This window comes from Aythya fuligula, chromosome 1 (genome assembly GCF_009819795.1).
Source record: "Aythya fuligula isolate bAytFul2 chromosome 1, bAytFul2.pri, whole genome shotgun sequence".
Taxonomy (NCBI): domain Eukaryota; kingdom Metazoa; phylum Chordata; class Aves; order Anseriformes; family Anatidae; genus Aythya; species Aythya fuligula.
Window position 1 is genome coordinate 93,604,551 of NC_045559.1, and position 143,317 is coordinate 93,747,867.

Genomic DNA, 143,317 nt, shown 5'->3' on the forward strand with positions numbered 1-143,317 from the left:
GTAAAAACTTAAAGCATAATCATGCAGAAGACACTGATGCTGACAAAGGCAAAGGGTTTCCCTGTACAATGCTCTATTAATCTGTGGATCAGCTTCTGAAATATTGTTTGTATGGTAGTAACTCCCTGTGCTTAGTTTAGTGGAAGGCTTTCAGCATTAGGAGAACACTCACACATCACAGTAGCCCCCTGTAATAGTGGCAGTGGTGGCAGCAGCATTTGCTGTATGCTGAGAGGAGTATGAGGCTTGTGAGGTGTCTGAGGGGGTCTTCTGAGTCCTGATGCCTTGTGTTGGTCTCGTGACAGAGATTTCAGGGCCCTGGGGAGAGAACAAAAAGACTCAAGAGCCCAGATGATGTTTTCCTCAATCCTCTCCGTAATGTGGAGAGACAATTACATAGATGCCTATTCTGTAGGCAACTGGGGAAAATCCTGGCATTGGTTGCCCTCTTCATTATGGGAGACTTCAAATTCCCAGACATTAACTGGGATTATCGTACTGCTGTGGCTGGGAAATTCCCGAAGCATGTGAAGATGACTTCATGTCACAAGTACAGGAGTGAACCAACAAGGGAAGGAGACCTCCTGGATCTGTTGTTAGAGAACAGCCTTGTGAGAGAGGTGACAGCAAGTGTCTCAGCTACAGTGATCATGAATAAGCTGAGTTCACTATTTTTTGGTGTAAGGAGAGAAAAAAGGTCAGCAGAATTGCCACCCTAGCCTTTAAGACAGATTTTAAGCTTCTTGGGGAGCTAGTTAGCAGCATCCCCTGGGATCTGCTCTAGTGTGTTTAAGGGTCCATAAGAGACAGTTGATTCTTAAGAGCCACCTGTTAAAAGCCCAAGAGCAGACAACCCCACTGTGCTGCAAGTTAGGCAAGCAGGGTGGAAGACCAGCCTGATTGAACGGGAACTCTGCCTGAAACTAGGGCTGAACTAGAGTATATATGACCTCTGGAAGCAAGGCCTTGCTTCATGGGGAGAATACAGAGCTGTAGTCTGCATCTGCCTGGAGAAAAGCCAAAGCCTGATTTGCATTGACGCTGACCGCTGGGGTGTCAGACAATAAAAAAGGCTTTTTCAAGTATGCCAACAGCAAGATGTCAAATGAAAACATTGGGCTGATCAGGGGAGAAGGAAAAGGCAGAGGCATTTAATGCCTCTTTTGTTTTTGTATTTAACAGTAATGACAGATCTTGGGCTACCAGGACTTCAGAACTGTAGGACTGCTGGGGAGCAGTGACTTCCTCTGTGTGGTTACTGAAATTGTAAGGGATCACTTGTATCAACTCAACATTCATAAGTCCGTGGGACCTGATGGAGTTCACCAGCAAGTGCTGAAGGAATTATATCAGATGTTATAGCTGGACCCCTCTCAGCAATTTACTGAAGATCATGGTAGTCTGGGGAGGTCCCTGCTGACCAGAATCTAGTCAATGTTATATCTGCCCACAAACAAGGCGTGAGAGGAGACCCAGGAAACAACAGACCTATTAGTCTAACCTCAGTCCCTGGAAAAGTTGTGGAGAAGATTGTCCTGGAAGATGTTGAAAGGTACTTAAAGAACAAAGCTATTATCAGGCATAGTCAACGCAGGCTCATGAAGGGTAACTCCTGCCTTAGTAATTTGTTCTCCTTCTATTATAAGATAGATGAAGAGAAGGCAGTATATGTAATATTTCTGGATTTCAGTAGGGATGTTAATACCATCCTTCATAGCATCTTTCTGGATAAATTGTTCAGCTGTGAGATAAACAGGTTCACACTATGCTGGGTGATGAACTGGCTTGATGGTGGACCTCAAAGGGTTGTAGTAAATGGGCCTGCATGCAGTTGTCACTAGCAGTGTTCCTCAAGGCTCAGTTTTAGGGCTGGTTATGTTCAATGTTTTTTATCAGTGGTCTGGATGCATGAATGGAGTGCATCCTCAGGAAGTTTGCTCGTGATATTGAACTGGGAGGTGCTGTTCACTCCCTTGGGGGGGAGGAGAGGACTTGCAGAGGGATCTAGATAGATTGGAGCATTGGACAATCATTAGCAGGGTGAAGTTCAGTGAAGGAAAATAACTCATTCTGCATTTGGGACAGAATAATGCTGGACACATGGATATACTGGGAGGTGAGTGGCTGGGGAGCAGCTCAGCAGAAAGGCATCTGGGGGTGCTGGTCAGCAGAAGTTTTAACATAAGCCAGCAGTGTGCCCTGGCAGCCAAGAGGGCAAACCTCACTTAAGGATTCATGAAACATAGTCAGATGGCCAAAAGAGATGATTCTCCCACTGTATGTAGTGTTGGTGCAGTTGCACCTTGAATACTGTGTGCTGTTATGGTCTCCAAAATATAAAAAGGATGTTAAGGTCCTTGGATGCCTCCAGAGGGCAACAGAGCTGGTAAGAGGAAGGCATGTCCTGCCAAGAGAGGCTGAGAAGTGCTTGGGTTGTCCAGCCTGGAGAAGAGAATCCTTCAAGGTGATGCCACTACTCTCTGTAACTACATTCTGTTCTTCTATTTTACTTCTGGCAAAATGGTGTGCTTTTTTTTTGTTGTTGTTGTTGTTTTACTTTTAACTGGGAGATGAATTATAGTAATGTAGGATAAGTGAGTTGTGGTATTTTTTCCTCTCTTAAAGTACTAATGAGTTAAAAAGGCCCAGAGTTTATGGTATCATATGATATGGATAAAACAATTTGCAGTTCTAGCAGAAATAATAAAAAATGACTGAGGGCATAAATACTGTGCTTCAGGGCATTAGCCAAAGACGGACATGCAGACAAGACGTATCTTAGTTTACAAGTACATTATGTAACTCTGGGATTTCTTTGCCCTATAGTAAATAATAATAATAATAATAATAATTCTATTGCTGGTTATGCCTATTGAGCATAGGTCTTGCAGCCAGACCTGTAACAGGTGAGTTCCAAGCATCTTTTCCATTCTATACATCTGCATTATTATGTTGCTAAATTTGTTAAGGTTTTTAGTCTAGGTTTGATATCTTTGAAGATAAACTCAGAATGTGCACATTTTTAATGATAAAAACTTGGCCTGTTGCCAGTGCCACTTCTGAACTTGTCCTAAGGAAGGAACTGAAACTGTTAATCACTTGAAAGTAAAGACAGCTCTATAGTTAGCATCCATTCAGGAAAGTACTGTTTTACATAGTCTGTAAATATTTAATTACCCAAGAAAGTAGGATGGGACTGTTATGGTACAAGTGACTTCCTGCCTTTGGTTGCAGAAAGGAGTCTCAGTTGGAAGCCTGTTGTATTTTAACAACTCAAAATATGTTGTCTGGAGAAGCTTATTTCTAGGTTGCAATAAGCAAATTTGAGTTTTCAAAAGGTACCCCACAACATCCTGTAAGAGTCAAAAATGCTATTTTTCTTTGAAATGGTCATTTGTTATATGCAGCACTCTTGCTCAAGATGCTTACATTTATTTTCCTTTTTTATAGCTGCATAATTTTGCTCTCATTTCTTTTACTTGCTACTTTTTTTCTTGTTCATGGCAACTAATTTGATTAGATTTTAATGATGCATAGATTTTAGCACTGATTTGATGTGTTAACAAGCTGGAGTCTATTTCAGCTTAAAAGAAAAGACTATGAAAAGCCTATTCTATTCAGACTGACTTTGATGTCTAAAGTTACTTGATAGCATCTTCTAATATTCACAAATGAGCAACAGGGCAGATGAGATTACAATTGGAAACTCATTAAAGTAAATTGATGCCTCTTTTGGTCCTGGTCTTTGCTGTTAGCTGTCTTCAGCTTCAGAAGCAAGAGCAGTGCCTAGGGGAAAAGTGCAAGGCTTTTAATATTTATTTTTTTAACTTTTATTTTTTTAGCTGGGACAAGCAATCAAATTAATTCTTCTAGAATGGATGAAAAAAATGATCACCCAGCAGCTAAACCTGAAGATGAACTAAGTGTAAGTAGGCTGGCTTAAGCATTCTTGATTTCATACACTTCTTCAGACTATTAGATCTGCTATGATCTAATTATCAAGTATTAACTTTGACATTCTGGTTGGATTTGTTATACCTTTTATATTTTACAGCTCAATCTGAAAATGTCAATGCTTGTTAGTGTATCTTCGGATTTTTAACAACATGTATTTTCAGGCTGAAATAATGGGATTGCTAGAGTGACAATATGAAAGGCTAATGTTGGTGTAATGTTCTTCCAAAAAGAAATCGATTGCTAGGCAAGAAAGTAAACAGTAGAGTAGGTGAAGTGCTTGTTTATTCCTGAAAAGATACGGAAGATGATTACTGCATGACTGTTAACCCACGACAACAAAGGGATTAAATAATTCAGTATATAGTGATAGTCAAACTGGAATTTTAGCTGGAAACCGCTTCTAGAATATAGGAAATAATAATAATAAAAAAAAAAATGAATTAAGAATTGTGATTTTTATTCAGGGAAGGGAACAGCATAACTTTGCTATTTTCCTTAATACAAAGTGTTTATGTTACGCTATTTAACTTACGGAAATATTTATAACGTGGAGCACAATATTCAGTATTGCTCTGAATCCCGTGTAACAGAAGTCTGCCTTGCAAGCTTTGATACATGAAGTGCATTTTTTAAAAAAAAGATTACAGTTGGAGTAGATGGAATGAAGACATTAATTGTTCCCAGCATACATTTATATTCTGATGGTGTCAATCCTGAGCAGTCTTTATTGATCCTTGACAGAGATCTCTGTACCTAATTTTTAAGAATGAATCTGTCTGGTTAGCTCTACAGACATCAATGAGAATGACATAGAACAACTTAAATATGTTTTTCTTGTGTCAGTCTTGATAAAAGCAGCAAGTGTCCCCACTGATCCATAAAGCAGCCCTAAGTTCAGGTGTTAGAGCTGAGAGCTCATCAAGCTGTCTCAAGTTGTCCTAATGAACACCTGAGACTATAGAGGAACTTAACAGGACAGATCATAGCTTTAAACAAACAAGCAGTTTGGTTTTGATCTTTACACATAATTGTACTTCAAGTTAAAAAAACAAATACATTTGGAAGACAGGCAAACTTACTCCTTTTTAAGAGCACTTATGAAAAATAAGTGCTGGTAGTTACTTTGTCTAGTTACCTAGACAGAAGATGAGAGTCAGGATATTTTCCCATTTAGCTTGAGGAAATTGTGAAGCATTCTACTGGGTCTTATTACTCTAATATTCAATTTATTCATTGTTCAACTCACCTTTGTACACTCTAAACACTGAAGTGAAAGGTTGCTGTTATTTTTGACTATGGGCCTTGCAGGAGAATCTTTGTAATGACAGAGCTTATGTTCTTCCTCTCTGTGAGGATGTACAGAGCTCTCTTACCAACAGTATTACTAAGGCATAATATTAGAGAATCATAGAAAAAGTTAGGCTCGTGGAAGCTTCTGAAGGGGATCTACTGAACACTTCTGTTCCAAACAGAGCTAGCATAAGGTCAGGCCAGATCTCTTGGGGCCTTGTCCCACTGAGTTGTGTGTATATGTAGGGATGCAGATTCCCTGACCTTGCTGGTATAGCCCAGGTGCCTGGCCCTCATGGTGAAATACTTTATTTTCCATGTGTCCAGAAGGAATTTCCCTTGCTGCCACATGTGACTGTTGTGGCTCTCTTCACTGTATATCACAGAGAAAATAGTGGTTTTGTGTTTTCTGTAAGCCACAGTAAGCAGGGAAATCTATGACTAGCTTTACTTGCATTGATTTTTGCCTTCTCATCTACAGCTAAATATCCCTGGAGCACTCAGCTTCTCACTGTGCAATACATGTCTTAGCCCCTCACTTCTCAGTAGTTGTTCCCTGGAATCGCTCCAGTTTATCAATGTATCTGTTGTACTGATGGGCTCATAACCAGACATAATAATTCACAAGTGGCTCTAACACTGCTGGAAAGAAGGAAACAACTTATTTCAGTTGATTTCATGGCAGTGCTTTGGCAAACGGCTAGTATTTATGCTTGGCATTTCCTTGGTGTTAAGCTCCAAAGGCATGTGTTTATTTTTTTATAGTCACTGAATGAATGTATCATCCCACATTAGTAATTTGGAGTGCAATTCTTAGCTAGGTGCTTCCTGACTTTGATAGTGTTCTCCCTCCTCCAGTGAAAAATAGGGATGAACAATGAGTTTTGTGCTCACATCTTTCATTCTACAGTAGGCCACAGATTCTTGCTATGTACCTTCTGAGAGGCTTTGAAGACAAGATGCTGTCAAACAGCCTGAGAACTTGTTGCAGTCACTCTCCTCAATGTCTACATCTTGTAGCTCTGTAGATGCTAAGGAGGACTACTCAGCTCAAAGAACAGCCAGATCTGCCCTAGATGAGGCATGTGCTGTTATATGTGCATCTGTTCTTGCGTGGTTGTGAGCTCTTCCATGTGTTTGAGCACTGAAGTGGAGGGATGATGGGGCAGGAGTCTGTCCCTCAGTAGAGTGAGTCCACCTGCACCTTGAACAAATGATGCACCAGGCTGTGTCAAAGACTTCTGGTTTGTGTTCCTGGGAGATCATGTAGCTCTGAGTAGGTCCCAGCCACAGGTGAGATCCATCTTGAAAATGTCATTGAAATTAATTAAGCTGGCCTGAGAAGGAAGTGGTTTTGTTTCTGGAACAGCAGTCATGTTTTGACCATGGGCTGGGAAGACGCATGAATAGTGTGCGTACACGTGTTTCCTAGTTACTTAGCATGTAAAGGACAAGTTAGTGTATATGGAAAAGGATTGATTACTTGAATATCATAATACCACCTTCTTCCAGCTTCACACAAATGGAGGAATGACTGACTGGACATATGTCTGCCTGTATGCAGAACTTGCATCAAAACAGCAAATGTTTGGGTAGTGAGAAGGCTTGCTAGGTCACGTTAGCAAGCCACCAGTGAAAAGCTGCTGTTCTGCAGTACTTGTGTATGTATATACATCTCAGCTGCAGCCAGTGCAAGGTATTTCAAGGCTACCTGTCCTTTAGACAAAATAGGGCTAATTTATGTTAATGAAAGATGCCCAAGGATATATGTATTTGTTCATATGGTTAATGTTAGATGGCTGTTGCATGGTGAGCTGTTATCCTAGGGTATGCTGTGTTTTTACTTCTGTATGCCATGGGGTTGGACTGTTTTGTATCTGCAAGCGTCTGGACCTTACTTCTCTGCAGTTTTAAACTGCTACTGTATTAACAATAGTTTTGTATGTGAGTAACAGAAAAATGTGTGTGGGATTCTGTTCTAGCTGTTGGTCAGTCAGCTGCTGTTTGCAATGTTCCACATTCGCTTGTTGTCTTCCACCTTGTTTTAGGTAGCCAACATTTCAGTCCAAATGGTATCTGCAGAAGATAAGTTGGCAAAGAGGATTCTGGCAAGGAAAAAACATGACAAATTGAAGAAAAAAGAGAAGTTGCTGTGGAATTTTCAAAACAAAATAATTATTTTTACCCTCATTCTATTTATTTTAGGAGTTGTAACCTGGACTTTACTTTGGCTCTTCATTGGTGAGTTGCTGAAAGCTCACACTGACTTCAAATATCACTACTCCTAGTAGCACTTTTATTTTATATACCAGTTGCTTGTAGGATCTCACTTGTTCTGAAGGCTCTTCCTAAAATAAGCATAAAACCTGGAATACCTTTGTTACGCTTCACAGGGTTCAATGAACAAGGAATTATAGCAGTAGGCACAACTGCTGTTTTAGGAAGTGTGATTTCCAGCCCCCACACACCCCTCCCAACCCAAGACTTACACAAAAGTTTTGCGTATGTGCGCTAGTTAATTGTGTAGACAACTCCCCTAACTTGATTCCACAAAGATTCTGACCTCCACTGCATTTCTTGGCCTGCTAGAGACTGGGTAAGATATCTGTGCCTTAGGCAGAATAGATTTTAAAAGGCTAAAAAGACAGTAAAATATGGAAAGCAAATACTTGATCTGTAATTGTTTTGTTTTTTTTTGTTTTGTTTTGTTTTCTTTTGTTTTAAAGAAGTGCTGCCTAAGATTCCTTAGGGATATTCTTGAACTTGGATGCTGATGTGACTTCTGTTACAGTTGGTTTGTACTGTGGTGTCTTAGGTTGTGTGTAGGAAGCAGGTGCTTGATTAGTCTCCATATTTTGGTACTCATCTAGAAAAAAATGTCTTTGAATACATAAGGTTGATTTGGTAGTCTTCTCCACTTTAAGGTTGAATAGATTAACTTGGTTTAAAATTTGATCAGAAAAAAATGTTTCGTTGTTACTTGAAAATAATTGGGGTCTGTCTTTGTTTCTTGCAGTTCAGGCAGAAAACAAAGATGTGTTGTACTTTGTTGGGCTGTTTCGTGTTGCCAACATAGAATTTCTCCCAGAATATAGGCAGAAGGAATCGAAAGAATTTCTCTCTGTGGCGCAGAACGTGCAGCATGTGGTAAGATGAGTGGGCTGCTTGGTTAACAAAAAGTAGCAAAAAGACCAGAGCTGTGATCAATAATTGCAAATCTCAGGTGCCATCGAGTCTGCTGTAGCATTGTGTAGTTTTTATTTTCCTCCTTATGCCCTTTCAGAAGACTGCAGATGTGGCTAGCTGAAGGCAGGAAGGAACTGGGTGCTTTTAGCTTGTTAACCACAAACTAAATTTTGGAAAGGTCTGTTTGACATACACATTGACTAAAATTTTACACATTATTCCCCACAAACCAGTCTATGAACAGAGCTCTACAAAAAACCTTCAAAATTGCCACTTTTGAGACACTGATGAAATCTTTTGCATTCAAAGTGGTATCTGCTGCCAGTCTTCTGTCTTAGAACATCTATAATTACACTACAGCTCTCATGCTTTTACACTTAGTTTCCTTCTGATGCCAGTTATTCCAAAGAACACTATTCCTCCCAAACACCTTGCACCAGTCACAGCAGAAACAGCACTCAGTCGTAGGCAGTTACAGCTGCTCTACAGCAGGCAGAGGTGGCTGTCTCAATGCAACCAGAGATTATTGAACAATTACCAAGTTTTGGTCATCTTATAGCATGAACTCATGCTCCTATTTGCGAGCTCTTTGATCAGAGGGAAGATTTCTTGATGACCCAAAGTGCTTACAGGCCAGGGGTGGGAGCAGTGCAGGTATTGTCCCTCCCAATTTACCAGGGAGCAGTTTCAACCTGCTGTGGGCCATTTGTCTTGTTCTTGTCCCAGAGCATCCTGCCATCTTCTCACACAGCAGAGAGAGGTGACAGACAAGAACATGTGAACTGCCAGTGCCACCGTCTTCTACTTGGACATAACTTGGAAATGATTTTTTTCTCTAATCTCAACCAATACTCACCAATAGATTCTGCACTGCTAATAATGTGCATTTCAGTTACATGACCATTGGCTAAAAAGGCTAGCAGGAATGTTGGGAATCTGAGTTTGTAAGGTTTTTGTCTTTTTTTTGTTCTAATTGAAAAACTTTTGTTTATGACTTCTGTGTCAGAGGTCTCTAGAACAATAGCTGAAGAACCTCTCAAGTTAGACTCATTCCCCCTTTGACAGTAAAAGCAATACATAGATAGAATCCCTCATAGCTTAATCTGGAGACAGATTTAGCTCTGCTCATTTTACTTAGGCCCTTAAACTGATTGCTCCAACTTGGTGTCAAATGATGAAGATTATGGACTAACATCCATTTGACTTTGAGAGCCTTGGCTTCAAAAGAATCCTAGTTACAGTCCCGTGGGCATTAATTAAGCAGCAGGAAGCGAGGCTGAACAGCTTGAGGTACGTGCCACCTGGTGGTGCTAGTGGTGTGCCTCCTTCAACAAGGATAAGGAAGGTTACCGTCGCGTGCTTATCTAAAGAACTGGTGAAAGCGGGAGTATGCTTTCCCAAAGGCTGTCCTGCATCAAGAAAGGGGCAGAATTTTCCACTCTTCACATATTTTACACTATATTGGAAAGAAATATATTAATGCTAAGCTGCTACTTGGGGAAAAAAAATAGACACAAATGGAATGAAAAGGCAGGAAGTTGCCCATAAACAAGGGAGGGGGGGGGAAAAAAATACCTAAAAGATAACTAATCCCCTGAAAAAAAAAAAAAAAAAACAGCTCGCCCAAAACAAGCCAAACAAACAAAAAAACAACCCACACCCCTTAAAGCAATCCTGAACTGTCTCCTTAAAAACGAGTGTACAAAAACACCCTCCAAAACCAGACACCATCAAAAAAAAACAAAACAAAACAAAACACACAAAAGCAAAAAGCAAACAAACAAAAATCCTCAACCCAAGAACACAACAGAAGCAAGAAATAAAACAAACAAACAAAAAAAAAAACAAAAAAAATGAAAAACAAAGTAAAGAAAAGATATCACAAAAGAAACACTTCATAAAAACAACAGTAAAATAACCCGAAACCAAGAAAGCAAAATGACAAAAAAAAAAAAATAAAAAGAAAGACAGACAAAAAGAACAAAAAATTCCCCCCCAAAACAGAAGCAATAAAAGCAACTGCCTTAAAAGCAAAAAAAAAAAAAAAAAAAATCATAAAACCACCACCAAAAATCCAACTACAAAAAAGTAAAGAAATAATAACAAAAAGAAAAAGTAAAAACAAAAACAGAAAAAGGGGGTGAAGAACCGAGGAAAAAATATCCAAAGAACACAGAAGAAAGAAAGAAAGTCAAAACACCCCTCAAAAGAAAAAAAAATGAAAACAAATCCCAAACTATAGTGACAAAAAAAAAAAAAAACTAACTAAAATACCCATAAAACAATACAAAATGACAATACATAAAATGTAAAAAAAAAAAAAACAAAAACAAAACAACAACAACAAAAAAAAAAAACGACAAAAAGCAAGCAAAATCCCCTGTTCTCCAAAACCAAGAGAAGGCAACAACCAGAATAAGTAAAAAGAAAATATTTAATCTTAAAAACTTTTAAAACTCCCTCAGAAAAAAAGGACAACTCCCTAAAAATCTCTACCCTATAAAAAGAAAATAACTAAATCAAAGAAAGGAAAAAAGCAACAACAAAAAACGATACTCCAACTTAAAATAAAATAAAAATACAGAAAATGGAAAAAAAGACAAAATGCAAAATAGAACAGGAAAAAATGATCAATTCCCCAAGCTAACAAAGAATAGTAATAATACATTAATAAAATTACAAAAAAAAAAAAAAAAAGACAAAAGAACCCCTCATAGCCTCCCCAAGAAATAAGAAAATACTAAAACAAACAAAAAAGAATCCCTCCTAAAGAGGAAAAAAACAAAACAACAACAACAAAACAAACAGAAAAATACTGACGATTAATGAAAGAATCAAAGGAAAGGGAATATAAGAAAGAAACAGAGAAAAGAAAAACAAAGAAAAGCAGTGAAGGGGAGGAAAAAAAAAAAAAAAAGAGGATAAAAAACAACTCCCCAATAAATAAAAAAGCATCCCCAAAAGTAACACCCTCAAAAAGTTAAAAAACAACACAAACACACACAAAAAAGTACAGAAATACACATAAAACAGAAATAAAAACAAAACCAAAACAAGAACAAAATTAGCAACAGAAGTAAAAAAAAGTGTAAAAAAAAAAAAAAAAAAAAAAAAGGCACAGCAAGCCCAACCCCATGTGACCACCTGGATTTGGCCCCCTCTGGGGGCTGTAGCTGTCCCTTGTTGCTCTGAGAGGAGGGGTCAGTGTTTTGCATTTCCAGAGGCCCCTTCTGGCCCCAGCCATACCATGGCTTTGCTGAAGAGCTTGGACGCACCCTTACCTGAACCTTAGTGGCAGTCGCTGCATGGCACGTCAGAGGCTTGTTTTCTTTTCCCAATGACTGGCTCAGAATGTTTGGCACTGGGAGAGGGTGGGCCCCTGCACTTGAGATTCTTCTGGAAGAAGAACACGCACCCTTTCCAAAACTCATTTATTTTGGACCAGTGTTCACTGTATGTGTCAGCTGGCCCCGTGCAGAAGGTTTGGTGTTTGCTGGGGGTGCTGGAGCTGGTAGGGATGCGTGGCAGAGCTGGCCCAATCATGTTTGCTGCTCTGCCCAGCATATCTGCTGTGTATCAGGACAGGTGGGTTCATGGCTTCCTTTTGGTGCAAGAGAGCATGTTCCTGGGACATCCCAGGCACAGGATATCTCAAGGTATGCCTGTTTTTCAACAATGCTTAATCTTCACCGGCTTTATACTTTCTCTTTCAGATGAACTTGGTTTACAGAACATCCTCTTTCTCCAAGTTTTATAAGCAGGCCATTGTTTCAGAAGTCAGGTAAAAAACTGTGGTTAATGTGTCTGTGTTTTTGCTGGATAGCGTAATGAGCCCACAGGAGAAGCTTTTTTTTTTTTTTTTTTTTTTTTTTTTGTGTGTGTGTGTGGTCTTCAGAAAGTTTTCAGCATAATGGTAATCCATGTGTTTTTTTTTATTGTTATTATTTCAGTAACAACAATAATGGAGGCCTTCTTATCCACTTCTGGGTTGTATTTGTGGTACCGCAGCCAAAAGGCCAAGTGCTGTGTGAGGACTGCGTGGCTGCCATTTTAAAGGACTCCATTCAGACAAGCATCCTTAACCGCACCTCAGTGGGAAGTCTTCAGGGTCTCGCGGTTGACATGGACTCCATTGTGCTAAGTGGTTAGTAAAAGCATGTGTCCCTACTGTTGAAGAAGCACTTATTAACAACAAGTATTTATCTCAGAGTAGCAGATTTTAGAAATATACCAAAGTCTTTATCCTGTGTCTCTTATGGTGGGACTGGTGGGGGGGGGGGGGGAAAGAACAGACTGGAGGTCATATTAAGGTACAAAATGGTTTTGTCACTGATGCAAAGTTTATGTTCTAACTCAGGAGCTAAGCCTGACAACTCGTAGCCAGCTCAAATTTGGGTTAGGCTGCAACCTAAAACGTATTAAAAGATGAAGTGTCTTATTCTATACAAGGATCAAACTTTAGCATCACCATGGAAAATGGGATTGTTGTTACATTTCTGTTAGATTTAAAAAAAATGCAAACATAAAGCTGCTTATTCATTAAACAGTTTCTATATCCTGTGCTGTTTTTGTCTGTGGAGGAAATAACCAAGACAGGTTCAAGAACCTGTTTAATCTAACTAGTTACAAAGTAGCGTATGATTTTCAGCTCTACAAATAAAGGATGGAACAAGCTTCATTTGAACAGCTCTGCCCAGCTGAAAGCTGAAAAAGAGTTTGTGGCCAAGGGTGGGGAAATAACTCCCTGGGTTTTTCTGCCTCAGGCCTTCAATTAAATTGGACTGCTCAATTGACCAGCAATACCCTCATCCCTCGGGCACTGAGGATGCTTGGGGACATGACAGCTGCTTCCAAGGATGGTAGCAGAATTTGTGGAGATGGTGTGGGATTGAGTAGTCTCCCACATCGAGAGCTGTTTTATTCTGTGTGCTTAGTGAAGCGTGATTGAATCAAACACTGAATTCTGGATGTTCTGCATATTAGAAGACTCACAAAACCTTTTTTTCTATGCAGCAGGTCTTCGGTCAGATTATTGGTCAACAACAGGAACAGGTAATTCACTACTTGGCAATTTTGTGGCAGAAGTGTGGTGGAGAACAAAGCTCCTCATTCATGTCTTCAGACACAAAGATATTACTTAGTGTTAATTTAAAAGGGTTAAATTCAGTCTTGGTATTTATGTCCTGACTTTGCTGTAAGAGGGTCCAAGAGTCCTGCATATGGCAAATACATAAACTATCCGCCTTTATTTTGAGTGGTAAAATTCAGCTGTGCCTGGTGGCAGGATGGGAAATAAATTCTGTCACTCACTTTTTTCTATTCACTCCAGCTTTTTTCTAACTTGGGCAGCACTGGATTTGAATCTATTTTTTGGCTTTCACCCTGAACAATAGTAATGCTTTTATCCATCCTTTATCATCATTTACTCCATTTTCTCCGAGATTAATGTTGTGTTTTTCTTTTGAATGAGATCCCTAGCAGAAGTTAGTCTAAGTAGTTCAACTTTTCCAGGGTAATGGGAGACACTCTTCATATACCTCCTTGGTTTTGTGTTCTACGTTTCCCGGTGGGGTTCTTTGGTGGTATGCAGAGACTTTACAAGACAACATGTACATTCTAAAAGTACATCCCAGTTGTGTTCACTGCTATATGGAGCAGATAACTGGGTTGTATTTTGAGGGCAATGGAGTAACTTTTTAATGAAGATGTACCTAGTAATTGGTTTAGACCCAGCACTGGGATGGAGGTTTTTTAAAGGATGGGTTGGATAAAGGACTTGTACAGATTCAGCTGGTGCAACTGACTTGCATTGCCACACTATATGGCTGAGCAGGGTCTCTTAATGATTGTACCTAGCTTCAGTTTCAAACTGGTATGCTTATATTGCTTCTAGATTTAGTGTTAGCTCTGACTTAGATACACCATGCTTCACCAGCAGCGAGCTAGTCACACTGTTAATTGCATAATAGCAATAAAGGCAGTCACATAATTCTACAGAGTTTCATATCAAAACTGGCTTTGTTAAGGCTGAGTAAACAAGAAGGAAAAAAAATATATATTATTAAAAGAAAAAAAAAGTTGCTGGGAAGATACAAAAGAAGAAGGAAGAACAATGGGTCAACCAAAGCTTTAAATAGTTACAACAGTAACTGAACATGAAGAGCATGTGACTCTTACAAATTGTTCATAAGCATTTATAACGTCTGTTTCAAGACTATAAATTAGAAGTGGAAGTCAAAGCCTGCTATTTCCTGTCTTGGTTGACTCAAAGTAAACGTTGGCCTTTTAACTGCTAGTTAACAATTGATGGCAAAATTCCACAGTGCTGTAACTGATGTTCCACCACGGTAACTATTTAAGATACTTGTTTCTGTAATAGGCAGAGTCATGCAAATATTCACTTTGGGTCTTATTTTCCCTAATTTGCTCTTTTGTTTCTTCTTACCTTTCAAAAGAGCTATGTTAAGAGTTCTAAGTATGACCAAACAAAAAAATCCCTAAGCTTTTTGTTGGATGGGAACTGGAACATCAAACTGAAACAAAGATGTTAATATATTTGACTTGAAAGCCACAATTGTATTAGCTTAATTAGAAAATTGGATCGAAGTAGGGTAATTTTCTGGTGACTCTTTTCTAAGTTACGACACGAATGGAATTTTGATTTTTTTTTTTTTTTAGTAAAACTAGGTTGTGTAGGCTAGTCTGTACTGCGTATATTTCACAGTACTTCCATTTCTATCAGTGACTTCTAATGCTTTAAAAGCTTTCAGGACCTGACATGAGAAAATCCAGGTTCAAATTCCTTTTGACCTTGCTTTGAGCAGGAAGTTGAACAGCAAAGGTCCTAGCATCCCTTACAAATGGAATTAATAGGTGAATCTGTTGTAGCATGTCCAGCTCATTTCACATAAAACATTGAGTAGCTTGATTTTTGAGCAGTAATCTATAAAACCTAGAGTAGTATGAAAATGTGTGTATATGTGTATATATATATATATTTGTCTTTTTTTAAAATAAATATCCAAATACTTGTAGGGGTGAGCAGCTGATATCTATCCTGGCAGTAGATGAACGTTTCCCAGGTAACAACTGTTTCACTTAAGTCATTTATCCTCTGGAGTTTCCACAGAGATTTGTTAACAGCAAATATGTGTTGTACAAAATGGCAGTGCTTTGGCACTAGTACCCCTACATGTTTTTATTTACAGTGCTGTTTGTCAAGCTCTGCAGCTTTATGAATAGACATTTCCTTGACCAGAGACTTGTAACTGAGATGAAAACAGTGAACAGCATAGGCTACTTTGTTTTTCCTCTTTGGATATGCTTTCGTATGTTGCTTTACTTCATAATTATATATAGGATCTTTTTTTTTTTTTTTTTTTTTTTTTTGTACTCCCATGCATGGATTTACCAGTTTCAGAGCAGATGTTCAGTGTTGGAAATATGTTTCCACAGGAACAAATTGTATGTATGATCTGCATGCTGATCGTCTACATGAGCACTTTCCTTTGGATATCCATGCTACCTCAGGGGGAACGATCTGCTATCTTAAACTGATTGCGTTAGTCGGTCATCTTATTCGTCTTTCAATAGTATCCCTTCAGATTGGAGCAGATAACTGCATCACTGACTCGCTAACCATTTATGACTCTCTGATGCCAATCAAACATAAGATACTGTACCGGTGAGTATAAATTTTAATTGAGAAGTCATTGGCATTCTTTTTTTTCCTGAAGATTTGTCATCTGTTTTTTTTTTCTTTGTTTAAAGTACTTTGATCTTCATGTTATATACAGAACACCAAAATTACTTCCCCCCAAAAAGTAGAAAAGTAATTAAAGAGAACTTAATATTCTTCAGATGCTTTGTTATTCTTCAGATAGACTGTATCCTCACCTACATATCAAAATATAAGAAGTTCATACGTTACTGGGTGGAATTTTTCTTGTCAGGAAACATGTTAACTAAAACAAATTGTCAAAATTCCATCCTATAAGTGAACTTTTCTTCCCTATGAAGACTAGTGTTCCTAGGAAGACTGAAGTTGTAAAACTAAGTATCCTGATTCTTTGTATACTTCACTTTTTTCTTTAGTGCCTTTTTAAGCTGCTTTATTTGAGTTGTTTAGACTTATTAAAATCTAGAGTTGAAACTGATGTGTCAAGGCATGTGAATTACTACTTGTTTTTATCTTTTATGATCTAGAAATTTTGTCTGGAATTTTTTGAATGAAATTCCTGGTTATTAATTCCGTAGGACTCTGTCAGACTGAAAAGTGAGGGGAGCATCTCCATCAAGTGGATAAAGAGCTCAGTGTTCTGACCACTGAAAGCCCTTTCTCTGGCCTGTCGGTGTATATATAAGCCTCAAAAGAGAGCCTTCCAGTTATCTTAGAGATCTGTTCTCCAGTGACCTGGAACATTCACTGACTTCTCTGTAAAGCAGCAGATGATGTTCATTTACTAGTACCTGTAGAGGTTGCAGGTGTTTCTAACTGGCCTTTTAAGAAGTACACTTCCGTGCATAAGAGCATGCTTTTTTATTTTCCCCCCACTAGGCTTTGAAGTATGTGAGTACTGTAGCAGTGGAAAGCAAAGAATGAGAGCAATGTATTGTTGATACAAATGGCTTAGATATGTACTCTCCATTATTCCTCCTCAGAGCGTGCGAGCCAGCTGATTCATTGGTGTCACTTGTGTCCACAAATAACCTCATGCTGGTAATGTTTAAGGCAGCACAGATAAGTGAACGGAAGGAGTTCCATGGCTATTTTGAGATCATTACACAAGAAAGTAGGTTTGTAATGTATTTGGAGATGCATTTGTTGTATTGTTTCTATCTCAGAGCCCCATGTGGCGATGTTATGGATAAATGACTCCTTGCAAATCTGTATCTCTTTTTTTTTTCTTTTTTTCTCCCACATCCCTGTCTCTCTTCTTCATGTCCTCTGCATTATTAAGTGGCTGCCTTCCTCTTGAGTAATTTCAGCTCTTTAGCTGTCTATATGAAATAAAAACATATAGAAGGCTGAAACCAACCCTGACTGAATTCAGTTGGTCAGAACTGCAATGTGCCAGTAGATGGAGTTGTTATTCCAGGTGTGGCTGTGGACTTTTTCCTACATTGGGACTTTGTGATGATGTTAAAGGTGGAAATTGCTCATCACTGAAAACTACTTTCAGAGTACAAAGTGTCAGTAGCTCTGTCTGCCTTTTGCTATTGGTCTCTGCCTCATTAACACAAAGGATTCAGTGATGTTTGGTCATCAAGTCTTTTCTGCTTCTTACTGCTTTAAGAAGTGGTTTGGTCATAATCACAAATAGCACAAGGAATGTCACCCAAGCAGCACAAAGACAAAAGTATAACACATTCCAATACGAGGAAATTAGGCTTTAATTAAGCTGCTCAGAAAGGTGCTGCATATTTCCAATAGTGAGAGTAAATAAGCACAGAAATATGAAAGTATGTGATGAATTCTGCATCATAAGTAATTTTAAATTCAGGACTATGTTTTTACTGTTTGTGTTTTGTTTGCTTTAATGAGTTGTCTTAATCCCTTAATCAGTCACAAAAAGACACTTTGGCTTCTGTGAGGCTGATTAGATTAGCACGTTGTCCATTCTTGTTCTAACTGGTTGTATTTTAAGATGTACTCATCTACTACTCGTGTACTCATGTACTACTGCGATGTGGATGCCTTGATGTGCAACACTGCCCACTAAGACTTGTTCACAGACCTGCCTTTAGTGACATACCTGACAGAAAGGTTGACAATGTTTTCTCCTGGTCCTGCAGAGACAAAATAATAGTCAATAGTCCTGTAAAGGGATTTATTTAAAAAACAAAAAATCACTTTATCGTTCCCAAATCTTTGAGCTGAAATGAGAGGTTAGGGTAATTTCTGACAGTCTTAGAGCATCTAACAGACAATATGAACTATCTGTTTTGTGAGAGGCACACTCAACAGAGTATCACAGCAAGAATTCCTGGACTTTTATGAGCCTTATCTGTCTGTAACATTGGATTTACAGTGAATTTATTACAACCTGAACCTAGATAAACATAACTCCATAGCTGTCCTGTTTTACAGTGAAACACTTGTGATAAAATTGAATACCTATCCCACTGAATAGCTTTGTTGGAAATAGATTAAGATTTACCAACTCTTGCCTTCTCTCTCTCTCTCTCTCTTTTTTTTTTTTTTTTTTTTTTCTTCCCCTAGGGTGTGGAAAAGCAATAGCAACAAAAGAAAAGATTGGCTATGAAGGGAGAATCACAAGTCCCTATTACCCAAGCTATTACCCTCCAAAATGTCTTTGTGCATGGAACTTCCAGGTAATACAGATTTCTTTCTCTCTAAGCACTGTTACTTTTTTGGGGGGCATACAGTGCCTGTGTGCGTAGAAGGAATGATTGAATAGGGAGTAATCTGCATCCTCATAGATGTGGTAGTTTATAGAAATGGCATGGCTGAATTACTGTTGTGCCCAGTTATTTTGATTTCTTTGTCCTTATTCTTAACAAAGAGAACATAATTCCTAAGCTGTCCTATTTATTACAAAGGTAACGAGCTGAGATGAAATACATTTTGATGTTTGGCTTACAGAATCGCTTCACTGAAGAGAATTCAAGACTTAAATGTTTTTTCTTCCCCTCTTTCCAACCCCCAAAATTTGGGGGGGAGACCAAAAGAAAACTTTTGTCCTCTAACCTAGTTAGTACTATTGCTTCTCTGATAACTCCTATGTTACACATAATAAACATAATAAATCAAATTTTTGTATTCAAAGATGGTCTGTCCAATCAGCACAACCCCACAGACTTTTTTCTTGGTCTCTTTTTTTTCTCAAGTATCATTTTTTCTTTGTCTTTTCAGGTATTTTCTGAAAAAAAATAACCAGAAGTTTAAATTTAAGATAATTTTATCACACCTTGTCTTGATGGTATTAGACTCTTCCAGTTATTCCAGAAAATCTGATAGTAGGTTTTCTGCTATCAGAAATGTAGTACCTGATGATCTTTGATTTATGGTTTCCCCATCACAGTGAAGTTATGTTAGTGCATTACAGTCATACTGTGATTGACTATGCAAAATCTCTATTGTTCTTTACTGGTTCAAATTCCCAAGCTCACAATTTATTGTAGTAGCTCTTATTAGTCAGCTTTCAAATTCATAACCTTATGCACTGCCTTAGCTCTCTTTTGTTTTCTGGATGGCCTCAAGAGCTTGTTCTTTCTGTTAAGTGTTGCCCTTTTTCCCTGTGTGGTGTTTCAAGTTATGAACAAAATTTATTAGTACATCCTCTTTTATAGCATGATCAGTCTCCAAAACAGCAAATAAAACAAACTGCAAGATGGATATTTTGGGGAACTTCTCTGGTACCTGTTTGGTATCCAAGGGTTTTTAATCTCTAAAGAACAAGAAAATGGATACAATACAGCCTACTCTTTGCCTGTCTTTCTTCTTAAGCTACTGGTTGCCCAGGTAGAATTACAACAATATGAATGAAGTCTAGTTGATTAGGACCTACATCCTTTTCTCCCTCTAGAAAACTAAGTCAACGACCTTTTTGCTAAACTTTGTCCTCAATTCAGCCTGGACTTCTGAGGGAAAGGTTGCCCAGTTTAGTCTTGGGAGTTGCCCATGCTATTTTCTAAAACCATTTAATTTCCCCATAGTTTGATGTTGAAATTTCCCTCATTTCCTGTATTATATATTTCCTGTGAGAAAGAAGAAGAATCTTCGCTTCTGGATTCTTGCCCCAAATCAGCCCTTGCTTTTGCAAGATGTGGCCATGGTTTTTTTTTTGTTTTTTTTTTTTTTATGTTTTTGTTCCTTTTAAAAAAGGAAGCTATAATTAATCATGAATCTTCATGATACTGCCAGTTAACACATTCTATAAAACACTAGCAAGTACTTGGCTGAATAGATGCTAGCAAAGACTACAATATTCTGGTAGAAATAACTCCCTGCATTCCCAAGGCAGTACAGGTATTCGGTACAGTATCTTAGCTAACAATCTGCTGGGGCTCTCTGTCCCTGCACAAATAAATTTGGATATGTCTGAATGCTTTGATCTTGACACAAAAGCTGACTTCTGTATACAGCCAGTTGCTTTTTGAAGATGAAAGGGCTATTGGCCAGAGGGGAAGAGAGCCTGTACCTGTGGTGGCCCTTTGCCAACATTTCATTTTGCTGAGGACTGAATAGCTGGCAGGTGTCTCAAGTGCTGGCTGTTGAGCTGGGGAAGTCAGCACAAATCCCAGAGCTTGGCACTGCCAAGCACTATAATTGCTAAAGACTTTAATGTGCTATATCCACAAAAAGAAAAGGAAGCCTGCATGCACTGTCTTTCTTACAACAGACTCCACAGAAGAACCTTGGTATAGCTCTGAAGTTTCATAACTATACCATCAGTGAGAAGAATATTAAAGGCTGTGAACGAGGATGGTGGAAAATTAACGAACACATGTAAGTACTTCTGCATGAGTTATTAAACTAACATAACCAAAACAGACTTTCCCATCACTACTGCAGTTCACTCGGAAAGTTTACACAAAGACAGAGATACTTCATTGGTGCCTCTTATAATTCATGTTTCACTTTGGCTGATAATGTAACTGAATCTTCATAAATACAATAAAAAAAAAAATCTAATGAAAAGTACCAAAAAGCTGAAAATAAGGGCCCTTGGTGCTCTATTAAGGGAAAGAAATTAGAAGAGTGGGTGAAAATGGATGTCCAGTAAACCCAACGTAATTTTGGGCTTTCTGTGATGACTGAATAAGGTCTGTTTAAAAACAAACAAACAAAAAAACACTTAAGTGTAACTTAATTCTATGATTGCTCATGATGACACTGAACCTAATTAACTTTTCAGTGAAACGGTATTACAGTGAGATTATTGGGAGTAGGAAAGAAACTGCTTCTGTGTTTCAGTCATGGGCTCTTGAAAGGGACACCACAGATTGATTGCCAAGACACACTATATTTAAGTGGTTTGTATTTAAATACTGCTGCTACTGCTGCTTTTTCATATACTTCTTCTACCCATTTTTTTCTGCAATTTAAAAAATAGTCTTTCAGTCACTGGATGATGAGGCAAGGCTAGGTTTGGGAAGTTGGACTCTATTTTTATATATATTTTTTTTTGTCAAATGGAAACATCAATAAGATCAGACTTGAAACTGAATTTCTGAATTCACTACTGAAACTAAACTATACTGTGCTTACATAGAGAGAAAAGTCAGTTTTCGTGATGTTACCAACATTATGTCTTGATAGAAATTGGTGGCTGGACAACATGTGCATGAAAAAAGCCAGTCAAAACAGGCAACACGGAGTGTTTGTGTGTTTCTTTTGGTCTTCTTTTTGTGGCATAGTTGGAAGGATTTGAGATGTTAGGGATTGCTGAGAGATGCATCAAATAAAGGCAAAATCTGAAGAAAAAAATGATGATGGGTTCGTACTACAAAGATTCTCTCTGTGAAAGACTGGCTTTTAAATAAAACTACTGATTAAACATTTCACAGAATCAAATGTTGCAGTATGATCTTATGAAATGCATTTGGGGCTAGTTTTTGAAGTACTGCAAAAGAATGCATGCTTCTAATTTCTGTTGCTAGTTGCTGCTGATGTAAGTAGGCCAATATGAATTTTCTTTAGAAAATGTCTTTTTCATGAAAAATAAGGATTTTGAACTCAGTGATCTTCATTTCTGTGCTTACTTTCCATGGAAAATAATGACAAAGTATGAAACATTTTGATATTTACATTTTTCCCTCCAAAATTTAATGGTTAATGAAATTGGAATGTGGAGGGAAGCAAACGGCAAAACACACCAGTTTTTCAGGTCCCTGCAATTGCAACTTAGAGCATGCACATTCTGCTACCTTGTGTCAAACTGTTTAGGAAGATTCAGGAAGTTGATCTTTGTAAACTAAGACTGTGACCATGAATATTCTGCAGATAAGGTTTTTTTTGACCCTCTAGGGTCAGCTTTATCTAACCAGAGGTACTGAACATGACCATTCAGTTTGTTCTTGTCGTTATTGCAGAGGATGTGTGTTTGTTGATCTGCCCAGTTGGAAGAGTTGCAGTTGAGTAACTGCTTTAGCTAAAATTCTCATTGGCAGAGAGATCAGCTAGTCCCTGTGAGCAGAACATTAGAGATGTACAGGAGCTAAGAAATGTTTTGTTTTTAAATGCTTTGGTGTGATGTCCCACTGAACCTGCAACAGGATGCGCACATCTATTCATCCCCTGAAAAGGCAACCCACTCCCTGCTTCAGTGTATGCGATAGGATCACCTTCATTAGTTTCTTTAGCACTGCTGCAGAGTTACAGATGGTGCTTGGCAAACTCTGTTGGCCCTGGAAAAAGGACTCAAAGCACTAGTAGAAGGCTCACAAGGATATGCAGCTCTCCTACAAACCCCCAAATCATATGACGTTTCTTACTGTGTACAGGACGCAGCTTCCTTTGTCTAGCTGTCTCAGCTCTTCCACAGATGGTCAGGAGCTTCCTCGATTGCTGGTGAGATGAGATTGAATTGACCACTTCTCACCCACATAAAGCAGTCTGTGATTTTTTTTTTAATGTATTTTTTTGAGATGGTGTCAAGGTTTGTTGGAGGGAAGTTGTGTCCTAGTAACTGACAGAAGGAGAAACAGAGAACATCTGTGGGTTAGTTAAGGAGAATCAGATGGCTTGTGAACTTTCTCTTTTGTGCTTAGGTGGGCTGTTTTAGGCTGGGGACAGTGATGACATGACACACTAAAATGAGCGAGAAGATGACTTTCTATAGCAGGAAGGTCTTCACTCTTAGCTTTGATAGATTTTGTTGTTGTTCCTTCGACAGTTAAATGTACTATATTAGAAAGCTGTAAAACATTTCTTGACACTGTTTCCAGGATGTGTGAGAACGGTCTCTTGTTATGTTCATTTATATTTGACATTGTTGGAGTTACCTCCTAGACCTGTTAAAAGGATGTTTCATTTTCAAAGTGAAACAAAGCACATTGGGAAAATGTATGAGCAAGGGTGGCTGCTCCTGATGGCATGCTTCAGTAGGGTGCACAGGACATCAGACAACATCCGTCCTCATGGAAATCACTGCCCAATTTACTTGCATTCATTGATATGAAGAGCAGCACTGAAGCAATGCAATGGCTTCCCTTCATTATCAGCTATCCTTTTGGTGTTGCCAAAATAAATGAGAAAAATATTTACCTCAGGTTAATACTGTAGTAATACACTTAACAATAAAATAACTCATTTATTGCTCAAGATCACTTGAACTGCGCTGTGTTCCTTTGTGTTGCTGTCAAGGAAATGTATATGCTAAATGTGCCAAGAATCAATACAGCTGCTTCTGTTCTTATATCTATTTAGTCTAGTAAGTACTTCTCTTGACAGGAGTCTTGAGGCCACATGTCTCTCTTACAAGTGTTGAGTTTTTGTGTTGGTTTGGTGGGACAGAGGAGACAGGCTTTTATTTCTATTTCTTGTGCAACCTAAACTGTCAGTCTTCAAAGTTTTCCCACACTTAAAATATTCTCTACTTTTCAAACCATCGTACAGCAACCTTACCCTTTTAAAGGGGTTGGAGTTTGTTTGTTGTTTTTCCTTAGCTAGAGTAGCATATAAATGCCAGTTGCAATGTCTTTGGTATCTCTGATGAAGGTTATCTTAGGTTTCTCCAAGTTAAGTGGTAACCAGGCAGAAGTTCAAGGAAGCTCTTTGCCAAAACGGCTGTTTAACATAGATGCACATTGAAAGAATCTTTTCATCTAGACTAGTTACTTGAAGACATGTCTTTCAAAGGTTAAACTTTGCGATCTTAATGGTATTAAGCTGGGTGGCTACCTAGAAATATTTCTAGTTTCCCCAAATCTTTTTCCCTCTGCCTCCAAAGCAGTCAGATCAGTGCCCTGTGCGCTCTTTTTTAGGAGTATTCCTCAAAATGAGAGCAGCTAAACTATGATGATGTTTCCCTTCCCACCAAACTGCTTATGCCTTTGCCAAAATGCAAATCTTTGAAGGTAATTATCATCAGTGTTGACAAAAGTATCATGTTTGACAATCTTCTTAACTTTCTGGTGAAACATTCTGCTTGAAAGTGTGTGGGATATTGTACTGAGGAATGGTGGATCACACGTAATGTTTTTCAGAACTTGGGTATTATTTTAGATGTTGGTTCTTAATTAAAGCATGCTAGCTGACTGTATTGTGATGTTGATGTTAAAATTGCATGTAAGGCAATCCTGATGTAAAGGCTGCTCTAGAACTTTTGATTTCTTTTAGGTACTGTGGTTACTATGTTGATCACCAAACAGTCTTTCATATTGCAAGCTCTGCTGTTAATGTTGAGCTTCAGTGCAGTTCAAAGGTGTCAGAGAAGCCACTTCTGGTGGAGTACGGCAGCTATAACATCAGTCAACGTAAGATGGACTTTTATTTTTTTTCGACCCATCTTTGTATTTCAGCCCTGTAAAACTGAACATCTCAGGTTCAGTGGGACTTGACTATCTTTATGCAGGAAACTGTCATGTTGCATTGTTTATTTGTTGATTTTACTTTTTTAGGTGACTAGCAAAGAGCCTTTTATAGCACATCAAAGCTATGTGGCAAAGGTTTGTGGGCATGTGCAGCATGCTCTGGTTTTCCTGTGCATACACGGTCTTTTCTCTTCTGCACAGCTCTTAGAGCTTCCTGTGTGGCCAGAACATGCATGGGCCTGGTGAACTCCTCAAGCCCCACATTAGCTTCTACCTGTACCAATAGCTTTGCTAGCTATTTACTTCCTATTTAGTAAAACCTGAAAATAAAAAAGATGTCAAACACTGGAATCTGTCAGATGATGAGTGTCAGTCAACTCAAGTCAGTTATTCTTATTTACAAACAAAACTTTGGCAATGAAAACAATCTTCCTATTACCATGAAAAGCTCCAGGTAATGAACACAGTAATGAGCTGTACTGAATAACCAACTGCTTATTCCAAAACTTTTCCAACCACCTGATTTTTCAAATCCAGAAACAGACAACTATTTACTGAAACAATTTCTTATGTTAGTCTTATAAACATTGATGTTAAAGTAGTAGAGTAACAATGTTTTTTAGTCACAGCTATGTACCACACCAGAGCTCTTTTATGCATTGAATATCTGTGGAGTATGTAAAAAGACGCTATCTTCATGACTTTATGTTAAAAGGCTAATATTTCTGTAATTCACAAATCACCTTAATACAGTATACTAACTTAGTGGCTATTGAAAGTGAGAGTATCCTTTAGAAGAAGGCATTCTAAGCTGTGTGTGTTTGTTTGTTTGTTTGTTTGTTTTGATAAACCTCCAGCATGTCCACCTGGATATTTCAAGTGCTCCACTGGCTTATGCATCCAGCAGATACAGCGCTGTGATGGGATAAACAATTGCTTTGATGAAAGTGATGAACTCTTTTGTGGTTTGTATTTATTTACTAGAGATCTTGATGCAAACCCCCCTAAATGTATTCTTTAGTCTGAAGTCTTAAAAGGTAGCTAAAAGACGTGAAACTTTGCGGGGGGAGAGGAGGAAGAGAAGATGTTTCTAGGATTCTTTGAATTTCCACATTCAGGCTATCAGTTGGTATCTTGCATGTTTAATTCATAATTAATCAGCACAGGAAAGAACTAAGAATGAAGAAGGTATGACATGGAAAAGCAAGAGGAAGAGAATTAATGTGCAAGAATAATTGTAAGAGGTTGGAATTCAGGTTTTCCTTCTGTGATAAATGCTATTTTTGAGATGAATTATTTTCATGAGGAAATGACAAACTGCAGATAGAGTAGATGAGAGTGATGATAAATGTCAGTGGTTGAAAGAGCATGAGCCACCCACTTGGGGCAATGTGTGAACTGGGATGGGTTACTGAAGTCTTTTTGCACTTCATTTTCTCTATGCATAATGCAGCCCTCACCCTCATGCTTGTAAAGTGCAATGAGCTATGAAAGTGATACCTGGACATGGTCAGAAGGATAGTGTTAGCATTACAAGTATGCTTCTGAAACTGATTTGACTCATGTTTTCAAGTTGTCCCTGAGTGGAACTGTAACTCCAGCTTTGCGATACAGGATAACTTGCTTGCCTGCAATGGAGTAAGTGATTGTGAGAATGGAAATGATGAGCAGAACTGTACCAACAGTAAGGCTACTCTTGTTGTTGTTGTTGTTGTTTCTTCCTCCCCTTCTATCATTTATTCAATCTTGATTTAAATACTTGATGCAGGATTCAAAGAGTTAAGAGGCGCTGTCAAATCTAACACAGGATGTATAATTCTGTTCAGTTTTCTGATATGCTTGTAAACAAACAGTTATTGATTTAAACTATTTATTTTTAATGAGATCATGAACATCTATTTCTGTTGAAATACTGGCACAAATGGGGATCTAGAAACTTGAAGTTTGATTCCGAAATTTTATCTCCCTAAAGCAAAATCTCTGCAAATGATTTCCTGGATCTGTTTTACCATCTGTAAAATAACTATAAAGAGGACTGTTTCTTTGGAACAGTTTTCAGACTTATAAGGCTAATGTGTTTTAAAATGCAGTGTAAGTGTAAGCCTGGCGGTAGGCACAGGAAAGTTTTCAATCTGCCGTTTCTTTAACTTAGAACCATTGGACACCATGACATGTGAGAGGGAGTCCAACCAAGAAGTGCTGCATGTTTTTAAAGAAACATTTTTAAAAAAATGTTAATACGTATGACCTTTTTAACTTTGATAGGCTGTGTAAATGGTTACAGGATACTTCTTTATGTTAAGAAGAAAAACAGACTCCTTTTCAGTGGAATCCTTTATTGCAAGCCACAGAGAAATAGGAAAGCACCAGGGTTGGGAATGCAGTTTAACTGGCTGTAATTACTAAGATGGCTTTCACTGCCATCTTTTGTTTCATAGGTAATGCTGAGACATAAAGAGGGTTTCTTTCCAGAGTACTGGATGTTCTTCTCTTTCTTGCCTAGCACTTACTCTATTGGCAAGTTTTTGATAGTATACCTATGCTTACTAGTGCTTTGAGAACAGATGAGAGGAAATCCATGTTCAAAAATACTGTCAGCTTGATACAGGCACTAGTTTAGATGCAGCTCTACTGGAATAGCTTGTTCAACTTAAAGGCTGGCTTAAGCCATCTCAGACCAAGTGCTTTCTTGCTACGTTCCCTACTGCCTGTTGATACATGTATGAATTTCATCTATGCAGATGTATAAACATGTAAATCTGGTCCAATATTCTTCCCTTTTTTTTTTTTTTTTTTTTTTTTTTTTTTTTTCCCACACAACTATTTCAGGTATTCCTTGTACCAATCACACATTTAAGTGCAGGAATAATATATGCATTAAGAAACAAAATGCAAAATGCGATGGGACTGTGGACTGTACTGATGGAAGTGATGAAAGCAGCTGCAGTAAGTCACTCCCACTTGTCTGAACTTCAAACCTTTCACACCTGAAAGCCTTTTTATTTCTTTCTCTTTAGGAGTTTGTATAACTCATGTAGCAGAACATAATGAGGTTTTTATTGTGTCTGCTTAGTCATAGTAGGATAACAGTCTGATACCAGTTTATGTCAGGTCTGGTTGCAGTGTTTGCGGGAGATTGGGCTTACCGCTATGAGGAGTCTTAGTTATGATGTTTATTGCAGCTATGTTAAGGAACAGAGAACCTGGGGTAACTGCAGAATTAACTTGGCCAACTGGAAAGGCAGTGTTCTTAGAGCTTCCAGCAGAGCTGAGTACTTTTATTGGAGTCAGACAGTATTTATACTTCTGGAGTTCTGTATTTGCAGTGAGAAACGCGTTTCATTTCTGTCTCCTGATGGTGAAGATCTCAATATCTCATAGTATCAGTCTAGGTTATAATCTTAAACCTTCTGAAAGTAACCTCTGTACAAGTTCTTTTGGCTTATTTATATCTATATATAATGTAATTAATAAAATAACACATTCAGATATTATATAATGCATTGTATATAATATGTAAAATAATATATATTATAAAGTGTGTATACGTATACATATATAAATACAATTGTTACTGCAGTAGGAATTTAAAAAATGCGTTAGGATTCACTTTCTTAAACTGAATATCCTAGGGTATTTTGTCTGGCCTTCAGCTGTTCCTGCAATGTTACGTATATGTCAAACCTGTCACCATCTGCCTTGGATCAACTATGACATTTTAAAAGATGAATTATATGCCTACTTCTGTTTGGAAATGCTAATGCTGCTTTTGACTCTTTGTATGGGTGCTGGGAAGTGTTAGCACCTGTCTATGGGAGCATGGGACTAAAAGAAGGATACAAGGTCCTGTAGCACAGTCCTTCTCCCTTCTTCAAAATAGTGTGAAGGTTTTTGTGTTGAGGCATGACTTATTCACTTCTGAGTTAGCAATATACAATGCTTTCAGACTTCCAGTTTCTTCCATTGTAAATTAGTGATAGGATTACCTGGTTTCTGAAGTAATAAATGACCAAACTGTGTATACATAGCTGATACTGTAAGTATCTTTCTCATACTCATGTTTTGGCTGGAAATAAGTATGCAGATGCTCCTGAACTTCCTTCCCTCCAGAAGCACTCCTTTTAGTTCAGGACTAACTGAACTGGGTAGTAAAAAGAGTTGAAGGATTGTCTGTTTTTACATGTTCATTGTGATGCTTGTGAAATCAATGGATCCTCTGAAATATCTGACACAAGAAAGATTTAGAGACCAATTTCTGTGGCAGAACTAGAATAGAAAGTTTTCTTTCTAAGGCCAGTGCCCTTTTTTATGGTGTCATCTCTTGTTTCAGGAACAGACTAGGTGGATAGACAAGTTTTCCAATCGGGGCAAGGAAATGAACTTCAAAACATTTTAAAGAGCAAAATTATTTCATACAACATGTGGGAAACACTCTCATTAAAGGAAAGAACGCAGGACAGAGATAGTAACCTGAAATATCCCTTTCAGGTTGTGGCAGCAGCAAGAGCAGCAACCTCATCTCTCGGATTGTAGGTGGTACAAACACAAAGGAAGGTGAATGGCCATGGCAGGTCAGCCTCCATTTTGTGGGAGCTGCTTACTGTGGGGCATCAGTGATATCAAAAGAATGGCTTGTATCTGCAGCTCACTGCTTTCAAGGGAGCAAGTAAGCAGTCTTTTCCCCCCAAACCCTATCCCAAATATCACTAGTGTTCTGGAACACTTTTAGCTTCCAGAGTTTGAACTGTACTAAGGTGTGATGTGCCCTTCTTTCTTTGGCCCAGTGTTGGGGAAGGTGATGCATTGTGGAGCACTTTTTGAAGAGATGGTGTGTGTTTTTGCTCCCAACCAGGCTGGCTGACCCCAGAGCATGGCGTGCTCACTTGGGGATGCAAACACAAGGCCGTGCAAAGTTTGTATCTGCTGTGAGACGGATCATTGTCCATGAATACTATAATAGCAGGAACTACGACTATGACATTGCATTGCTACAGCTGAGCAAACCATGGCCAGAAACAATGAGCCACGTCATTCAGCCAATCTGCGTACCTCCATTTTCACACAGAGTCCGCAGTGGTGACAAATGTTGGATAACAGGTTGGGGCCAAAAGCAGGAAGTGGGTGAGTTTAATGCCATCAGTTGAGTTAACATTTCTTCCCCAGGTGATTAGCTGCAGGTTTGTGTGCAGGACACCTGCTGTTCTTGCATGCGTGAAGCATGCAGAAAACTGTAATGTTTTTAATTTAGTTTCCTCTGGAAGTAGGTTCTTGCATGTATGTAACTTTATGCACTTAGGAAAAATAGCAGCCAGTCCTGTGGATCTGGAAGTACTCTGTGCTTGTGTTGGGTAAGATTGGCAAGGAGCTGCATTTTTTCTTCAGTCATACAGTATTGTTTCTCCTCTTTGTTACTCTTAGAGTTTCATTAAACTGCCTAAATGGACTCTTCCTTGCCTGCTGCAGGGGAACGAACCTAATTTTCCCTACTCCTATATTCAACCTCTTCATGATGAGCTCTGAGGCATGGAGCTGCCTGCAAGGCACCACCACCTGTATCCTCAGGGTGTAGCTGAGAAAATGGACACCACATTGACAAAATGGCTGCTATTACAATGGTGGGCTGGCTCCCTCCCACACCTTGTCACGTGCTGCCTCTTATTTTGCACAAATGCTAGTACCTTTGTCCTTGTTGTAGCCATCCAGTAACAGAAAGCAGGGCTTAGGAAAGGACTGGGTAATGGTACGGTGGCTGCTAGCACCTGTGTGCTGTTGGATGGGCTTTCCCAAATGAGGAAACACAGGTGTGAACGCTGCCCACAGCATCAGTCATGTAACCACCACCATGCCAAACCTCCACTCTGCTGGGATGCACCTGACTTAGGTGGTTTGTCTACACCTCCAGAGCTGCCCTGCCCCAGCTTCACCTGCCATCTCAGGGTGGCTGTCTCCATGCTGCCCCTCCACACTCAGATGAGAGTGGGAGAAGCAAACGTGGTGAGGTGTAGCAGCATGTAGGCAGCCTCCAGTATTTTGACTTGATGCTCTCAGCCAGAATCACCATCTTCCAAATTACGTTTCTTCCAAATTACATTCAGGCTCTGCAAGTAGCTGTGAGAAATGTATGGTTGTGAATGAAGTACAGCCATCCTATCAGGTCAAGATTTTGATAAAAATGTGTAGCATGATGTCTCCTTGACCTATTGATTAGTCATTTAGGAAATTTTAAAACATGGTGATTTGAAAGATAAACACGATACCTCAAAAAAGAGAGGGAGAAGTGTTCTTTTCCCTTTGCTCCTCTCTTCATTTCCTTCTTCAATTTCCTCTCTTTCCCTCTTTCTTCATCAGTTTACATAATTTGTAAAATTAGTCTTTTAAATATGTTATAAGTTTATTTTTTAGTATACACTACCTTTACCTAAACCCAAAACAAACCTGCAACTTGCACATTTGAATATGTTGGTGAAATTTCTTTGTCTATACCCTTTTTTGGGAGGACCTCATGATATTATTACAGCTTTTGTGCTGAAAGGACAGAACAGTTCAGTTTAATTCTGCTTTACTGAAAATGTATATTTTGCAGAAAAGATGTCTTTTAACAAAACATTTGGATAGAGAGGGCAGAATTTAAGGTAAGTCTGAACTTTTAAGCTGCCAGAAGAGAATTTTTTGATATGTAACACTGATCTGTGATTTTAGTTCTGGATGTAGCTTCTTGAAAGACACCACCCTAACTGCAGATCTGTCTTGTTAAAATCCAAATACCTTTATAAGATTCAATTTTTTCCCAAAGTAGAATCTTCCCAAATTAGTAAATCTTGAGACATTTTGCAAAAGACATTACAGAAGGCTTTTTGGCCAACCCTGATGATTAGGCCATTGTCTTTGCTGTGGCCAAGGGCCCATGATCATGTTATACAAATGCCTGGTAGAAGAGGCTTTCTGCACCTTTGGGATTTAGTTGTTTGCAATCTGGAACAGTTTAGAGTTCAAAAGTATGTGGGGATATTTTCTGAAGACTTCTTGGTTGTGCCTTTACTAGACAAGTAATATGTTAAGCTCTGTTGAACCATCCCTTTCAATTTGTTTCCCAGGTGAGGAAGGTGCTGCGATTCTTCAGAAAGCAGAAGTAGAAATTATTGACCAATCATTATGTCATTCCACATATGGGATTATCACAGCTAGGATGTTTTGTGCAGGACTAATGTCTGGAAAAAGAGATGGGTGCAAAGTATGTATCTTATCACAACTCACATAGAGTTTATTTTGCCTTTCATTGTTGCATGATGAGATGTTAGAACTTGGTGGCAAACCACCATGTGGTACATATGGTTTGGTTCTGAAACACAGCTATGTAAAAGAGCCGTTTAATAGGTAGTCTGTCATTTGGGTATTCTCAGAGATTTGCTGGTTTGTGTGAATGAATAGCTTCATGAAGGTTCAGTTGCAGGCTGAGGTCCAATGGATTTGCAAGTCCTAAAAGCATGATGAAGGTAGGCTGTATCTGGCAAGAGGGTCTCTAAACTGAAAAAAGAAATTGAGAAGCTAGCTTGTTTCTTTTCAGGATCCCTTCCCCCTAGTGTTGAAACAGAGGGCTGTCTGATGAGATGCAGACAACTAGACATAAAATTTCAAATGTATAATATTTCTTCTGATCCGGCAATGCTGTGAAATAATATATGTGCAGTTCTGAATTCTCATGGCAAGTAATATCTTAGTGTTTTCGAAAAGTATAATGCAATGGCTGTTTATTAGCAGCTCATGAGACTGACAGCAAGCATCATTTCCATTAACCAGGGAACCTTGTTTCTTCAGTTGTCTTTTTGGGCACTCAAGACAGTCAACGAAAGGCATAATTTGGAGGTTGTTTGGCTGCATTTCTGTAAGGAAAAATATTGTCTGACTATGTCTGGCAGTTATTAGAGCTGATAGATTTGTGGGATTTCTGTTTTGTGAAAAATGCTGCTGTTCCTGTTTCTTTTTGTCCCAGTAATTAAAGAATCAATTGAATGCTTAACTCTCTAAATGAAAAATCTTAATTGTCAAGCATGGAAAAAGATCTTCTATATGAAACCTTTAATAATTTTATGAGAATTCAGGATGATCATGGAATGTCCTACAATCCTATAAAAGTTAAAGATTTTCTGTTACTGGCTGTAACAGAAAATATGTGTAGAAGGAAAGCACTTCCTTTGCAAACATCAAAATCCTACCAGTTCAGACTTCGCTTTTGTAAATACTTTTTACATTTAATGCTTTGGTAAAGCTCAGTTTACTAACAGCTGTTTCAGAGGAATTGTGTCTGCAACAGAGTCTTACAAGGAAGTAAAAGATTGATTCAAGAGACTTTCCACAAATGGTGCCAATTTTTTTTTGCTTGAATTTCTGCCAATATTGTCCAGAAGAATTACCCTGTAAAGGAAGGGTACTGCTTGCATTGTTCTGTAGCATTATTATTCTATATAAAACTTGGAAGTCTATTACGAACTTTGTTTCAACTGCCTTAATTCCAAAAGCATTGTGGTACCCCTAAGCGTTATCTGCTAGCTAGTGTCTATTATAGGACAATACGTAGTGTTTTGTTTTCTTTTTTTTAAATGTTGATGGATCACACTCCATTTCCGTTTGCTTTTAATTTGAAGGAAGTTGTGTTGACTATTGAATATTCTAATTTTAAAAAATATTAGAACAGTTTTGAATTTTTTATAAAAGCTTGTTTTTTGGAGTTGTCAGGTGTGTAGCCTCTAAATGAACATACGTATTAAGTAGCAGATTTGGGGTTTAACTGTTAGTTTGGGGCTAGGAAGTTATTTGTCAATTTGAAATACAGCTCACAAAAAGTAGTATATTAATACATTTAAAGAATGACAGCTAGTCCTCTCTCATGTGAAAGAGTAAACTTTGGTACAACTGTGTGATCCCATCTGCTTCAATTAAACAAACAAAAAAACATAAAACTATTGACTCTGGTTTGAAGTTTGTGAGTGGGGAAAATGTAAGCATTTCTTCAATTATTTGTGCAAAATGACTCCCATTGAATTTTGTCCTGGTTTTTAATTTTCTAGATTTTAAATTCATACAACTTAATATTTTCTTTTTAGGGTGATTCTGGTGGACCATTGTCATGTCAAAGCAATGGAGATGGAAAATGGTTTTTGACTGGCATTGTTAGCTGGGGTTACGGATGTGGAAGACCAAATTTCCCTGGTGTCTACACAAGAGTGTCAAATTTTGCACCATGGATTCACAAATATGTGCCTTCAGTCATGTAACTTGAAAACTGTTTTTATGAAATAAAATATGTACTGAATATCTTCATTAAAACATGGTTGGTTAAAAACTATTCAGTGTTGGAATTTCTTTCCATGTCACAAGACACAATACTGCTGACACAATATTTAATTTTGGAGTACACATATAGCAGTAACAAGCACCCTTTGTTCAAACCTTGGTGAAATGAGTATCAGAAGAAGTCTGATCTTGTGGTGGTTGTTCTGTACAGGTGTCTGTTGACACAGGAGAAGTGATAATGAATGTATGGCAATTTTCACTCTTACTGTTAGCACAAATTATACACATGTGCAATTGTCTGTCAGAAAATCGAAGAGTCAACTTTCCAGCTCGAGACAGCTTAAGCCTCATTCACGTATCTCCTCTGAGGTGTGCATGGTTCAATACAGTAGTAACAGTGAAATAGCAAATGACCATCAGTACTCCTGCTAATCCTACGTTTCCTGCCTCCTAGGGTGACAGCTGACAGAGGAAGAGAAGGATTTGCAGCAAGTGAGCCCAATCCTCTCAAATCTGCAGGGCAGTGGTTTTCGGAGATCAGAAGTTCTGCAGATAAGTGTGGAACACAAAGCATTAGCAGTATATCTTCTCCAGTTTCTGTTTGTAATTGACTGTATGGTTTAGAGCTGCTAACTCATTATTCCCTACCTTAATTTCTTCTTATTGAAGATCATTCATACTTCATCCTTCTCAGAATTTGAATTCTTCATCTGAGTCAACCTTGACAAGATGAATAAATGTGGTGATGTTATTGCAATGATCTTGCCCTTAACAAAATAAAACCAATGCTTCTACCCTCTGAGAGGTATCTTAACTATCTTAAACATCTATAAAATTGGGTTCCGTGAATATATGTCATTTTAAAAAAGAATAAATCCTTATTTCATTTTTGGAGATGATGTGAAAGAGGTTTTATTTACTCTAGCTTTTCCTGTAGTCTCTTTTCCCTGAAGGAGAAGGCAAAGTCATTCAGCAGGTTGTGCGTGTAGTGGAGACGGGCTATTGAAGAAAGAGGAGGACTTGAACAAAGCTGTCTGTCTACAGCTGTATTTTGCATTCCTTATCTGTGAGGATTGCCTTCCAGTAAATCCTTTCTGTACTGACCTGTGTTTCCTTTGTTTCCATTTGTTTTCTGGAGCACAGATTTCTTGGGCCAGTTCTGTGGTACGCTCTCTCCCCCCCCCCCCCCCCCCACGCTTCTGGTTTCGTTCTTTGCTCTATAGACACACACACACGTGTGTGTGTGTGTGTATATATATGTGTGTGTGTGTGTATATATATATATATATATATATACACATACATAAATTCCCTGAAGTCGTTGGCTTGCTGACTTGATAATGTTATTAATTCCAGACAGGTAATATGATCATTAATCGCTCTGCAGTTAATGTTTGTTCTGTGGTACAGGCTTGAGGCTATCACATTTGCAACTGAAAAATTCATGTGGTCTTTAAAATTGTGTGTTTTTTTTTCTTATAAATCTTCCTGTAGATTATATCATATGTTGTCTAGAAATCACACCATTTGCTTTGATCTGTGATTTTTTACATGTAAATTGCTTGTATGTCTTTTGCATTGTGACATAAATTACCTTACTCCATTGCGTATCTAAAAGAAGGGTGCAACCAGTTTGTTCCCAAATTATGGGATCCGTGTCGTACCCTAGCCAGTTAGGAAAACAAAGAGTTACAGTGATTGTGACTTTTCCTCCCCACCTTCTTTGATTGCAGATTGCCTGGCTCCAGCTTTGAGCAGGATGGCAAAGGTGAAATGAGAGAAGCCTGGTCTGTGTTGAGGGGAGAGCAGTATGCTCTTCTGGGTTACATTTAAGTTTTGGGTTATATTTAATAAATGAGGTTCATCTATGATTTTGTTATTAGGTTTGTTGAAAGGTGTTTGTCAAGGCATCATGATACGGGCTATCAGCTCTGGGCGGGTTTCTGTGTACAGCATACCAACTCCATACCACTCTGAGCAGACTGCTGGGCAGGTAAGAGTTATCAGCTATGCTTTAAAACAGAAACATGTTCTGTTAGTTCTATGTTCTTCATATATGTAATTGCTCATAACTGAAGTGATAGTTATTTCCCTCCCCATTTATAATTTGAAATGACAATTGCAAGGTGACCCAGAAATATGTGGGTTTCATGTGTGACATAACTGATAATGTGAAAGGCATGATCTTAATTTAAATCTCTCTTAAAAACTAAAAGAGCAAACACACCAAAAAAAAAAAAAAAAAAAAAAAAAAAAAGGAGAGATACAGTGGCTCTTCTTGTAGAGCTCTTCTAACTGATGTGTGTCTATCTTTAGGAAAATCCATATATTCCCTACTACCTGTCCTACCAAGAGGGCTTGCGTCAGAAATATCATTTTTTCAAATGGAAGAGGCTGTGTTTCTGGAGAAGATGGTTTCTGGGAATACTGCCTTTGGTTTCTTTAATGGTTACAGTAATTGTGCTAGTCCTGCACTACTCATTCTGTAAGTGTTACTGCCTAGCATAGTGTGAATGGGATGGGTGTTTTGCACTGTGTGAATAGTTAGTGTAAAAAGCTCTGCTCTAAATAGCTAGACATTTAATGTGCGTGTAATTACTGACTTTCCTTTCTCCTTAACATCTTCACAAACGGAACAAAATGCACAATAATAGTGGTTGATAGTTGCACAAGATTAATGATGGTATATGTTTTATTCCTAATTGTTTGTCTCTGTTTCTGAATACCATCATGATAATTGCTATCATTTCTTCTAAGAACCTATAGGAATTAACCGTCTAACTTCACTTTTTCAAAACAGAATGGATAACTGATTTTTATACGGTTCTTCCCAAATCTCAACTTATAGACATTAAAATCGTCTCTCTCCAGGAGGATTGCACTGTAAAATATGGAAGTTTAACAATTAGAGTTTTATTAGTAAATGCTTATCTGAAAGCTTTGCAGGAGATGCTTTTATCTGAACCTATACCTCATTCTTCTTCTCTCTGTTATTCTACCGGTGGAACTGTCTCAGCACTCTTGTTGTTAGTATTTGTTTCTCTTAAGAACTAATGCCTGTTGATGCTAGGACAAATACATTTTTCTGCAAGCTTCTTGTTCTGGAGTCTTTTCCATAACGTTATTAGATGTGGTAATTTTTGATGCTTTTTTCTCAGCTCCAGCTTTCTCTTTTATATATATTGGTGGAAGTGTAGAAATTCCTAATCTGACTTACACAAATGATCTCAGTGATCCAAAATCACAGAAATTCCTCCTGCAAGCAGAAGTAATCCAAAATTACGTAAGTTCCTATATAAGTATAGTAATTATTTAAAAATATTTGTTACAGAATCAAATTGAGATTGAGGAGAAGATTCCAGTTTGAGACACGTTTTTTTTCCTTTCAAAGTATATAAATTTAAAATAAACAAGTGGCTTGGAGGCGTACCATGTTAGGAATGCAGATAGACAGAGATATCTGTCCCTCGTGGTAAAAAAAAAAAAAAAAAAAAAAAAAAAAGTGTCTGAGAGGTTTAAGGTTATGGATGAATTATTCTTAAACAAGCCTAGGAGTCTGTTTTGTTTTGGTATAGTTGAACGCTTTTCCTTGCTACTTACTTTCTCTTTGATCTGTTATTTATTTATTATAGCTTGAATTTGATTCATGACCTTTTATTTTGTTTTCCTTTATTCCCACAACAATGCTTGCTTTCTAAAAGTTCTCATGCAGGTTTGTATTTTTTAGATCAATATTGTTTCTATGGTACTTGCAAACAGAAGGCTTAAACACAAAGCAGTTCTCTGTTAGCCTGTATTTTCCAAAAGGGCTAATTGAGTGTCTCAGAGCTGCTTTGTGCATAGCCAATACAAGTTTTCATGTCCAGATTGCATGACAGAAATTTGCCACAAATTTTAGATAACTATGTAAACTCTTAAAAAAAAAAAAAAAAAAAAAAAAAAAAAAAAAAAGCTGTATTTATAAATGCTTCTTTTCCATGGGTAATTATCAAGGGTTTTCTCAATGTTCTTGTAAATGCGATGGCTTATTTTTTAATGGAAAATGAATGCACATTTATGATCATTATTTGACACATTTTGTGAAAATTACTAATGGTGTCTGTCATATGTAGGGTGTTTGTTAAGGGAAGAAATAAGATAAATACTTTTTAACATAACAGATTATATTAACAGTAAAACATAACACTTCACATTTTTTTTAATATATATATTTTGAATTGTCAGTTTGCAGAATCCTATGAGTATTCCACCTTGGGAAAGTACTACTTGAAATCTGTAGTGGCTACATTCAGGTAGGTAGGTTTACATATGAGATACTTAATTATGTTACTCTAGTCTTTTTGGTTGATTTTAAATGAGTTATTTTGGGATAATATGCAGATCTTTATATCAGGGAATGAAAGACACATAATAAAGATGTGAACTAAGCTAACAGTGTGATTCATGATCTCTGTAGAAATGGTGAGTGAAATGGAGCCACCCATAAACAATTAACCTACTGTTTTTTGAAATCATAGTTCGGCATGTTGTATTTTTTTTTTTTCCTCTGCTACTTATTTTGGTTTTGTCTATTTAAATGAAGTTCCTTTTTAACCCCTCCAAACAAAATTTAAATGTGCAATTGTGGGCAGGGCACTCTATTTAAGCTCCTGCTGAGAAATGCAAATACATTGAGCAGATGTATTGCTGTCCCAAGTCTCTGAAAAAATCACTAAAAACTTCTGAAAGGTCAGTCCGTAAGCCATTTTGGAAGGAGGTTTGTGATGAACAGTCTCTTGGAATCACTGGAACATTACTTTGCGTTTGTACTTATGCAGATAATTTATTTTAACATGAATTGTGTGCAGTGTTGTATCAAAGTATGGGCATAAAATTATATTGTTGTATAGTGTGTAGCCTCAGTTAAAATATATCAAGAAAAATGCATCTAGAACAATATGACCTTTTAATTATACAGCAGGGATGAAAACATCAAATTCCATATAATTATTTCAAGGATTTTCTGCTAGGTGTAGTTGTCAGTCTCTGTGTTACTGTTTAAGCAGTATATTTTCCAAGAATTTCTAATGTATTTAAAAAAAAATTAAAAAATGTTGAATGAGAGAGCTTTTTGCCACCATGTGAAGCTGCAGCCCTTGGCAGTTACAACTGACTATATAAACTATGCAAGCCAAAATGCAGACTAGTGGAAAGCATGTCCAAAATACTAATTACAGGGTATTTATGATTATTTATTTTTTTTGCCCCACACACAGTGAAGGAGAGTATGGACTTCGAGCTTACTACTGGAATACATTCTGGGCACCACAAGATATTGTGATTCTCTTAAAAAGTTAATCCCATTGGAACAAAAAGAAATCAGTAGTAAACAAATCCCTCACATGTTCAGTACTTCTGGGGAGAAAGATTTTGATCTTGTTACAATGGAGCTTTTTGGTAACAATGTACTTGTCATTTAATATCTATTCTGCCTATTTTGCTTTCTTCAGTTTGTGTCTTGGCGTGTGTAGCTGACAGTTGTTAAATTTCAGTTTCAGATTCCACAGAATATGATGTGATGCTAAAATCAGGTAATTATTTTTCAGTTCAAAGCAGAATTGCTTTGGGGGAAAACATATATCCAGTAAAAGGAAAAAGACATTTTCCCAATTATTCTTATATGGGTGTAGGGCCTATGAAACAAACCAGAGGTAAGGATCTCCCTGGCCTATTTTTGCACTAAATAAGGGCTGGTTTGAAAAATGTCTCCCAGCTTTTAATCTGATGTGCTAACTAGAGTGGTTGACGTGTGAGTAGTCCTCACTGAATTGCAGTGAGCTGTGGCTCCTTGGCATTTTCAAAAAGCTACTGCATAAAATTATACAAAATTTATTTACCTTATGACTAGATATTTTTTTTTAATCATATTTAGTGTTCAGTCAAATACTGGAGAACTTTAGTTAGCTTTGCCTGAATTTTCTATACCAAACAAGCCTCAAGATTAGCTTCCTATACTTAGTGTTTGCATTGCATGAAGATGGACGAAGAAATGTCAAAGGAAGCAGTAGATTTCCATCAGAGATAATAGCAGTTGCAGCCAGGTCCCCTTCTCCTTGTTGCATGTGTGATGAACCAGTGTGTGTTGTGAAGCATTGTGCTTCCTTGCTGGGAGCAGGGAAGCAGCCTGGAAGGGAAAGGGGTAGATTTGTGGAAGTAAGTGACGAAGAGATTAGAATAGTCAAGAAGTGCAGGTAGGTGATTGTTGCCACCTCTTCTGAAACTTTTGCCAATAACTTATCTTTCAAACTTACAGTTTTTCAGACACTAATCTAGATTCTTTTGTGTAGTGGTATCCTTTGACCTGTATGCCAAAGGCCAGGTAACAACAGAACTCTAACTCTGATGAATCCCAAGAAGTCTTTTATCAATGGAGGTTGCGTGTTCCTTCTAACTATGTGGTGAGACTGGTAGTTACCACTTTGCATGGTGTCGCTCCAGAGAACTGTGCATCACACCACTTATCTGCATATGATTTCCTTCTTCCTCTGCAGAACAAGATCATTGCAAGGTATGGTAGTACAGGACAAAGATGTTTTTGGAGTTGTACAGAAAATCTCTGAAACTGCAGAGTTTTAAATTGATATTAAACAGGCTGCCAAAATGTAAAACCCTCCAATTAGATCTTAATTAAAAATCTTGAATAAGGTAATGAAAAGATCTTCCATATTATCCACCCCCACTGATTTATAACTCCTTTTTTTTTTTTTTTGCATTCTATTTTTTCAGTGTTTGATTTCATACAATTATTGATACAGAGATAAAGGCTTTAATTTTTTATAGTACTGTATTCTGTTACTTAGAAAATATGTCCAGTCACAGGCAAACCTCTGTTGAAAACAGGCTTTTATCTAGAGAGGACTTCCTCCCCAAAGTCCCTTTGTAGTCCACTTGCATAAATGATATCAGATGATCTTGAAACAGCTCTTGGGACTAAATGTTAATAGGTTGAAAAGTTTTTGGAGCTTGTTATCTGTTGCATAGGTGCTGCACAACACTTCTACCCTGAGCACTTGTAGCCTTTTCAGCACTACCCACTTCTCAGTACTATTGCTGCTACTGAAGTAACCTAATCCAGCACTGATTTCTGATTCTTCTTTAGGTCTGAAAAACATAGGGTCCCTGTTAGGCAAGAATATCTGTGATGCTTAGCCTGAGTGGACTCAGCCTTTATGTGATGAAACTCTAGCATTTCATGTAGTATCAATGAAGTGGAAGAATGAAAGCAAAGTGGTAGACAGGGGAACACTTCTGAAACACAGATGACCAAATCAGTGTTGTTTTGCCCAGCTTCTCAGCAAAGATGACAGGAATGTGAGTTGTTTTTTTGTTTGTTTTCTTTCTTTCATTTCATTTCTTTTTTTTTTTTTTTTTTCTTTTTTTTTAAATGCAATCTTTGTAATCCAGGTGGTTGTGGATCTGGGGCCTGGTCGCCTCCTGTTATACATTAACTTCATCAAGAAATGTAATGTTGCTTACCTTCTCACTGGACAAAAGAGAAGAAAGGACATACTAAAAGCTCACTTTCAGGCAATCCCTAAAGTCAGTAAGTGACTAAGTATAAACAAATGTCTTACGTAAGCAGATTTATTCCTCATTACCTCAAAAAAAAAAAAAAAAAAAAAAAGCTGATATTGCCCGAATGTGTCTTATATCTGGGGGAGTGAGTGTTGGTGTATAAATCAGGCAATTGTGATTCTGACCCACTTAAAATAAATGTCTGAGAACTGAACAAGGAATAGAGAATATCATAGAATCACTGAATATCCGAAGCTGGAAGGGACCCACATGGATCATCAAGCCCCAGGCCACACTGGACCACCCAAAAATCAGACCCTTTATCTGAGAGCATTGTGCAAACACTTGTTGAGCTCCGGCAGGCTCGGTGCCCTGACCACAGCCCTGGGGATTCTGTCCCAGTGCCTGACCACCCTCTGGGTGCAGAACCTTTTTCTGACTCCCAGACTGACCCTTCCCTCGGGTCCTGTCGCTGTCCCCAGAGAGCAGAGCTCAGCGCCTGCCCCTCCGCTCCCCTCGTGAGGGAGCTGCAGACTGCCATGAGGCCTCCCTTCAGCCTGCTCTGCTCTGGGCTGAACAAACCCAGTGACCTCAGCTGCTCCTCATACATCTTGTCCTCTAATCTTTGACCATCTTTGTAGCCCTCCTTTGGACACTGTCTCATAGTTTTCTGTGCTTCTTATACTGTCGTGCCCCATACTGCACATGGTACTTGAGATGAGTACCCAAACCAGTAAAGAGCAGAGTTGGGCAATCACTTAATCACTTTTCTTGATCAGCTAGCGATGCTGTGCCTGGTGAACCCCAGGATATGGTTGGCCCTTTTGGCTGCCAAGGCATGCTGTTAACTTACATTCAACTTGCTGACAACCAGAGTGCCCAGATCTCTTTGCACTGGACTGCTCTCCAGCCTCTAGTCCCCCAGTCTGTATGTGTATCCAAGGTTGCCTTATCCCAGGGGCAGAATCCAGCACTTGCTCGTTAAACTTCATACAGTTGATGATTGCCTGTCCCTCTAATCTGTCAAGACCTCTCTGCAAGGCCTCTCTACCCTTGAGGGAGTTGACAACTCTTCCTAATTTAGTATCATCTGCAAACTGACTTAGTATGCATATTCTTTGGTATCGAAGATTTTTCTTCTTCCTGATTGCTACCCAAGTCATCTTTCCCAGAGATTACTCACACTACATAGATAATGCTGTTGTCCATGAGTAACAGAATCAGAGTAGGCAACCAGATAACACTACAGGCACTTTGTCTAGACAAACGCCCCAGTGGCAGAGTAGCACTACTACCAGTTTTGTTAACTGCTCCCCAGCTCAGGGGAAGTGTGTTGATGAAAAATTGAAAATGAGAGCAAAGACTTCTAATATTAATCTTTGATCCTTTTCTGAAAGCACTTTTCAATGTAGTTGACTGTATAATAAAAGTGGATCCAAGTCCCAAGAAATACATTCCAAACCTATGGAGTACTATGAATTTTTCAGATGTTTTGGGTGATTAGTAAAATATTTTGGATAAGCCCTAATGCTTTATGGGAGATAGAAAAGATTCACAAGAGAAAGTTAACCCATGGTTATTTGGTACAGTCCAAATGAAAGTTTTTGACATTTAAGAAGTCGTTTATTTATTTTTTTTAATGTGGAACAAATCATAGAGGATACCATATCTGTAAGCTTCTGAGGAGGTTATCCATTTGAACTTATGCTTCTGTGGGTGTTGTTTAATCAAACACTCTTCCTATGGGCATTGAAAATTAGAAATACTTTGTTCTGAAGATGTGTGCTCAGAATTATGTAACACCCAGTCTGTGCATCAAAATTATGGTACTTTAAAAAATTTCTTCAGTTTCACTAACATACATGTTTGCATTCCTTTGTTAGCTAAAGGAAAAGCAAAAACAGTAGGGAATGGATATCTAGGAGAATTTTTGGTAGAAACTGAAACCTCAGAGATATTGCTCAGAAGTGGTATGCATTTTCAGACAGAGAAATGACACATTCAAACTTCCTGGTTTACATGAAGATAATCAGAGTTTTCACTCATTGAATGCTTTTTAATTTCTAAAAATGTCCACGGAAAGGTCAGAAGGAAACTAGAAGCAGGGGGAGGGATGTTCTATTGTGTACGCATTTGATTCATTCTTCCATTTCATGTCAAAGAATATTTTCTTAAAACTCCAGTCAGAGGTGTTCTGTACATGTTCTCAATTGAAATTTGATTTAAAAAAAAAAAAAAAGTCAGATGAGGAAGCTGGAAATTACATGATTCTCAGTTAATAGAGGCAAGAACTGAGCTTAATTACATGATTCTCAGTTAATAGAGGCAAGAACTGAGCTTAATTACATGATTCTCAGTTAATAGAGGCAAGAACGGAGTTTAATCATGTTACAAGTCATTATTCCAACTCTGCATAGAGAAGGATCCTAGCAGGTGAAGTGGGCTCACAAGTTTAGCCCATTTGAGCTAACTGTGTTTGTTGTTGATGTATTTCTCTCCCAGTGTGTGGTGGTCATTACATATCCTGGAATGGAACTTTGAGCTCTCCTTATTTCCCGAGTTACTACCCTCCAAATATTGACTGCAGCTGGATCATACGAGTAAGTGATGGGAGATTTTCTGAGTTGTGGTGACTTACCTCATGTGATATAGACATAAAACTGGCTGAAATGTTCTTTGACGTGGGTGAAATGAAGGGAGAGCATGCTAAGACCACTGCACCTGACTTATTCTAGTACACCCTGTTTTTTCTTTCTTAATGTACATGTACCATCTATGGGAGAGAGAAATTTCCAGCTTCCAAAAGGTTGTGTTACTAGTGACAGATGCAAAATGGTGGATAGGATGACAATTCCTAACAGCCAGAGTAAATGGCTAATAGTCTGTGCTTTGCTTCTATATTAGGAAAAGAAATTATGAGACATGATTTACATGACCTTATAATACACAATACACTATTTCCCTGAATTATGTAGAATCAGGACCTTCTTAATTATTTTATTTGACCTACTGGAACCACATGATAATGCAAACATAGCGTGAACCTCAAGATATAGTACTTCATTTTGGCTGCAGGAAGGTTTTATCTGGCATGTTCTGGCCAAAGGTTGGCCTAAAAATCTTTCTATATATATGTTTAAATTAGAAAGTTTTTGGTTCCTCAAAGGTGCTGAAGTGCATCATAAAGAAGAAAAAAAGGCAATATTTTCTATTTGATAATAAGTAAACCAGATTTACTATCTCAGAAGCTTAGGCCTTTTATGGTTTGTGGTTGTGTATGTTGGGATACATGTCCTTTGATTTTTAGGCACCATTGCCAGCCTACAAGCTCTCCTTAAAAATCCTTGTAATACAAATTCAAGAGAAGTCGCCAGGGTCCAGTAAATGTGACAAAGACTGGTTAGAAATTGAAGGAGTTAGGTGAGTAAATACACTATTTTCTGACATATTAATGTGTTCTTTAATGTTCTATGCAACATGAAACACCTTAAGGAAAAAACATCAGTGTAGAACGATACATTTCAAGAAATAAAGGCATACTTTCATTGAATTACAGTAGAATAATATTCTTAAACCTGCCTTAGTACTAAGCATTTGTCTTTAAGTTAATTTAAGCATCCTGCTTTTCCTGCAATGGTAAATATTTACTTTGCTGTGCTGCTTGAGAGCAACCACATAGAAAACTGTGGGATTTTATACAGCTGCAGTGAAACTGTGAATTTCCTGGATATGATACTGATGTGGGTGAAGAGCTTTTGTTATCTGAAATTTCATTTTCTTTGCAAGTTACTCTTTACAGATTGTAACTGTTTTCAGTAAATAAAGCAAATTAGGAGGGGGATTGGGGGTGTTGAGGAGGGAGAAGGGGGAATATTCGGAGTGATTTGTCTCTTGGAAGGAATGTACTGAAATAGCAACAGCTTTTGGGTTTGGTTGTATGATATCATTGCTGGATTTGTAACCTCTGGAATTTGCTAACCTAAATGGGAAAACTGAAGGCAAGCATGCTAAGAAATGGTTGGTATTTATAAGGTAGATTCTGATGCTGATTATCTTGCTGTCCCAGGAAAGCTGTGGGTATGGTGGGTTGGAATGGAGTGGACAGCATTTGCAAATAGGCTTTATAATATTTCTGTTGCACTGAAAAGTTTTTAACACTTAAACCACCACCCCCAAAAACAAACCAACAAACAAACAAAAAAACAATGACAACAAAAACTTATCTTTACTACTTTTTTGGCATTTGTACCCTTCAGCAGTAGAAGTAACTGGGTGGTAATGGTCATTTTGCTTAGAAATTCATTGTTCTCTCTTTTGCCTGTCAGATACTGTAAAGATAATTCAGAAGACATCAGAAACAAAGAATATGGCTATTCTGTTGCAATCAACTTCCATTCTGATGAGCTGGTCACCCATAAAGGGTTTTATATTGAATATAAAGCCTTCAGTCACACAGACCGTAAGTGAATAAGCATGCACTTGGATTCTTAAGGAGCTTTGACAGACAAACAACACACAAGAACTCCATGTGCCTTTTTTTCCTTAATTTATTTTCCAAGAGGAATGCTTGAAGTGTTATTGTGCATTTTATTGAACAACTAGATGTAGAAAGTTGGGTACATTATGCTTTTAGTTTCTAACTATTCACAAAATTTCTGTAAAATGGAAAGTGGAAATGCAATTTTTTTACTTTCTGTAGAACTAGTTATTTGGTATTTTACCAACACCTTAAAATAGCCAAGCTGCAAATAGTATGGCAGAGAGACTCTAAGCACAACTATTTTGCCAACGTGAGTGTTTTTTTTCTTTTTTGAGACATCCAGAGGGTGAAACAGGGATTTTAAGAAGATGGAAACATTTACTTGTGTTTTTAATTAGACAAGACATATATGCAGTATATTCTTTGTAAATGCTTATTTTTTAATAATTTCTAGATACATGCTTTCTCTTTGTATCTAAACAGACCAACTTCCTTTTCCCAGTTAACCTCTAGGGAGCTAAATTCACTGTGACTTCAAAAGATCTGATTGTGAAACCTTGGATCCTCGGGTTGCTTTTACCAAGTGCACTTCTGTTTGTTGTTGTCTTAGAAGTATTTATGTCTGAAATACATTTTTTTCTTGCATCTCATCAGAAATAAGGGCAGAGTGACTCCTGCTTTGAGCTAGTGCTGGCTCAATAGTGTGCATTTTCCTCCTGCCAGCATCATGTGCTAGGCAGTGAACAGGATTAAATGACTTCAGGTTGGAATTGATTAGATAAATAGATAAATGTGGGACAAATGTATTTTGTCCTTCAAACTGATTTAGCTGTTAATTTGCGTTCAGTGCTAGAGGGGAAAACATTTAAGTCTCCTTGACCTGGAGAGAAGCAGGAACTTTTTGTATGCTTATTCTTCTACAGATATTTGTGTATCTGCGTGTAGAAGCCAAATCCTAAGACTTTTTTTTTGTGTGTGTGTGTGTGTGATAAGTCTGAAGAAGTGGAAGAGAACAAACATTTCTGATATATTGCTGAGAAACACCTTTGTCTAGATATTAATAGTTAGCTTAAGTGAAAGTGAAAGAATTTCTAGTTGAAAGGCTGTTTCATAATGAAATTTCTAGGCCTGAAAAGTGTTTCATAAAACATTTACATCAAAAAATTCGGAGTGTAGCGGGACAGAGATGAATTGGTAAAACATTTTTACATTAGGAAACTTGTGATGCTAAGCTTACTTGTGTCTTTTTTCGTTATATCTTTCTGTGTCAAATGTATTATATTAAAAAAAAAAAAAAAAAAAAAAGTGAAAAAACACAGATGCTTGCTATCAACTGTAATATGTACCTCTGCTGCATCACTTTCAACCCTCAAAGTTGATCTTAATTTATGGAAGTAAATGTGAATTTAATTTTCTACATCCATTTAATAAATATTGATCCATTTAATTCAGACAGCTTAATAAAAATCTTTGACAGATTATGCCAAGTGACATAGCACTTAGTTTTTTAACTTTCAGTTGAGTTTGTAAATGAATTAGCCTTGTTATTTAATAGCCATTTTAACATTTCTTCATGACACAGTCCTGCCTTAATGAATTTAGTCTGTGACAACATGTTAGTGCCATTAATTTCTTGTTTTTTTAGCTTGTCTTTGACAATTTAGATGTACAGATGGAATGTGCACTTCTTCAGGCAATCAGTCTGATGGTTGGAAAGGCTGTTCAGATGGTAGTGATTAATTATTGGCAGGGCAATTATTTCTCATTTGTGTCCTGTAATCAGTTTGTTGTAGGATATTTGGAAAGACTGAAGTCTATAAAATACTGGCGGCTATCTTTAAGGTGACATGAAGGATACAGGTGAAAATTGAAAGGTCTGGAGGAGAGGCCATGTCATGCATCCCTATAAAGAGTGGGAGAACAGGAAAAAATGTGGATTTTTTCACAGTCTTCACAAGTTAAGCTTTAAAAAAAAAAAAAAAAAAAAGGAAACAAAGCAACAAGTAGTTGAAATAAACTACTTGTAAGTATTGAAAAAATGTATCAAATTGTTAAGAGCAATCATGATGGAGTTTTTGATTTTGTTTTTGATCTATGCCATGAGAAATATAGAAGAAGTTGTACTTTAACAATGTATTATGTCAGAAACTTAGGGGAACCAAGGTGAAAGCAAACTACAGAAAACTGTTTTCAGAGTGTGATTGCCAGTGGTTCATTGCCAAAATGGATATTTTCTTATATTGTTATTTTGACAGTATCTGTTACTGGACAGCTCATAATCTCTGATAGTGATCTATATGATGGGCAGATGATTACAAAATAAAAAAAATGCCACACAGTGGGAAGAGGGACAGATTTTTAAATGTATCTGATGAACTGGAGAATATGTAGAGAAAATTATATTAAATTCAAAAAAGTATAGGTTTGAAAATAGGTAATTAAATATTTAGGTGGCTCAAAATCTGTCTTGAGACTCAAAATCATACAGCTGTTTTTCTTTTTTCTTTTTTTTCTTTAAAACAAACAAAAACCAAAAAGCATCACACTAGGATGTAAGACAGAAGTTTTAAGAGATCTTCCCAGCTGCCTGTGGGAAGGCCTTAGCTAGAGTACTATATCCAAATTGCACATCAAAGAAGATGGGAAGCAATGAAGAGGTTCCAGAAAGAGTTACTAGAAGGTAATCCAGTGTTAGAGAGCAGAGCACAGCACAAGTTAAATAATGCAGTGAATCTTCCCATCCCTTGAAGCTATCAAGAAGGTAGATTTATGTCTGACAGAGATGGCACAGTAACATCAAGCTGACCTGTAGCAGGGAAGGTAGCACTAGCCAGATATGAGAGATAGAAAGAATTTACAGACCTTTCTTCTTCAGGTTGTGAGCCAGAACAGTTGAACTGTGGTGATGAGAACTGTAAGCATCAGTACAAGATCTGTGAAGGTGATGATAGCTGTGGGGAGGACAGTGATGAGAACTGCTGTAAGTATATATTTTTAGTTATTGTTTGAGAGATGGTGCAAGGCAGAAGCAGGGATATGCTCATTTTCTTTTTTTTTTTCACAGATAAACTGTATCTTTAAGTCTGTGAATCTTCCAGTAGACATGCTGATTAGAAATAGAGTTGAATTCTCTGTGTGTAAGAAACAAAGCCAAGCTTTTTTTTTTTTCCTTCTAAGAAGTACTTTTGTAGTAAATGTCCATTAACTTGCTGGAAAAGACTTTAAGCAGCTATTGCTAATTTTGATGGCCAGCCTATACCATCTTCTTCCTCCTACAACAGAAAATACATTTTTTTTAAAGGGCTCCCCCTTCCTTTTTGTGGGTTCTACTTGTCTGAATAAGTATACAGTACAAGTTTACGTGAATTCTTCAGATTTTTCTGTCCATAGTTAAGAAAAGTTTGGAGAAGTGCAAGGAAAGCAAACAGCATCTCCAAATGCCTATCAATAATAGAATTAAATACACAAAATTGAGAAGCTATTTTTCTAACTTAATGAAATAATTTACCTTTAGCTACTCTCTGCTGTGGTTTAACTACTAAGTATTCCCTGCTCTGTTTTTGCAGCAGGACTGATTCATGCTGCTGTCACAAGTGGTTGTCGCTGTTTAATACAAATGATATGCTCAGCCTCCTGATAAGGACCTATGACTGAAGTAAAAACCTGTTCTATTTTGATATTTCTTCAAATACTGATCCCTGTGCAAATGAAACATAAGGTGTAACCACACAGATCCACTGGGGTTATAAATGAATCCTTAGAGATGTCCTCTGACTTACAAACTCAATGACTAAATGTAATAACAGTATTGTTATCTAAGAATCCTGCTCAATACTATCTAATTTGCAAAACAACTTCAATTCTCTTCTGATGTGATCTTAGTGTTACAGTCATCCTACTTCACAGTGCCTTTTCATAGAATGTGAATGGAAATGATTCTGCATTATTACTGAATTTAGTAGTTCTGTGTATTTTGTCATAGCACTAAGTGCAAGTTTCATAATAACGAAAATGTAACATGCAGAGTATAACTAGATTTTGGGATAGTTTAGACAAATTCATGAAGCTAAATCCAGGATAACAAAGATTTATTTGGATGACATAACCACAGCTTGATGGTGATCCTGTTAAAATAGCAATTTTTCCCCCAACTACTGCCGGATCAGTAACAAATAATGTAAGGGAGAGAAACATAAATTTGGGGAATTCTGCCCTTTTTTTGCCATGTGCGTGTTCTTTATGCCACTGTTAATGACATTGCTGGTACTACTAATGCCTCCCTAAGGACTTGCTGCATTTTGCCTCTAATATTTGCCTTGCTTTGAATCTAAGGTCCATGAAGTAGCCAGCAGTATGTCCTTGTTTGCTGGAAAAATCCCTGCCACTGTGTAGAGGTCACTATAAACAACTGATAATAAGAATGATAGCAATGGATGCCCACTGCTGAGATCTGTCAGGATTCCTGCATAGTAAACTATGATAACTCTTAACCTAAATTTTCTCGGAGGAAGATATAAAGCTCTTCTATGATATGTGCTCAACTTTCTCTTAAAAACAGAGCTGACTTCTAGATGACATCTGCTACATAGATGTATAATTTGCAATGCCAGTACTGTTGGTGAAGATAAAACAGCAGATCTGATGAGCCTAGTTCACTCAGTTTAGAGTTAAATAAAATGGGAGTGAGGGCAGTTGAAGGCTCTGCTGTCTTTCCTCACAGATGGTGGAGATTTAAATTAGTGCAGTCGTTAATCTGAGTAGAAGATTCCCACTGTCCTAGTTGATACAGGGACCAGTTTACACCTGCACAGACTATGGCTTCAGGCACGTTGGAATGTGTGGCTTTGAACAACCTTCACAACAGATGAGTAGGTTGAATGTGCATGTTTTTATAATCACTTGAAATCATGGCTTTAAACATGTGACATTGTCTTCTCTCTCATTTCAGCCTACAAAAGTTGCTTCCCTTATACATACAAATGCCTTAATGGTAAATGCTTGTTGAAACCAAATCCTGAGTGTGATGGGAAAAGAGACTGTGCAGATGGATCTGATGAAATGAACTGTGGTGTGGTAACATTTGTTTGAAGATTAGTTAATGACATGGGAAACTAAGTAAGGAATTGATGCTATGGTCAAGTAAAAGTTGATAACATCAGACTTGAATTTAAAAAAAAATGCTGGTAACATCTGTATGAAAATGTCTGTCTTGAGTTTAAAACAGGAAGTACAAAATTCACTGATCCGTCTGTGATGACTTAATACAAGTGAATACACATTTACAATTTATTAAATTAGTAGGTCTTAGTGTTCATTTGAGCTGAATTAAATAGTTAAGGATCTGTGTAAGGAGAGAAGGAATAGAAGATCTTATTCAAGTAATGTTTTGGTAATAACCCAGTTTAGGATTTTCTTTCTGGGTTACTAACCTCCTAAGGGATCTGTAAGGGTGGATAGGCAATGTTTGGTGTATTCCTAATGTACCCATTGAGTGAAAATGGGCAAGTACCCTTACCTTTGTTCCAATTGCACACTAAGAAAATATGTTTTTGTTTTTGATTGGTTGGTTGTTTTTTATTTATTTTCTTTTTCAGTGGCTTTGGGGTATGTAGGTAAGTGCTTATGTATTAAGCATGACAAAGTAAAATGATCTTGCATTTTCCTTTACTAATTTATTCTCTTATTTCTATTAGCTTGTGGAAGACACCTGCTTAAGAAAAATAGGATTGTTGGAGGTGAAGATGCAAAACCTGGAAAGTGGCCCTGGCAAGCAAGTTTACAAATGGGAGCACATGGACATGTTTGTGGTGCATCTGTTATTTCCAAGAGGTGGCTTGTGTCTGCTGCCCATTGCTTCTTGGATTCTGATTCTGTAAGGTATGGAGTGGTTATGCTGTCATAGAGTTTTGCAATGAGAAGTTGGATAACCTCAAAATGTTGCATTCAAAAGTTTGCAGTAGGTATTCCAGGTGTATATAAATTGAGTCAGCATATAACTCTGTGACGTATCGGTACACGAACCCTTGACATATTATGCTGGCTTTGAAAGTCTCAAATATTGGAAGCAGTTATTTTGCTTCCATTGACAGTGAATCCTGCATGACAAAACACACTTTTGTTTTTGATTTAGGGTAAATGTTGTTGGTTTTTCTTTAGTTTTGTTTGTTTTTTCCTCCCCTTTTGAGTCTACGGCCTTTCTCTCACAAGAAAAGAACTATTTCTTGATAAGGAGCAAGTAAAGCTCACCAGTGTTCAGTTGAGGTAGTGTAAATTGAGAAGGCTTCTAAGTCATTTACGTTTCAAAATGCATAGAAAATCATGCATTTCAATTTCAGTGATTGAATGTGTTCTGGACATAAAAGGCAATTGCTGAGACTAAGATTGGATTCATGGCAGTATGCTGGACATCATTTACCATAAAGATTTTGTAGCCTTTGTCTAAGACAATCTTATACTCTAAATTATACAATATGTTTACACATACTCAAACAAGATCGAGATCATATTTTTGCTTGTCAAGCACATCACGGTTCTTTTGTTGCAATGTGTACATGTGATATGATTGCACATAAGTTTTTCAGTTGATGAAGAAAGCATCATATGCCTGTGCTTTACATTCAAGATAAAACAAATGCCCTCACGATAATACTTGTTACTAATCCGCTAGCACAAGTGTTGCATACAGTAGGGGAATGTGCATTAGTGCATTAATGGGAGAGGAACTACGCTGAATAAAGGTTGTTGATACATTGGAGACATAGCAATTCAGAGCGTGTTTCCATGAAATAGTCTAGCTTTTATTCAGCATAAAGGTGGTTGTACACAAAATTTTCCTGAGCTGTAAATGCATCCCAGTTATCCTTAAATGACTAGATGGTCTCTCTTTTCTCCAGAGGACAGAAACATGTATGTGTACAAGGACAAAAAAGCTATTTTTTTCCAGTTCTGTATGCCCTGGTGTAACATGATTTAACTTGAACTCTGGTATCTGAGGCCTAACAGCTTTGCTCTGTTGCAAAGTGTCAGCATGACTGTTAGAGAATTCTCAGAATAACTGACCATTTGTACTTTGAGTAGGGTTTTGATGCTTGTGCTTTGGACCATAAATATTTGAAGACTGCAGTGACATGCTGAAATAGAATATAGTTATGTTTGAATAGCCACTTTCAAGTTTAATTATCCAATCTGCACAAAGTAATTTAATGATTGAAACAGGCATGTTACTTAGCACAAGTATGACCAAGACCCTGAAGAACCATTGCTAATGTGAAATGGCCATGCGCGTTTGAGGCTTGTATGTCAGAACAGTTTACTTTGGTCTACTAAGACCAAGGTTTGACTTACGACCACTAGTGGTTCTTACTTGAAATAAGTGATACATCAACTCTAGTTGAAAGTTTAAATGCAGTAATGACAGAGTATCAAGAAACTTATTGCTAATTGCTCGATCTGGTTCTGCTTTGGCTAGCACATGTGGGCCAAGGTCAAGACAGGTGATCTACCCATGCATCTGTACCTCTGTATTTTTTTTAACCTGACTAAGATTTGACCTTTGTACTCCAACGGGGTTGGTTTCTGTGCCAACAGAAAACTATACAGTTGTGTTACAGAGTGAAACTGCATGGTTTACAACAACATAACATGTACCACTCTGTTTTCATTATCCCTGAATGAAAGCCAGCTTTGTAAGTATTGCAGAGTATATGGAATACTTTGCTTATGGTAAAGATGGGTGAAAAATCTGCATTGCATGGAACTGATCTTATAGCTCCAGGAGGTTGTTATTTTCAAAATAGAATTTTATACTGTCAGTTAATGTTTCAGGAGACACAGACTATATATAGTATGTCTATCCTCCTAAGTGGTATTCTACTCCAGTCACTGTTTTGATGAATCTCAACAAATACCAAACTGTATATAAAGCAGAGTGAACTGATGCTGCATTACTTTGCAATGGGCTGTTCTAAAAACACTCTCTTTACAGATACTCGGCTCCTTCAGGGTGGAGAGCATATATGGGCTTACACACTATTAATGAAAAAAGCAATCATGTAGCTATGAGATCAATCAAAAGGATTATTGTTCACCCACAGTATGACCAATCTATCTCAGACTATGATATAGCCCTGTTGGAGATGGAGATGCCTGTATTATTCAGCGAGCTGGTACAGCCTATTTGTTTACCAAGCACCTCTAGAGTATTTCTTTATGGAACTGTCTGCTATATAACTGGCTGGGGAGCCATAAAAGAAAATAGTATGTTCATTTCCTGGATATACTTCTTGCAAGCTTGGCTTAATTTTATACTCTAACAATGAAATATTTATTGTCCTAAGAGAAAAATGCCTGTGGTTAACTTAGGTTAATAAAAAGCTTTAAATTGTTCCTGTAGCTAGTCTGTAAATTCTGAATATTTGTATATTAGGTAATAACCCATACTCTGTAGGAGGCGGTCAAAGATGGTGTCACACATTGTTGAAAAGCACATGATCATAGATTAACAAACACAAGCCCCCTTTCATTCTCATGGTTCAATTTATCTGGTGAATAGGTTATAAGCAACCTTCAGGTCAGGAAAACAGGAACTTGAAACTGCAGAGGAGCAAGACCTTGTTTCTAAGACTGCGGTTGACAATATGGGGCCATGAACAGAAATAACTGCAAAAATAGTTTGTTTGTTTGTTTGTTTTTGTCTTAACTAAAGGTAATTTCACATATGCCACATGAAGAGTTCTGCCTGCACAGCTCAGAGCAGCATGCTGAAGCAGGGAGGCAGAAAAAAAGCAAGCAGAGTTGGAGGAGGGGTAGTGGGGGAGCATGCAAGATCTTGGCCCTATCTCAGCATCAAACTGGAGCCAGCTCTGAGACCTGGGCAGCACCTCCTAGACAGCTCCTCAGCATTGCAGTAGTCCCTAGTGTTGCATGGAGACCTAATCCTTCATTAATCCTCCATGTTTGATTAGAAGCCATCTATATGGTAATACTGGAAGCTGCTAATACTTTCATAATGTGAATTAAAAAAAATTAAATCTAAGATAACCACATAACAGCCTAATAAAGTGCAAAGATTTTTTCAAATGATGCCTTCTTGTACTGTAACAACATAATGCAGGTAACATTTAAATTCAACCTAAAAGTATTGGGGGGGGGGGGGGAACAAAATTTTTCTGATTTGCTTATTTGATTTCTATCCCACTCACAAATGAACAAACGAACCAAAAGCCAGTACTTTTGATCATCCAGGTATTAAATAGGTTATTTTCAGTGTTGGGCCAAAACACGACTGAGCATATGTAGTTAACAATGACACCCTATGACAATGCTACAGTACAGAATCAAACTTTTAGTATAAATTGTGGCTTACAGGCTCGATTTCCTCACCCCAACCCCTCAGCTTCATTCCTCAGCTCCTTACCTAGAAGTGAAAAGATAGAAAACGTAAATTTCATTTACTAGGACTTAAACCATGTTTGGAGCACACCCATAATGTAAATAACAAAGCTTTGAGCATAATTTGAGATGGCATTCAAAAGATACATTGTGTGGAATCTTGTATTATAATGTACATGGCTTTTTCTTTTTTATTACTTTCCAGCAGAAAAAGTTCATAAAAAAGGCTGAGGAAATGGAAAAGGTACAGTGGTGGTACATAGGGTTGTCTATGTCTAGAGTTGTCTACGTAGAAAGCAGTGTTCAAAATCTGAATGCAGACCACATTTGAAGGGAGAGGAATTAGTTTTCTGCTTCCAGTTGGGTAGATTTTGATTTTAGATCAATTCTCCTTTGTTTAGATAAGTGATCTCTGTGGTAGAGCTGCCATAACTTCTGCAACATTTCTATTTTTCTAGGTCATCTTGCCAGAACACTGCAGGAAGCTAGAGTGAGAATAATTAATCAAAGCATTTGCAACAAATTGTATGATGATCTCATTACGTCACGTATGCTGTGTGCTGGGAATCTTAATGGTGGCATTGATGCATGCCAGGTAACATGGGGCTTGGCAAGCAACTGCAAAGAAAGGTTTGCTTTCATTGGAAAACTGTTCAGAATTTAGGGATAGCATTTTGTTGCTTTTTTTTTTTTTTTTTTTTCCCCTTACTAGTAGAGTGAAATGTCTTGGATGTACAGATAATTTAATACAGTAATTAAAGGCTCTAGAAAATTAGAAAGGAAATTTGGTACAGATAATATCTGAATCTCTTAAGAAAGAGATTTCTTTGCAAGAAATACAAAACACATAGGTAAGATAAATTTGGTAAATGCAATTGCAATGCTGCCTCTTAGTTTCATATGCTCATTCATGTGTATAATGATGAGTTTTGATTACATCATGATCATGAGTTACATGACGTAGTTTATTTGCACGTGCACTCAGAAACTGCTCTTTGGACACACTTGAACTGTCTTGGCTCTGCCTTCTTTTTTCTTCCCATTTGTTAAACTAGTTATGCACTTTGTCATGATTTAAATGTTCTAAGATGAATATCCCCTTTCCAAATTACAATCATTCCAAATTACAATCATGGTCATTTTACCAGATACTATGTAAAGGGAGAAAAATGTTACTGATTATAGACTGTGGTAATTTGGTAGAAATTTTGTGTAACATATAAAGTTTAGTGCTTTACCGTAATGGGAAAATTTTTGCAAGATCATAGCTCTTAATGGATCAAACTTCTTTATACACAATGGGCTGTTTGTAGGATCCTCCTGTAGTCTGTAAATTCTAATTCAATGGAGTATTATTTTTGCTAGTTTTATGTGTGGTTTGTTTATAACCTTAGGCCTTGGAATTGTTCTGCTTAAAACATGTTGCAATATACCTAATACTTCTTGTTCCTCCAAAATAAATGTTGCTTAAAAAGTACTGTTCATTTTTTTAAATGGTCATTTTAACCAGTTTTGCTATATGCCATACTGGTCAATCCAGTTTTCATCAGAACATGTTTGTGCACAAGTATGCTGGCCCTCTGGACCTTTAACTCCTTAGTCTGGGTAGCATGTTTGATATTTTTCTTTCTGCCTCCAGTATATTTCCTGTGCAATGCTGGAGAATAATGATGTTGGCAGTTTAGGAAACCCTTTTACTACAGATCAAGCCTTGTAGGCATCCTTATTTCTTTATAGACATGTAACTTGTACAGTACATTCCCAGTTTATGTGAATTTTCCAAACAGCTTTCATCTTTAGATGATGTGATACTTCAGTGAGAAATAGTGTGTGTTCTTTTAGACTTAGTCATCTTATCACTCTAGGCTGGGTTTTCATGGTTCCTCTTTTCAGAATCCTTCCTCTTTCCACTGCATACAGTCCCTCAGTCTTTCGGAACCATCTGTGTAATTGGACAGAATGTTGGCCAGCCTCCTTTCTCAAATCACCTCAGGATCAGCCTCTTGGGATGATCAAAAATGCCAGTATGACAGCAGCCTGAGAGAGAGAATAACTGTTCTGGCTTTTTTTTTTATCAGTTTCGGTGATAAAAACACCACACTGGCTTTCTTTCTTCTGCCCTCTTCATGTTTTAGCTCCAACTGGGGGCACCAGACAAACCGCAGACTTGTGTATGGGTTTGCCTTGTATGCATGAAGAGAATCTGCAGAGATGAGCTGCATTTATAAGCTTTTAAAAGTGAACTGATCTATTCACTGAAGGCATGGACAGTTAAAACATAGGGCACAAATCACTTTTGAGCCCAAATGCATTTTGATCCTGTGAACTGATCTAAATAGGATTTTTTTTACTTTTCTACATTGCTGTACAGACCTGTATGTTCCCTTTGAGAAGCCAGTTCTTATTTGCATGTCCCTTCAGGTCTTTTTTCTTCTCCTTCTTCTATGAATGTAGCTGCAGTCTCGAATTTGAAGCTGCTAATACCTAAACGTGCCTTTCCATGGCATCTTTTTGCTGCCATTTAACCTCACAGAGAATTCTGCCTTCAGTCTGAACAGTTTATGGTCAAATGGTAGCAGCATTCCCCTTTTTCATCCCTGTCTTTACCTCTGCCCATTCAATTTGTGATCACTTGCTTTATGAATTCTGTAATGGGACATTAGCAATGAGCAATTTTTTACCTTCTTGCCTTTCTGTTGTATTAATTGGTGTGTTACTTATGTAACTTAAAACAAAATGAGTAAATTTGCTATTTTATCTGGGTGCGCTCTATATAATATACTCTATATATAGTATATATAGAGTATATAGTAGATGCCAATATTGAACTGTAATTTGAGAAAGAAGAGAGACAAGTATTTACTGTCCCTATGTAACTAACTTTTGCTATAGTGGTCTGTGTTTGGTGCTAATGGCTCAACACCCTTCATTTTAGGGAGACTCTGGAGGTCCCTTGGCCTGCACAGGAAAGGGAAATAGATGGTACCTTGCCGGCATTGTGAGCTGGGGTGAAGGATGTGCTCGGCGCAATCGTCCTGGTGTATACACTAAGGTGACAGCACTTTATGACTGGATTCGTCAGAATACAAACTGATGTGCGAAAGGAGAAAATGCAGATGATCTCCATTATGAAAGCTGATTCCTACAGTAGTCTGTCATGGACATGAAAATGCTGTTGGTTGTTTCATTGTGAAAGAATGCACTTTCTTAACACAGTAACTATCATTTGTTATTCATCCAGCAGGAATTGTTTGGATTCAGAGCAACTGCACATTCCTTATGGATTCATCTTCCTTATCCCCAGCAGCAAAGCCTTAAAAAATATATATAATAAAATAAAAATAAAAAATGGGTGGGGGGGTTAGAAACTGGAGGAGAAAAAAAATTTCTCCCCTCCTTCCATCTCTGAGATGCACATGTATCTCTCCTCCTATCTGTATATGTTGCTGCATAGACCTATGTGGATATATTTGGGATGTGGCCATGAATACTAACATTCACTTAGTGATGTTACAGGATTCTAAACATGAATAATTATTTCATGTTTCTTCAAAATACAATTAGTATAGTAAGAATAGTAGACAAATCTGAGATTAATTCATTCTGTAGTTATGCTGCATTACTGTTGTTTTCTGGACTGTAACTTTTAGGCTGTCTCCTGTGCTTCTACTAAAACCACCAAAAGTTTAGCTCACAAACATTAAGATAAAAAAAAAGGCAGTAAGAGCATAATTTATTTTATTGGCATAACATTTAAAGAAGAGGAAAGGAATACTGAATTCTAATGAAACAATAGGAAACTGCATGTCAAAATGCATTGAGAAATATGTTTCAATTAAGTTCCCAAGAAAAAATTCTACAAGACCTCACAAACTACCAGTTCCTTAGCAAAATGCCAGGGATTTAGAATACTGTCCATTCTTATCACTTTTATAGGCTTTATTAGATGTATTTGTGCATGTAGCTGATCAAGAGAATATTGTATGTTTGAGTTAATCGCCTTCTTTGATATTAGATTATGGTGAAATCACCAAAACCAGAATGATTTCCTTTATAAAAGGAGGTGGGAATCCGATCTCAACAGGACTCAGATCTGTACCCTAGAACGTGAGTTTGTATGTATCCAGACTTCAAGATGACTTTTTTTTTTTGTTCTTTTTCTTCTCCCCCTCCAAACAGCTGAAGACTCAGCTGTCTCTCATGTTGTAAGTAGTGCGTAGCAATTGTAGTGGCATTGTGTTATGGTATATTGGTCTTCAAACCAGCATGAGCATAGTGTCTGGGTGATAGAAAGCTAATGTCAGTGGCTTCACTGAGATTCTGGTACCATAAACTGCACATACACCTGGCTAAAATAAGGGGGTACATTGCTGCTGCTGTCTGAGGAGAGAAGGTACCACATATGCAGGACTGGGTGAAACACAGCACAGTGGCATTTCTCCTGGGGCACCTGCAAGCAGTCTGCATCAGGATTATTGCTCTGTCAGGAAGGCCTTCATGTTGAAACCAGTCTTTTTGTAAACACAAGCAAAATTTTGCAGCTCTGAGACTTTTCTGATGTACCTGGACATCTCGCCCAGCATTTAGCGCTTTCTTACAATCTCTTTACACATAGTTTTACATAGTCTGGCTGCAGAGTGCTCTCTCAACTTTGGCATGCTTATTGTGGGTTCACACTGCTTTCCTTGATGTCCTTGGTCTGCAGTGATCAGAGTTTCGAGGTCAGGTTCTCTGTTTTGTCTCTCTTTCTAGCCAGAAGAAAGGGTTGTGCCCATATGGGCACACTGCACTGAAAGAGACTTAAAGGAAAATGGTCTTAGGTGGTTGATGCATCTTTGGTCTCAAAGAAAGCAGAGGAGGAAATTACAGCTACACTCCTGTCATAAGGTCAATCCTTTATCCCTAGAAGTAAACCTAGCTTAGAAAATTATAGTCTGTTGATGAGTCCAAGTATAGCTGATTAAAGTTTTCAAAGCTCTTCATGAGACTTAGGAATTCTGGTATTCAGTTGAATAAAAGGTCTGCCTGTACTTTCTAGATTGTCTTAAAATTGTGCTGACTACTTGAAAGTGTTTAGCTTTCATCTTTAAGGTAAAAAAAAAAAAGAAAAAGATGAAGCAGGCAACTTGAGTACCAGTCCATGCTGTTCACAGCATGCTTTTTTCTATTGCACATAAGTATTTGATTCTTGTTTAGCTTTAGAACTTTGGGGAAAAACATGGCAATGAGTTAGTACTGTAATTTTTAAATAGTAGGTTTCTGGTGTCTGACAGGCTTCCATCTCCTTTCTTGCACTAGTGTTGGGCATTCCCACCTGCTACGTGCCTGGCAATGCTTCCTACCTAAACTATGCTCAAATGGTATTCTATAGGGGTTTTAGTGTCTTTAAACACTACTCAGCCATTCGCTTCTTCCTTTCAAATAAACACATGATAAAAATGTAAGTGGCTATGTTTCATTTCATTTTCAGTGCCTCTGAAACTTCAACCCTGTGATGTGATCAGAACTGCAATGGTACCTCGGAGTTCACACTTCTTATAAAACTGAGCCAGACCTGCCTGTTGTACTAAAGCACATGCTTAAGGTCATGTTTTTTTTTTTCCTGATATTGAAACCAAAGATGTCTTCACAACAGAAGAAAGCAGTTATCCTGCTGTTCAGTTTTAGATAAGAGCCTAGGCCACAAAGTTCAGATCAGTTCTCAATTTCCCTTTTTAAGAGTTCTGCAGCTCCATGAATCAGAAGGGGTCAGTTGCTTCACAGGCAAGAAAAGCACCAAGTATGGAAGTTAGATCACCCAGACGACAGAAATTCAAGAGTTTGTACAGAGATCATTAAGAAAGGTGAACAAGTGGACTTTGGCGTTTATGGAGTGAGATCCATAATCATTAACTTGTTTGACTTATACATATAAAAAAAAGTTTTGGTTTCAGACAATACACTAGGAAGGTAGGAAGGTAAGGTCTTTTATATGAGTGGAAATTAAATAACTTAATCTCCAGCAGGACTAGTGAGAACAAGCAGGTCAAGACTTTTCTAGTTGAAAAGTTTTCCAAGAAAATCCTTGTGGATCCGGACACCAGTTTTGATCTTGATGACTGCCTCAGCTTCATCCTCAGTCCTCCAGTCTTATAAGGATTCACCAAAAGGTGGGGCATTGGAATTTGTTTCTTTATTTGCTGAATGAAAAACAAGCTCTGCACTCGGCCTGATTGATTGCCTTTGCCTGGATGACTACCACAGGACATCAGCAGTCGACCCCCCCCGGGAATGCTCTAGTCATCTGTAGCCAGAAGAATTGCACAATGAGGAAATCTGGGGGAAAGCATTCATTAGCATTTGGCAGGGAAAAGAAGGAGCAGTCCTGTGAGTGGGTGTTTCATACAGCAGAGGAGAGAGTTGGAGAAAGAGGCTTTTGTTCCCTTCTTAATGCTTCTTTTTCCCTGTCCTCTCTTCTGAGGCAAGAGAATGAGCAGGAGTGCAGTTACTGGCCCAACCCTTTTGATCCAGAGGAGCAAAAGAAGTGCTATGTGGGAAGGAAGGAGAAACCCAAGGATGGAGTTAGAACAAGAGAAATGAGAGGTAGGATGAAGGATACTGGGAGGGAGGGGATCAGTCAGCCCCGGCTGTTGTGTGACTGATGTAGCATGGGAGAGTTCATGTGGCAATCTAGTGCAGATCAGGTCTCAATTCACAGGATTGTTTGCTTTATAAAAGTATACCCTGGAGAACACGGGATAAAATTGAAGGTCACCCACCTCTCTCTTCAGATTTGTTCTTTTTACATGGAAGTGACTGTTCAGATTTTGCTTGATAGTGTGTGAATAGACATAAATGCTTCTTTAGCACTAGGCATGATTTCAGACAACAGAGTAGTAGAGAGAGCAAATTGCCAGCACAAAGGTCAGCAGCATTCAGTTCTCAATAGGCTATACTGGAGACTAAAATTAGAAGCACTGATGGAAATTATAAGTTCCCTTCAGATCCCAAACTGAACCACAAGCGATGTGATCCTTTACTTGGTTTATACTGTCGTGAAACACATCTGTTTGTTTATCTGTGCCGATAGCAGCAAAAGCATTTTACTGTTTCAGCTGAAAGCAGCAGGAATAGCATTCCAGTTACTCTCAAAACCACCTCAGCAAGTGGCAGCATTGCTGAAGGTTTAGTCACCTGCTTGTGCTTGTCAAAGGCTGGCAGGTAAACCAGATGAACTGGAAAGCCTGGTATTGCACAGCTAAAGGCTGTTAGTTCAGGAGGACAGGCGAATCAATCCTTCCTCACCCTCCCTTTCCTATGTGGCTTGTTCAGATGATATTTGCCTTTCCAAGGATTTCCCCTTACTTATCGATGTTTTGACATCATTCCTGTGAAAGCTGTTCCAGCTGTCTCACTGTTACCATCTCCAGCTTCATACCAGAACTGCCGCTGGCTGTAACTGCAGCTGAAACCAGAAGGAAATGAGTTGGCTCCGTGCTTGCTTCACAGACAGAGGTCCTTGCACTGAGGACAGAAGCTATGAAAAGGCAAAGCTCTAATCAGGAACATGAAGTTATTGAATTACAAGAAGTTAATGGGGAAGAAAGCGAAGTTGATCACAAGAAGCCTCTAAATTCTTCAGCAGCTGCGATGAGCAAGGTAGGAATTTCAGTTGCTCATTTGATGCCTGTGGAGCTCTTGGGGAAATACCACACAGTAAGAGAAGTGACACTTTGCAGGAACATCTTGTAGGGATTGATTTGTTTGAGGGAGGGGGAAGAGTGCTCACTTAAAAGTAAAGGCTGAAAGCATGTGAAGTATATTTATTTTACCTTATTTAATGAAGAGTTCTAATGCGGGAGTCAGATTTTGAGCACTGTTATTTTTTGGTGCTGTATGTTTGTGAACTTTAAGTTAACAAACAAAAGTTGTACTTGGTATTCTAAGTTGTTGCTTTCTCTTTTCATGTGCTGCCAGTGGGATTAGGCTCAAAACTAGAAAAGGAGAAATGTTGAAATGCATATTAAAATCAGTCTTTCTTTAAGAACAAATTAATCAGAAAATGGCACTTGCCAAATCAAGAATAGGCAGCAAATTTTTTAAAGTGTGCTGGATTGTCCCTCTTTTTATCTTTGAGAAATTTGCAGTTGCTAACACCTAGGAATGTGTATGACTAAAGTGCCCCAAAGCCTCGGTTAAGACCAGCATGTAAATCCTGAGGTAGTCAGTACCTAGCATTTAGCTTAAAGCTACGGGATAGCATAAAGCTGGCAGAAGAGAAGTATTTACTCATGGGTGGCTGTGGTACAAAGATTTTCATTACTCACTCAAGAGCAGAGGGAGAATCTGTGGTAGAAAAAGGAATATTCCCGATTTTATGTGGGGGCAGATCTTCCAGGATGGCCAAGCCCACCTGGGAGCCCAGCAACATTAGTCATGCCATCTCTGCCTTCCTCCTCCGGGTCAAACAACAGTGCCTGCTTCCTTGTGTGAGCCCCACTCATTATCTCAGTGAGCTGATCTATCCCATTAAACAGGCAAAGCCCTATCTCCTATACTATACTGGGGGCCAGTTACTTCTCATCTGTGGAGAGTTGAATCAGCATGCTGCACGGTCAGACAAATTCTAGGGTGGTTCAAACAGGAACAGGAGAAAGGGTGGAGGAGAGATAGAGGGGAGCTAGATCAGCTGAGCTGCTTTTAGAAACTTTACCCTTGAGTTTCAGTTCAGCCTTCCCCTTCCCATAACTGTGAATTATCATCTAGGCTCTGTTTCTGCTGATTCTGACATTTGGCTTCTTACCCTACGGGGACTGCTGAAAAATTATTATGCTCTGCTTCCTGCTTGGCCAGCAAATTAATCACAGCTGCTGTCCCCATCGGGGAGAGATTTTCTCTGTCGCTCCTTCCTGGTGCTCTCATGACGTTATATGGGCAATGTCCAGAAGGTGTTGGCCCAACCGGTGATGAATAGTTGCAGAGCTGAATGTTTGCTCAAGATCAACCCAGTTTACTATGCTTGATTAGCCATTACACTTTTGTGATAGTCTGAAAACGTTGGACTATTTATAACTGTCTATAATTAATATTTATAACAGATACAACAAAGCAAATTTCATAATTGTACTCTAGACAGTAGTTACTGTTTCTTTGTTGTTGTTTGTTTATTTTTTTCAGGTACAAAATGATATGCTAGTGTCAGGTATTAAACTGAAGATTCATTCTTCTGATGCATTATATATATGTGTGTGTGTATATATATATATGTATATGAAATAACGCCCCTGGTTGATGTGATGTCATGTCACACAAGTGATGACATGAATGCATGGTGTGAGGGCAAATATGTTAACCTTGCTGCCCTTCATTCTCCACAAAGGAAGTTCTCCATGCAGGGATATCAGTAGAGGATACTTTCTTTTAGTTTGCCCCCTGCTCCTGGAGAAATGACTCACGTAAACTCTTTCTGTGGGTGTTTTTTCTCATTCCCTGTGCAACTGCTACTCCCCAGGAAGCTTTAAGCCAGCTGATGGATGTCAGTTAAACTCAGTGAAAAGTTCTCTATTATGCTAGGTTCTTGGAAAGTTCAAAAGGTAAAGGAAAGTAAAGTGGATTATTGCCTCCATCTAGCAGCTGGTTCCTGCCTACCTGCACGTGCATGTCCCAGACTACCCACAGAATGTGATTTTCCTTACCTGGAAGTACCAAAGTCAAAAAGGACATGGAGTTTACACCTGGGTTTACAGTAGGTGGGGAGGAGGATGAATTTAAAAAGCAATATGGTCTACTTCCTTATGCATTCTTGTACTTCATTCACGCTTCTGTCTGTGGAAGAAATTACTTGGAGTTGTTCACTTGTTTTATTATGTCACCTAAGTATTTTTTTTAAATAATAGTAATACTGGGCTAACTAACAACCTCAAATCTTAAATCATATTAAAAGTGAAATGAAAGGTGGGTATTTTTTCCCTCCTACGTCAACATGCATGCATACACATATTTTTTGAAGATTATTTCCTTGTCATCTAGAACAGGTGAGATTTGTAGTAAGCTTTGTTAAATTTACTCAATAGCCTTCCAGTATTCAGTCTTCTGAAGAAAAATGTAGTTAGCTGAAAAAGACTTAATTACTCCAGTGGTCTTCAATGCAACAATATCTAATAAATAGTGGCCCATTAGCTTTGGTTGCTGGCATCCAGGAGCTATACAGGCTGATATCATTAACATCACAGAGGTGAATGATTCTGGAAGTTGTTCCAGACACATTTCTGTCTGGGAGAGATGGCAGACTTTAATCAGATAGCTCGTGGTACATGCAAATCAAATTTATCAGGAAAAAAAAAAAAAAAAAAAAAAAAACAAAGATAGCACCTTTGTAGCACCTCAGCTTTCTAGGCAATTCAAGAATTGTAGACAGTGCAAATGGGAAATGCTACATCTCTCGAATAATAGACTGCCTTTGGATGTCCTTTGCCTTCTGCCTGTTTACCTTCCCACTTGTGGCAGTACTTAAGGGTGAGAACCTTTGGAATAGAGTATTGCTTGTCAATGAGACATTCTGTCATTTATGTGTTGTTTTGTTGGTTTTTTTTTTTTTTTTTTGTGTGTGTGTGTGTTTCTAAATGTGACAGTAGAGGTATTCTTAAATATTTTTCCCACCTTATTTTATTAATCAACATTCCCTTTCCTTTTGTATCTAGGAGAGAGATCAGTGGAAATCATGCAGAAAAGTCATTTTTTGGAAGTGTGAACTATGGATGGTTTTAACTACAATTTTTGTAGTATTGTTCCTGGTCATTCTTATCAGCCTAGTTCTATATTCTAGTAAGTATCTTACTCTTGGTTCATCTTCTAACAAGAATGTACAATATGTGCAATCTAACAAGAACACATATTGAACAGTAGCATCCTTTAAACTCTTTTTGTAAACTGCTGAGAAGACTGGGATGCTGACTGCAGAAGGTGGTGTGTTGAGTAGTGGATATGAAGGCTTTTATTTTTGTGGGCAACCAGTAACCTGTATCATGATCAGATGACAATTCTTGTAGCTGAATGAGAAAATGTTTCTAGAAAAGAATGACTGTGCAAATAAATTATGCTTGTAACACTGCAGCAAGTGCATTGGATCACTCACCTCTCCCTGCGTGGTGTTACTGTCTGCCAGGCTCCCAGAGCAGCAGACCCTCACTGAGAGGGTGGGTCACTGACCTCTGTGCGCTATTGCTTTTCTTCAGGTGACTCCCACTTTTCTGTTGCTCCCAGACAATCCTTACCTAGGAAGTCTGTGAAAAAGCCATCCTGGAGAAAGTCAAAAGGTTATTTTGTTTTGCTTTCCCAATGCTTCTGCTAACTGGAACTTTTCCTACTCTTTCCATTTTCTTTTGAATATTAGATGTTTACACAGATGAGGATGACTATTGGGATGCTGATGCACTACTACAGAGTGGAAATTATCACAATTTTTCTGGAAAGTTCAAACTGATGTGTAGTCTTCCACACCTTTTTATTGATGACATTACTAAGAAGGTACATATTGACACTGTTCTTGGCGGAGTTGATTCATCTTGTTACATAGATTCAGTGTTTTCCTTTAAAGAAGTTTCTGTTGCTCTGTGTAGCAACTCAGTCTTTGCAAGTCCACGTAATTCACTAAATTCTGAGATGTATTTTTTGTAGTACAATTTTAAGTCCTGATCCAAGCAAAGAAATAGATGATTTTAAGCACATGGGCAGTTGCATTGATCCAGGGAAGGATCAACAACAGTTTAATTAAAAAAACAAAAAACTCTACATTTGAGTAATAACTGGGACATAACCTTCGCCTTTATCACTGAGCCATTGAACAATTTAGTTTAGGAGGGATCTGTGGAGGACTTCTAGCCCAATGCCAATTAAAAGGCTTTTGCTTTGTGTTCCCCTGTAAGTACACGATGTCAGTCCTGGTTTATAGCTGCCATTTCCATTGAAAAATCATTGCTTCTTGTTACAGATGAAGTAAGCTCAGCAGGCATGGCAGTACTGATTTAGACTTACTGTGTAAAGGAAGTCTCAGTAGAGACATCTTTTCCTCTACCAAGTAAGAATAGAATGGCTTTTTGCCACTAATAAAAACCCAAGCCAAACAACATAAATTGCACAGGGCAACCTGAGCACATACTTTTAGTTCACCCTGAATGCCTTCCAGTGTGTTAAGGTAATATAGTAATCGCTCAAACACACAGATTAACTTGTCTGTCAAGCTTAAAGGGAATGCGTATTTTTTTCCTGTGCTGATAAGTGACTTTCAGCACCCGTGTTTATGCCCCTTAAAACACCTTTTTAAGAATGATTCATTGTCCTTTCTTTTATGGGGAAGACAGAGAGTGAATGGAAGAAATATATCTTTCTTTCTTTTTTTTCCTCTTTTTTCTCTCCAAGTTAACGGATGTCTACAGTTCATCTCCTGCTCTAGGACGCTACTTTAGGTCAGCTCAAGTGGTTCATTTCAGGTAAGCAATTTCTATCACCAAAATTGTCAGAAATTTGCAAATTTTTGATAAGGCATACATGTGCCTGAGTAAATACGCACAATGAAAAATATGCACTGTGAAAAATAAAATGCTTAGGGGAGAGTAAAAAATATAGGTAGTGAAAACTGGTTGAAGGATTCTCTGATGTAAAGGACAAGTGCTGGTAATATACAATGACAATAGCATTTTGTTGCTGTTTAGTATCTCCTCTGTTATCTTTGGTCCCAAGTTATGGCCTTAATATGCTTATTCAATAAAATGTTTTAAGAAGAAAATGAGCTACTGGGACTACCTGAGAACAATGTGGGTTAAATAACCTTAAATAAATACAATAGGGCCTATGGAAAGGCCCTATTAAATAAATACAATAGGGCTCCTCAAATCTAAAGGCAACAAGAGCATCGGTGAGAGCCAAAACAATAATATTACATTCCTGCTTTGTTTGGACCATTTTCCCCTCACATTTTATTTTGGGCAATGGGAGCAAATCTCAAGGCAGCAGCGTGTTAGACAGGCTGGTGGAGCAGGAGCAAGAGGCAGAGCAGCCAGCATAATGGAGGTTAGGCTAGTCCCTGCAATGGCTGGGTACACACAAAGGAGAAACTCAGCCACCAAAGGCTGATGGACCCTGGGGAGTAGTGTGGGGGGAAGGAGGAGAAAAGCATCCAGACCTGTCTTGCAGAGGCAGAAGAAAGCTTCAAGCTGGAATAGAGGGGAGATCTTACTGTCAGCAGAAACCGGCACTGAAGGAGGGCTAAGGAGTTCACTGTGTTTGAGACACAAATATTTTAAGCTACAGGAATACCACAGTCCTGAAACAGGGGTGAGATTGAGAATCAGCAGGAAAAGTGGGCTGGAAAGATCAGCTATAGTGTGGTCCTGTCATGGAGACATAGCAGAGTGAAAATCTGAAAGGGTTTATGAAGCATTTCTGAAAAAGCAATGTTTCAAGTGGATTAAGACAACATGAGAAAAACATGGGAAGTAGATAAGCAAAAGCCTAAGATCCTAGAGAGAAAGGGTGGAGGAAAACCCTTCTGGAGCTGGGGCAAGAGACAGACCTGAGGGCACTCTGGGGAAGGAACACCATCAGCCTTGGGCACACTGGCTGCGCTCAAGGAGTGAGTTGCAACTCCTTAGTTTTTCAGGTATAAATCATGATTTAGAACAAGTACAAATCTGTTGCATTGTGTATGTACTGACTAGCTGATCTGTGTCTCTCTGTCTTTTTCCCCATCCAACTTATTTTTTGATGCCTTGAATTCTGTTTGTATAAAATGTATCTGTCTCATTGTACATTGTGGGTTTCATAGATCACAAATATTGAAATCTCCAGAGATGGACTCCGGTTCAGTGGTTTGGTTAATCCACTCCACAGCTTGGCTTAGGAGCACAACTGGGTTGTGCCAGGTACTGCTATCAGGAGAGCAAATCTTTCTGCACATTCTCAGCTAAGCTATGTGCAAGATGTTGCAGCACCTCTACCCTTATGTACTTGTTAGGCATGAGTGCTGAAAACCTCACCCTCACATGCCTAATTGCCCTTTGTGCATTTGAAAACATGTCTCTGGTAATGTGCCTACTTTTTGTTAATGTCAAGAGTTGATTTGAGAAGAGAGAGGAAAAATGAAACTAGAATTATTGATGGCAGCCTCTTCCTCTCCCTTCTTCTCCTTAGAACAAATTAAAAAATAAATAATCCATGCCAACTTTGTGAAAAGTCAGTCTTAAAAAAAAGGAAAGATTCAGTGGTGACTTTGTTTTTCAGCAATGAAAGCTCCACTGTATTTTACCAGCTAGAGTTCTCTGTACTGCCATCAGCAGAGGGGTTTATGGAAAATTTAATGGATCCAGATTTTATAAGAAACATTCTACGTCAGAATATTTATGATGAAGAAGATACTTTTTATCCTGGGACATCTGAATGTAACACGTTAAAGCTTGACCCAGATTCTCTCACATCAACATGTAAGTGGTATAAGTTACAGGAACTGTTTCTTTAGGAAAAGGAGGGAGGAAAAAAGGAAAATCTTTCTGGGAAGATGTTGAGATTTATTAGTTCATGTTTTGCACAGCTCTATTAAAAAAAAAAAAAAGTTAAATATTTAGATTTCAAGAAAGTCTGGTTACACTTAATTTATAACCTGGAATTCTTTATTTGATACTGTGATGAGTGATTGAGTAGTGATGATAATGCTGAGCTACAGGGTCCAACCAGACTTTCCAGATCTCCAGATTTAATGCATACAGTTAAAAAGAAAATCTCCTCATGTATGTGTACCATAACAGGGAGCAAAATAACTAAAATTATTTTTCCTCACCAATTTAAATCCAAGTGAAAAGGCTGTGTAATTAGGAAGTGAGTTTCTGATGTTTTCACGGTCAAGGATGAAAAAGCCTCCTAATTTGTATCTTTTCGGATTTTTTTGAGAAAATTTGTTATGCACCAAGATACCTTTTAAATGAACCAAATGTTCACACTTGAATCCTATCCTATCATATCCTATGATCCTAGGCTAACACTTCACAGTACAATGTATATAAGTAAGATTTGTGCTTAATTTGTGTTTTAATTCCTTGGTACCCTTAACAAGGGACAAGAGATTAACGAGTCAAAAGTTCTAAATCTCAGTATTGTTTTGTTCCTTATATATTGGCAGCATTCATAGAAAAATACAAAAAGGTGGGGAAAAAGTATTCAGAAACATTAAGATTTCATGTTATTGTTAATAATGTACTGTTTTTACTTTCAGAGAAATAATGGACTCCTCATGTTTCTCACCTCCTAGAAGAGATGGGCTTCTACTGTCTGTTAGTAATCCCAGGTTAGGGAGCTATTTGTTAGGTTGAAACACTTCTAAAGATGGTTTTCTTCAAATGAAAATGTGGTGTATTGCTAACAGTATTGTACTCCTAGAACATTGCTACCTCCTTCTTCATTTCTGTCCTGATTTATGAGTTACCCATGTCAGTCTTGTGAAAATCATATATCTTGCTTGATAAAGTGCTCTACTGACTTGGAAAACTCTAATTTGTCTTATGATGAAATCTAGATTCCCTGCTCGAGCTTTAAAAACAGTCCTACGTGTCTCCTCTCTTTTGCTCTTGGCTTATGCAAAATTATCTGTACAGCTTCATCCTTAATTTTCATGTTCACCCATGCTCATGTCTTATACTTTTTTTTCCCCACCAACTTCATCTGCCATATCCACCCCAACGTTCTTTTCTCTCAAAACAACCTTATAAGTTAAATATCCTTTCTGTTTTCTTTAATTATATGCAAAACCTTTACACTTCCTTCTGAAGTAAGACGGATCTCTCATCATCCCCTTGTTCATCCTGTACTTCTTCCTAGAGAAGTTGTCATCAGCACTGTTTTTCCTCTTCTGTAATGTGAAATAAAAATGAAGAAGGAAGAAACATTGTGAAGAAATGTGACTTGTTCACTAATGCATCTGAATGCTGCAGGAATCTTTCAAGGGTCAAATTAGCTGTGTACTTTATTAATTAGCTACTGGTGCTTGTGAAAAGACACATACATGTATTAGACCCACATCTCTAAATTCAAAGGAAAATGGGTCTACACCCTTCTGCCCTTCCCTGGCAGTGGGGGGAAAAAAAGAAAAGCAGAATTCTTGCCTTAATAAGGCAGCAAACAATTGTTGACAATAAATCATGTGGGACAGACTGATGCCAAGAAAAAGGTGCTGAAGCAGATCATGTAGGCCACTGTAGCATGAATGTTATAGCCAGTAACTGGTTATAAGATCAAAACTAAAAATTAAGCATTAATTTTTTGAGGAATATGAAAGCTTCACTACCATGTTAGTGAAGTGTAACTTCTTCTCACTTAGAAATGTTTGTAGCCTGTATAAATGTTCATAATGTTGTATAGGAAAAAATATTTTTAGAAACTTTTTGTATTGTGAGAACTATGATGAATTGTTTGTTGTTTTTTTTTTTTCCTAATGTTTATTTAAAGAATCTGATGACTATATTGTACATTAAATTATTTATTTTTATTCTTAGAGTGATTGTTTTCATTCTTCAGCAGCTCCTGTCTTTCAGCAGTTTGACTTGAAAAATAACAATGGGAATTCTAAATGCTGAGAGTAGTATGAATTGCCTGTCTGGCAAAGACATACACTCAAAACCACGTTTGTTTTTGCCTGAATTTTAAAAGAGCTTTTGAAACAGTCTAAACCAAATTACAGTATCACATGGCTGTCACTTGTGACTAATTCTGACCACATCTTAATTTGTAAGATGTAGCAGTGACTATAAAAAACGTAATTTCTCTTTTCATGCCTCAGTTCTCATTTGATGAAACACTATGATTATATAGTTAACTCAATAGTTTCTATATATTTATTTTAAGCAGAAAACATTTGACTTTACAGTCCATCTCCACCCATGCTTTGAAATCTAATTGAAGGAAATGTACAAAAAAGACAGTCACATCTGTTTTTATATCTTTGAGGTAAATTGATAATGGAAAAGAAGATAGCCAGATAAAATAATTATGACTTCATCCATTAGGGTCAGAGCAGTTTGAGAACATATTTTATCTGTTTAGCTAATTTGAGAATGCATAATGTTCACTTTAATAGGAGTGTGGATGACATGGAGATGACTGAGGAAACTGAGCTATGGTTCAAAAAGGAAAATAAAGATTTTTCTGGTAATTCAGCTTGTGGATTGTACAGCCAGCCCTTTACAAATCCCATGGTAGGCAGCCTGTGTAGCAAAGCATGAATTCTGGGCAGATTCAGCTGCCTGTCTCTGCAGCAGTGCCTACACCATGCTTGCAACATCTGTCCTCAGCTGTGTGCAGCCACTTGCTTTGTGGGACCCTCTGGCACAGAAACTGCAGGTGGGATGTGCAAAGGAACCATGCTATAAAGCTAGGACTGCAGCCAGAGATCGAATACAAGGGAATATTTAAAATCAGGAAAACCACTCAATGTTTTCTTTCAAACTGTTTTAATACAAAAATACAGAAAAAAAAATAATGATTAAGGAAGCACATGGGCACATAATCATTTCATGAGCTCTGCTGAATCGTTCAATAACCAGCTTCCTACGTGCAACTCCAAACATTCTGTTTGCAGCAGGTTGACAGGCTGTGGTGAAGTTATATTCTGGCATTGTGGAGAGCCAAACTCCAGCAGAAATGAGCTGGAAACATTGAGTGGCGAAGGCAAAACCTCCACTGAGAGCTGTGTAATTACCACCTGTGCAGCACAGGGGTCTTTGTAGGTTTCATGGTCTTCTAAGTGGCAGTAATTTGCAGTGAGTGGACTTTGTTGTTGTTTTGTATACAGTTTCTTGCCTTTTTTTTTTTTTTAATTGCATCCAACTTTGTTAAGACTTCACTCTGAGACAAGGAGTGTTATGTTAAGGAGTGGCAGGGGGAAAAATTTGAGAAATGAGTTCTTTGTCCAGATTGTATGCTGCATCGTGGTATATATACTGTTCTATATCAAGCTGGCCAGAAAAACTTTGGAAAAAAAAAAAAAAAAACTAAATACACCTAACACAAAGTTTATGCTTTTTATTTATTGGGGAAAAAAAAAAAAAAAAAAAAAAAAAAAAAAAAAAAAAAAAAAAAAAAAAAAAAGGAGGGGGGTAATTATTATTGCATTTTTGAGATTTCTATCATTAGTTCTGCTATAACCCCTTAAAAATACTGTAATTATCCAGAAAGATTGCGCAGTCTCAGTTTCTTCTAGTAAGGAAGCACCTGGTTTTCTGTAGAGGAGCCCTGCTTTACAATGGTAGTTACTGCTGATTCCTCTTGTTTTACTTGTTGAGCCCTGTACCCTGTTCCTGTGATCACCTTTTCATGGACAGATTTGTCTCATTGGAACTGACTGGTAGACACATCCTAAAGCTTTGTAACTTGAGAGATGCTCTCCGGTTTGTTTGAAGAGTTGACAGGTGAAGTGGCTAGGAAGGCTGGCTTAAATATTCAAGTGAATATTTGAGTAGGCCCTCTTGGGAGCAGAAAGAGTCACTCTCTAGTTCATGAGGACATAATCATATGCACTGTGCTCTTCGGAGTAGGTGGTATTTCGCTTATTTGTAGGCACACTGACAATTGCATATTCTGTCTGATCATAGTCTGTCTGATTCTTGGTGTCATTCGCAAAGGACTCATGTTTGACGTTGTGGGTGACAGTGGAATACCAAAGCCCACTGGCATTCATCGAGTCTCTTCTGGCACAATGTTCCTAGTGGGGGGAGATAGAGAAAAAGAGATCGATCAGCTCCAACACTGTTATACTCTCTTGCTGAAGAAGCTTGCAGCGTGAACAGACCTGGCAGTCCACACAGCCTGTGTGCTCAGGCAGTGGTGTTAACCCACATAGTATGTGAAGCGTTGGTAAATCCTGCCATTTCCCTGGTTGTGTTGGCTGTAGCTGCGTGCTTACACCTGTGCTGTGTGGCTGGAGAGCCAAGGCCTGACTCTTTTCCTGAGGCTGGTACTGTTGCTGATAGGTTATGTGACAAAAAGTTCATCACCCCACACAGGTGGGGGGATCCCCAATCAGCCCTGTCCCCATCTGTTTCCAGGGCTGTCCCAGGAAAGCTGCCAGCCCTGTGGGCGAGGGATGGCACCCACACTGTGTGTCAAAGGGAGTGTCTCCAGCTTTCCTGGCTGGTCGAGTTGCAGGGGGAGCTACTGCCTGAAGGAATTGGTGCATGAGGGGGAGAGCTTCTGGTGACCTGTACTAGGCTTGTCATGGTGTGTTCAGGGGAGGAACCAGATGGGGAGAGCAGGGGGATTTGTGGAGGAAAAAGCATGGGAATATGGGTGGATAGGGGGATAAATGGGGCCACTCACGTGTAAACAGGTCAGTACCCTTGTCTGGCCTTACACGGCATCTGAATAACATGTTCTGCCCTGCCTTCTCCTTAAATTCAATCTCTAACCCTCTTTCTTGGGTGAGGGGCTCACTATTCTGTGTACACACAACGGCCTCACCTCCATTTAGCTGCAGGATTTGGCAGCTCCCTACCACTTAAAAGAGACTTTTAACTCCTTTAGCCTGGATAGTTTCTAGCTCCAGCATTTCTGTTCTTGACTTCTGAATTTAAATAGACATCAAAGTATCTGTTTTACCTCCCCTTGAGCCACCGTGCTGTGTCACCATGCGCAGAAGAGGAGGCAAGCTGTGCGTCGGAGCTGGCTGCATTTGAAGGCTATTCAAGCAGTGCTGTGGGCTGAGAGGGATACGGACAGAGACAGCGAGCTTCCCCTTGGGAACTTGCCCTCTCCATCATCTCACGCTTCTAGACACCTTGTCATACATACGCAGATTGACTTACTGAAACCTAACACTTGTGAGGCCTTCATCCATCCCCCTGTCAGCCTGCCCTGGAGGGGATGGAGACCATGGCTCATACAGCCAGGAACCTGCCGAGCAGGAGGCAGGGCTCCTGGAAGGGGGCCCAGCGACATCAGAGATGCAGAGATGGCTGCCCAAGCCCTGGTGGCCCTCATCAAACAAGCTCCTTGAAAACAGAAGGAGGAGAAGAAAGAACTGTTCATTAACAAAGAAGAAGGTAAGATTGCATGAGTAAATGCCTTCCCAGCTCTGTTTAGACTTGTCCCTCCTTTTGCCTCCTGATTTTGTTCACTAATGTGTTTTGTGTGACTGTGCACTTAAATAGGTAGTAGGATGGCTCATTAAGTCTAAAGGGATGATGTGAACTGGGGTATGTATTTGGGCTCAGAAGTTAAAATGTTTCTCGCTCTGATGCTCTTGATTTGAACTTGCTAATAAAGACAGTGAGTAAACACTGCCTTTTTAGTGGCACCCACTATAGTCTGGAGTAATAGCAGTAATTTTAAGTGGGGGTTGCTGAGTTCATGTTGACATTTGCAGCCACCTTTCATGTTCTCTAAGTGGAACAGAGGTCTCCGCTCCATGGGCTAATAAACCCAAGGGGTTATCTTTTGTTTTTCAAACCTAGAAGTGAGAAATTGTCATTAGGACATAATTTCTGTGGAATTTCAGATCTTCCCAGCTTGTATGAATCATGTTGTCTATTTGTATTCAGTTTGGTGTGAAAGATTTCCTTCAGGACCTTCAGGAAACAGCATTTTGAAAATAATTCCTGAGTTTATTGTTGAGGCTTTATAGAATTCTTGAAATTCAGAAATTACAGATGTTTTAAAGAGTGGAGGAATCAGGAAAGACTTGCTTAAGAAAAGGCCCTGTCTTCCCTATCTACCTGCAGAAGCCAGGCTCTCCCTTCCCCTAGCCACTATTACAAAGAACTGGGAGGGCAGCAGGCATTTCTCTTCACGTGCCTGCAAAATGAGAACAGGTAGGCTCTCTATTTTCATGACTAACTGGCTCCAAATCCACTAAGTGAAGGCTGGGGTGCCACTTGTACTTTCCAACACACTGGGCTACCTACGCCTTACTTGTAGCTACACTTTCCAGAGTGCTTCCAGCCTACACATTTTGACAGGCTGTTGTCATTTACCTCTTCTCAGTGGGGACCGAAGTGCAGAGGTGGGGTGATTTGTCCCACACACTGACGGTGCAGGAGGAGTGAGCATGAAGACTCCTAGGATTTTGTTTGAGTCTTTCACTATCCGCACACCGAGTTTAAAACAGGGAAGAAATGACTTTCATATTGTTCTGAAGACCCTACCAAGACTGTCTCCGAACCTTGCTCTGTGGCTTTCACTTGGGGCTGGAGTCTCAAAACGAGACAGCTCCTTGGCAGGTTCCCCATTGAAGTTCCACCCCTCCTCATCTCTGCCCCCACAGCTCATCCCACACTCGCACAAATGATGAGCTCATTTAATCACACTCTTTTCTGTCATCATTCCCAACCACCTTCTTAAAATTTTCTGTTAAACACCCACGTATCTTCAGGGCAACAACTTTTGTTTTACTGCTGTCATTTTTATTTTTTATTTTTTTATTTTTTATTTTTTTTTAATGTATGAAAATAGGGTGGGCTGCTAAATGGCAGCGCTTTGCTCTGCAGTACACAGGGCTTTTGGTGATTGGTCATGACTGGTGATTTAAGGCACAACATCAGTTACCCACTGCTAAGATTGTTTTCTTAGCAGAGGTAGCAGACCACAGGTACTCAAGTGCTGTGCTCAGAGCCTGGCATGTGAACCCCAAACCATGAGTGCATGAGACAGTCAAGTGCCTCAGCTGACAGGAGGCTGCTCTTCTGCCTTTCGCCTCCAGAAAGATGAATTTGGAGAGATGAGTAGGCATGCACCAAGGGATGGTTGCCTCTCAAACTACCTCAGGGTGCCTTACAACAACTCCTGAATCTGACCCCAGAATGGAGAGACAGGATGGACTGAGCCATGTGGCATCACGCCAGTCCTCCTGCAGTGCAGCCATTTAATCCCTTCTGGTTTATAAGAAACCGAAACTGAACGGTCAGCTTAACAGTGCGTGCTTTGAGGCTTTTTTCCTAGAGGCAGGGAGATGTTGGCAAGAGGAACCTTATTCTGTTCCAGCAGTGATTTAGCCATTCATCACTATTTTTTACGGTGGAAAGATTAACCAAAGCCTTTTAACTTTTCTAAGTATTAAATCTCCTTTAGTCTTTCAACCAAAGACTTCTTTTGTTACTAAATTGCGTTGGCAATAGTCCAGATAAACAGCTTTTTATTAAAAGATGTCATGCTGAAACTGAAACTATTTTTTTTTTTTCTTCTGGAAAACATGCCAATTTTGGTGCAGCTGCAGACAAGAGAGGTCACTCTGGCTAGCAGGCAGCCGAGGGGAGAAGGTCATGAGGGTGAGGTGGGAGGAATACCCCACAGCCATGCATTGCCTGGTGGCTGGGGCCACTCACCGAGGGCAGAATGAGGAGGCACAAGCCCCCGAGCTGTGGGACTGGGGCCAGGCAGCATTATGCTCTCCAAAATGGGCCCTAGAGTGGGGCTGCATCCCGCCCTTTCAGCATACATGTATTGGTTTACTTGGAGCAGAGGCTTGAGCTGTTTTTCTGCCTCCCAGGGGAATGTCCCAATGGTGGGGTTACGTCTCTAACGAGGGAAGGTGGTGGACACCTTGTTTTTCAGACAGGGGCATGTCTCGAGCCCAGCCCCCGGGCAGAGCAGCGAAAGCATCCGCTTTGAGTCATTACCTGGGTAGGGCTCGGCGGGCAGCTGTCGGTCTGAGCTGGGGAGAGAGGAAGCAAACAGGTGACTGTGGGTCCTCGGCACAGCTGCAGGATGCCAGGCAAGGCGAGCAGTGAGGTGTGGGTGGCCAACATGCCCTGTGGGGGGATGGAGCGCGGTTTTCTGCGGCACGGGGCTTGCTCAGGCTTGGCTGCAGGCTGTGCAACATCATAAGCTTGTGGAGCACGGGTTGTGGAAAGGGATCAACCTCCAAGGGCTAGAGACATCTGATGGCTGGTAAAGATTTATCTTTCCTCTGGTTTCACACATGCTTACAGTGCTGTACTGCTCATTGACCATAATGAAACCAAGGTGAATAACCTCATTCATTCAGCAGCCAGGGTTTGTCGGGAAATTGGTCTCTCTGTCCCGTGGGCATCTAAGTGGCAAGGGGTTATTTGCATCACCCTTTTTCACAGCTTTATTTTTAGCTGCTTATCAGGTTCTTGTAAGGAAATTGGTTGAGCTATTGTTTGCTCCTACAAAGTTTCAGAGCTGAGCTTTCAATTCTGCCTAAGGTAGCAGGACTTAAAGTGTTCTTGCTTTGCAGTCTGGCTGGAGGGAAGGCATCAGCCTCTGAATGTCACGTTAAACCTACCAAGTGCAGATCTGGCAGTGGTGCCAAATAGCATCGTGCTGCCTTGATGCAGCCACAAGATCATTAATGTGTATGATTAACAAGTGAGCAAGCACTCCGCTCCTGAAAGCAGCTGAGCATGTTAAACTACACTGGTCAAATTATTACTGATCACTACATGGTCACATTACCCCTGACAGAAAGGGTAACAGTCCAAGACAAAATCAAGATGCTGTGGTTCATGTGAATGCGTGTGATTCCAGCCACTACATGAGTCTTCCCTATTCACGTTTAATAGGCCAAAGCTATTTTATTAGCAGAACACCTGGTTTCCGCAGTCCCCAGCTTTCTTGTTTGTTTTTAATCTTTCAGCCATGCAATAGTGAAGTGCAAGGAGGTGCAATTCTAGGTAGATGTCTTAGATATAAAACCTGGAGAAACTTGCTGCCCAAACTGAAGCACATATCTCTGCCCTGTGTTTCTGGGAGCAGTCCTAAGAGGGGCAGTACACTCGTGGTAGCACCCCATGGCTGGGGCTGCAGTGCTGCTGTGTGGCTGAGGGTACCTCACATCCCCTCCCTCTCCCTGCCACCTTCGGGGTGCTGGAGGAGCATCTTTACTTACTTTCCTTGTTGGAGTACCTCTTCCTCCTCCCAGGGATGCTCACCTCCCACCTGGAATGGGGACACGAGGACAGGGGGTTAGGCCTGGTGCTGGTTGGACCTCACTCTCCACTGCAACTCCCCAGGTGCCCTTTGTATGGCATCTCAAATGTGCAGGGACCTGCTAGGGGAGCAGGGGTGGCTCACAGGAGGAGTGGCATGAGTCACAGACCTGTGGCTGAGCAGCAGCACTGACAAACTAGGAGATGCATGTCCCGGTACAAACCGAAAGGAACAAGAAGAAGGCGATTGTGCAACACAGGCTGCAGGCACAGCAAGGGCAGCAGCAGGCCAGTCTGTGAGAGACTGATCTGTGGCAGCTGAAGTAAGCTTTGCTGTTTTGATCAGAAGGTTGAACTTGCATAAGTGTGGTCATTCATTTGAATTGTAAGTCACTCCCTAATTGAACATTTGCACTGTATTTTTCTTTCCCAGGACCTGAGGTAAAAAGGCAATGCCACCATTCTCTGCTGCTGCTAATAGTTTTCCTTAATAAACATAGGTCCTAGGTCTAACGTATTAACTATGCTTCCTAAGCTCAGCAGCTAGCGTGACATAATTTCTTCCTGCACATGGAAGTGGTGTTCTTATCAGGGCAGCAGGAAGTTTCACAAATATTAGTGAGCATAACTTCCCACCTTCCCATTCAGGGGGAAATTTAGTTCTCATAATGCAGCTGGGAATAAAGATAAAGCTGATCTTATTTCATTTCTGATGGCCTACACGTTTTCTTTGAATTTCATACAGCCTGCGCTGAGCATGAACTTCTCTAATTTAGCAGGAGACACCAGCATGAAGGCTTCATGCAGTTTGGTCCTAGAAGTCCTACGAGGCACATTTTAAATAAAAATGTGTGTGTATGTGTTAGGTATGTTTACAGTACACAAAATTCGTAGCAGGAATATATTGTAACTGGATTTGATATAAATTTGATAGAAGTATTTTTGTTTTCTCATCAATTTATTCATCTGTTTCTTGTTTATTTTCAATTTGCTTCTGATTCTTCAGTTTCTTGCTAAGAAGAAGTGATACTGGCCACCAGGCTTGGATAGCTCTTGTCCTGGATGGTCAATAAATACCATGTTTCTTTAGACAGTTAGACCTGTGAACTGCTGCACAACCCTTACATAAAGTGATCTTATTTAGTCAATAATGCAGAATACTGTGGGAAAATAAGTCAGTTGCGTAGTCTGAGAATTTAAAATGTTTTTCATCAGCCATGCTCATAATATAGACGTGCTGTCTCCTTAGAGGCAAGTGCTGAGTTAGAGAATGAGACCCTGACTTGTCTGTGGTTGGAGGGGCTTGGGGCATTGCTTATTTTATTATTATTATTATTATTATTATTATTATTATTAATAATAATAATAATAATTTATTTGGTTTTGTAGGCAATTATAAATATTACTTTATCAGTGAAAATGCTGGGAAATAGTCCTGGCCAGCAGTCTCAAAACAGAAGGAATGTGATTCAGTTATTGAAATAAAAACAGAATTAATTTTGGTTTTGTAGTTTTGCTTTGCACCATGCAGAGAAGCTGTCTGAGCTCTTGTACAGGCTCCAGGGTCTGTCACACAGGGGAAGTGGTCAAGACAAATATAGAAGTGCCACTAAAAAGTAAGCTTTCTGAATAGATGGGATGAAGTGTCAAGCTTCGGTATACATATGCTGCTGCTAAGGTTGCACACGTATTTGAAAGGGGTGATGCCAGCCTCTTTTGCTTTCAGAAATATGATGTTCCTCTGGTCCTATGATGTGGTGGGGCATTACAGCATGAGCCTTCAGGAGGGAGAACTTCAGTGGAGTGCCACTGCAGCCCTTCTCTCCATCCAGCTTGCTCTCCCTCAACAAGAGGTAATGGTCCAGAAATAGTTTTCTTCCTACCTGGTTCCTTAAGCCACATCTGACATAAAACTGCCAGACCCCCAAAAGCTAAACACTATCTGCTGATACCCCTCTGCTTTATTTTTTTTTTCTTTCCAGACTTGTTTGAAGCTACTCAGCAGAGGTGCGGACAGCTGGGTGGCGTGACTGCTTGCTCCTGGCTCCTTAGGAGTTCAGGTTCGTGACAATATAAGCTGTGAATGTGGAACAAAAGGCTTTGGGGAGGACTTTTTGAGGCCTATCTGCCACCACAGGAGAGAACTTAGTGCTGTGCTATGGGTTAAGCCCTTCAGCAGTGCCACACGCTGCCAGGGAGGCAGGATTGGGGTGGCGTGGATGGGCAGACTGCCAGAAGGTGTGCACCAGCTCTGATAGGGTCGGGGTCGGGGGTCAGCTAGGGCTGGACCTGCACAGTGCAGCAGAGCTGTACCAGGATGCTGAGTCACTGCACGGGAAGGAGAGTTTTCTGAACAATGCGCAAAAATAACTACCCCTCTGAACTTCTGTGATTTTTCAGAAAGAGATAGATTTATCAGCAACCAGGCAGCTGTGACTGAGGGGTGAACTGTTAGGAGAAGCTGAGGGGAAGCGGGTGCCACTAACCAACCTTGCCTGATGCTCCCTGTTCCAGGAGGGCAGCCTGTTAACACTTTGCCACCTACCTCTTCTGGCAGCAGTTTGCCACAGAGGAGTTTCTGAAGGTGAGGTGCCACCCTTTGCTGTGGGGACCATCCTCTTGTCTTCTTCGGTGGGGGAAATGGACTTCGGGGCCCCACCACCACCTAGTAGGAAAGATCTGCCTTAGGAACACCTTGTTCAATGTGCCCTGGTTCCTGCTTCTGAAAAGAGTTGGGAATGTTTTCAAAAGCAGCAGGAGTCCTATCCACCTAAGTGATACAGGCACTTAAAACCCAGGGATTCAGCAAGTCTGGGAGCCAGGATCACGGGGCCGAGACTCTGCAGGCACAGGTTAGGACCCACCAGCTTCATGCGAGCTTAGTCATTCTCGACTCAAACTGCCGCTGACAGCAGGACTTCAAGGTTTGGGGACTTTATTTGTTTCCCCTCAAGACCAGTTAACGCATTCATTCATTGGCCTCTGGCCACAGGGAAGTGAGGGATGCCCTTGCATTGGAAAAGAGCAGAAAGTTTAATTATGGCAACCTGAGTGCCTCATTTGAGCTCCTTAAGAATCATAGAATGGCCTGGGTTGAAAAGGACCTTAAAGATCATCTAGTTTCAAACCCCTTAAGACTGAGCAAGCTCTCAGGGTACAGTACTTAAAGGCTGCACGATTTCTTCTTTAACCCATTCAGACCACAGTGGGACCAAGAGGGGATTTTCCTCTCCATGAGCCTTCAAGGAAATCGTCTGTCCACGCAGTGGTTTTTCAGTTGTTCTTCCTGAGAGCCATGTTACCGGAGAGCCCTGGTTACTGTTCCTTGGAAGTGCAAATGCACAGGCTGAGAACTGAGGGAGTTTTTAGCAGCAGCAAGGCTGACACACGAATACCCGGCAAGGCAGTGGTGAGAGGGGCTGGACATCTGGGTTGAAGAGTCCTCCAAGCAAGGTTGCCTTTTCAGGCATCTTTGCCTGTGCATGTGGGGATGGGCATCCTTGGAAATCCCACATTGCTCTAAGACAGCACATGAGCCACCGCTTTCCCAGAGCAAATCTGCTGCTCGTGTTAGCCTGACAAAGGCTATCAGCTGCTTCCTGAGGGGTTTGAAGCAGCTGGTTTTACGGGGGTGGGTCCTCCTCTGTCTTCACAGCTCATTAGGAGACAATCTGGTCATACGCACTGCTGCACGTAAATTCTGTGCATTTATGTACATTATACAAATAATTTATTTATATGCAGTGTATGTAAAAGGCTGTCTTTATGAGATGCAGTGCAATGGATGAAACTAAGGTGAGTTTCTAAATAGGATTTTCCAGCCAGGAAGGCCAGAGAAGATGACAAGGACTCTGCTCCTTGTGCTCCCCGCTTGTAATGTCCTTCCCTGCCTCAGCAGACTCCGTGCTGAGACCTATGGATGGGATTACCTCTGTAAAGAAGAGCCCAAGGCAATGCTCTTTGACATACTAAGAATTATGTCATTCTTTTTAACTTGCTTGCTAAATTACTTTTATTTAATTAAGGGACTCTTTGTGGTACCTTCCCTGGTTCCTTAAGGTTGTTTCATCACAGGTATCTCCTAATTTCTCTCATTTTGAAACCACTCTCTTAGCCTTATTCTTTAGTAATTAAACACAAAATGTCATTGAACCTACCTTGTTTTTGGCTGGCAGTTTCCCATCCTCCCACTGGATCTCTGCACCCTTGGTAACCAGCTTTTGGCGTGGTTTCTCTGCTGTCTGAATTTTCTGTACTGGATATGTTACCAAAGGAGACTCAATGGCTGTACAGGCTCCTTATCTCTCCAACCCAGATACTGTACATGAAAAAAAAAAAAAAAGCCTCCACCACAGACAACCACTTGACGTGTGGAGGTGGGGAAAGGAGAAGGGGAGGATGAATGATTGACGTGGTTTCCTGAGAAGCCAAGGCCAGCTAGAGCATGCTGCTGCTGGTGGCCCCCACGAGGAGGCTGATGGGCTGCAGCATGGACTCCCTCTACGATCGCTGGACTGAAAGAGCAATGTGGGGATGTGGAGTGCTGTCAAGAAGAAATCAGAGTGCTTGGCCACTGAGAAAAGTCACGATGAAACAAAAGGTAAAAAACAAGCCCTTCAGACCCCCCAAAACCATAACGTTTGCTGCTAGATTTTTCCAGTGTAAGCTAGCTTTACTTTCTCCTGTGTTTCTTTTCTTTTTTTTTTTTTTTTTAATCTATTTTTTTTTCCTCCAGAGCTACAAGGAGAAGTATAATTAAAGAACCAAAAATGCAGTTTGGAGGGCTGATGGTTCAGTAATCTTATAATTCACAACACTTGACTGCCCCTCCTCCCCCCCCCCCCCAAAAAAAAAAAAAAAGTATCTCTAAAAAGGCATCAGGTGTCTGCAGCAATGTTGCCCAAAGCACAGAGGTACACAACGGTGGGTGGTTAGCCAGACATTTTCACGTGTGCTGTCCCCTGGCAAGGTGCCATTTTGCAGACAGGCATACTTTGCCATGGGTCAGATCTCAGCTAAGCAGCGCCTCTCTGGTGTTTCAGTACTGCATGGTCCCACACTGTCTCACATCTGCATTATTCATGGTGGTGGTAAGAAGCACCAGGCACATTCGATTTGGCAAGCTGTTTCCCATTAGTAGCAGCAGGTGCTGCTGCTCATACAGCTGTGCTACTTGTGGTGTACTGACCTCCAAAGTCACTAACATTCATCAGTGAGTGAAGCCATCTCTCTCTGTTTTGCTCTATTTATAGGCAGCATCTTGAGAAGCTGCACTGAACCTGCTGACGTGGTAGGTGACCTGGTTATTAACCTGTTTTTTACTGGTTATAAATAAAACAGCCATGGTTTGGTCTGATTGTGAGAGCTAATCTCCAATCATGTGTGAATGCCTGGCCAGCAGCGTTTTCCAGAAGTTCAGACTTGTGATTTATCAATGGTATTAGTCACTGGGGCTGTGTGGAAATGCTGTCACTTAGTGACTGCAATTAATTCCTGTATACCCTTTTTTGATTTACTTGGAACTGGAGAAACCATCCTAGTGCAGCAGGAAGGAAGGGAAGAACATGAATCAGTGTTTTTCAAGATGTGATTGCAGAACCATCTTCTGCCTGATCATTTCCAAATTCTCATTGTGTTTTGGAGAACACTTTAAGCCCAGGAATTGGGTGCTGTTCTGAGAAATGAAGCTGCTGTGCAGCTGAAGCAGGAGAACATGGGATTTGACTGGCAAACAGCTAAGTTTGGGAAATGTCTGAATAAGTGCACTTAAAATTATAAACTGATATCAGTGGTGGGGTTAAGGAGTGGGACCTGACGTTCCTGTTGCTGTGTGTTTAAAGTTGTGAGTCAGGTTCTGTTCCTATGAAGAGAAAGATGTGTAAACCGGGCTCGTATTTTTCTTATGTAAAGTGCAATTCCTTTTGTGATCGCTCAGTGTCGAGCTTAGGAAGGCACCAAAAGTGTCTGCAGGCTTCTGGAAGTTCTGTGGATGCTTTGTTTCAAAATCATAATAGAGCTATACGTGAGTGTGCCACCAAAGCCTGGAGGGATCTTCACATCACTACTCAGATCACTCTCGCCCTGACAGGAGGCTTTGGACATAGTTCCAGAAGATCCTCAGAGCTTTTCAGTTCTGAGGGTGAGCACCAGAACTTAAACGTTTGCTTGGGAATCTGAGGTCTCCATTTCAAAGCTGGCAGTTTTCTGCTCTGCCTTACCTGGTAGAGCTCTTGATTGTATAATAGCTGCAAAATGGTCTGGAAAACCTCACAGGAAGTATTTTTTGTAGATTTTGCATTCTTGCTTTTTGCCTGTTTTTGTATTTATTTATTTATTTTCCAGGTAATTAATTACCACTTGAAAGCTGATAGTAGGAACTGTGTATGAGCATGCCAGATGATTTTTTGTCACGTTATGGCTTGAGCTTCCCTCAAGTATTTACATGATCCAAGGCTAGTCCATACAGTGATTCAAAGAAACGAAAACATTTTTAATGCACTCTCAGTTTGGTGTCATCATCATTTACAAAAACACAAGACACCCAGCTAGGAAACAGAAACAGGAGGCTCAGCATGACAGTAAAAGTTTGATTAGTAAATGAGGTCCCGCTGGCTGCTTGCCCCACTGAAAGGTACGTGAGAGACCCAGGGACAGAGACTTGTGGTGGTTTCGACAGCCTGATCCCAGCTGGCAGAAAAAGAGAAATGCAGAGGCAGAGATGATGAAGCAAAAAAGGCACAAACACAGTGACTCGGGGGATCTGGGTCCAGCTGCCCCCATGCTCCCTGCCTGGTAGAGGTGCTGGGCTGATGGCAATGGTAGTTCCTGGCCCTCAGCAGCACCTGCAGCCCTGATCCTCCTGCCCTGCGCCTGGCCCTGGCACCACCCGGCCCTCACCCAGGCACTTTTATTTCAGGTGTTTTAGTACAAACACCTCACAAGAAAAGTGCTTCAGAAAACCCCAGCCTTGTAAAGCCTACCCACCCAGTGGCACAACTGGGAAATGTTCAGTTTCTGTCTGTGACACTTGTCCCCCCAAATTTTTGTTGTTCAGCTGGGTGCACGTGAGGCGAGTTTACGAGCCACCTCTTACCGTAGGCGCACATAGGGAATGTCCGTAGAGTAAGAGCGAGGCGTATAAAAAAGAGGAAGCCTCATTGTGATGGATCAGTCAGTCGCTCGCTGGTCTCGGGGACGCACAGCTGAAACGATGGCCATCTGCCTGCTCCTCTGCAGCCTCTGGAGCCTCGCCTCAGGTAACCTCTTGGTCTCTATTTCCTTCTCCTTCAGCGCTGTGATGGATTGGCATACCTCAGGGGACAAAGACAGCATCCACTCCTTTATTTAAAGTTGGTGAATTTGTAAGCTGCAGACCAGTGTTTGGCTCTGTTTACATTCTGCACATCATAAATCATCGTGACTCACAGGGCTGAAATTGAATTTCATTTCCCAACTTGGCTGAGATTTGTGCCAGAGCATGGCACTGATTTTCTGTCGTTATGATGGAATTATTTGTAATGATGGACAGGGTGCTTCTAGGTTCTGACCACTGGAAGCGTGAGCATGTTGCATTTGTTTTCATAATTAACAATCATGTAGAAAAGCCTGAGTTTGTTCCAAAATAACTTCTATGGCAATAGCTTGAATTCTGCCTGTGGTGCTCCTGAGGACTGAACAGCAAAATGCCTGGCTGGCTTCTGGGTGTCCTGAACAGCTCTGCCTGGGCAAGCCATGCCAGGCAGTTTAGACATTCCCTGGGTAGACAAGTGCACCTCTGGGCACTACAGATAACCCCACTCCTCTTTAAAAACAATAATTCGCTTTCTTGCAAACTGAATGATACATTTTCAGTGCTGTATCTGTCCCTGCTGCTATCTCCCTTCCCGTGCAGCATCTACCCAGGTAAACTCTACAAGCTATTATCCTAAGAGCCAGAGCACTGTGGGGTTGAGCTATCAAACCTGCGAGCATCCGCTTCACTTGCTGGTCCCTTAATAGTTTTCCCACCTGTGTCAGTGAACTGGAAGAGGCAAGTGATTAGTTTTTCCTTCTCCCTGGAGATCTCTAACCACAGAGCAGGTATCGGGCTGACAGGTGTCGCCTCCAGACAGACTCCCAGGGCAACTCCTCTGAATCATGTTCCTGGCTTTTCCTTGGCAACAGGGTGAGGGCTGAGGCATGGGGTGTCTGCTGGGGTGGTGAGATGTGCTGAGTACAGTCCTGCTTCTCCCCAGGCTCCGTGCAGGTGACGCACAGGAAGGTGCAGTCGGTCCAGACAGGCGGGAACGTGACTTTCTCGTGCAAGCTGGCCACAAATGAGGACGTGATACAAGTGACCTGGCAGAAGGAAATAGATGGGGCCGAAGGCAACATAGCAACTTACAGTACCATCAATGGCCAGAAGATAGCAAAGGACTATGATGGCCACGTGAGCTTCGCAGATAGCGGGCTGCAGACTTCGGCCATCTCCCTTCACAGGGTCACCTTGCAAGACGAAGGATGCTACAGGTGCATCTTCAACACCTTTCCCTCGGGGGCCATCACAGGCAGGATGTGCCTCAAGGTTTACGGTAAGGCACTGTAATCGCAGGTGGGCTGTTTTGTCTTTGAGGACCAGGCTGTTCCCCACGGGGAAAAGCCTTTCCTTATCACTGTTAGTTGCTAAATTTATGAGGGAAAGGTGGCTTGGTTTCCTCCCTGGCTCTGCATCCCTCGATGGTTTTACTTCTGATGGGGAGGTGCCGTTGAACACTTCTTCTATTTTCTTCCCCTTTAAGCCAACAAAGCAGCTGGTGTGTGCCCTACGGCTTCCTCAGAGTTCCCCAGGCTCAATGCCAGGCTGGCAGCTGCTCTCACCACAGCCCCCAAAGCCCAGTGACCACCAGCCCCACTGCTCTGTCAGGGCCACTCAGGGGCTCTTCCCCTTCTGTTTCTTGTACAGATATCGACATCAGCTAGCTTCAAGGAGAGAGTCAAATCTCATGCCAGGAGTCCTGGGAAAAAAAGACAGGCGACCCTGGTTTATAGGGGAATAACGACTTAAGCAAAAGGGGAAAGAGAGAAGGAAATGGGGGAAAACCAGGCCTGACGTAGAAGTCCTTTTTCCTCTCTCCTGGGAAAGATTCTAGAGTGGAAAGAAGAAATTAGTGGGAGAAATCCTCTTGATGTTTCAGATATGAGGGGGAAAGTGCAGTCGCTCAACCCTGAGTCATTTGGACAGTAAATGCTGAGTTAGGCATTACAGGAAAATATACAAGTGACTAGTACAGAAATCCCTTTCTGTTTACCATGTGAATCTAAACACGGGGTTAAATTGGCTTTGGTTTATCTTGTCTGTTTTTGATCCAAGTGTGGGAAATTTTCCCCAAATCACCAGCCCTGTGGCTATGATTCACCCCTTACAGAGATCTGAGCATGTAAGCAAAAGCTCTCATTATAGCTAATTTAGAAAATGCTGTTTAAAAGCTGCAGGTGTATTCCCCTGTTCCCCAGCTGATAACAAGGGGATTAACCTCCCTGAGCACGCAGGCTGGGAAGGTGAAGCAGGCAGGGATGTGCCAGGGCACAGGGAAGCTGGGCAAGGTGAGCAAGCCAGCTGACAATGCCGTCAGCCACAGATGAGCCACTGGCATGCGTATGCCATCCAGCGGGGATGGCCAGGGAGTTTACAGGCTGGTTATTGCCTGATTACAACAGCCTTTGCCAGAGGGTTCTTCCAGGACCTGTGCAGCGTAGCACAGGGAATTGAAACCACAGTCAGAACCAGAAACGGTGCTGAGAAAAGCTGCACAGGTACAGGCAGCAGGAATCTCAGATCTGCCTGGCTGAAAGGGGCAAGGTGAAGAACCAGCAGCAGTTTTCTATCCCGTACCAAAAGCCATTTTGGCACAGAGTATTTTCAAGTGTGCTCGGTAGGTTTCCTTTGAACTGCTGGCTTCTCTTCCCTCTGCGTTTTGCATTAGAAATGCTTTGCTGACCTTTGTTGACATAAAGGATCTAAACCCAAAAAGGGGCTAGAGTTACTAGGTATGGAGAGAGGTGATGTGTCGCTTGAGGCTGGGCAAGACACCTTGCTTGGGTCAGACACCTGTCTGCTGGTAGATAGCCCCATCCACCTGGAGGGCTCCAGCACAGTGGAGAAGTGCCATCGCCATTTCTTAGACAGGGAAACTGAGGCACGGAAATTGCTGCTGATTACCCATGAAGTCTTAATGTACTCACGAGGCATACTCTAATTCCTGAAAATGTCCATCATGTACCTGAGCACAATATGTCCTGTGGGTAGTTTTTCACTGGAAACAAATATTTTGTTAAAAGAGAAAAGCAGAAGTTAATTTAAGCACGTTCATCAAACCTCAACAGTGTGCACACACTAACAAGCAGCACAGCAGGACTTTACTGCAAAACAAGGTCATTATAGGCTTTGATTGTGCATCTGTTACAGACATAAGGGGAAGAGCAACCATGCAAGATTTTCCCACGTAATAAACATTCCCTAGGGTTCAACATGGGAAGGCAGAAGACTGCCTAGTGAGAAGAGTGGGATGCATGTATGCCTGTCAAGATATGATGCTGAGCAATTTTTCTCACCCCATCTGTGTGCCTTTATAAGCCAAGGTTCACCTTAATCTCTAGGACTCAGTTAAGATTTGAGGTTGCCAGATGGCAGCAATGGTGCCAGTCTGCCTTCCCTGCTTTTTAACACCCTTGCTCCAGTAAAACCCTCTCAAGGGAAATATCTGTGACAGTTTTCCTTTACTGCTTTTGGATGTCACAACCTAATATTTAAAGTTAACTCTGTGGGTGGATATGTTATTTTTATGGATCCCGTGAGTGAAAGAAGAAGTTCAGAGATCATTTATTAATCAAAACATAAACTGTTTGTGACTATTTGTGTCGTTTCAAACACGGGAGATTTTGAGAAGTTCCAGCTGAAATCCCCCTAAATGCTCTGCTTGTTTCTCTCACAGCACTGCAAGTGGGGTTTCATCAGTTCAGTAGGGTTTGAGTTTCTGTCTGTGGGTGATGCAAAAAAAAAAATATATCCACATCATTCTTCTAAGCAGTCACAGACATAGTAAATAATGAGGCATAGCCACACACACATACACACAAAAAAAAAAAAAAAAAAAAAAAAAAAGCAAAGCTGATGGTATAAAGTGTCTTGCTGGCAGTTTTGACTTGGACAATCCAGACAGCCTCATGAGGTGCATATGAGATTTTGCCAGGGGGCTATGGGTGCCATTATGCAGCTACCATGTACCTTTTCCCCCTTTAACAGGATCATTTGATCTTATTCATATGCAAACCTTCATTTAGTGCTCAAATGGGAAAAAAAGTATTTTTCATTGTAAGAGTAAACATAATCTTTTGGTTTAAGTCAGAATTGCTGAATAACAGTGACATGTTTTCTAGTGTTATGGCAAAAGTCAATTTCAGCATTAATATTTTGCTGATTTGTTATTTTTGCTATGTAAATAATGTATGCATACGGTACTACTAAATATACTAACAGACAAGTGTTAAATCACAGGGCATCCATATTAACTCAAACTTGAATAAAACTAAAGATACCACTGCACTTAAATGATTTTAAAAAGTAGTGTTATCAGAAACAGGCAGGCAGAAGTAGAATATGATTTGGACCCCTATGCCATCAGCTTGTGCTCTGAAGTAGAGGGCAGGCTGGTGAACTGCCACCTGGAACCCTTGTATTTGGGAAACGGCACTCCCAAATGGAGTTATGTGCCTTTATGAGTCTTGGCGTGAGCAGCCTGAGCTAGCTAGACTGGCTTTGAGCAGGAGCTTGGACTAGGTGGCCTCCAGATGTCCTTTCCAACCTCAGTTATGCTACGACTTTATGGCTGAGGAATAAATAGTTGATTTTGCTTGAAGTTCAACACACAAATTTTACTTTGATATTTCAAAAAAAGAAAAAAAAAAAGTAAGGTTTGGAGGTTTGGGCACCTTTTCCATTGTCCTGTTGCCTACTAAGGAGTTTGTACTGTCAGATTCCCACAGATTTCACTCCAACTCCAAACACCTTGTTTTCACTACTTTCCATGGCGGAAGAGCTCAGCCTCCCTGCATTTCTTTCTGCTTTCTTGGGAACAGATTGCCCTGATCTGGGGACAGATGTGTCCTCAGGTGTTCAGATCTTCCCTGGCATTTTACCCAGGCTGAAGATAGCTGCCTGTGCTCTTCCCCCTTCTTTATTCCCTGCAAAAACAGTTCAAACAAATAGGAACCCACAAGTTGGCTTCAAGCAAATAAGTAGGTATGAATGGTGCCCATGGTACATCCCATCTGCTGACTAAATATGACAGCATCTGCAAATCTTCTAGGGTGAGAAGGAGCTTGGAAAAAATATCTTTAACAAAAGTTTTGAGGGATACCATGACAACCCAGAGGGAAGAAAAGATGTGTAAGTATAAAACCTCCACAACTGAAATCCTGAGGTGTCACCACACACAAATTCACTGTTACTGTCTGGCATTAGAAGATGCATTTAGTCCTTTGGTGCTCAAGCCTGCACATCTTAAAGAGCAGTAAATCTAATCTCACAGATGAGTTCAAGGGATAAGAACAAGCACCTTGACTCACTGAAGCTTTTCAAACCTTTCAGAGAGGAGGATGTGTGGTTTCACTACCTGTTGTTTTCATCAGTGCTCCTTGGCTGGGATGCTGCTGTGCTGCTTTTAATAGGGGATTTGAAACCTGTATGGTTCTACCCTCTAGCCCTGTTTTTGCCAAGTTCTTCATTTTCAGCATTGTTTTCTGATCACTGTCATGTTAATGTGTCTCTGCCACAGCTTTAGTGAGTGGGATGAAAGGTCAAGTATCAAGGTTGCCCTCCAAGACAATGCTCTCAGACATAGGGTCTGATTTTTGGGTGGTCTGTGTGGAGCCAAGAGTTGGGCTTGGTGATCTTTGTGGGTCCTTCGCAGCTCAGCATTCTCAGTGATGCTAAAATAACAATAAATACAAGTGTTCTCGGCTTAAATGTAAGCAGAAATTAACAGACCTTGCTGCTTTGTGTTTTACAGCCATCTCAGACCCCAAAGTGGAAGCCAAGTTTATTCCCAGTCCAGACATAGCTGAAGACTCCGAGAAAGTGGTGGGGATGAGCTGCTCAGCAACAGGGAAGCCAGCTCCAAAAATCTCCTGGCGCCTTCCCAGCATCCTGCTGCAGAAACCAAGGGAATACCACGTCAGGCTTGGCAACCAGACCGTCACTGTCATCAGCAACTTCACCCACACTCACTCCAAAATCCTCCAGGAGTACCCCATCGCCTGTGTGATCCAGCACCCATCTCTGAATGTGACCCTGGACCTGCCCATGGACAGCCTGGCACAGGGTCAGTACACAGCCCCGCTCCTGCCCTGGAGTAGGAGACATGGAAACATCTCCTGGGGTAGATCAGCTGCTCCTCCGAGGGCTGGGGAGCAGGTGGGGAAGGCCTGTGAAGAGCAGCTGGGATGGGGAGGGACAGGCAGAGGGGGAGCATCCAGAAGTCCTGCTCCCCAGCAGTGATGCAGCACTTGGTGCCCATCAGAGAGAGGTGCTGTGGTGTTCCCCTGGGGCATCAGACCCGAGACACATGTGGTATTATTTGTATGTATGCTTGCACATGCTCACATGGTACCTCATTAGATCTTTCTGAGCCTGGGGATTAGCTAAGGGGTGTCCAAAATGGGTTGGTTTGGTTTGGTTTTCTTCATGGAGAAGCCTGCCTGAGCACCTGCTGCTTTCCCCACAGGTCAGGACAGCGCCATGGCACCATCTGTGGCCATTGTCATGGGAGTGATGGTCCCTCTGATTTCCCTCCTTCTCCTCGCCTGCTTCCTTTGCTGCTGCCTGAGACACCTACATGACCCAGAGAGAAATCTGGCCCGGCCTGGCTGGGTAGGTCTCTGTTCCCTTGCTGAGGAACAGCAGAGTTCAGATGGCAACCATAACCTTACACCACTCTTCTGCATCTCTTAAAATGACCCACCTATGTATAGCATGGCCAAGCCATGCCTTCAAGGAAGTGTCTTGAACAGAAGAGGAGCTCTTGAGGAAGAGCGTGCCACCGTGTGGTGCTCAGGATGGGAAACGGCCACACATGAGCCTGTGGGGTGCTGTGAAGGATGCAAGTTCAAGGCAGGAGCAAACCCAGCAGGACGCTGCAGCTTGACCAAGTCCCAGTCCTGTTTTGTGCTGAAGGCATCTCAGCCTCCTTGCAGGATGCACCTGAGGTGTGCACCCTTGCTTTTAAATGCATGTTTTGGGGAGAAAAAAAAAAAAGGCACTGGCAAGAACTACAATGCATTTCTTCCACACATGCTATCCCTAAATCCAAGCTGAAGTCTGCTGGGGAGGTTGTGAAAAGCAAAACTTAATCTACCATTCTCTAGCACCAACAGGTGCAAAATTCCATTTGGTAATGCAGGCAGACCAAATCTGCTCCCCTGCACTTAAGACATTCATATATTTTTCAAAAAGTAAAATTAAAAAATCTCTTCTGCTAGGTCCTTCATGTATGTTCCAAGGAGAAGGCATGTGGACAGTCCGTGCTTGTTGGCAAGCAGGGTGCCGCCGCGCTGCCCAACAGCTGAGATCCTGCACACCCAACACATGGACGCCTTGGACTGTCAAGTAAACCTGCTGTGAGATCACAACAAAGGAAATACAGAAAAAAAAAAAAAAAAAAAGAGAAAAAGACTTTTAATAATATATATTTATTTATTTTGTTATACAAACATATTCCGTTTTTTTAGAAAAAAGCTGTGAAATATTTATTTGAGAAGCTAAGACATTTGGCTATGTGGAACTGCATAACGAAACCTTGTAGTTTGCATTTTCTATGCTGCGTTTACTCCTTTCTCATACATTAATATCAGAGGTTCAAAGCTGGGTGGGGGCTGCCTGAGGCGGCATGATGTTTTGTGGGGCAACTGACTTGGGGCATGCTGCCTGTGGGTGAAGGGAAGCACAGGGGACATGGGGTGAGGCTGCTGCTGTTGTGGTATTTTGGGATCTGAACCATCTCCCCAAAGGGCTCAGGAAAGCACGTCTGCAGCTGGTCCAAATTTGTAACCCTGGTGCCAGGGGCTGTAATTTCTGAGCCATCAGGCATCAGCAAATTGCCAGCTCTCACCTCCACCAGCCTTTCCTAGAAAGGTATGTAAAAGCAAAGGGCTTTGTGTCTTCCTTTCCTTCCCCTACACTCCCTGTGGCCAACAAGCCAAGTCATCTGAAATGAAAGAGAGTGGGTGAGCTGAGAATGAATAAACCCAATTCTTGTCATAGAAAAAAAAGTTTTTTTAAACCTCATAATGCTTAGTAATAGCTGATCTGGTGAGTGCGGGGAAAAGGGAACTAGCTGCAGCCCAGAAGCCTTCACAATTGGGGAATTTTTCTCCTTAATTGTCAAAGGAAGAAACTTTTTTTTTTTTCTTTTTTTTTTTTTTCTTTTTTTCCAGACTTCCCCAGAACTGCAGTTTAGGTTTCCTCTTGGCCTGCATGGGAAAGGGCCATGGAGGGAGGCAGACCTTCCCCGGGGGTATTTTGTGCCCCATGGGATGCAGGCAAAGTGACTGCTGCTCCAGGCAGTGGTACATCAGGCTTCTCTGGTCAGTGGGGTTCACACTTGCTCTAAAGTTTTTGTTTGTTTTGTTTGTTTGTTTGTTTGTTTGTTTTTGTTTGATGTTTTATTTGTTAGTTTGTTTGGTTTGTTTCTGGAGAGTTTTTTAAATTGTTTGCTTCTAATGTTTAAATTAATGTTTTGTTTTGTTTAAAAAATAAAAAAGAAATCAGTCTGGTTCTGAAATAGACTTGACATGGGAAGGAAAAAGATTTTCAGAGGGGAGATAAAAAGGCACAAAGCTAGCAAGAAACCCTTATGAAGCATGGGAAGATTGTAGAGATGACGTGTTTTTATTTTTTTTACAAGTTGTTCATCTGGAACACAAGCTGGGTTTGGAGTCAATAAAATACTTACGGGTGTTTTTGTAATTCCTTCTACTTTTTAGTTGAATGTTGGATTGTGAAAGGCTTTTGTAGGTTTGTGCTTACCAGCACAACAGAACTAGTGACCAAATGAAAGGGGGGATCTGGCAGCGCACAAGCAAAATGTTATACAGTAAGGAGCACATGATTGACCTATTTGTCTTTCTCAGTATAGGTATGAGAACTGCAAATGACATCCAAATGCAGAACATGTAAAACTGATATGTGTATTTGTCTTCATAACGTACAAAACCAGCCAGTGAAATACAGTGCCATAAAATGCTAAAAATGCTACATGTTACTGCTGTTGAGTTTGTCTTCACGTAGCAAAGGTCTGTTAGGTGGGGGAGAAGAGTACAAAACAGGTACAGACACGTTTCAAAGAACAACCAAGCATGTGACTGAGGGGATCAGAAGTTTATACCGTGGGTGAATAACATCCTAACTGTTGTTCTGAGGTTTCTTTATTATTATGTTGTGCTTGTCTGTCAGCTTATCTCTGTGAATAGTTTGACAGTAACTCTTTAAAGATAAAATTTAACATGGGCTTACTCATAGGTTTAGTATTTAACAAATAGTATCAGAGGTTATAGAATGTTGCCAGTTTTGAATAGGTCTGGAAAAAACAAACAAAAAAGAAAAAAGAACTTGAAGCACAATGGATGGCTCTATTCTCCTGCTGTCAATGCAAGCAATGCAAAGCAGGTTAACTTTGTAAGTATGTGGAAGAGGAGTGTTATCTTCAAAGTTTACACTACAGGACTGTTCTAAACTAGTGTCACCATCACCAAAAAACAAACACCAAAAGCCTAGGTAATAGTAGGCAATGGAGGTGATGTGCTACAGCCCGAGGCTCCCAGCAGCCTTGTGTGAAGCCTGGGTACAGAGGAAATGACTGAGTGGGGAAAGAAAGTCAAGGACAACTCTAACAGGGAGTTTTGCTGGCACTGTAGGCTGAAGTGGGTGCTCCCTGTTGCACTTCGTCTTGCATTTCTCCCTGTGCTAAGTGTTTTTTGTTTTTCTTTTTCTTGCTTGCTTTGTTGAGCCATGGGAATGGGGTTAACTTTTTTCTCTGGGACTTTGATTTTCCAGGAGGTGTATGATGGGTTGTCTTTATTCACCTGGCAAACCTGAGTCAGGTCTAACCGAGGAAAAGGAAAACTCTGTGGCATAGTGGCAGTTCATTGGAATGCAAAAAAAATGAGAATAAAAAAAAATAGAAAAATAGTTTAAAAGTTGAGCAATAGCTACAAGAGCCCTGACAAGAGGTTGATGACCTTGTATGTGGCCAGACCTCTGGCCAGGGACATGCTCAAGGCTGCTCATGGTGCATACTGGTACCTTTGCAGCAAGGTGGCTGTGGCTACTTCTCCTGAGGAGGAAGCTTCATGTAGTCTGCACCTCTTGGCTTTGACTTTTGATCTTGTCAGTAGCCATCTGGTTATAGGACACTGAGAAAGTGTCCTTTAAAATTCAGTCAGGGTTCTCTTTCGTTTTCAGGATTTTCTTATATCTGGCTAGAGCAATAGGAGCAAGCAAGAGCTGTGAGAGGAAACAGCCCTGCCCCTGTGTTAAGGGTGAATACAGGGGACAACTTTCTTGAACTGCATTAGCTTTCATTTTAAAAAGCTCTAAATCAAGGCAAATGGATCATATAGTGCAAAGCATTAGGAGAAAGAGTATGGAATATTCCACTCTGCATATCTCCATAGTGTAATATTTCTTTTATATTTAGATTTAGATACGGTAAATGAATCAGAGGCCAAACAGTGTTTTTTAATTTATCCATATCAGAATACACTGAAACATTATTCTAAGACTGTGCAACATGTCTAGACTCATGTTTTGGCACTCCAGGCTGCTTCAGGGACTAGGTGGCCTCTCTCTGGAGAGAAGTGGTTACTTCTCTCTCTCTGGGTGCCAGGTTCCTGGTTCACCAGAGCAGTAACGTGAAGGATTTGCCCCAGCAGCTCTGGCTGAGGATGTGGTTTCCTGTCACCGAAGTGCTGCCCTCTAGACATTTGGCAAAACACAGTTGAAATTGGAAGAATATACTTTTTTCAAAAACCACTACTGGCAGATGCACAGGACTAAATCCCTGCAGTGAAAAGGAACTTTGTTATGGCAATAGAAGATTGAAAGCATCATTCATAATTTCTCTATTGTATGGTGCTGAGGAATGGTTCAGCTACTAAATGCCACATCAGTGAGTTTTGTGATGAACTCATACTTGGGAGAAAATATAGCCTATTGTTGTTTGCTCAGTTTTCGGCACTGACCATTGCAAATCAGCTGAAATTAGAGAGTTGCAGTAATTGAGTAGGTTTTCTCTTTCATAATGAGACTATCAAACCAGACAGATAAGTCAGGCATATTTTTGTTTCCACTCATAGTATACCAGAAATCATGCATACTTTGGAAGCCATACAAAAGGCTTTCTCATGTCTTCATAGCTTTCATCTTTGCTTATATAAAGATGTGTGTGAAAGAAGTACTGAACTCTTGTCCAAGATGTTTGTAGACAGATGCTGTTGTAATCTTCTTAGCTTTGAGGGAGGGAACATCTGAAATTTCTGTGAAGCTTGAGGGAGTACACAGTCTAAGACCTGTACAAAATATAAACATTTTTTCTTGTGAAATATCCATCTCCTTTTCACACAGAAAACCCTAGAAGAGTTGTATAGAGTGCAGAGGCTTTCCTTCTGTAGATACAACCAGAAACATCACGCCGTGCTTCATCTCACCACTGGATTACCACGTGGCTAAGAGCTGTGCTGTGTGGTTCTGCAGTGTAACCCCTGAGCACCAGACCCCTCAGTGCAGGATCCCTGTCACACTGCTGGCTTTTGGTTTCTGGAGCTGCTTTAGACACAGACACACTTGGGGAGGGTGTGGGTCTTCAGGTATACTTGTCCTCTGCAGACTCCTTTCATGATCCAGCTTGTGGTCTTGGCTTGTTGCAGGCTGGAGTGAAGCAATGGGACCTGTGGGTGTCTCTTTGCTCCTCTCGGTGGAGGAGCATGTCTTGTGCTTGCTGGTGAGTCCCTCGCACTGGGTGAGGGGGAGCAGGGTGATGTGTCCTGGTTTGCCTAGGATTGGCACCCAGAGCTGCCCTTCCCGCTGGCCATCAGCCACCCGTATGTATTGGGAACAGCTTGCAGAACACCTGGCAAGCTGCAAGTCCTATGGTGCACCCATATCTGAGCTCACCAGGGTGGCTCTAACGGGTCTGTGAGGAAGAGTAAGTGTTCCTGCTCTTTTTTCTTTTAGGGGGTGTTGATTATTTCCAAGCCTGATAACCCTTGCAGTCTGGGGAAAAAAGCCGTGCAGCTGCATCACAATGCCAACACATTGTGAACATTGTTCACAGGCGTTACTGATTGACCGGCAGCAGGAAGAGGAAATGATGGAAGATGTTGGCTGCACTGTTTGTGGATTGGTTCCCCCAGCGGAGCTTTGAAAAAAAGCACGAAATCTTTCACTTTCTTCCCTGTGTGTGTGCCAGCCTCTTGCCGACAGAGGTGGGAGAAGTGGCAAGTTCTCAGCCCATGCGCAGCCCCACCATGCTTTTGCCCTGGGGCTACTGGGCTGGGATCTGCCTGCTGCTGCTTTGCAGGGGCTGCCGGCTAGAGGAGGCTGCCAGTGGTGAGTAGGAATGCTCTTTCCCCATGGAGGCTTTCTGGAGCATGACCAGCCTCTCTGGGCACATGCAGAGTCTCAGACACTGTTCAGACTGAGCTCCTTAGCAGGAGGAGGCTTGTATTTCCCATTTGTGTCTCTGTGTCTCTCTCATGTTTCTGTTGGGACAGGCAGAACAACTCTTCTGTTGTACAGGCAGGTCTTCTGGTGGTGGGGTGCCCTGGTCTGCCCCCCATGTCTGTGTAGATGCCAGTGTGAGGAGCAGGGGGATGCTCTCTAGAGTGGGAACAGTTTTTCTGGGACTTTACAGGACAGCCTAGAGCTATCCAGGTCAAAGAGGGATCATTTTGGCAGTGGTGGGGTGCGGGCAGGCAGGTGGCTAAGGGAGGAGGCGCTTTGCCAATCAGTGGGGCAGAAAGGCACCTGTGGGGCTGCTAGAGAGCCCCTCTGATCCTGTCCCAGGTCCCAACCTCAGTAAGGGTGCTAGCACTGCATTTCCAGGGCCGCATGTGGAGCAGGCAAATGACCGAAGTCTTGATTTGCTGTGCTAAGACACCTTGCCTCTGCGTGAATGAGGAAATCCAAATGCATGGCAGCACCTGTGCTGCAGTCCTTCACTGGTGTATCGCACCATCAGTATGATCCTTTGCCTCCTTTCTCCCCACCACAGCACTGCCTCATGGCTGGGAAATGCATTATGCAGGCTGAAAAATTGACAACCACATGCAAAATCAGGGAGTCCACAGGTATCCAAACATCCCCCGCGGATTCATGGTGTAGTTTCCTGTTCCAGTGCTCTGTGAGATGGGAAGGCTGAGACTGGATGGGGACTTCAGGGGATTACATGTTTTCCCAAGTGAATTGTTTTTTTCCTCTCTCCCTCTGATATTGAGGCCTGCTTTGTTCCTAGGTGTGAAGGAAGCAGTGAAGTCTGAAAGCTTTATTGCAGCAGCCCTCGGTGGAGAGGCTAACATCTATTGCAACTTCTCACTCTCCCTGGATGTCTTACAAGTCACTTGGCAGAAGAGAAATGGGTCTTCTTTCCAGAACATAGCCACCTACAGTAAAACCTATGGGCTGTGGCTGATAGGGTCATTTCAGAAGAAGATACGTTTCACTAGAGCAGCCCTGAAAGCCTCAGCCATCACACTCCAAAATCTCACTTTTGAGGATGAGTCCTGCTACAGATGCATCTTCAATGCATTCCCTGATGGCTCTTACAGTAAAGATACATGCCTCAACATTCAGAGTAAGTTTTCCAATTATTTTCACTTACATTTCTCCTGACTTCATCAGACCTGTGCTGCAGGCCTGATGTGTTATCCTTTCCATCATATGGAGCCTTTCCATGCAGCAGCATCTGCTCAGTGGATATTGTCCAGAATCACCATGTCTTTCCTTAGAGGTGGTGAAGGTAAATAAGCTGGGGGTGCATTTGGATGAGAACCCAAGTTCAGAGAGCTCACTTACCCAGCTTTGACCACGGGGTATAGTAACTATCTCCTCTCTTTGCTCTCAGCAATTTCTGAGCTAACAGTGGAATTTGAGTCCCACCTGGCCACCAAGGATCTTCTCACTGCAGTCTGCTCAGCAACAGGAAAGCCTGCTCCCAATATCACCTGGCTGATTGACGAAGACGTCTATGAGCCCCCCAAGATACACTACATCCAAAATCCAAATGGAACAGTAACAGTGGCAAACAGATGCACCTTCTCTGCTAACCACCTCCACAATTTGGCTTGCCTCCTTGACCACCCACAGGGAAGGAAAGTGAAGACATTAACAGGAAAAACAGGTAAAAATAGTCTGTGTTTGCATGGAGGAGTGAAGCTTGTAGTAAGGGGTACTTTGGAAAGCAGTATCAGTAGCCAGCCTCATGGCAAAGAAAGCACAATCGTGGTCTGTGCAATTGCAAATTGTCTGGCTGGCATCCAGACAGTCATTGGTATGTGCAGTTGTGGGAGTGCAGTTTGTCTTGCGTAGGTCTCAGTAGAGATCTTTCCTGGGAGTGCAGACTTACGTGGGATGAAGACTTCTTGATTTGAAAACATCCAGAAGGCTTCTTCCTACAATACTTAAGTGGTTGCGTGGTGTGTGTGTGTACACGTGTGTATATATATAATGTTTATGTAGGTATGTTGCATGTATATACATATATCTCTGAATGTTTCTATTTGTACATTATCACCAGTTCAGAGCTGATGATCTCCAGCAGCAACCGCAGCTGGAGAGTACTAGCAGAGCTGGGCCCTGGCTGTCGAATGCCGGAGAGCAATCTCTTAGATAAAAGGTCTTACATCCCTCAAGAAAGGTGGGAGACTTCCCTCATGATAAAACTTCTTTGTACAGAAGCAGAAACACACAAACAAGTCAGGAGTAGGAATGCTGGGGTTTGGTTCCCCTGCTACCAGGGAAATGTGATATTTCTGGTATTTATTTAAAAATAAAAAGGTTAATGTTTCAGTTCAGTCCCAACCTCTGGAAAAGGAACTGAGGAACATATTGATACCCTTCCATGTTCTGTGTCTCTTTATAGGTAAACGGAAGAGCATAGCCATTGTGGTGGCTTTCATAGGTGTGATCTCCACAGTATTGATACTTCTCATCACAAGGCTAATCTACAGAAAGAGGAAAAAGTAAGAGTGATTTTTGCTTTTTTTGCAATTTTCCTTTCTGTTTCCTGTTGGTGTTTACATATGCCTGCACTGGAAACTTATCAGGACAGTAACACTAGTTTTAAAATAGCAAGATTCACTCTAAATATCAGGAGGTTCCTGAGCACTATATGATGAGTTAATGTTTTTGTTTGTTTGTTTTACCAGTCTGAAGAGACCCAGAGCACCCAGCACACCTGCATGGGAGAAAGGTTTAGAGCAGGATGTAAGTGAGGAAGCTGCAAACCTGTGCACACCAAAGGACCAGTGCACTGCTTACCAAAATGAGGTAACGCCAAAGCCCAAGACTTCCAGTAATCCCTCAAGTCCTTCTGAAATCTTGGACAATGCTCACCACAAATGTGCCAAAACTCTTGCACTGGCTAGGTGACAGCACATGTGCCCCAGCTAAGCCCTAGCAATGCTGGGGAACGCCTGGAGCTTGAAGGAGGAAAGTTAAGCTACAGTTAAGTGGAAAGGCAGAGAAGAAGTACTGGAAATGCCCTGAAGGGTGGGTGGGATGTCCCTTCTGGAGAAAGGTGACACAGCACTGCAGAGTTTGGGCTCTGTAGCTGACAGCCTCACGTAGACTTTTTCCTATAAATATTTGTCCTGCCCTGCTGATTGCACAGGCATGAAGGTGTGCTGGTGGCATACACAGACACAACCAGCAGCTTACCACAGCTGCTAGTCACTCCCACCAGCTGCTCTCCTTTGACCTCCTACAGGTGTCCTCCATCCAAGCTCTTGCTAGTCCTGTGCTGTGAACAGGAGCCCTCCTGTTTTCTGGTCTGCTTTATCATGGCCACACAGCTGTGCTGACTCTTTTATAGGAACTGACACCAGGATCTTGGCTTCGCAGAAGGCTACCACATGAAAAGAGAAACCTGGAAGAGACCCCAGGGTCCAGCCTCTCACTTACAGAGGAAGCAGAGAGCCCGGACATTCGTCAGAGGGAACTTGCTGAGGTGTGCGATAAGGAGCTGGGCTGCATGCCCATGGCTGAGCACAGAGAAGCAACGGCAGGTGGGGAGCCCGAATCAGGCCCTGACACTGCTGCTTCCCAGCCCAGCACCGGAGAGCCATCAGCCCACCAAAGCCCCATCTCCACAAGCCCAGAAGTGCAATGAGGCCTACAGGCAATTGTGGAACCTAAGCTGAGTATGCAGGGGAAAGGACAATCTTCATGGGCCCTTCCAGGTCTGTCCCCCAGGGGACCCTCAGCCCCAGTGTCCAGGAGTGAAACCCATCAAGATGAGACACCACTGGAGCACCTTTGGGACCAAGGGGTCACTGCCTTCAGGGGTATGGGACATGCAATGGGGTGCAGGGGAAAAGCATTTGGGGTCTGTACAGGTTGTATATGAGATAATTAGGTGGGAGGAGCTGAGAGTCGAAAAGAGAGGGATGGAGGGATTTGAGGAGGAAAAACATGGGAAAATGGAGGTAAAATGTGTAAACAGGCAGCTGATCAGGACACTTACCTGGCCACGTTCTGTGCCTGAACAGCACTGTCTGTCCTTTTTTCTTATTAAATGCTTTTCTAGTTCTTTTCCTGGGTGAGGGGCTCTTTATTTGGTGTGCTTGTGTGTAAGGGGGGCTGGTGCCAGCAGTTGGACAAGGACCATGGTGCCAGGGACTGGAGATACCAAGGAAGAAAAACCAGCCACCAGGAGGGAGTAGGGTCAGCACCCGTGTGTCCATGGCGCAGCCTGTAGAGCGAGTACAGGTGTAAAAGTAGGTGAGTGCCAGCAATCATGGAGCTGGAAGAGCTGGTGAGCAGGGGCATGGTCTGGAAGCCAGGGGCGTGCTGGCTGAACCCAGGGGCTGTGGACAAGATGGCACTGACCTCCTCTCAGAGGTGCTTGGTGGCAGGCTAGAAGCAACAGGAACAAGAAGTTCCACATAATAAACGTATAATTTATAATAAATGTATAAATGTATAAGGTATAATAAATGTCTTTTTCCTTACCAAGCAGAAGGACAGATGCTGGAGTGGGTGCCCAGAAAGGCTGAGGAGGCCCCATCCCTGGAGACAGCCCAAACTCACCCAGACAAGACCTGGAGCAGCCTGATCTACCTGACTCTGTTTTGTGCAGGGTCTTGCAGGAGGTGACCTCCAGTCTGAGCTACCCTGTGATGCCCCTCCTGACACTGTTTATTTTTTTCTCTGTATCTGAACTCTTTACTTTGTTCTCACTTTTTAAGTGAAAGAAGTTACAGGTGTAGAAGGTACAGGTGTGGAAGCCTATGAAGTTACCATCCTGAGCAACACGTTGCTGCATCTTTACCTCTGCCGTTCCATGAGTGATCAGGCAGAAGGATCTGTGCTGTGGGTACAGCAAGACCTGTGGGAGCATACCAAGATAGTAGGTATTTGGGAAAAAGTAGTATGGTTAAGGACTCGAGCAGGAAAGCTTCCCCCATAGCTCTCTGTACCGTCATGCGGGGTGTCAGAAGCGACTCTCCCATGGATTTGCAGACTCTGCAAACAGCTTGCACAGCCTCAAAGCAGAGCGGGTTCTTCTGTAATGGCAGAGTACCCTCTAGTGGGAGAGACCTGAAAAGGCCTTTGGCTCTGGCAGTCAACCAGTAACTCGTGGGTGCTGATTTTCTTTTCTGTTTGGAATGTCGAATAGCCTTCTTGTTATCTATCAAAATCACAGATATTAAGAAAGTGTAATATTAAGCAAGTGCAGCTACTGCTTCCAAAAGGATGCAGGAATCACACCACGAAATGGCTTTACGGGAGTTGTCCTGCAGACACTCTGACCGTGGTCACTGGAAGGAGAGGTATGGAAGGCAGTGGAGCAGGAACTTGTTTTCAGTCCTGCCTTGTGCTCCTGGAGATCTTGCAAAGGACCAGGCAAGACAAGTGTTTACCCAGGGAAGGAATGGGGGAAATGTTCCTACAACCATCGGGTTGGGCTGTGATGGTTAAAAGGTTTGCTAAGGCAAGTGTAGAGCCACAAGCAGAAGTGGTAACAGCAGGCATTTTGGTAGGGACTGTAAAGGCATCTAGGGTGCCAAAATCCCTCTGCCAAATTCTGCCAAGAGGTTGTCAGGCATCAACTGTTTCATGAGGGAGCTGGATTTTTCTGTAGCCTTCTCAGTCAGGGGAGCTTTAGTAGAATCTTGAGTGATGTTTTAGCCAAGTCTAGTTCGGTGTTTAAAGGGCAGAAAATTCCCTGTGTGGTGAAAGACATGTGCTGCTTCAGCTTGCCTTGGAATCTGTTGTGCCACATGCACATAAGTTACAATGGGTAGCTTCAGCTTTGCTTTTCCTGAAGAAGAGTACTCTGACATTAAGTCCTCTTTTAAAATTTTAAGTCACTTGTCCTCCCCTAGGGAGTGTGAGCAACTCGGAGGGGCAAACAAGGCACAGCGCATAGGTCAGGGCGCCTCACTGCTCCTTTCCAATGGTCTTTCCCTATGGTGCTTGTAACCTGCTCAGAAAGCCATGGCCACCACATCGCTTGCAGCCTCTCCAGCCAGAGCTAGTGATGTTGCTACCCAGACAGAGGTCTCAGGGAAACACGCAGCCATCCAGGCCTTGGCCTGCAGGATGTGCCCGAGTCTTCTGTCAGTGTCCAACAGCAGCAGTGGTGGGTATGTCTGTGGGAGGTGTGCCCAGGTTGTGCTCAGCCTGGTGGCAGAGTTTTGGGTGGACGTGAGTAGGCTGAGGAGCATCAGGGAGTCAGAGAGGAAAACTGACTGGTGGAAGCATACTCTACCCACCCTGAGACAGACTCATGAGCCAACACACAAGAAACAAAGGTTCCCCTATCCCATCAAGCAGCCCCTGCACAAAAGACAAAGGTTCCCCCATCCCACCAGGCAGTAGGAGGGGACATACGCCAAGGGGGGAATGGAAACAGGTTTCTGCTCGGGATGGTAGGTGAGCCGTCTCCCAGCCCACCTCACCTTTCCAACTACCCTTATATAACTGGTATGAAGCTCTAGAACATGACAGTCAAAACAACAATGTAGATGAAAGCCCATCTTAAGGGACAAACAAATAAAGGGGATGTTGTTATGGGAGTCTATTACACACCACCTGGCCAGGATGACAACACCAATGAATTATTCTTTGCGGAACTAAGAGATGCCTCGAGATCAACTGCCCTTGTCCTTATGGGGGACTTGAATTTGCTAGACATCAACTGGGATTACCACATGACTGACACAAACAAGTCCAGGAGGTTCATAAAGCACCTAGATGATAACTTCTTGGTGCAGGTGCTCAGGGAGCCACTTAGGAAAGGTGCCCTCCTAGCTCTGTTGCTGGAGAACAGAGAGGGTCTTGTGGGGGACATAGCAACTGGGGACATGATGGTAGGCAGCAGGTGCTCCAAACCAGGCAGGACCTCCATGTGTAAGTGTCTGAGCATTTGTGACTTTTAATAGTGTTATTTGGATCTGATGATGAAGGGGGTTATATTAATGGATGTGAGTAGACCAAGAGGGGCATTCAGTCAGCAGTCTCATGGTCTTGATGCAGGTCCCCAGCAGCTGATATGTCCTGCAAAAATTAGTGCTCTTGTCATTTACTGATGTCTTTGGCACTGCTTCTAGTCTTACTCTAACTCACTAATTTCCCCTCCTGTTAAATACCAGCAATGTGCATCAGCTGTACCCCATCCTTTTCTTCCAGCCTGTAAAAGTTTCACTGATTACTGGCTCAAATGGTTCTGCTTAGAAGAGATCATTAGTCCAGAAATCACAAGAAGAACCATTAAATGCATTCACAGCAGAGAACACCTACCCAGAAGGCAAAGGGAAGACTAAAGAATAGAACATATTTGATAGAAGGGATTTCAGATTTCCTCTTTCACTAGCACACAGGTAGCATTGTAGGTGAAAAAAAATAAAAGGAGGGGCACAAAGAACTCTCCAGAATGTGAGACAAGAGCTTTCTACTCACTTTTGTTCACACTGAATTCAAAGGCTTTGGCATACCAGACAGTCAGTGTCAGCCCAGCCACCACCATGTACAAAGAACTCTGTGGAATTGGGCAGAAATTGTTGAGCTGAGCTGGGAGCTTGATAAAAGAAGCAATTGAAATGGGGGTGGAGAATGGGGCTGAAAGGGACTTTTGTGCCTTTTACTTCTATAAAGAATATAAAAAGGTTTTATTTTCTGAAAATTCTGGTCTGCCTGGAGTACTTTCTGTTTGCCTCTGTCCTGAGGTTACCTCCAGTCTTCACTTATTGCTTCAGAACTATCCTCTCTTTGCTCAGCTCTGGCTTCCTCCCTCTTTTCCAAAGAATAAGACCCTTTCATTGTTTCCTTCTTTCTTCTCTCAGTTCCCCCAGCCTATTGATGGAAAATTTAGATAAATATAGAACCTTTCCACCTCAAAAGACAGGGGTTACTGGGTAAGCTAGTAAAAAAAATACTATTCAAGTCCCTTGAATGTCCCCTTTATTATCATGAACTAAGTGCAGGAAGATGTCCCTGGGACTTCCCTGCTTTTGTTGCTTTGATGGCACAGTGCACTTCTGGATAAACTTATTTTAAGCTGTATAGTCTGCAGGTCTCTAAAGTTCCCTCCGAAATCCCCTCAACATCTATGAAGGCAGGTAAATACAGGAGATATTTGTTTTCCTCAAAAAAAAAAAAAAAAAAAAGGAAAACATGTCTGAGGATTATAGGTACATCAGTCTCAAGCATCAAGCAGTAGGACAGTAGAACAGCTGCTGGAGACCAGACTTACTTTGGAGGGCACCCATTCTTGACCCAAAACAAAAAAGGGAAGACTGGTGGACGGCAATCTGACGAACTCAAGACCTACTCATTGGTCTTAGGAGATGGAAGAAGATAATCAAAAAAGACAGTGACAGAGTTTGGGCTTTGGTTTGTTAGTTGTCAGAGGAAGGGCTACTCTGGACCAAGCATGGTGGTGGAGTTGCTGTCTCCAAGAACAGTTGTGTCCAGCTGGAAGAGCCAGTGCCTGACCATACATATCTGTCTTAAAGAAGTGGTTTCCATTTTATGTGGGCTCCTGACCACTCCATGGGCATCTCCGTCAAGATATTTTGGTGGGCAGGGATTTATTTTTTTTGCTGATTTCCTAATATCTGGATGGAGAACATCACTGCTCTTGGCCGTTCTTACAAATTATTATTGATCCGTTGTGTCCCTGCTGCTGGATTCTACTTTTAGCATTTCGTTGCAAAATGAAAGCCTTTAATGCAATCATAATAACAATAAATATTAAATTAATAAATAATGCTATTTATATTAATGTTAACGGATGTGTTACTACCTAATGCTCATTGTTTGGCGCTGTTCTGCTGTTCGTCCAGCTTGCTCCCGTCACAGCCAGCAGCGGCCCCAGATGAGGGGGAAGCCCCCGCTGGGTCCGGAGCGCGCTGCCCGCCCTCGTTATGAGTCTTTTGGTGGGGGCGCCGCCCCGCCCTGCTCTTCCCCGTTCTACAGCGGGGCTCTGTGAGTGTCGCGACCGCTGACTCTTTGTCGCGGACACAGTCGGGGCCCGAGGGCGCGGAGCGTGAGTAACCTGGGCTTTCGTTGGCGGGGGGCGGCGGTCGGGTCCTGCCCAGGTCCTGCTGGCTGAGGGTTGGGGGCTCAGCCTCTGCCGAGGCCCGGGTTGGAGGCAGGACGGCGGGGGGCAGCGCGGCGCTGGGGCTCGGGAGACCTCTGGGGTGCGGCGGTGGAGAGCAGGGTGCGGCAAAGGGTTGCCCTATCACCTTACACCCTTCCCACCAGGAGACTAGGGTGGGCCTGGGACCCCATGGGACTTTTTTGGGTGATCAGAGTAGCTCCACGACCTACTGTTTGCTCGTGACAAGGAGATCTTGTAGCTACACTGGATGGGAGCAATGATATTACTGTCCTACCAGGTTATGGTCTTACCATGGGAAATAAAAGCAACGAGACGTGATTGCTATGAAAGGTGTGCTTTCAAGCGGGTGTAGCACTTCTTTCTGTGGTCTATAAGCACTTTTGTAACGTGAAACTTTCCTCTGGCTTGCTGTGCTTGCTCCTACTTTTTGCATGTTTTTAGGAATGCTGTCTGAACATGGCAGAGCCACGATCAATTTGTTATTCATTGAGCTTATTGCTGATGCATTGAGCTTGTTGCTGAGATCTTGATTTTATGCACGAGATTTTGGTCTGTATTCACACTTGGTGTCTGTGGAGTTTTACCAGGAGTTAGTTACTTTAGCACGGTGAGCCTGACATGTAAAGGCAGGCTAGAGAGCGTACATGTTGTATGTGTGAGTTTGTTGGGAAGTTGTTTTTTAAACAGAATTTTCTCTCCTCATTCACTTATTAATTCATTAGCTTTTTTTTTTTTTTTTTTTGGTTTTTTTTTTTTTTTTTTTTTAAGGCAGATGATAACAGAAAATGCTTTACAGTTTCTGTTTTCTGGCTTTTTCCACGTTGTGAAAATTTTACAGAAGTAGGGGTTTGCTTGTGTTCTTGGTAGAAGATGCTCCCAGAAAGCATCAGCTAGTTTTATAGTCATAGGCAAGAAGGTGTACATGATACGTGTTACAAATATTGTTGTTACTATTATTTGATGAAATAATGCTTCCACTTAAATATGACAGCAGCTACAATTCCAGGCAGCTCAACAATTTGGTGGCATTGTGATAATATTAAGTGATGAAGTAAGTTGATGTACTGGGTCTGGCTGGAATGTTAACTTTCCCGGCAGCAGCCCATACAGTGCCGTACTCTGTACTTGTAGCTGGAACAGCAGTGTTATCACACCAGTGTTGTGTCTACTGCTGAGCAGCAGTGGCACAGCATCGGGCCTTTCTCTAACCCTCCTAGGGGGTGGGCAAAAAAGTGAGGAGAGAAACATCACTAGGGCAGCTGACCTAAACCAATCAAAGGGATATTCCATACCATGTGGTGTCACACTCAGCAATAAAAGGTGGAAACAGGAAGAAGAGGGGAGGGGTGGGCTCTCGTTGAGAAGACGTCGGTCCTCCTCTCGAACACCGGCTGCGTGCGTTGAGGCCTTGCTTCAAGGACGTGGTCAATCATCGCTCATTTGTGGGAAGTAGAGAGTAATTTCTTTCCTCTGCACTTCCATATAGCTTTCATTTATTTTGTTTGTTTGTTTTCCTCCCTTTTTCCCCTTTCCCTTTTATTTTCCCCTTAGTTAAGTTGTTTAGTTCATGGTAGTCTTTATTTAATTATTATAATTATTTCCCTTTAATTAAATTATCCTTATCTCAACCCGTGAGTTGTTCTTTGCTTTACTTCTCCCCCTCCTTATCTAAAGGAGGGGGAGTGAGAGAGCGGTTGTGGGGTTTAGCTGCCCAGCACGGTAAAACCACCACAGTTGAAAGCAGCAATTCAATCTCAGTTTTGCCCCCTTTGCCTCCCTGGAAATGTTTGTATGTATTAGGTATGTATGCCCCAAAGGTTCCCCAATTCATGTTTTTTTTGTGTCGAGATGTTTCCAATTTATCCCTTGATCTCATGAGCTGTGCTGTACACCAATGTTATGCTCCTGGTGGAAGCCACTGGGCACACAATGCAGGCTGTGTGTGAATGTGGAGGAAAATCATTGCCGGGAATGTCTGAAGGCAGATGCTGGCTCTTTTTTTCTGTTCACCTTCTTCCACTAGTGTTTGTGTAGATCTTTCTGCAATCACAGTGCAATTTTGTAAAAGCTTATATCTGCTCATGTCTGTGGGTCTCTGAGCTGAAAGCGCCAGGCTTTCAAAAGCATGTCTAATAAAGAGTGTAATAACCCTTTGTTTCACGTGCACCAGTTCATCCATTCAGCAAAACCAGATCCACAAGCTCTATGAAATAATAAACTGCAGTTTGCAATTCTGTATGTAAATGTTTAATGAACATTATTATTTGAAGAACAATCCAGAAAGTTAATGCCTTTCTAGCTTTCATCATGCAACGTTCACACCTTGACCTCAGCTGTATCTCTGTTGTCTAATTGTACTACTTGTCACCTACCCAGATCAGTTTGTTTTACTTAAATGGCAAAACAATCATTAGCGTTCACACTTCGGAGTCACGATATAACCAGAAGATGATCTGTTATTAAACCATGCATCTCTTCTCATCTTCCTTCAGGTGAAGCAGATGCTCCCTTCCAAAATGACTTTCCAAGCCCTGTTTCTGAGTCTATTTTGTGTTGTGCTTGGAGAGCCAAATGGTAAGTTCAATTTCCTTAAATCTGCTTACAAATGGTTGGTGAGATGATTTCTGATTCCCAAGCCTTCACCAGTTAGACTAAGGGGCAAAAATTGGTAAAATTCAGATTGCTGGTGCCATTTGACATATATTAGATAGCTGGGGCTGGCAGATGTGACACCAGATCTCCTGGAGCAGCAGGCAGATGTGACACCAGATCTCCTGGAGCAGCATTTGGAGATGGGGAGGACATGCAACATCCTGTATCTATGACGCTGGACACTTTTGTTTGCTGGAGTTCACAACTTCTTATCTGGAACAAATCTATCTTTTTCTCTCCATCCCTCTCAAATGCACCACAAACTCTGAAGCTATATAGTCCAGACATTTTCTTTAGCCTATTTTGCCTTTCAGTACTCTTAAGAATGGATTTGCATGCACTTCCCCTGTGTTCAATCTTCCTCTATCTTTTAGGAAGCAAAATTGTCTACATCTCTGCTTAGAATGGGAAACCACGAGCTGATATAATAAAACTGAGGTGGAAGTCTGCAGGGTTGGGTACAGACATAGGATGTCTTTTTCTTGTAAATAGTTTAGAAGAAGCCAGATCCTCAACCGATACGAATCAGCAGAATGCCATTGATTTCTAGGACGATTCAGGATAATCCTTGGTGGGAGAAGAACATAGAAATAGTGCTTAGTTGGTTGAATTGTTAAGTCCGTGGGTATGCCAGGGCTCAGAATACTGTCAGGCTTCTAAATAAGTGTGATATTTGCCCATTTTGCAAACTGTTTCATGTTGCTGCAGTGATTACTCAGACTGAACACATGAAGGTGAATGAGGGCGACGCTGCGACTCTCAGGTGTACCCTGACAGAGCCCAGTGATGTTCTGCAAGTGACCTGGCAGAAGGACTCTGAAAAAAAATACACTAATATAGCTACGTACAGCACCATGCTAGGATTAAAGATCCATGATCCCTACCAAGACCGGATGAATTTCACAAGTCTGGTACTCAATGACACAAGCATCACTTTCTGGGCTGCGAGCCTGGATGATACTGGGTGTTACATTTGCCTCTTCAACGTCTTTCCTTATGGCTCCATATCGGGACGGACCTGCCTGAGTGTCTTTGGTGAGGTTCTCTGCAGGGGTATGTCTCTAGTGGAAAGGGAGGGGTTTCTTCAAGTGGACTCAAACTGCAGTGGTAGGAGCAACCCTCAGTAGGACATGCTATAGAAATAGAGCTTTATTGCCGTTAGCAAGATTTCTTGGGGTCATATTCAAGCCTGTTGTGGTGCCTGCTCTGGGCTGTCCGTATTTGTTAGTAGCAGCTAAAAAGGGAGGAGTGAGATCTTTGTAAGCCAAACTGGAAGCCAAGTCCCAGATGGAACATGGTAGGGCCGATGTTGCCCACTGCAGTGTCCTTTTGGTGTCAGGTACCACCCCAGCACTGTGAGCTACCCTGCCAATCCCTAACATTGACCAGGGATTAGCAGATAGGAGAAAAGAATGGACAAAATAATAGTTTTAATTTAGAAAACCACTGTAAAACCTGGGATTTTGGATAGAGGGAAACCTTTGGGGTATATCACTTCAGTATAAGAGAAGAAACATTAAATCTCAAGGGGGACTTGGCCCAATGAGCTTTCTCTGCATTCCTGTGCCATGGGGCTGTGTAAGAATCCAGTGAGCTTCTCTCTGACTGATGATGTTTAACCTGCTGTTACTGCTTCTGACCAATGCTTTTTGTGGTGATGGATTGTCTCTTTTGTGTCTTGGAAGGTCTCAGTGTGTCTGTCCACTATAACATTTCCAGAGGTCATTTGATAGCCATCTGTAATGCTGTTGGATTCCCAGAGCCCACCATCAGCTGGAACAACCTGTTCAATTACACCCCTACACAGGAGAAGGTCAGGCACACCAACGGGTTAATGTCCATCACCAGTAAACTGGAGATCTCTGACTCTCAGAGCATCAGTAAGCAGGACTTGACCTGCAGAGTAAGCAACAAGAATGAAGAAATGGAATTGCCCATAAAAATCAAAAATGGTAGGTGAATGATATCAAGTCCTTGTAAGCATTCCCTTGGCCTCTATGTTTTGCAATAACATGTTTGGATAGGAATCTGCTGGGAAAGAGAGGGAGTGAGATGTATGTGTGCCAAGTAAGGAGGAAAGAAACCCTGCTCTGCGTTTATTGTTGTCTTTGAGATGAGGATATACTGTCACCTCCTCCAACAGGGGAAAAAAAAAAAAACAAAAAAAAAAAAACACACAAAAAAAACAACACACACACAAAAAAATAAAATAATAATAATAAACACTAGTCAGCCAGGGAGGTACAGGGTTTAGAGGCACCATGGACTCTGTAGCAAGCTGAATGTCACTTTTCAGGCAAGCCTTCCTGGTCTCTTTGACAGTCCAAAGATATCTAGATAGGTATAGATGTATGTATGAGGTGAAAAACATTTTTATGAAGTAAAAATGCTGTGGGTGGCTTAATAATTACTGAAGTGGAAGTTTTGAAATGAATAATAAGCTCTCTGTTAAAAACAGTTAAGCAAATGTTTCAGATAAACTTATTTCATGCTTTGGTATTGTATTCATTTAACCTGTGCAATATGCTTTAGTTTCTCTGACATTTTTGACAAGAGACACGTGTATTGAACTAATGGTCAGGGAGGAACGATATTTTAGGGGAGATGGGAAGGTGATCAGCTGAAGACACTTAAATTGGTATTATGGGGAAATCTTAAATACAGGTTATTTAACTTCTGAATATCTGGTAGCGCTACTTTATTTCTTATTCCAGTGTTCTGTTCTGCTGAAAAGCTTTCAGCCCCAGTCCTATGGATGAGAAATAGAAATATGAAAAGCTGAAGTACCAACCTCAGTTCACACAGGAGTGTTGGCACAGGTGGTTTAAAATCCACTTAAACAAATCAGAACCTTAAAAGGAAGATCACTTTGCTACTTCATAAATTAGAAAAACAAGAAAAGCAGATTGGGTTTGAGGGTTATTTCCCATATTACATGCTTGTGAAATTATTGTTATATGAAAAAGAATGAAATCTGACTTGTAAAATCCCTCTCGAACTTCAACAGCAAATTAGTCCTTAATTCTGAGTGACGCTAATTGCAGAATTGTAATAAATCTTTCCATCCTGTCTCAAATGCAATATTGTTTTGGTTTGGCCTTTTAAAAAGGTAAGTGTGTATCTCTAAAAGCAGAAAATTGAGATTCCTGTTATTCTTTACTAGGAGAATGAAGAGTCCAGGAACAGCTTGTTCTTTTAGCAATCTTTTTATATTTTAGAGAGGGAGAAATTCAAATTAATTGCATTTCTAGTTCAACCTAGCTGTGTTAAAAGACTTAATAGCTTTGGCTCAATTCGATTAGATTTCAGTTTGGTAAGCTTTCTCACTAATATCAGTGAGCATTGAACAGAACATTCACGTTATTATTTTGATTAATGGCAGTCATATCAAGCGGCTAATGCCCAACTAGAGAGGGACATTTACAATCAAATGTTGTTTATAGCTATTTGCATGAATCAAAACACACACTATCTTCTTTTTTGAAAGTTCATTTAGTCTTTGCAACAGTTTTATGTGCTTAACAATAATAGGAATAGCTTTTATTTTATAACCTAAAACGCAGATTCTGGGTGAACAAAAAGCTCTTCAGAAAGTGTTAGGGCGTATAAAATTCTGCTTGTGTATGTATCACAATTATCGTATCAGGGTGGGAATAACAATTCTATGTGCTGGGGATGAACATCTTTTCTTTACAAAGCATTTTCCAGAAAGCAGTGGGCAAGTATGTTTATTTTTGAAGATATACACACTGTCTCCTAAGCAATTCCTGCTTTTATGTAGCTTAGCAATAACTTTCACAAACTCTTGATTAGGAACAGTTGTCATTAAACAGATACTTCTCTTGGCTCTCTTTGCTATTTTTCATAGATAAATTTATCTTTGTTTGCTTTTTTTTTTTTTTTTTTTTTTTTTTTTTTGTCCTTAATAGAGGAGGGATTCTCATTCCTGGGTCTGATGATTGCTCTGGGTATTTTACTAGTCATCTTGGTCCTGATTCTGATCACTCTGAGCTGGAGGAAGAGGATATGCAAGAGGACGTATGGCGGTGAGTCGCAGCCTATGTTTTGAGCCATAGAACCATAATAAGGTCTTGTCAACAGAGAAGATGGAAACTGCTGAGATACCATTAAGGAGTCTGGGCTGTCATATTGCCAAAATTCATGTTTTAATGGTTATTAGAAGTTGCCTCAGTTGCATGCAATTTCAAGAGCTGTTTTCCCACTGCTACTGCTAAGGGACAATGCAAGACTACAAGTCAGGAGGGCAGGATGCAAGCAGAGCAGGATACACTGCCTTGCTGTGCCGTCTTGTGGAAGTCTCAGCAGAAGTAATTTGCTGGTCTTTCTTATTTTCATGGAAGGACAACAAAGGATTAAGTGTAGGTCTGCTCATAGAGTTTTTCGTATGAGAACTGGTACACTGGTGAGAAAATTCAAGGAAGGGCTTTCTTCTGGTCACAGCATGTGTATGCATTTTAAGACACAATGTGATGCGATGGAGAAGTTAGCTCAAACTTGTCATGTGAGCCTGGTTCCTAATGCTGAATGAAGGAGAAACTGCAGGCAGTGCAATGTCCTTGTATGTGTGGTGACCCGATAATGGACCAGCTCAGCTCTCTTTGTTTTGCTATGAACAAAACGGAAAGGGAAAAATAACAGAAAGGAGGAGAAGACTTAAGTTCCAGATTTGATGGTCATTGCTAATTTTGTTTTTTCATGACAGGATAAGAATTATGTACCTGGCTTTAAATTCTACCATGATGTTTAGAAACACTGTCAGAAGCCAGCCACATTGACTCAGTTCATTTCTGAATCTTCAGACACTTCATGATGATGTGATAATTTAAAGAGGTATTTCCAGAACATCAGACATGTCTAGACCTATGGCACTTACTATTAAGAGAGGGGAACCCAGTAGAGCTGCTTCTGCCAGGGACACAAAACTCTTCATTGAGAAGAAAGAGAAATTAATGCTTTTTAGACCCTAAATGTAACCAAATACTACTACTTCATAGTAGAAGGTGTTTGAGCTCTGCATCAGTCTTATAAAGAATTCAGAAGAGGAAATTCCATTTGAATTTTCAGACCGAACTGGAAGTTAAAGAACAAGGAGTTGGTTCTGTAATTTGGTTCTGTTCTTAGGAAACCCTCTTCCAAACACCATTGAGCTTATACAAAGCAGGAGAGACCCTGAGGCAGGGGTGGCCTAGGAGAGGTCCATGATCACCCTCTGGAGTGGATCAGAGAGTGACCGGACATGGAGACTGCTATACAGTCTCTCACAGAGAGAGAGGAAAAAAAAAAATATTCTCTACTTCCCATCAATGAGCGGTGTTCGGCCGCGTCCTGGGAAGCAGGGCCTCAAAACACGTAGTGGTTGTTCAGGAGGAACAGCCCCCTCCCCCAAGAGAGCCCCCCCTTTTATTGCTGAGTGTGACATCAGGTGTTACAGAATATCCCTTTGGTTGGTTTAGGTCAGCTGCCCTGGCAATGTCCCCTCCCCATCACTTGCCCACCCCCAACCTGCTGGCTCTTGGGGGTTTGGAAGGAGTCCTGATGCTATGCCAGCACTATGCAGCAATAGACACAACACTGGAGTGATATCAGTGCTGTTCCAGTTACGAGTGCAGAGTACAGCACTGTGCGGGCTGCTGCAGGGAAAAGGTGACTCCAGCTCAGACAGACCCAACACACTGCTGGCTCCAAGCTCTGAGCCATTAGAGAAGTGGATTCTCTCAGCCTACAGCCCCTGTAGCCAACAAGTCAGCATTAATGAGATTGTTAATACCTGGGGCAGAAGGGGAAAATTAGGTGAACAGAACTTAGCAATGGATGTAAGTTTGTTGTACTAGTGTTTATGAACAACAGCAAGATTTTAGGAACTTCAGTTGTTAGTGTTCCTTCCCATTTACCATGGGTTTTGGTAATGCTGAGATGTGACTTATATAGTAGGCTTTGTAGTCTTTGGGTGTCTGTTCTTTTAATGTACTGCACTGTATTCAGTGTTACCACTCCTAGCTGCCACACAGTAATGAGGAAGTCCCTTCCATATCCTTAACTCCGCTGTCAACAGTAAACTTTTGATCCTAGTCTGTTTTTGCAGTGACTTGTTTTTTTTTCCTTGATCATCCGTGAAATCTGTTCATGTTCTCTAAAGCGTAAAGATTCCCCCAGAAGAGAGTAACATCTTGGAGAAAGCTCGTGTCTTGTTTTATCCTCTGCTGTGCTCAGATTCTGTTAGAACAAGAAGCAGTGCCTACATGCACATACTTCTGCACGCAGTTTTAAAAGCAGCCTAGCAGAGAGCTGATAGCACTCACTGGAGGATGCCGATGTCTCTCTGAGGCAATTGTCTGGGGTTTCAATACTTATTTCATTCTGCACTAGACAGAAAACAAAGCATTTCCAGTTTTGTCCATTTTTTTTTTTTTAATTAAAATACAATTTTATTTTATTTTTTTTAAATCTGTGTGGCTGGGGAGCCTTCTCTGTCAAAGTTTCTCCTCCTCTGCTGCTAAGAATAGGGTTGTTGTTTTCTGCTTTGCTTTCATTTTTGTTTTCTCCCTTCTCCCTGTGGCAGACACTTGAGAATAGGATGAAGAGCTGAGGCTCCTTCCTTGGGCATTTGCCATAAGTAACAGTTACAGATCATATACATGTTTTAGTTCTCTACAAAAACAGCCCGAGTATTGGGTTGGCTCTTGACAAAGCCTTTCAAGTTTGGCAAAAAGTAATTTATTTGGGAGCAAAATGGGATGCAAAAACATTGGAAAGCTTGCATCTTCACCCTCTGCCAAGCACAGAGGCAAACCTGGCTGTGTTGTCACTTGATTAAGAGTGATGAGCAGGCTGCGGTGAATCACCTTTCTGCAGATGTAACTACAGCTATGCTAGGAGTTTGTCGGTGATACTTTCTGGAAAAAGTTGCACCTTTTCCTAATTGGTTCAGCTAATAGTGCTTCACTGTAAAGCATGCCAACGTCAAGCAGTCCAGTTAACAAGCCAGCTGCTTATACCCAAGCAAAATAAAGGCTCTTAGTCGCAACAGATTTCTGTGGCTCACCTACCACATACATGTCTCAACCTATATGGTTTCCTCAGCATCCGCTCATTTTTCTAAGACTTGAAGGACGCTCATGTTTCAATCTGGCCATTTGAAGAGCTTTACAGCCTGCAGGGGGATTAAATTCCATGCAAAGTGTTCTCTGAAGGCTTGTGGTTTTCTGGAAGGAAAGTCCATTTCACAAATGGATATAGAGGCCAGCATCTTTTTTTTTTTCTTTTTATTTTTCTTTTTTTTTTTCTTTTTCTTTTTTTTTTTTTTTCATCGGTATCCAAGTAAGAAAAAAATTATCTACCTTGGGTGGCTTATGCATGTTTTGCTATGTGCAAAGCTTTAAAAACGGTCAAATAGTATATTTGTGTTTAAAACTTACAATAGCATGACAAAAAAAAAAAGGGACTGTTTCTTCTTGGTTGGACTTGATGATCTTCAACGTCTTTTCCAACCTAAATGATCCTATGATTCCCATGACAATTTCTTGGAGCTTGTTATTGAATAGATATGATGTGACCTAAGGAGGACAATCAGATTAAGTGAATCTGGAAGACAAAATCTTGAAAAGTCAGAGAAGAAAAGACTGATAAAAAAATCTGTTCTCTAGAAAACTCCAACATGGCAATATGTTTGTCCAGTTGGAAAATCAGAACATTCAAGTTTTCTTTCATGTGGAACTTTTCCATTAAATTACTTATTTTATTAAGCATTAAAATCCTTGTTTCAAAATGTTTGTCAGAATACAGACAACGAGCTTTGGAGCTGACAAGGAGCTGAACCTTGGTATACCTGGATTGTAACAAGAGTGCTATAAAACAATAAAAATCTCTGCATTTCCAGCTAGATATCACTTACTACTCTGAACAGGAATTTAAGGCTCCTTGATTATTATTTTTTTTTAATTCCTGAAGTTGCTGCAAATAATAGAGATCCAGCTCTCTTAAGCTGCAGATAACACTTCTGCTGATCAGCTGGAATATATAGGAAACAGAAAAAAAATAAATTTGGGGGGCACAAGATGTCCTGAAAGGCTAGAAAATATGGAAGTCACATGTGGTAGATTCCAGTTATTCAGGAAACTTTACAGGAACAAGCACCTGAACAAGCTTTCCATTGCCTTGTTCTTGTTTACAGTGAAAGTAAGTACTATTTCAGAAGAATCCTCTAGTGGTTATTCATTTTGAGGAAGGCTGTGTTTATCACTTTTGACTTATAAATTACACAAGTTCTTATTTGGTCTGTATAAGTGCTTGTTTCTTCAGTGGGCGTGCTTTGACACACAGCAAGCATCTGTTTTTCTTAATAGTAGGGGAAGAGTTGAGAACAACACCATAATGGGTCAGTATTATGAGACTTTTCAAAATAGTTTTCCTGAAGTGACAGCTAAATGTCAGCCTTTCAGAGGCCCCCTGTGTCCGGAGCCAGTGGGGCACATCATGCTGCTCCCAGGGGAATGGGTCTCTGTCAGGCACAGTGTTCCTGTGGGGGAGGCTCCTCCCAGAACCACCTTGGTTCCTGCTGCAATGTGGCTTTATTGTGAGCGAGAGATTCTAGTCGTTCTATTTTGAAATCCCCCAAAATAGCAAAAACATGCCATGGTGTAATTGAAAGTTGTTTTGCTTACAATAACCTCATTCCTTTACCCTACTTGACACTAAAACAAACAACTCCCACCCTAAAAAAAAAAGCAGCATAAGAAAATATTGTAGCCCAGAAGACCTAAACAGTGTAAAAAGAAAAACAAAAAGGACCTATGCGAACACTTTAGCAGTGGGGGAATTTTGATGCCATCAGGGTTTGACTGCCCATCTGGCATCCCACAGATACAAATATTTCACAACACGAGGGAAGCAAAAGATTCTTTCTGGGTTTCATGACACACTTGCAGACTGCTTCTGCTTGCAGACAACTTCTGTTCCTTAGTAAGTCGCTTAAGTTTGCTCTGTTTACAAAGCCGTGCCTGGTAGCAGTACCTTCCAGTCTTCATCACACACAGAGTAGGGTATGGGCGCTCTTTGAGAGCTTTCCATATGTTAATATTACCTGTTTTCATGGCTAACAGTGGGCAGAGCTTGTGCTCTGTGCATGTCCCCTTTGCTGGAGAGCTATACTCACCATCCTGCTTTCCATTTTGGAGATAAACAGGCAGGGAGAAGGCAGCACTGGCTGGGGCAGGCACAGGGGTACCTCTCTGTGTCAGGAAGGTGCAAACACCCTTGCGAAGCATTGGCATGACAGGCAGAGCAGCTCCTGATGTAGTTGCAGATGTGCCAGCAGGGCCTTCAGTGGCTCCTGCATGAGCATCTGGGGTTGCATTGCTTTGCTCAGAGGTGCTGCCAACCCTCTTGGCAGCATTTTGGGTTTGAGGTCCTGCACCACCGTGAGAGGTGGCCCTGCCTCATTAGGGCTGTTTGCACTGTGGTGTGGCTTTTTTTGTCCAGAAGGATTAAATTAATCCTGCTCACCACCGACAAGATGAACGTACTGGCATAGGAAACCTCTCAGGTGTTATTCTGTTTAGCAGCTTAAGTATGTGCTACTAAAAACAAAGCCCTTCCTCAGCAGACAGGGAGGCCTTGACTGTTTGTGACTAACACAATAAAAGACTTTCCCAGTCTGCCCTCTTTTATTTGAACAATAGTACTTTGTGTATAACCGGAAAAAAAGACCAATAGCTGAAAGGATGGTAAATTGCATTCCTATTGCGGGTATGAAGTTGTCTGGCTGCTTCTATTTCTTGTTCATTCCTTCGTAGATATTATTTATCTGCTCAGTTATGAAAAAATACCTTAGTTGTAGACAGTGTTGTTAGACAAGGAGATGGAAGCTTTTATTACTCTTCTACACAAAGAGCAAGGATGCCAGGGGTTATATTTTTCATACTTGAACTAGACTTGTTAGCTGTCAAATTTTAAGCAGGTTGCTATGTTGTCCTGTATATGGACCCCTTCTGGATAAATTACTTGTCACTGAAATGAGTGCAAATGGTACATAGGCAGACATAAATCCAGTACAAGAAACACTAACTAATTTTGGAAGTCTCTTCCACTGATATTTTTTTCGAAGCATTTGTCATACTGCATAGATTTAATAGTTGTCTCCTAATTCCTGGTCATGCTATGCAAGAAGGATTTTTTTCAAAGACACAGAAAATAACATTATAAATTGGATTTCAAACATCACCATTAAATTCTGAAATACCAAACTATATATTCAACAAACATTCCTATTTGTGGATGTAGTAGTTTCCAAAACTAGGAAAGTTGGCTTGCTTTTCACCGTTTATAAACAAAGCTAGTGTTTGATATGTTCCTGATCACACTGTAATATCCTGAATTTTGCATTGTGCATTAGCCATAATTAAAATTCTGTGGTTACGTAGGTATGTAGTTTGTTTAAAATTCACATAATCTTGTCTTCAGATCAACAGTTTGAAAAATTTGAAATATCATTTGAATGGGTGTTGGTAGTCATGGTTTAATGGAAACAAAGAACACTGTAATAATGCAGCCTATTTCTTTGGAATTTTATTTGTAGGAAATGGAGGATGTTTTACTTTTTTTCTTTCTTATTTTCAGTAAATTATTCGTATTATATGCAAATAGATTAACACTAATCCTGGAAATTTCTCATTCTGTATTCCCCATGACTTGTTTGGAAATACCTTTTTATTTCTGTTCTTCTCTTTAAACATGCAATAAGCCTTTCACTCAGCTGCCAATTTTGTCCATTCAAAAAGGGACATGACTGTTGTCCACTTACTTTCAAGGTATGTTATTAAATTTCCAGATGAGGCAAGCAGATGAACGTCACGGCATACTTGTTCTGAAGCCTTCTGCTTATTCTGCTTCAGAATAAGAATAATAGGGTACTCTAAGCTAGGCTTAGATAATCCTTAAGGTCCCTCTTGACCCAAATCGTTCTGTTGTTCTCTGACTGGTTTTAAAACTTTGGTGATCAAAATCACCAGGCTTTGATGCAAATTTTCCACTGGCATTATGTTTTCTGCTCCTCTCTTTTTCATGACTTTTTTAAATATGAAAAGATTGCTGTCATCGTTGGACCATAGTAACTGCATGAGTTCCTCCATCAGTCATTAACTAAAATGCACCTGCACGTTGATACCTTGTGTAATGTAAATAATCTAGACTGGTTTATAAACCCTTTTTCCACTGCTGAGCTTCACTCTGTGCCAGTAAAGTCTCTTGGCAGCTGCTGCTGAGGTGGGGTGCCTGACTGCTCCCCAGGTGAAGCTGGTTGTGAATTTTAAGAGTATTCCTCCCTGGGGCATAACAAGGAGGGGACCTAAGATGGGTGCCTGAGAGCACCCATCTGGGGCACGCTGGGGAGGACAGGAGCACAGATGCTATTAGTGCAGGGCAAGCTGGCAAAGAGCTGTGCCAGTGATGGCTCTGGCTGCACCTGGGGTCGCACCAGCATCCACATGGATGGGGCATCCACAGCTTCCCTGGGCAGCCTGTGCCAGGGCCTCACGACCCTCTGAGTGAAGAATTTCTTCCTTAAGAAATTTGGTCATGGATTGCTTGATGTAATGACCCTGTGTGTGACAGGCATGTGACCCTCCTCTCTGAGGGTAAGGTACCACTTGTAGAAAACAGAAGAAGCAAAGGGGAGCAGAGATTGAAGCCTTTCTCATGATGTTTTAAGAAGATGGGTAACTCACAATGTAGCAGGGAAGGTCCTATGGGAGTTCTCTGGAGGGCAGTTTGGACTGTTCCTCTCTGCCTTTTCCCAGAGTGTACTCCATCAGCAGCCACACTGCTCATCAAGACCTGGGTCAGCAACACTATGGTCACAATTCATCCGTTTTCCTTTTTTCCTTTGTTTTCTAGGATACTAGAGGATTTCCATTCATCTTACCTGACCATTGTGGCCTGGCAGCCTGAAGTCAACATTAAAAGCAGTGACTTCCGTGGCTAGAAAGTAGCAGTGATAAAAGGAAAATACATCAGGACCAGAGCACTGCACTGTCTAGATGGCATGTTTATCACTGAAAGACTAGCACAATGCTTGTTATCCGTTAATCACAAGAAGCAGGACTAGAGGGAACGCGTAGTCCACCCATCTGCAGCCAGGCTACATCTGCTATGCTTGTACCAATCTTGGTACCTCCAGTCTCCAAACATATTTGCCTTCTTCCCATGGAAGTTTGAAGATGTCCAGGGATGGAGGCTCTGTGAGCTCTCCGGGGATCCTCTTCCAGCACTTAACTGATCTCAGTAGAGAGATGGGGGTGGGTTGGGGGGTATTTTTGCTAATAGCTGTCTGCAGTTTCACTTGGTGCAGATCCTCATTCATTTCCTTCCTGACATCACCTTTTCTTCTTTCTTATCCAGCTGATGCAACTCCTTTTCCTCAGTTAATGTGCAACAACTGTGTTTCTGAGTTGTCTCTAGAGATGGCTCAACCTGTGTCAAATCTGCCAAAGATTGTTGGTAAAAGGTCAATAGGGTCCAGGGCCAGTGACAGATTAGAAGCAGTAGCAAATACAGCTGAGAAAGTGTTTTAAGTAATTTATTTTTATTTGACTTTTTTTGACTTTTCTTTTAAGCACAAACAAATTATTCTGCTGGTCTAAATAATTTTTCCCATACTTTGACTTTGTCATTTGGGATGTTACACCCTGAGATAACTCCCCTGCATCATTACTGAGAATGTAATGGTATCAGTGGGAAGTTTTACAGAAGCTGAATTTACTACTTTGCCATGATTTTGGTAGAAGATAAAGACTTTGTGTTACTCATACAAACTGCCCCAGGTAAGACTAGAACCCTTCTCTCCATTTTTTTCTATTTACTTTTTGGTCTTTCTTTCCACTTAAATGCCTACCCATGTCTGCTGGTATGATCATTTCCAGGTTTACTTAACTGGTTGCCTGTCCCACCTGCTCACTCTGCTGCAGCACATGGTTGTGTGAGGGCAGGCTCCCGGGCACTGCATTTCAGCTCATCTTTTTTGTAGGAGGCCAATGCCTAAGCATGCCCACTCCCTCCTGAGTCCTCACTGGACCCCTGTGCCTATGTCACGGCGTGAACCTTGCTAAAAACAAGCCTACCTCCGGGCATGCCAACTTTGTGGCCCATTTTACTGACAGAACAGATAGACAGGGGGACTGCAGGGTTCCTTCAGTAAATTCTGTTATACTCCAAATGCTGATGTTTAAGGTGTTGCTCGGTCTTTGTTCCGTCTTAATATTTGCCAATATATTTGTATCACTGCCAGTCTTTTGGGTTTGATAACCCTTTGCTTGTGCACCTGACGTACTCTATCTCATGAAGCATGTGGTGTTTTGGTTTCTGCCTTCTCCCAGATGCGTGAAATACCTGAGGTTGGAAGGAAGCTCTGGAGGCACGTGGCGGTAGTCTTAGCCAACTGCATAAACGGCCTATTTAAAAAATCAGCAGAGAAGGTTTGACAGCTGTGAGACTTGTGGCCAATTCATTCAGAACAGAATTTTTGTTCTGAACTAGTCCAGTCAGAGTACTGCCATCCAGAGTGGCTGCCTTTCGAGAGGCAAAACTTTGTGCATGCTCATGTCCACGTGTATTATTGAGAGTGTGAGGGGTGATATTTTCTGTGCAGGTGCAATATGGGTTATTTATTTATTTCATTTTTTTTTCCTAGCAAAAAATATCTGATCCACTCCAAACACCAACTGGTTTGTATTTGTCTGCTTGTAGATTTGAGATACCAGAAACCCTTCCAAGTTGGGCTTTTTTGTAGTCTCAATTTGCACTTTCCTTCTTTTCTGTACAGAAAGCAGGGGAGTTTTAAGGTGTTTTTTTTTTTTTTTTCCAGAAAAAAAATTCAAGTGAAATAAGTTTTGAGATGAATTTACATAAGTATTTTTAACCACAGCACCTGCAGTTTGCTTCAGATTTGAAAATTTCTTTGGTTAATCAAATGTGTATTTTTAGTGGTGTCTCATGTTTGTTGCTTATTTGTTCTATATGTGACGTTGTACCCTTTACTTATGTATTGACTGTCCTGCTTTGTGTATGTGCCTTTGCTGAAAAGAAGCCAAATAAAGTGACTTGTAAAGTAAGACCACATGATTCCTTTTATTTGTAAGTAGCACTCACAGCATGTGTGGGCTTTTGTAAATCAAGCAGTGTAGAATGACAGAAGCATCATGCACAAGCTCTAAGTACGTGAATAATTTCTCTGGAAAAGGCAGCAGTGGCCTTCTGCGTTCTTAAAGACATACAACCTTTTGGGAGTGAATTGTGAAGCAGTGGTTTTTGTTTGCTTTAAAAAAAAAAAATGTAGTGAGAAACTTGGTTATAGTTAAAAGTGTGTAGCAACACTCCTGTTTCCCTAAATGAGTTCATTGGACTAGGTCGTGGGTCTTGCAATACCAGTGAAAGACAGCAACTTACAGTCTGCCTGAGCTCCAGCAGATGGTGGAATGGGTGATTTCCAGAGATTTTGAGAGCACAACATGAACTGCCACTTAGATTTTTCTTTTGCTACAGATGAGTTCTGAAGAACTTCCTAGTAGAGGCTGGCCAGAAGTACGAGTCTCACTGCTGACATATCTCATCTGGAGAGGTGGGAGTTGGTAGTTTCTCCTCTTGGCTCTCCAAGGCTGGACAGCAAAGGGAAGGGAGACAGCTGGCAGCACCACTTCCTGGAGCACAGTGCAGGGCAAACTGTGTTTCCCAGGGAGAAGAGCTGTTTTTCCTATGCAGACCAGCAGAAGGGCTGCTCGTTATGGCCTGGGAGTTGCTGGCAGAGCTGGCCGGGTGTTGCTTGGCCCCACCGCTTGAGGTGCGTTGTGCTAGCAGAGTGGGGTAGGAATCAAGAAGCCAGGGCTGGGGGAGTTCAGGAGGGGGCTGATATTCATTAGCAGGGTTAAATCACCTTCAGGAAACTAGACCGGTCATCTGTAACTTTATAGAAGGTTAACAAACGCAGAATAACAACTTTCCTCAGGAAATGCCAAGGTTGTCTGACAATTGCTTTTTTTGTCTGGCTGCCTGCTCCTCAGAACCTATCAAGATGTTTGCTTTTCTTCTGAGGTCATAATGAATTTAGTTCCTACAGATGTGTCCTCTCTTTGTGTTCTTTTGTCCTGGGCATGCCCAAGGATGCTATTATTCTAAGTCTTGGATTGTGCTGACAGACGGGGCAGGAAGGTGAGTTCTCTGCTAGACAGAACAATTTCTGTGCACAGCTGTAATGATGGAAAGAGTGAAAAGCCAGCAGGCAGGGCTAGGCTTCTAGCAGAGATGGAGTTTGCAAAATGGAATTACCACTTTTGATGGCAATATCAGGATGTCTTTCATTCTTGCCTCAGCTGTTTTCTCCTCGTCTTGCGGCACTGACCACTCACCTTGACATCAAGCCAGCTGCTCCAGCTGCTTCTGAACTGGTGAATGCATGCTTGGGCTTTTACCTGTATCCTTATGTCATCTTTCACTGATACAGGAATTTTGCTTCTGTACAACATAGTTCCAGTTTCCCAATCTGAAGAAATATTCCTGGATACTTCCAGGGAACTTTTTCCCTGTTCTATCATCCCATGTGGTAACTAAAATGCCTTTTCCTTTGTGAGTGTGGCAGAAACTGTTCTTAGTCTGCTGCATAACAAGATGTCAGGGAAGGAAGTGTGGGATAATTATAGAAGTTACAAGGCTGTACCTTTTTTTTTTTTTTTTTTTGACTGTATTTTTTTTCTTAAGATGGGCTGAAGTTAGCAGCAGAGTTGACACTGGGCGAGAATGTGCATGTTGATGTTTATCATTCAGAAAGGGTTAAAGAGCTTTTAAGCTGAAAGAACATAAATGTGATTTTTCTGAGATCGTGTGTAGTGAGCAGCATTCACTTTCTGCACATGGGTGTCACATGCTGTCCTCTCTCAGGGACCTTGTGCTGTTTTTCATTCTGAATAGGACATGTCTATTTCCCAGGCCCTAATCTCATGACATCCAGATGAAAACCAACAGTCTCCAAAATGTCTTTCTGTATAGGCAACCAGCTAATGGTGCACAGATTGTCAGGTGTGCCAGAGGAAACTCACTTCGCTGGTTTTCTAGCATGCTGGGAAGCTCATCAGCACTAGTGCTTCAGTGGTGAGCGTCCTTCCTGACGTCCAGCAGCTTTGTTTTCACACAATCGGACTGGACGGAGCCCTAGGCTGTCTGTTGTGCCTCCGTAGGAAAACAAGCAGGCTGTGAGGTTTTTAGTCAGCACCCCCAAATGCTGAGGTCCTCATGCTGAAGCAAGAGAGATGATCTGCAGCTTCCACGTGCATAATGAATCGGTATCTTTTCCGCAGATGAGGCTCCTTGTGCCATGTGAATGTAAAGGTGGCTCGAAAGAGAGAGGAATTACAGGCTTTCAGCGCTATGGTTGGAGACCAGTAACATGCCCTGCCTGTGGGAGGAAACGTGGTCCCCTGGAGGGGCAGAATGGGGCAATAAAGAATAGGGTTAGAGCTGTGGCTTTGCTAATCAGGGTTTCCTTAAATAAACTAAGGAGTTGGACGTCCTTACTAATTTCAGCTTGGTAATTAATTTCCAGAAAACAACATAGCTGAGTGCCATAGGCTAACAAAAGAAGGAAGTCAGATATTTCCCACAGCTGACCTAGAAGGGGGTGTTAAGCTGATCACTTGGTAGGTAGACATTTCTCAGGCAGGTTGCCTGTTCTGACAGTGACAGGTTAACAAACCTCTAGTGAAGTAGTTAGTGTCATATTTCAGTAGCTAAACATGCCATGAGAGAGTGAAGGATTACTGTTTGATTTCACCCACTAAAATGCTTTTTCACCTAAAGCATTTCTGATTTCACTTCCTTTCATTCTGATTGTGTGCTTCCCTTTGTTCAGGCTTCCTTGCTCCCAGCTGTTCCTTACTTATCTCTCTTTTGTTCTTTTTAAGTGATTTTGCCCAATGAATGTTATCTTCTGTTTATCTCTCCATTCAACTCATCCCATTCTCTCTCTGATAGCCAACTATTTGCAGCAGTCCTGTGTGAAGCTGTTGCCCTCTCCTGGGGTCTCAGTAGCCATGTGGTGAAAGCTGCGCCAATTCTTGTCCATCTTTCCAAACACGAAGTCAGCCTCCCTAGGAGAGGAAAAAAGCCTGGACACCATCACATAGACCAGGGGAAAATGGAAGTGACTGTCTGTCTGTCTGTCAGCCAGCAGCCGGAGCTCCACAGAGACCAGATCCTTCCTGGCACTCTGGGCATGCATTGTCCAGCGCTTAGGTCACCCGTTCGCATATCCTCTCCTCCTTAGCTGCCTGAATTTGGGCTTTGAGACATGTAGAAAGACAAAACGTGCAACTGTGGGCCCTGCAGAGCAGCGTGCTCTGCATTTCATGGTGGAGAAAAAGGGAAGTATGAACTCTCTGTTCTGCTAGTGTTAAGCTCGATTTACATTAAGCAGCTGGGGATTTCTGCTGATTGTTTACATAGAGGTGGCAGTCACTGGCACAGTTCTGCCTTCCTTGTTGGCAGAACAACCTGGGATAAGAAGATAAAAGGTAAGTACAAAATTGTTTTCGTACAGCTTGTTTCCTTGATGAACCCACCAGCCAGCATTCCTCGTGACCCTGAGAGCAATGCTAGGAAAATGTGCAAGGCTTTGATGGATACATAGAAAATATCTTTTTGGACATCTCCGAGGGCATAGCCATGGAAATTGCCTGGGGGTTAGGGAAATGTGACGTGTTTCCTTGGCAGCCATGAGCTCAGAAGGAATCTGAGTGAGAGTGGTTGCACTGGAGGAGATTAGAGGGAGCTCACACGTCTTGCTCAGCCTCCAAATCACATGTCTGGAGTCAAGGAGGTGCTTGCATGTGCTCACCTGTGCTTTCCCGTTGTCCCACTGACTTCTCTGGGTGCAAATGCACAGGTGTGTCTGCTGCAGCAGGTGCTGCCCTTTCACCTCCAGGTAAACACAATGCTCTACCCGTCTGATTTGCTTCATATCAGTGGGAAACACATGTCAGTATTGCCTAGCAACATTGTTCCTACTTGCTCTTTCCCCATGGCTGTAGCTCACTATAGTTGAGTAGGAGGTGAAGTGATTCCTGTTTATTTTTACACAAAAACTCAGTTTAGCACAGGGCTCAGGTAGCAGAACCTGACTCCTCCCACACCAAACTTTAAAAGAAAGGAAAGGAGTGTAAAGGGAAACTTACCTTTCTGAAAGTTTTCTGTATAAATATATTTTTTTAAGTTTTCAAATTTAACAGAAAAATTTCCTTTGCTCTCCAAAGAGTATTTGAGCATTAATCTTGGAGTCTCTGATGTGCCCCTGAACATGTGTTCTTAATGCTTCCTCAGACCAGTATTTCTCTATGTACAGGGAGATGTGAGGAGAGATACATTAAGTGTTTTCTGGCAGAACTGAATTTAAAGCTAAATGAAGGTGAATTAATCTTTTTTGATCTGGAGTGATGGTAGGATCTCAGATGAACCATTCGGAAATATTTTCTCCCTGAACTGTGCAGTATTTATTGGAATCTGAGATTGAATTTGCTGGAATGTTATCACAGATAGAGCATGCATGCTGTTGGCCAGAGCTCTTCCACGGTGAGCTTCTCCTTCCCTCCCTTCTCCCATGCTGACCAGCCGTGTTGTAGCTGGGCTGCCTAGCTGCAGTTTTTAAGAGAAGAAATTGAAAATCACTCCCAAGAAGCTGGGAAATGTTCTTGCATGGGCTGGCTTCCTCCTGAACAGTTTTTTTCACTGGACAGGCAGAAATCCCAGTGCTGGGAGGAGTAGTGACCCGAGTTCATTGAATGCTTGTGGGAGCTGGTTGGCGGTCTACCAAGAGTGAGGGATGCAGAGGGGCAGACCCTCTCCTCCTGTCCCCTTGAACCAGACAGGGAGCAAAGGCATTATGAAACCCTAGGAGTTACTCAGCACAGCCTTGCTGAAAACCCGAGGGTGAGCTTTTTGCCATAGCCTCCCAGTGTTGTTTACTATGAAGCATTTTTCGAGCTGTGAAGAGTTTATTTTCTTGAGTGCACCACTGGCCTTAGCTGTTCTGCTTCACGTGAGGTCTGGGCTCTCAGAGTTTTCATACGCATTTCTGCTAGTGCTGTGCAGGCCAAATTTGGGTAAAAAAATTGAATCTAATGCTGAATTTGGGCAAGATAAAACTCTTTGCTAAGCATGGTGTCTAAAAGTCAGTATAAAAGCATTGTTAAGCTTTTTTTTTTTTTTTTTTTTTTTTTTTTGGCATGTAAACAACACTGTGCAGAAAGTCCTCCCATCTATGGAAAAAAATCCCACTATTCCCACAGGAATGGGAACTGTGCCTTGGCTAGCTAAAATAGTTATTTTCTTTCTCCCTTCTGACGTACTGTTCCATGTTAATCTATGTAATCTAAAGAGTCAAGGGGTACAACTAAACACAGAAAACAACATGGGCACCCCAGCATCCAGAAAAATTGTCATGCTGAATGCAGGGTCACTGCAGAAGATTAGAAGTGGAAATTTCATATGGTACAGGCAGCTGACCCCACTGATTAGAGCAGACTTCTGGTGTCCTGGAAGCACTCTCCTTGGGATATTTTCCTGTTGTCTTCAAAAAGTGAAGTTTCTGCTGTAAAAGGTCTCTCTTCCTCAGTCTTTGCTGTATTATCTGAAAGCTTGGTATTTTAGTATAAGAAAGGAGATATTCCTAGAAACTGCGTCTTTTTTTCTTTCTTTTTTTTTTCTCTCTCCCTCTTTTTTATTTTATTTTTTTTTAAGCGGTAAACAGTAAGCATGAATTTAATTGCTATTGTCCTACCTTGTATTATGCGGATGTTATGACAAATTATTCAACAAACTATAAAACCTCTGCTGAATGGATTTACACCACTCTTGGGACAGTGAAAGTAGACTTAGTTTAATGCCCTTGCTTCATTTGTTTGTACTATGTATAGTGAGGCTGTTTTAACCATGTGTAAAATCTACTCCATTACAGAATGGATTTTGGCAGATACAGCTTTCATGTGATTATTATTCATATGTGCTCCTGGTGGTACCAATATGCAGTTGTTAGTCATTCCTGCTGAAACCTTTGGGAGAGAGTTTTGGGCTGTATTTAGAATTGAGTGGAATTTATGCCCTTCTGAGAAAACACTTAGTGTGGGGTTGTTTCCCACGGAGGAAATGCCCCTGAACAGGCCTTCAGGAGAAGTGGGGTTGTTGATACAGCCATGTCTCAAAATACAGCTCTATCTTAGTCTGTCTGTCTGAAGTTGATACATTATTTAGATGGTTACAAATCATTCTTGCCTGCTGGCATGCACATATATGGTATGTATCAAAGTATTTATTTTCAAAACAAGGAATTTATATTCATCTTGTCATACTATAAATAAGTCAAGAAATAAAATAGTGTTTCACCATCTTTGCTGTCAAAAGCTTGCTTCCAAAAATAGTGTAAATATAAACAATTGTGTTTTTTCCTTTCCCGCTGAAATGATGGGGGGAGCCTCCAGTGATATTAATGAATATTTTTTGGGAGGTATTTCAAGGTTTGGTAGGTGTTCCATAATGTTTTATTCTGCTTACATAAATTATGATGAAAATGTTTCATGGTAAGGAACAGACAGCTTGCAAACAACACTAAGCAATGTAAAATTCTCCATCTGCAGGCTCTAATTTGCTGCTCTGGCTGGAGGTAAGTGATGACAGTGATTAGGACATACAACAAACCAAATAAACTGTGCTGAGACTTCAGGTAAGGGGGTGGATTTTCTATTAATCTTCCTTTTCAGTGGCATTTCCAAACCTGTAACTATTTGGAAATGGAGTTGCCACAGTTTGTCTTTGCTTATAGGAAGTGGCATGGTCTCAAAGGATGAGCTGAGAACCTCTTCAAGGCGCTGAGAGACAGGCAATGGTGGAGCCAGTTGCCTCAGGCAGAGAAGAGGTATGGAGCCTGACCTGCTTGATGGGGGTGCTGAAAGCACTGGGCAAGGAGAAACCACGGGGAGTAGCAGGCTTGATTACAGGATTTATGTGGATTACAGGGAAGAGTTTAGCTTTGTGAAGAGAAGACTACAGGGTTGCTTCTTTGTGGGATTTGACGAGAGGGCAGGTCTGAGGCCTGCTGTGCTTCCAGGTGCTGTAGGAGAGCCTCTCCCTATGGAGGCACAGGGCCTCCTCTGATTTTGTTGCATGTATGAACTCACCTATTTGCAGGAGAGCTGAAAGAGTCTCAAGTTGTACCAGGGCGGCTTAGATTGGACATTAGGCAGAATTTCTTCATGGAGGGGTTTGTGAAGAACTGGAACAGGCTGCCCAGGGAAGCAGTGGAGTTCTCATCTCTGGAAGTGTTTAAGAGACGTGTGGATGTGGCAAGGTACATGGTTTAGTGATGGCACTCAGCAGATCAGGCTGACAGTTGGACATGGTGATCTTGAAGGTGTTTTCCAACCTAGATGATTTAATGATAATTAAATGCTGATTTAATGATAATTAATTCTGATATTTTGTTGATAGACTTTCAGAGAAAACTGACATGACAGAACAGAATTATCTGCTGCCACCTCACAGTGTCCTTGTAGGTAGGTCCTTGCTTCCATGATTGACTTCAGACAACTTGGTGTTTTTCTGCATTTCAGCAAAGATGGCACAGTACCCTCTAGCACATGAGAGTTCATCCTTCTGCTCCTCATCTGCTCTCGGTTCCTTTTGGTGCTTTCTTCTGGGGTGGCAGGTCCCAGGCTCTTGGCTGGGACTCTTTCTACATAATAGTTTCCAGGCTGGAGCTTTCATTTCCAGAACAGATCTAGTTACTTTCAAGAAAAAGAAGACTTGTCTCCTCCTTCCCAACTGCTAACTTGAACCAATCGCCCCCTTACTAAAGACACAGGCTGCTCAAATGGTAAAAATGGAAAACCCAAACCACCAAAAGTCACATCAGGAGAATTTTCACTTCTTCTCTCAGAAGCAAAATATGTACACCTAGTGGAAGACATCTATCTAGCAAGAGACCATCTTAAAGGACCCGCAATAAGTAGCTACTGGGGTGCAACTACTGCTGTGCTGTACAGCAGGTCTCTGTGTGTGCAGGTCAAGATTGCCCAGGCTATCTTGTCTTCTGTGGGGAACATGTGATTTTTCTAATTACCAGAGATTTTCATTTTTCCCCACCACCATTAGGGAAATCCTCAGTCCTCTGTTTCCCCTGGTAGGAGAGGATTTGGATGTAAAAGATGCCATACCAAAAGTACTGTTAGTCTCCCTATAAAGGAAGAGGAGGTGGCATGACCCAGGTGTGTAAACCTGGTGGATTTAGGTTGGGAAAAATCTTTAGGTATTAGTGTGCAGAGCAGTCTCTTCTTTTTCATCTTGTGTTATGTATGACTGAAGCAGTGTAGCGCAGAAGAGAAAAAGCACTACGAATGAAGTCTCCAAGCCCTAACTTGAAAAAAAAATTCTGGTTTGTCCTATGGGAGTAGGAATTCAAACTACTCACTGAATCCTAATTTTGAGTACATGTTTTCTTTACATTTCATAACATCCAGAGAGCAAGCCGCCAGCAACCTTTGAGCTTTAGCTCCACATCCTGAGAAAGTTCAGATTACTTTCTTCACTGCATGTCTTTTTTCCTTCCCAAGCAGGAAGAGGTGAAGACCCATCAGACCACAGCTTGCCTTGCTCCCTGTGAGAAATGCTGTTGACATAATGACCAGGCTTAGGAAGGAAGGGTTAGGAATGAACTGTTCTTTTCTTGTACCAAAACTTTTCCTAAACTGTCTGGTTGACTCCCATCCGTTGTTTTCCCTAAGTGGTTCTGGTGGCTACCACTTAATTACTACAAGCAGGACATTGTGGAAGGGAGTGTGAGAGGTGGAATAGATGGGGGCAAGTTGGTCAATGAATTGCTTTTTTTTATATTGTAACCTTCACTGCCTGAGTGTCTGAAAATTGCCAGGGAGGAACAAAATGTGCAGCTGTGAGTTTTAGCTCACAAGAAAAAGTTAGGAGAGAAGAGGAAGGAGGGCCACAGCTGTTGGTGTGGATGGGAGTATGTAGTGACTTTAATGGTGCAGGTTCAAAAATTGTCAAAGGTTTTCTCTGTCTTCCCCTGCTTATCTTGTACCTCCTCTGTTCTTGTGTCATAACTTTGCTTACTACCCACAGGCTAATTCTTTTTAATTTTGTGTGTATGTCTTTTTCTTTTCCATCTCATATTTGTTTGCCCTTTTGGCTGTGAATTTGCCATTGCCCCTGTACCCTGCCATACTCAAAGATTAGATATGGTGCAGTTGAAACGCCAGCACTTTCTGGCTCCCAGTGAAATGCATTTTGGCAGTATTTTGCCAGTACTGCTGGGAGGCTCAGGGATCTTTATGGGCAGATTTCATACAGCTGTGATTGTGAATAGAAAGGTATGTTTTGAAGTGCTTTGAAAAGTATAGAGATGTGGGTCAGAGGAAGGCTTCATGATGTCTATTTTCATCAGTGGACAGATGCTGTGAGGGTGTGGGATTAGTCTAATAAGCATCATTGATTTTGTTATCAGCTCACCCAGATGTAGACTGGGAGGGGGGCAGGGGATTGGGTGAAAAATAGTTTTACAATTAAAAGGTTCAAAAGTCTGAGAGTCCTATTTTTCTAGAACTTGCTACTGTGAACTTGATGAAAAGATAATTATAAAGGAAACTACTACAGACTGTACATCCTGATATTTAATAGTTGAGTTTTATCTGAGTGACTCACTCCCATGACAGAAAAAAAAAAACAAACATGCCACCATTTATTCTTTCCACTGTCAATATCTTAAAGTATTCCACCTTCAGGTCTGAGAAGCTATGATTAATTTGATAAGCTGTAACTTTCCATGTTATTTTTTCCAGTGTTTTTGTGTGCGTCTGATATACAAGTATGTTTTGTCATTTTATTTTTGAACTAAGAGTAATTCAAAGGCTGGGAAGATAAGGAAACATTTTGCGCCAGTAATCACTGAGGTTAATTCTGGAAAATAAGAAATTATAGAAAAACAAATGATTATTGGAAAGACTGAAATGTTATCAGAGATCGAGTATAGTGTGACGTTCTTACTTTGATTACATAAATGCAGCTATTCCAAAGCCCTGGAGCAGCGGGGATGCAGTGCGTGCACTGCAACTTCTGCCACTGTAAATGCACCCTGGGATGCTGGGGAGCCCTGGTGATCATTAATCCCTTATCTGTCCTCACACAAAGCTCTTGCACAGAGGCAGGCTGACGTATTAGACTTTCCAGAAGTCTTTTAACATCATTACGGCCCATGAGGAGTGAGAGAAACAGAAAAGGGAGGGTTGGGTATGTGGTAGCAACCTTCTGCTGGCAGAAGAGGCTAGATGGTCATTCACCTCAGTGGGTGCCATCCTGGCTTTTTTTTTTTTAAGAGAGCTAGCATGGAATGAAGCATGCTGTTCTTTATTACGTGTTGGTATAGAATATGGGGTAATAATAATGGTTAATAATTGTAAAATAGTCAATAATATTAACTGTTAATAATAACACCTCATGTTAGTTTTATGTTAACTGTTTAAATGAAACACTATTACTGGCTTCTTCAAGGTCACATTGCAAGCTTCAAGTCCTTCCTTGCCAGTCTGCAGGAAGTTCTTACTTCACAATAGTTGATGATATAGTCAGTTCCCAGGTTTTATGCTTCTGCAAACCAAACCACATTTTAAAATAATTATTATTGTTTTGTCCAGGAAGTTATTCAACATCGGTATTCTCAGAGTTGCTCAGCATCTAATCTGGACAGTGGCATTCAGTTCTCCTCCAGTAAAAATAACAGCCTATCAAACTGATATTCCAGGAAAGTCTGTCAAACGGATGGATTACAGGAAACCCCAGAGAGAGCCTGCATTGAAATAGATCCTAAGGAGATGACAGATACATGAATCCCAGTGTTTTGCCAAAGTTGGAGACAGGTACAACCCTGTAGATATAGGTGGTAGCTCTGTTACTGGCACTGTGCATTGTCATCAGATATTTATTTAGACAAGAAGTAGCTTTACTTCTTTTTACTGAGCTGGCAAACCAGCAGCTTCCAGGAGTACAGACCACTGAACAGTGGGACTGGCCCATGTTTGGAGTATGTGGTACCCTCCATAGGGTCTGCCTGCGAGCAGGTAAAACAGGATATTTGTTGGAGAGAGATCTACCTGTGGCAAAGCAAACCCCAGTATCTTTGCTCTGGCAAGAGAGTTCCAGGGTCCTCAGTTTAGCTCAGTATTTGCTATATTCCCTGTCTAATCAGCCACAACACAGAGAAAGAAGCACAGACTGTTTCTTCTCTTGCTGAAAGGTGCTGTCTTACTCTGTAATTCAAGCTGCGGAGGCATCTCTAGCTCCTGTGCAAGTGAGAACACGTACATCACACACAACATCTTAGTTCAGGAAATAAAGGCCTACAGTGAGGATGTGAGGATTCATTCTTTAGTCTTTCTGATGGTTCATATTGTGTAGAGCTTGTGGTTGTAAGGTATTAAACCGCCTTTTTTTTTTTTTTTTTTTTCCTATTTCATTTCAGTGAGATTTCTGTTGTTTTAGTTTTGTTTCTTTAATTTATTTAGTTAGTTATTTTAAGGTGGGGCAAGATTATTTTTTTTTCTCTGTAAAGCAAACAGTAATTACTGGCATAAAACAGTCACATATTTTCCATGTTGTGGTCTTCAGTTACCTGGATTTATTGTTCAGCTCATACAAAGAGGGGTGGCAGGCATTGATTGATACTATATTGTAGTGTTGCTGAATGGGTGTCCAGTATGCTTTAGGCTGGGCTTCAGAGGTACTGAACTAGCCCTATGAGACCGGATTCTTGAATTTGTCTGAGATAAATGGTTTTGGATGACTTTTGCTATAACCCCTTGGAGGAACACACAGATGATAAACATCCTGGATGTTTATTGCAGCAAACACTGTAGTAGAAAGTCTTCCATCCAGAGGCTGAAGTTCAAACGTAGGAAGCTCAAACAAGATGAGTGTCAATTCTTGGTTATGTCTTCAGTCCAGTTTTTAGTTATGCAAAAATACTTGGTGTTGAAGTGTTATGGTGTTAAAATACTATTCATGGGATGCTCAGATAAAACTGTTAATATGCTCGGCCTTAAAGGACCACAAAGAATGTCTTTTTTTGGGAAGGGAATGTGTACTTGGGCTGCCCTGCACAGAACTCCATGTTGACCGGATAAGAGGCAATCTGTCCCATAGAGGTCACGTCTGTGGTAACAGTGACCAACTGTGTTCGAGAACTGAGCTGCAGTTCTCCTCATTGAGATAGAAAAGCCTCATTAAAGCCAAATTAAACCAATGCATTAGCATTTTCTGAACTGTCCTGCAAGCCTCTATGAACTTTTATTTGATGAATTATTAGTCCAGAAAAAACCAGTTTGTTTCGATTTACTTTGACATATTAAATGAAAGGGGGACTTCCTGAAAGCTGTGCTTGAAATGTCCAAACCCAGGTGTTGGTTACTGAGTAATTGCATTTGCATTTGGCTGCTACTTGTTGAGTTTCCTGGGATTTGCTTAGGCCAGAATTTGGTGGCACCACAAAATACTGAGTGAGGCTGAAAATACATTTTGGGGAGCTGAAGGGAAGGCACACTGCCCTCAGAGTGCTGATGGGAAGTTTTTCTCAGTCGGCAACATGACAGAGGGTGTTTGTCCATTGAAGACAGTGTCTGTTCTGAACAGATTAGAGAGGACTGTGGAAACTAACAGGAATGGGCACTGAGGACCACCCTGGTGGAAGGGCAGTGAGCACTGCATAGGAAAAGGGTGTGTGAATTCCCACTGTGTGCTGAGGGTTTGAAGATAATTGCATGGAGAAAGGAAAGAGCTGAGAGATTGCCAGTGAGAGCACTATTTGCTCTTGAAATTAAAAAGCGGAAAGGAGATCCCAAAAGAAGGAGGCTGGCCAGATAACAGGATGAATAATAGGAAAAACAGCATTATGCCATTATGTGGATGGAAGTTAAGAAATGTTAGAACCAGACCAGATGGTAACACATCATCCGTCTCTGGCCTCCTTGGGCGTGTGAGCGAAAGTCTTAGTCTATGTTTTACCCAAGGGACTCTCCCTTGTTCAGTGACAAAAATAGATAACACTCATACTTTCTGGTTGTTCGAGATGTCATTTCAGTGATCTTCAGTGCTATGAGTGCTTCAAAGGCCTGTGTCTTCTTATCCCCTGCTGCTGCTCCTGAGCACCCCTTCACCTCTGGGCTACTCCAGAGCACACAGCCTTTGGGACAACACTGTGAAACACTTTTTCCGCTTGTTCAGACAAAAATAGTTTTCATACTTCTAGAGGTTTTCCAGACTCTTCTCCCGCCTCAAGAGGCTGGGTTGGCTTTGTCAGACTGTTATCAGACCAAGCCCCAGCATTCAATCACAGGCACAGGGTGACACCTCGCTGTGGCCCAGCAGTGGAGATATCAGTGGCACTCAGTTGTCCCATGCAGGTGACAGTGCCAGCTGCTCTTCTGCACCCCTCTCCTCTGCCCATGGCTGTTGACAGAGTCCAAGCCTGTCATTTCAAAGTAGTAAAGCAATTACTTTGAGGTGACACATTGCATGTGTAAGAATTGTAGGGCATTGCTCTGTGTGCGTGATGCCCTGAATATAGCTCTTTTATCAGCCACATGGGAGTAAATACACATCTGTGGCAGATTTAGGGAAAACAAAGATGGGCTGACAAGAGAAAAATATTTTGGTTTTGAGAGGAGGTACATTAAAGCCTCTATTTTTGTACCTGAACATCTGCATAGTGTCTGCTTGTTTTCCCAAAGACCTTTACGAGTTCTGGACAGTCCCAGAAAAAAAAAAAATGTTTATTTCTCATCCTAACTTTTCCTCTCTGGGAAGGGCCACAGTGCAGTGACCACTCCTAGAAGGAAAACCAGGACTTCATTATTCAGATCTGTTTGTCTTGGAAGACCTACAAACACCGTAGTGCTCCTATGACACATGACATGGGTCTGACTCCCTGTCTACTCCGCGTTGTTAATTTAGGCAGCTGTAGCTGTTGCCGTAGGTTTGTGGCTCCTGAGTAACCCTGTAGGAAATCTAAAGTTGCACCAGAGGTGTGTGCTGGATCAGATAACCTAATGAGAGGTCTCGAGTCTTCCTGTGAGCCCTGCCCACTGTTGGCCACGTTGGCTGGAGGAGGCCACACAGAGCCCTGCTGCCTTGGCCTGATGGGCAGCAGGCCTCAGCCTCTGCAGTCCCAGTCTTGTATGTGTAAGTGGGGGCTGAGTATGTTTATCATGGCTCATTGCAAAACTCACCTCTAAATGAAGCTTTCTCACTGGCCACAGTCATTTTCCTTCAGGAATGCAGATGTCTTGGTTGCCATCACCAGTGGCTGAAGCTCTATAGGAAAGAAAAATGGTTGAAGGGCACGGTATCCTCTCTGCATGTGCAGTTTGCTCTAAGGCATCAAATGGTTTCAACAACATCGAAGTGTTGTTCTAGTAGCAGTGTGCAAGCAGCGGTGGGATTACCAGTAGGAATTTGTGTCCTACTTCAAAAATAGGAGCTTTGTCAAAACATAGCCTGTCATAACATACAGTTACAGACTAACCTGCTAGAAAGTATGTCTAGCATTTAAGAATGAAAAAACAGAGAAAGTAAGATCAGAAATTTAAAGATAATCTAATCCTGTGCAACTATTAATAAAAGATATATAAGCTGGTAATAGAGCCGTCATTCTGGACGAATAGCTAGCTATCTAAAGGACGTTTATGTATGGAAAAAGAACTAAGAGAATGCTAGGGAGATTAATTTTAGACATCATGTTAAAATTTTCAGGCTTAAATTTATAATCTTCCTCCTTTGTATATGGGCAAATTACAGTTTTCTGGGGCCCTTTCATAGGGTATGTTTATTTTTTTATTCTTTGGGAGATAAGTGATAGTTAAATGCAATAAGTGTGTTTTCTGATTATAGAAAGATGTACGTTGCATGCCTCGCTGGGACAGTCCTTTGGGTAAGGCATTTTACAGGATCCGACTAGTAATTGCAGGGAGGCTTCTCTCACTTTGCAGTCCTGCTGCTGATCCCAAGGGCCCACTACAAACCATAGGCTCTGCTCCTCTTACATGTGCTCGTGCTGATCTACTTGGTGGACCCTGAGTAAATCTTTTACTTTTTGCCTCCTTTATTGCATCTTTCACCTCCACTTCTGTAATTTGTAAAAGAGGGTTAAGTGACTGGCCTACTGATCCCCTGACTTCAAGGACATTGCTCTGATGGCTTTTCCAGGAGCTCTGTTTATGGGTAAGGAAGTCGGGGAGAAGTCATAGATCAGGATTTAGTCCATGGTTTTCTTTCACTCTCTACATTGATACTTGCTGTGTGTTTCTAGTGGTTATCTTTCAGTGATTTTAATAGAGCTCCTCTAGCAGTAAATCATGCCAGGGAATTTTCCCTGCCTCCACATATTATATAGGAATTGTCCTTTTCCATGATGGGAAGGGGTTAACTGCAGTTGCTGCAGCTAATATGGTATGTCTGTTCCACTAGCTCCAGCTACTCTGGCATGTTCTGTGTATGTTAACTATAAAAAATATTATTTTCTTTTATTATTCATTTTCTTCCTTTCCACTCGTCTTTGTGAATTCTTCTTCTATGAGTTCTTAGGAATTGTTTATGCCAGAGTATCCTGGGGAACAGCTGTAACCAAACTATTTTTCTGTGTGACAGAAAGCTGGGATCAAAACTCTCACCACCACTAACCTTTGTATTTGTTATTACCTGGTATGAAAACTATTGTCAGATACATCCTACTTTTCCCTGTTTACCTAAAAGCCTGTGATCTTGATGTAGATGCTACAAGGATCAGAGAAACAGAAGCCTAAGGGCTGGACTGGAGCTTTTGTCTCATACAAATCTTTGACTTCTCTTTGCTGCCACCTTCATGTTCAGGGGGGAGAAGGTGACTCTGTTCTATGTTATGGAGGGATGTGCTCCAGCTCTCATATTGGCACCTTCCTCGTGTTGTCTGTCGCACTTGCTGCTGCCTCTGAACTCTTTGGAACAGTGCTATAGAGCAGTTTCTTTCATTCCTTTGTTTCTGACAGGCTGAGACAAGTACTTTATGCAGCAGCTCATGGTACCTTTGCTTCCTGCTCAGTTTTTTATCTGTTGTTGTAACAGGACGTCCATAAATTAACATTAATTGAAGATCTTCAGTTCTGGATCTAGACTCAGTGCATCAAACTCAGACCCAACATATAGATCAGGTGAGCAGATATCCTTCTTAATCTTGCCTGAGATTATCCAGGTGGAGCACTTCACTACAGTTGGAAAGGAGGCTTGTGGTTGATGGAAAATAGGCATAGAACAGCAGGATGAAGGAGGTTGTGTTCTCCTTGGTGAACATAGTCAAGTCGCTGGGTCCCACTGTGGATGAGAAGGCTTTCTTCATAGTTGGGGCATGAATCAGACATTTATGGTGTGATTCAGTGCCCACTTAACGGTAACATGTATGAATTGTTATATGATTCATTTTCCTTCCATGAGTCTTAAGGGGGCCTGTTGATAGTTAACACAGATGCACTATTCTACTTCAGGTGTCTGCAACAGGTGGGATGAATCACACATGAGAGTCTGGGTCCAGTGGGAAGATGATAAGGTCTGTTTGGAGATGTTTGATTTTGTCCTGTGTGACAGATAAGGTTTTATTTTGTTTTAGTTAGTTACTTTCTTAAGGAAAAAGAAACAGAGGAAAAATGAACATGTCTTGAAACCTTGCATTTGTCAGATATGAAGCTAGAAGGGAGCAGAGAATGCCCTGGACAGAAGTGTAGTCAGTATTCCTTACACATTCTTGTAAGAAAATCCAAAGAAAGACCATTACTTTAGCAGTTAATTTGTAGAAGTAGAAGAAAGCCCTGCAGTTAAGGCAGCCTGTTAACAGGGTAGGGACTGGGAGCTCTGGCGTTCAGAGAGTCACCAAAATGAAAGATGTGCAACTTCTTTCCTTGGCTTCATGTAGCCAGGCACAGGCAGGGCTCAGGGCAGAGATGGAACAACTTTCATCTTTGTAGCGGGCTCCTCTGGGTAAAGACAGGTAGGAGATGGTGGGGGTATTGATAAAAGTCTTGCTCTTTTTCTGTCTGGAACATAAATTTTTAGATGTCAAGGTTTTTCACTAACACCAGGGTGTTTAAAAAGCATAGACTTTGAGAAAAGACTTGAAATTGAATCCGTATTTTAAAATGGATTTGTCATCACTCACTGCACTTGGTGTTCTTTGGTTGAGAAAATTAGTGTTATCCTCAGCCAAAATTCAAATACTGTTAAAAAATGTGTGGAGTAAACGTGCCTAACTCTGAAATTTTAACATTTTTGTGGGATTTTCTCTTTAGACATATAGTATTTTAGGAGAATGAGGCACAAGAGGGTGAGAAATTGAGGATATAATTTAAGGAACATAAGTTTTGTCTCGTTCTTAATAAATGAAAGCCACTTTTGTCTGGTGGCACATTGTCCTGTTTTCCAAAGAACTGCAGAAAAGCACCTGCTCTCTCCTAAAAAGATCAGACTGCTCACACACAGCCACCATGCCACACTTCATTGCCATCTCAAAATAGGTGGCACATCTTCTTTGAGCACTGTGAGAATACAAGGGAAAACCAAAGAACCCCCAAAATCTCTCTCCCAACCCCACCCCCCCAAAAAAAAAAGCAACAAAAAAAAAAAAAAAAAAAAAAAGAGGAAATTAATTGAGGTTTGCTGGGTGTAGCGCAGCACCTGTTGAATTTAGGAGCACAGAGCTCCTAAATTTAGGAGCCAGCTTTGGCTGGCAGCAGGGACACAGTGGCCTGACGTAGCTGGGGGTCCTGCTGGACACAGCTGTGCCCGTGCTCAATCCCTGCTGCTTTCTGCCATCTAGTGGTTAGCAAAACCTGTCTTCTGCCGAGCAACTAACATTAAAAAAAAAAAACAAAAACAAAAAAAAAAAAGAGAGAGAGAGAGGCAGGATGCAGTATGCTCTGGGGGAAAGACAAGCGAGGCACGACAAGCATTCTGCCCTCTCTTAGCCAAGTGGACACAACGCTCCTGCATCCTCGGGTCTGAGTTCTCTTTTCCAGAACATGGCTGGGTAGCACAGGTTTTTCTTGCTGATTTTGCTGATTCCAGCCTCATCTAGACTGAAAAGTACTTCAACATCTCACTTTTGGAAGTTG

The 143,317-nt window shown here is 41.0% G+C and overlaps 5 protein-coding genes across 11 annotated transcripts in view; all 5 read left to right on the plus strand.

Annotated features, from left to right (window-relative positions):
• The first annotated feature begins 3,687 nt into the window (after nucleotides 1–3,687).
• Nucleotides 3,688–34,205, plus strand: TMPRSS7 (transmembrane serine protease 7). Its single transcript, XM_032204907.1, is given in 19 exon segments — nucleotides 3,688–3,807; nucleotides 3,809–3,925; nucleotides 7,296–7,488; nucleotides 8,264–8,394; nucleotides 12,147–12,214; nucleotides 12,384–12,577; nucleotides 13,447–13,485; nucleotides 15,889–16,117; nucleotides 17,095–17,225; nucleotides 18,656–18,768; nucleotides 20,799–20,905; nucleotides 24,740–24,876; nucleotides 25,791–25,898; nucleotides 26,507–26,617; nucleotides 27,763–27,879; nucleotides 29,422–29,599; nucleotides 29,786–30,054; nucleotides 32,028–32,164; nucleotides 34,035–34,205. Coding segments are annotated over 19 exon segments (2,670 nt in total).
• Nucleotides 34,206–36,136: 1,931 nt separating this feature from the next.
• On the plus strand, nucleotides 36,137–58,742 carry LOC116500021 (suppressor of tumorigenicity 14 protein homolog). Its single transcript, XM_032204920.1, is given in 22 exon segments — nucleotides 36,137–36,217; nucleotides 36,541–36,709; nucleotides 37,383–37,507; nucleotides 38,449–38,516; nucleotides 39,480–39,538; nucleotides 39,541–39,660; nucleotides 39,756–39,794; nucleotides 40,551–40,576; nucleotides 40,579–40,618; nucleotides 40,621–40,776; nucleotides 41,668–41,703; nucleotides 41,706–41,765; nucleotides 41,768–41,806; nucleotides 44,281–44,378; nucleotides 45,086–45,198; nucleotides 46,104–46,237; nucleotides 49,134–49,238; nucleotides 51,207–51,338; nucleotides 51,952–52,135; nucleotides 54,243–54,514; nucleotides 56,107–56,243; nucleotides 58,584–58,742. Coding segments are annotated over 22 exon segments (2,352 nt in total).
• Nucleotides 58,743–62,075: 3,333 nt separating this feature from the next.
• C1H3orf52 (chromosome 1 C3orf52 homolog) lies at nucleotides 62,076–72,059 on the plus strand. 3 transcript variants are annotated; one of them, XM_032208162.1, is made up of 7 exons: nucleotides 62,077–62,230; nucleotides 63,058–63,286; nucleotides 66,328–66,451; nucleotides 67,020–67,153; nucleotides 68,045–68,115; nucleotides 69,905–70,104; nucleotides 70,890–72,059. In XM_032208162.1, coding segments are annotated over exons 2-7 (651 nt in total). In that variant the 5' UTR covers nucleotides 62,077–62,230; nucleotides 63,058–63,166; the 3' UTR covers nucleotides 70,892–72,059. The 3 variants fall into 3 exon arrangements, with proteins under 3 accessions (XP_032064051.1, XP_032064050.1, XP_032064053.1); XM_032208160.1 differs by lacking the exon at nucleotides 70,890–72,059 and having other exon boundaries at nucleotides 62,076–62,230; nucleotides 63,025–63,286; nucleotides 69,905–70,340; XM_032208159.1 differs by lacking the exon at nucleotides 70,890–72,059 and having other exon boundaries at nucleotides 62,076–62,230; nucleotides 69,905–70,340.
• Nucleotides 72,060–99,108: 27,049 nt separating this feature from the next.
• Nucleotides 99,109–103,519, plus strand: LOC116493132 (OX-2 membrane glycoprotein-like). The gene is made up of 6 exons (XM_032194313.1): nucleotides 99,109–99,190; nucleotides 100,095–100,433; nucleotides 100,704–100,979; nucleotides 101,721–101,820; nucleotides 102,007–102,127; nucleotides 102,672–103,519. Exons 1-6 carry the CDS (start codon nucleotides 99,109–99,111, stop codon nucleotides 102,966–102,968), a joined length of 1,215 nt encoding a protein of 404 aa, XP_032050204.1. The 3' UTR covers nucleotides 102,969–103,519.
• A 4,670-nt stretch (nucleotides 103,520–108,189) lies between these two features.
• LOC116488598 (OX-2 membrane glycoprotein-like) overlaps nucleotides 108,190–143,317 on the plus strand; it is a 52,818-nt gene continuing 17,690 nt past the window's right edge. For 4 of the 5 annotated variants that reach the window (XR_004253205.1, XR_004253203.1, XR_004253206.1 and 1 more), the window contains exons 1-5: nucleotides 108,190–108,350; nucleotides 110,918–110,999; nucleotides 111,786–112,112; nucleotides 112,763–113,029; nucleotides 115,007–115,123. Coding sequence is in view for 1 of the 5 variants with exons in the window: in XM_032186280.1 (XP_032042171.1) it covers nucleotides 110,927–110,999; nucleotides 111,786–112,112; nucleotides 112,763–113,029; nucleotides 115,007–115,123; nucleotides 122,988–122,995 (792 nt within the window). In the remaining 4 variants the exon portion in view is untranslated. Of the gene's footprint in view, nucleotides 108,351–110,917; nucleotides 111,000–111,785; nucleotides 112,113–112,762; nucleotides 113,030–115,006; nucleotides 115,124–122,987; nucleotides 124,928–143,317 lie in introns of those variants that run through there. The other variant, XM_032186280.1, reaches the window with a different exon arrangement.

Coding starts and splice junctions, on each gene's coding strand:
- LOC116493132 (XM_032194313.1), top strand. CDS start 99,109: ATGCTTTTGCCCTGGGGCTACTGGGCTGGGATCTGCCTGCTGCTGCTT. Junction 99,191..100,094: donor GCTAGAGGAGGCTGCCAGTG/GTGAGTAGGAAT, acceptor CTTTGTTCCTAG/GTGTGAAGGAAGCAGTGAAG. Junction 100,434..100,703: donor TACATGCCTCAACATTCAGA/GTAAGTTTTCCA, acceptor CTTTGCTCTCAG/CAATTTCTGAGCTAACAGTG.
- C1H3orf52 (XM_032208160.1), top strand. CDS start 63,167: ATGAAAAGGCAAAGCTCTAATCAGGAACATGAAGTTATTGAATTACAA. Junction 63,287..66,327: donor CAGCAGCTGCGATGAGCAAG/GTAGGAATTTCA, acceptor TTTTGTATCTAG/GAGAGAGATCAGTGGAAATC. Junction 67,154..68,044: donor TTGATGACATTACTAAGAAG/GTACATATTGAC, acceptor TTTCTCTCCAAG/TTAACGGATGTCTACAGTTC.